Here is a 143,748-nt window from a genome sequence, read left to right on the forward strand (position 1 = left end):
AGAATGTATAAAGAACTCTTAGAACTCAACAATAGAGATACAAACAACTAAATTTTAAAATGGGCAAAAACTTTGAATAGACATTTCTTCAAAGATATATAAACAACCAACAAAGACATGGAAAGATGCTCAACATCATTAGTCATTAAGGAAATGTAAGTCAAAACCACAATGAGATGTATTTCACCCCCAGAAAGAAGGCTACCGTTAGAAAAAACAAACAAACAAAATAAACCAACAACAAGTGTTGGCAAAGATGTGGGGACATCGGACCCTCATTCCCTGCTGGTTAGAGTGTGAAATGGTGCAGCCACTGTTGGAAACAGTTCAGCAGTCCCCCAGAAAGTTAAGCATAGAATTATCATAGCATCCAGGCCCCTGGAACTGGTAATAGGTGCTCCAACAAATAAGCATGAACGTCCATGGCCACACTGTCCACAAGAGCCAAATGATGGAGACCGCCGTGTCCCTCAGACTATGGATGGATAAAGAAATGTGGTATATCCATACAGGGTATATAATTCACCCAAATGCCACAGTGCTATCTGCTGCATAGCTCAGTTGGTAAAGAATCCGCCTGTAACGCAGGAGACCCTGGTTCAATTCCTGGGTCGGGAATCTCCGCTGCAGAAGGGATAGGCTACCCACTCCAGTATTCTTGGGCTTCCCTTGTGGCTCAGCTGGTAGAGATCCACCTGCAATGTGGGAGACCTGTGTTCGATCCCTGGGTTGGGAAGATCCCCTGCAGGAGGGCATGGCAACCCACTCCAGTATTCTGGCCTAGAGAGTTCCATGGACTGTATAGGCCATGGGGTTGCAAACAGCGGGACATGACTGAGCGAGTTTCGCAATGTGGATGACTCCCTAAAACACGATGCTAAGTGAAAGAAGCCAGACACAAAAGGTCACACAGTTTATGCTTGCATTTATACCATGTGTCCAGAAGAGGCAAATCCATAGAGACAGGAAGCAAATCAGGGGTCGCCATGGGGTGGGGATATTGAGTGACTGCTTAACGGGTCCAGGGTGAGGTGATGGGACTAGACAGTGGGGACGAGCACTGAAGGCACCAAACCCCACACTTTCGCTTTATTTATTTATTGGTCACGCTCCACGGCTTGCCGGATCTTGGTTCCCCAACCAGAGATGGAACCTGGGCCCCCAGCAAAGAAAACAGTCCTAACCGCGAGACCGCCAGGGAGGTCCCTGAACTCTATGTTTTCACGTGGTTACTTTTATGTTATGTGAATTTTACTTCAATAAAAGAAAGGGAAAAGGTGACAACACCCGGGCCTTCCTCACCCCTCTCCCAGACCCCTCTGTGGAGCTGCCTCCGTGGGAACGAGCCCCCGGCCCCACAGACTCTCCGCTCACCCTCCCCGTGCTGAGCCGTCTTCGGGCGCGGGCCGCACAGGGCGGCCCTGTCCCGACGTTTCCTGGTGCTCAGGGAAAAGTCACACCCTGCCGGGCAGTGCCCCGTCTCCCTGCATCCCTGTCTTGGTCTCCCCCAGCTCTCTGCTGAGCAGATCTTGGAAGCCATCTAAGAACTTGCTACATTGTTTGGGGAGCCCAGGGCAAAGGGAAATTGCTGTGAAAAGATGAAGAATTTCAAGATGGGGACACAGAGTGTCCAGACAAGCTAAGGGCTCTTCATTCCTGAGCAGGGTGTTCCGTCTGCCCAGGCCCCATCACGGCTCGTTTCTGGCTCCGTCGTTGCCCTATAAGCACCATAACACAGTTCCTCTCTAACGATGATGACTGCTGTACCCTGTCCCAGCGGCCTGGGACCACTCAGCCGGCTTCCGAAGCCACGTCAGTGTAACGTCCGCCCGGGCTTTTTCCTGCCACCCTTTCCCGCACGTTGCTGGGCACCCACTTTGCCTGAGCCTTCAGTGAGCCCAGCAGGAGGCTCACTTGTCTCCAGTACTCACTATTGGGACAGGAGAGATGGGCCTGAATGTGAGGGGCCTGGGGGATACACGGCAAGACAAGACCGCGGCCCTGCACCAGTGCAGGGGGTGGGCTTGGTGGTCTCCAGTCCTCTTCAAGTCCTGAGAGTCTATGTTGAATCTCAGTCAGTTCAGTCGCTCAGCCATGTCTGACTCTGTGACCCCATGGACTGCAGCACACCAGGCCTCCCTGTCCATAGCCAACTCCCGAAGTTTACTCAAATTCACATCCACTGAGTTGGTGATGCCATCCAATCATCTCATCCTCTGTCGTCCCCTTCTTCTCCCACCTTCGATCTTTCCCAGCATCAGGGTCTTTTCCAGTGAGTCAGTTCTTCGCATCAGGTGGACAAAGTATTGGGATTTCAGCTTCAGCATCAGTCCTTCCAATGAATATTCAGGACTGATTTCCTTTAGGATGGACTGGTTGGATCTCCTTGCAGTCCAAGGGACTCTCAGGAGTCTTCTCCAGCACCACAATTCTTTGGCACTCAGCTTTCTTTATAGTCCAACTCTCACATCCATACATGACCACTGGAAAAACCATAGCCTTGACTAAACAGACCTTTGTTGGCAATGTAATGTCTCTGCTTTTCAATATGCTATCTAGGTTGTTCAGAGCTTTTCCTCCAAGGAGTAAGCGACTTTTAATTTCATGGCTACAGTCACCATCTGCAGTGATTTTGGAGCCCCCAAAAATTAAGTCTGACACTGTTTCTCCATCTATTTCCCATGAAGTGATGGGACCAGATGCCATGATCTTCATTTTCTTAATGTTGAGTTTTAAGCCAAAGTTTTCACTCTCCTCTTTCATTTTCATCAAGAGGCTCTTTAGTTCCTCTTCACTTTCTGCTGTAAGGGTGGTGTTATCTGCATATCTGAGGTTATTGATATTTCTCGCAGCAGTCTTGATTCCAGCTTGTGCTTCTTCCAGCCCAGCGTTTCTCATGATGTACTCTGCATAGAAGTTAAATAAGCAGGGTGACAATATACAGCCTTGACATACTTGTTTCTCAATTTGGAACAAGTCTGTTGTTCCATTTCCAGTTCTAACTGGACCTGCATACAGACAGATTTCTCAAGAGGCCAGTCAGGTGGTCTGGTATTCCCATCTCTTAAAGAATTTTCCACAGTTTATTGTGATCCACACAGTCAAAGACTTTGACATAGTCAATAAAGCAGAGTAGATGTTTTTCTGGAACTCTCTTGCTTTTTCGATGATCCAACTGCTGCTGCTGCTGCTGCTGCTAAGTCGCTTCTCTGACTCTATGCGACCCCATAGATGGCAGCCCACCAGGCTCCCCTGTCCTTGGGATTCTCCAGGCAAGAACACTAGAGTGGGTTGCCATTTCCTTCTCCAATGCATGAAAGTGAAAAGTCAAAGTGAAGTCACTCAGTCGTGTCTGACTCTTAGCGACCCCACGGACTGCAGCCTACCAGGCTCATCTGTCCATGGGATTTTCCAGGCAAGAGTACTGGAGTGGAGTGCCATTGCCTTCTCCGCGATGATCCAACAGATGTTGGCAATTTGATCTCTGGTTCTGCTGCCTTTTCTAAATCCAGCTTGAACATCTGGAAGTTCTCGGTTCATGTACTGTTGAAACCTGGCTTGGAGAATATTGAGCTTTACTTTGCTAGCCTGTGAGATGAGTGCAATTGTGTGGTAGTTTGAGTTTCCCTGGTGGCTCAGTGTCAAAGCGTCTGCTTCCAATGCGGGAGACCTGGGTTCTATCCCTGGGTTGGGAAGATCCCCTGAAGAAAGAAATGGCAACCCACTCCAGTACTCTTGCCTGGAAAATCCCATGGACTGGGAAGCCTGGTAGGCTACAGTCCATGGGGTCGCAGAGTCGGACACGACTGAGCAACTTCACTTCACTTCACTTTTGAGCATTCTTTGGCATTGCCTTTCTTTGGGATTGGAATGAAAACTGACTTTTTCCAGTCCTATGGCCACTGCTGAGTGTTCCAAATTTGCTGGCATATTGAGTGCAGCACTTTCACAGCATCATCTTTTAAGATTTGAAATAGCTCCACTGGAATTCCATCACCTCCACTAGTTTTGTTTGTTGTGATGCTTCCTAAGGCCCACTTGACTTCACATTCCAGGATGTCTGGCTGTAGGTGAGTGATCACACCATTGTGATTATCTGGGTCATGAAGATCTTTTTTGTATAGTTCTGTGTATTCTTGCCACCTCTTCTTAATATCTTCTGCTTCTGTTAGGTCCATACCATTTTTGTCCTTTATTGAGCCCATCTTTGCATGAAAATTTCCCTTGGTATCTCTAATTTTCTTGAAGAAATCTCTAGTCTTTTCCATTCTATTGTTTTCCTCTATTTCTTTGCATTGATCACTGAGGAAGGCTTTCTTATCTCTCCATGCTATTCTTTGGAACTCTGCATTCAAGTGGATATATCTTTTCTTTTCTTATCCTTTGTCTTTCACTTCTCTTCTTTTCACAGCTATTTGTAAGGCCTCCTCACACAACCATTTTGCTTTTTTGCATTTCTTTTTTCTTGGGGATGGTCTTGATCCCTGTTTCCTGTACAATGTCATGAACCTCTGTCCATAGTTCTCAGGCACTCTGTCTATCAGATCGAATCCCTTGAATCTATTTCTCACTTCCGCTGTATAATCATAAGGGATTTGATAGGTCATACCTGAATGGTCTAGTACTTTCCCCTACTTTCTTCAATTTAAGTCTGAATTTGGCAATAAGGAGTTCATGATCTGAGCCACAGTCAGCTCCCGGTCTTGTTTTTGCTGACTGTATAGAGCTTCTCCATCTTTGGCTGCAAAGAATATAATCAATCTGATTTCGGTGTTGACCATCTGGTGATGTCCATGTGCAGAGTCTTCTCTTGTGTTTTTGGAAGAGGGTGTTTGCTATGACCAGTGCATTTTCTTGGCAAAACTATTAGTTTCTGCCCTGCTTCATTCTGCATTCCAAGGCCAAATTTTCCTGTTACTCCAGGTGTTTCTTGACTTCCTACTTTTGCATTCCAGTCCCCTATAATGAAAAGGACATCTTTTTTAGGTGTTAGTTCCAAAAGGTCTTGTAGGTCTTCATAGAACCATTCAACTTCAGCTTCTTCAGCATTACTGGTTGGGGCATAGACTTGGATAACTGTGATATTGAATGGTTTGCCTTGGAGACGAACAGAGATCATTCTGTCATTTTTGAGACTGCATCCTGAGATGTCTGAGAGTCCTGAGAGTGTATATTGAATCTAGGCTGGCATGAATTGGTATCCCTATTTTCACAGATGAGTACATGAGACTCAGAGAGGTTAAGTGACTTCAGCAAGGTCAGTAGCTGGTGACAAGTTTCATTTTTAGTTTAAATGTAACTGAGGAAAACTTAAGACATTCATTTCTTTACTCTTGGTAATACTGGCTCATGTATAGTTACCTGCTAGAACTCTGGTAAGATCAGACTTCTTCTTTTGTTTTAATAGCTTTGCTGGCTAAGTTTCAGTTTCATTTCTCTTTCTATCGTTTAGGTTTCAGTTCTGTTCTCAGAATATTCTTTTTTCCTTTGTAGTAGTGGTATCATCTGATCCTGTTTATTATAATTGTACTTTTGTGCCCTTGAACTTAATTAAGACACAAAAGTTATTCTATGGCAGATATTCTTAAACAAAGAGTTGCAACAGATTTAAAGCTTAGTACCAGGCACACTTATTCTAACCCTGAGAAGAACGCATCTGCTTTATTAACACCGTACATTGACCCAATGGCTGCCTTGGTATCTGTACATTCACGGCTTACTTTGTCCCATCCGCACATTCCTCGATGTGAAAAGGCCACTGAGAATCCCTGCCGCCCTTCTCAGTCTATGGTGAATGAACCATAGCCAGGGTTTCTGCCTTTGCCAGAAAATGAACTTAAGGAGAACTTCCTGAACTCGCTGGTATTCTGGCCACAAAGTGGAGGAAAGCGCTTCTGCTCTTCCTTGTTCACAACTTATCCTCAAATCTGTCCAAGCCAAACAGCCCAGGGGCTCCGCCGGACAGAGTATGAGGAAACAACTCAAGATAGTGACCACGTGGTTAGAAAGTTCTTCAGACTTGACAGCACTTAAGGAGAACAAAGCCTGGACTTCTACTGAGACCACCACACACACTCCAGACACCGAAGCACTAAGGCATTTAAACTTTAAGAAGTTTCTGCTTTCAACTTAAACCCTTGATGGTCCTGTATTCGGAATTGCATTGTTTTCCTCTTGAAAATTAGTGCACGCTCCATTTTGACAACTTGGAACAGGAAAAAGTAGGAGGAGAAAGAAAATTCAGATTTCAATTTCACCTTTGAAAGATGACTCCTCAATATTTTGGGGTGTTCTCTACTTCTTTTTTTGACTCGTATTTTTTGGTGTCTTATTCTGACTATGCTACATATAAAATTTTATGTGTAATATGTATACATATATATGTATATATGGATACTGCTTTTTTTTTCACTTAACGTTATATTATAGCACTTGTCTGTGTTGGTGCAAATGTTACCAACCACATTTTTAGTTGATTACATAATATTCTCACTGGCTCAATGGACATGAACCTGAGCAAACTCCAGGAGCTAGTACAGGACAGGGGAGCCTGGCATGCTGCAGTCTAAGGGGTTGCAAAGAGTCAGACATGACTGAGCAACTGAACAACAGCAACCACGATATCCTCTCATTTGTATATGATGTATTTATCCACTTACTTATTTTTGTGCGTTAATATTACAAGTTACTCTACTATGAACACGTTTACATATAAACTGCATACCTGTGCCTGCGTGCCCAGTCGTGTCCAACTCTTCTGTGACCCCACGGACTGTGGCCCACCAACTTCCCTTGTAGCTCAGTTGGCAAAGAGCCTGCCTGCAATGCTGGAGACTCAGGTTCCCTCCCTGGGTTGGGAAGATCCTCTGGAGAAGTAAATGGCAACCCACTCCAGTATTCTTGCCTAGAGAATCCCAGGGACCGAGCAGCCTGGTGGGCTACAGTCCACGGGTCACAAGAGTTGGACACGACTTAGTGACTAAACCACCACACTTATAAAGGTTGTTTGTTTGTTTTTAAAGAAATTATTTCCTTAGGAATTGTTCCCAGCAACAGGTATAATAAGGCACTCCCTATATGCAGGTTCTGCCTGCACAATTCAACCAACCCCCTCAATCAAAAACATTCAGAAAAAATAAATCCCAGAAAGTTCCAAAAAAGCAAAACTTGAATGTGCCATAGGCAACCGTTTACATAGAATTAATGTTGCACTGAGGCTTCCCTCAGCTCAGTTGGTAAAATTAGTGCAGGAGACCCGGTTTGATTCTTGGGTTGGGAAGATCCTCTGGGGAAGGAAATGGCAACCCACTCCAGTATTCTTGCCTGGAGAATCCCATGGACAGAGGAGCCTGGTGGGCTACAGTCTATGAGGTCACAAGGGTCAGACACAACCGAGCGACTAAGCGTCATAGCACGCAACATTGCATTAGGTGTTACAAGTAATTTCCAGTTGGCACAAATGGTAAAGAATCTGCCTGCAATGCAGGAAACCTGGGTTTGATCCCTAGGTCAGGACGATCCCCTGGAGAAAAGAATGGCAACCCAATCCCTGTATTCTTGCCTGGGAAATCCCATGGACAGAGGAGCCTGGTGGGCTACAGTCCAGGGGGTCACAAAGAGTCAGACATGACTGAGCAACTAACACTTTCACTTTCTTTTCAGAGGTGATTTAAGGTATACGAGAGGATATACACAGGTTATAGGCAAATAGTGTGCCACTTTATATAAGGGAATTGGGCATTCTGAGATTTTTAGTATCCGAGAGCATTCTGGAACCTGTCCTCAACGGGACAAAAAATATTAAGATTCTCAACACATATCGTCAAGTTGCTTTACAAAATGATTGTAGTAGTTTACACTCTCAAGCACCCCATTTGATGCCAATATTCCTGGCAACATGAGCTACTTAAAATCGTTACAGGCAAATAATCCCTTAAAAGAAGCTTGCTACACATCTAATGTCTACAGAAATGCCCTTTATTTCGCCTATGCCTTTGGAAGGTTTTAGCCGTTCACTGATGTGAAGAAGCACAAGCTGGAATCAAGAGTGCTAGGAGAAATATCAATAACCTCAGATATGCAGATGACACCACCCTTATGGCAGAAAGTGAAGAGGAACTAAAAAGCCTCGATGAAAGTGAAAGAGGAGAGTAAAAACGTTGGCTTAAAGCTCAACATTCAGAAAACGAAGATTGTGGCATCTGGTCCCATCACTTCATGGCAAATAGATGGGGAAACAGTGGAAACAGTGGCTGACTTTATTTTTTGGGGCTCCAAAATCACTGCAGATGGTGATTGCAGCCATGAAATTAAAAGACGCTTGCTCCTTGGAAGGAAAGTTACGACCAACCTAGATAGCATATTAAAAAGCAGAGACATTACTTTGCCAGCAAAGATCCGTCTAGTCAAGGCTATGGTTTTTCCAGTAGTCATGTATGGACGTGAGAGTTGGACTATAAAGAAAGCTGAGTGCCAAAGAATTGATGTTTTTGAACTGTGGTGTTGAAGAAGACTCTTGAGCATCCCTTGGACTGCAAGGAGATCCAACCAGTCCATCCTAAAGGAGACCAATTCTGAATATTCATTGGAAGGACTAATGTTGAAGCTGAGACTCCAATACTTTGGCCACCTGATGCGAAGAGCTGAATCATTAGAAAAGACCCTGATTCTGTGAAAGATGGAGGGCAGGAGGAGAAGGGGATGACAGAGGATGAGATGGTTGGATGGCATCACCGACTCAATGGACATGAGTTTGGGTGAACTTCGGGAGTTGGTGATGGACAGGGAGGCCTGGTGTGCTGTGGTTCATGAGCTTGCAAAGAGTCAGACACAACTGAGCAACTAAACTGAACTGAATGTGTCCGTATTTGAATTTAAAAATCAAGATTTAATCAATTTGTTTATGTTACAGAGAGACATAAAGTGGCAAATAAATTTGGTCCATATCCCATAGGATAGACAAGAATTACATACAGATAGAACGGGGGGAGGGACTTCCCTCGTGGTCCAGCAGCTAAGACTTGGAGTTCCCAGTGCAGGGGGCCCGGGGCCAATCCCTGGTCCAGGATGGAAATGAGACTCAGCAGGAAGACGCGGTGAGTCATTTCCCTCTGGAGCTGGTGTAATCTTATACCGAAGGATGGTGAGGCCTAGAGAAGTACTGTGAAATTGCTTTACAAAATGATTGTAGTAGTTTATACTCTCAAGCAACCTTGAGGAGGGCCTTCTAGACTGGGGAAACAGGATTGGCAAAGAAGGTTTGTCATAACAGGAAATGAGGAGACAGTTGGCTATAATTACCAAGTGATCTAAGCTATATTTGTACACTAAATCCTGACGTTCCATCCCTTGACTTGTATTCAAAGAAGTCAGCCCACGGAAGCACACCTGATTTTAAAGCTAGGAAAGACCTTAGCTCTGCCCAATGTCTTCCCTATTCTATCTTTTTCAAAGGAGGAAGTGGAAAAGAGTGAAGGATTGGAAGGTTTATGTCCTAATTCCTAGAACAGTGCTCTTTCTACGGGGTCCTACACTCAGGCATACATACCAGATGAAAATCTGACAGAGACCAGGTTTATTTATTGCCTTATATTTACATGTTTAAACACACATATACACATGGCATTCTTACAGAGCCTGGGAAAATAACTGGGGGGAAGGGTCCCAAGTAGGAATGATTATATAGATGTGAAGCGGAGACTGTTTTGAAAAACTTTTATGTTTAGTTTCATACCTGTATTAGAATATTTTGCGTGGAATGATTAAATGGTATAACTAACTATTGGAACTATTGATGTCTTACATACTTAAGTATCTTTAAAGAAAATCTAAAAATATATTCACCATACAAATTAAACTTTTCCTTTAACTCTTTTGGGCCATGCTGCCCAGCTTCTGCGATCTTCGTTCCCCAATCAGGGACTGAACCCATACCCCCTGAAGGGGAAGCCTGGAGTCCTAACCACTGGGCCACCAGGGAATTCCCTTCCTTGAAGTCTCAATAGAAGTTACTTTCTAAATTTTATGAGGAATGGAGTAAGTAATAAGATTGAGGGTGTAGCCCCAAGTAACTCACAATTTAACTGAGAAAATAAGATTTAGAGGTGTATATCTACAAGTGCGCAAAACTATTTGATGTGGCTAACTTTTACTTCTCTTCTATCACCTAATCAGTGTCTTAGAGAGAGTGGGTACTCCATAAATATTTGCTGAACAAATAAATAAGGAAGGAGAAGAGACCATTTCCAGGTGAGATGGCCATGGGCAAGTCCCTGAAAGAGTGCAGGTTTGCGCTTGGTCCTTGAGAGTGTTTAAGATTGAGAAGAATTAGGAGATCAGACGCTCCACAGACAGGAAGTGCGCCTGTTCTCGGCAGTTTTTTAGATGAGCGTGCTTCCTGAACACTAAAAACGAACGTTCCAAAGTAGATCAATGTGACATACCAGGCACGTGAGCATACAAATAGTGTGAAATCGACAGTGTGCCTCACCCGGAGGTAAGCTTTGGGCTCAGGAAAATAATGTATTTTAAAATATAGCACTGTGCTCAAAAAAACAGAAAAGAAACGAAAACACACCTTAAAACTTTTCCTCGATTAAATTGCTACGAGCTAGAACAGTCTGTAATGGAAAATATACCATTTCCTGCACAGTCTACGGGATGGTGATGGTCAGTGATCACATAGTCGCAAAATACTGGAATGCTGACTCTCTCAGCATAAAAGCCACGTCGGTTCAGTTCTGTGTGACTGCACGGGGCAAACGTGTTACAAATATGCACAGATCAGATCGCTCACTGCGCACGCTACCTGTGCTCCAAATAACTCTTTGCGCCTTTTACCCAGGGAAAGAATTAGAGGTATTCTTCTAGGCCCTAGTTCCCAAAGTATAACGTGTTTCTTTCCTCTTTGAAGAATTCTAAACTCTAAGAAAAGACATGTACTGTTTATAGATCCAGGACACAGGTAAAGAGTTTTTGTTATAACATTTTTTCTCCACTGAAAGCGTTTACGCTATTTTGAGTGAAAGGGGGTTAATAGTTATTTAATCTAAATCCTGAAAGTTGTTTCTACATGTAGGTAGATACATGATAACACAGAGTAAAGGAGGTGGGAAGTGTTTCCAATCTCTAAATGGTAAATGAATCTGCATGTTACAAGATAAATGAAACTTTATGTGAACCTGAGCAGTGGTAAGTCAACATATATGTAACAAAGTTTCTACATTCGGCACAATGGGGAAACAGTAACTAAAGTAGATTGGCAAGTTAAGGGTGTAGATTGCACCCCTATAGAAGAACGGGGGTGGGGGAGGGGTGCGGTGGTGAGACAGGGGCACGATTGCCAGGGTGACTCAGGGAGACGCGCTGCTAATCTTTTTCCCAAAAGTCAACATTGAAATTGGACAAAACTGTCAAAAAACAACCATCTCAATACTCTCTAAATACAAAAAGCTGAGACAAGTTTATCTGAGACAAGTACTGAATTTCAGTAAGATCAGTGAGGCCTGTGGTGGTGTAGTGGGGGCTCCCCGACCACCCCTGTCCTCGGCTACAGTCCTACTCGGTTCTACTCAGGCCGAGGATGGGACGAGAGGCAGCTGCCCGCACAGGGCAGTATCCAGCAACGTAGAGAAAGGATGATACAGTAGGGCCAAGCAGGGTTTATCCAGAGAACACCAGATTGGTTCAAGATCTCAATGTCATTTAATATAATGCCCCAGACAATAGAATCAAGTACATAAAACACACAACCACCTCAAAAGACCCAGAAAAAGCACAGGACAAAATCCAATACCTATTCATGATAAAACAAAGAAACAAACAAACAAAAAACCAACTCTCAGCAAACAAGGACTAGAAAGGAACTTCTGCAATCTATTAGGGGGCCTTTGTGAAAAGTGCACAGCTAACTTCATATTCAATGATGAAAGTCTGAATTTTTTCCCCACTTAAGTGGGAATAAGGTAAGGATGTCTACCTCACCACTTCTATTCAACACGGTACTAGAAATTCTAGCCAGCGCAAACAAGGAGGAAAAAAAGGCATACGGATCAGAAAGGAAATATAGAGCTTGTCTTTGTTTAGATTCGTGATTGTGATGTGTTCTGCTTCTAAAAATGCATGTGCACACAAGTGCTAGGATGAACAAGTCAGGAAGGTGCAGATACAAGACCAACGCATGAAAATCAATCTTATTTGCATATATCAGCAATGAACAATTCCAAAACAAAATTAGGAAATCAGCATAGCCTTAAGTGAAAAATGCACCCCGGAACCACAGTGTGTGATATATAAACCCTGAACAGATATGCACACATGTATTTTTGCATACTCAAATCCATACAATCATGGGAAAATGTTGGAAATATATTGTATAATAGTCACCTATAAGCTTATTTAGTGTTTAATAATACTATTTAGTGTTTATTAATTTAGTGTTTTAATTTTAGTCCAATTTATTTTATTAATCAAAAATTGAACAGTGAACATGTGTGGCTGTTATAGTCAGGGAACACATGGTAAATTATTCATTGTTTAAACGGTGTTGTTCGGTCACCCAGGCATGTCTGACTCTGCGACCCTACGGACTGCAGCGCGCCGGGCCTCCCTATCCCTCACCGTCTCCCGGCGTTTGCCCAAGCTCGTGTCCATTGCGTCAGTGATGCCATCCAGCCGTCTTATCCTCTGGTGCCCTCTTCTTCTGCCCTCAATCTTTCCCAGCGTCAGGGACTTTTCCAGTGAGTCATCTGTTCATATTAGATGACCAAAATACTGGAGCCTCAGCTTTAGCATCAGTCCTTCCAGTGAATATTCAGGGTTGATCTCCCTTAAGATTGACTGGTTTGTTCTCCTTGCTGTCCAAGGGACTTTCAGGAGTCTTCTCCAGTACCGCAGTTCAAAGGCATCAATTCTTTGGCGTTCTGCCTTCTCTACGGTCCAGCTCTCACAACCAAACGTGACCACTGGGAAGACCATAGCCTCCACTATACGGACCTTTGTCAGCAGAGTCACGTCTCTGCTTTTCAGCACGCTGTCTAGGTTTGCCATCGCTTTCCTGCCAAGAAGCAATCGTCTGCTGATTTCATGACTGCAGTCACCGTCCGCAGTGGATTTGGAAACGAAGAAGAGGAAATCTGTCACTGCTTGCAACTTTTCCCCTTCTATTTGCCGTGCAGTAATGGAGACTGATGCCATGATCCCAGTTTTCCTTAATATTTAGTCTTAACTGGCCTTTTCGTTCTCCTTCTCCACCCTCATCAAGAGGCTCTTCAGTTCCTCTTCTCTTACAACGGTTGAGACGCTGCTGAGTGGCCCATCAGGGTTTGAATCCTGTCTCAGTCGCCTTCTAACACGAGACCTTGAGAAAACAGCTTAACCTTCTAGTCTCAACTTCCTCATCTATGAAATGGCATATATCTGAAGCATGTTATGGAGATTAATAGAAACTTTGTATAAAGTGGTTAATAGAGCAGTACGGTGTGTGTCCAGTCACTAAGTCGTGTCTGACTCTTCACGACCCTATGAACTGTAGCCCGCCAGGCTCCTCCATCCATGGGGATTTTCCAGGCAAGAATACTGGAGTGAGTTGCCATTTCCTTCTCCTGGGGATCTTCCCAAACAAAGAATCACTCCTGTGTCCCTTGCCTCAGAAGGCGGAATCTTTACCACTGATCCAGCAGGGAAGAAGCCCCAGCAGAACAGCACATGATTCAATATGTTCAATTCAATAAATGGTCTTCATCACTGTTGCTGTAGCTCTGCTTAGACAGACTTGCTACACTTTGCTGTCGGGACATGGTCTTTTTCTCCTGGCTATAATTTCTTTGCTCTGCCTGATTTTTTCAAGTAATTCTTAATATGATAGGGAACATACTGGCCAATAGAATTAGGTGCAGTTGGAGATAACCGTGGTAATGCTTCACATTACTGCAGCAGCTCTGTGTTTGACTCATTCCAGCCTTAAAGTCACTGCTCAGGCTCACAGGAGGATGTGCTAGAGGTGAGCTCTGACGCAAATGCTGCCAGAGCGTCCCAGGGAGGGATCAGAGCCAGAGTGGACCCGTAGTGTGGTCTCCTTTCTTGCCACTGGCCTGTTACAGCTGGTGAGGACTTGCAGCCAGAGGGCTAGTCGTGCAGCAGAAAGGGTGCCGGGGAGGGATGTCGAGAGCTTGATGGTGTGTCTCTGAATCTTAATGGAGCTCCCTGCAGTCACTTCCTCCAATATGGCTGACTGCCTGAGCCACCAGTTGCAGCCCAAGGCTCTTCAGAGGTTAGAAGTCAGGGAACAGGAATATAGTCAAATATTTCTATCATTTCTAATCCTTCTATTATTATCACCCAAAGTGGATAAAACTGAAATGGTTCTGTAGGCTATCCACATTTCAGTAGCAATGATAGCATACATCATAAGCTTGCTAATCTTACACAAGCAGTTAGATCTGAGAAAGTGATCATGAATATTTTACTAAAAAAGCTTACGTTTGTATAAAATAAAACTGTTCTTATGCCTTTTTAAATAGTGAGATATGAGATTTATGATGGAAAAAACCTTTAAAGTTGTAAATGTTGATGGAACATTTAAAATACAAATTGCATTCAAAAAATTTTTTAGACTTGAGGTTTAAGTGCAAAATAAATATTTTGGAATATTTCAAGTAAGACTATAAAACCAGTGTTCTGATGTACAGATATGCTCTGAGGTAAATATGGCAAGGATACTGTCTAATTTAGGTTATATTTGCTTAACTAGTATCCACATAGTTTCATCATAATCAGTTGGAAAATTGCAAAATAAAACAAATATTTTTCTCCATTGTAAACAAAATGGTTGGTTTTTAACTCAGTAGTATTGAAATGAACTCTTGAGAGTCCCTTGCACTGCAAGATCAAACCAGTCAATCCAACAGGAAATGAACCCTGAATATCTGTTAGAAGGACTGATGCTGAAGCTGAAGCTTCAATACTTTGAACATGTGAAGAGAAGAGCCGACTCCTTGGAAAGGATCGTGATGCAGGAAAGATTGAAGGTAGGAGGAGAAGAGGATGACAGGGGACCAGATGGTTAGATAGCATCACTGATTCAATGGATGAATTGGAGCAAGCTCTGAGAGACAGGGAAGGACAGGTGAGCCTGGTGTGCTGCAGTCCAGGGGTCACAGAGTCAGACGCGACTCAGCAGCTGAACAATAACAACCCAAAATGAACTAAAGAAATGTATCATTTAACAAACTTTAAACTTAATTTTTGTTTCTAAAGTAAATTTTTTAATGTTATATAAAAGGGTAAGAATGGCAGGGTGTTCAAGTCACCATATCTAGGCCAGAATCCAAGAAATCAATTGTATTTGTCTGCTGACCACTGATAAGATTCAGGGGAGTGCCCCCTTTAACCAGGCTTACAAGGCGCTGGTAAACCAGATTGTCGCTCTGTTCACAGAGTTAATGTGGGGTACTCCTTTCTTGGCATCGAGTTCTGTATCTCCATTCTCCAGGGTATCTTGTTCCCAGCACTGAATCGATGGGAGACCAAATTGTTAATCAAACTCAGCTTGCAAAAGTCGATTATCAGAATTGCAGTGAGAGAACCGCTTGGTCTCAGAGACTTTTTGTGAGGATGGGGGAAAAGCCCAAAGAACTAGGTCTTCTCCAGGACAGAGTCTCTTTCTATTGATGGAAAAGTCATCTCTACTGGATACGATGGCTACTGATATTGAAAGTTTTGCACCAACTTTAACAAATACATGTGCTAAGTACTAAGTCACTTCAGTTGTGTCTGACTCTTTGAGGCCCTATGGACTGCAGCCCGCCAGGCTCTTCTGGCCATGGGATTTTCTAGGCAAGAACACTGGAGTGGATTGCCATTTCCTTCTCTAGGGGATCTTCTCAATCCAAGGATCGAACCCTGGCCTCTTCTGTCTCCTGCACTGGTAGGCAGATTCTTCACCACTGCCGCCACCTGGGAAGCCCATTCCCCCTGTTTTGAGATTACGAGCAGTCCTCTTAAATCACGTTTGAAAGAAGGCAGATAATACAACATAATTAACTTAATAATAATTAAGATTAATCATAATACACTCCACACCAAAAGCCGTCCTCCTCGTGCTTCCTCCTGACCCCATGTAGTTCAGTTCCAGTGTGATTGCTTTGCACTCTTCTTCAGGAATATTTGTCTGAGGACGACCTTGCTTGTCTTTGGCTGTGCCCCAGGTTTCCTTCAGAACACACTGATAGGCTGACTCTGAGGACATCTCACGACTCTGCAAGCCATTTTGAGTTGATTCTAACCAGCTTCACTCTCCAATTTTTTGAAAGATCAACCTACTGAGGTAACAAGTTCAGAAAAACCATTCTCTGTTGAGTTTCTGTGTTCCTTTTACAAATCTTATTATTCTATTTTAGATATAGTTTTAAAGGGACTTTAATGTTTTGTCCCATTGACAAAACCAGTTAATTAGGCAACTTTAAGTGTGCTGAACTCCATTCATAAGTTAAGCAAATTGTTTTGTTTACTCATCCTATGGATGTATACCTGCAATTGCTGTCTTTTTTTTCTAATAAAGTAGGTGAAATTTTACAACATTCACCTATATACCCATCACCTAGATTTGTCTGTTGTTGGTATTTTGTCACATTTGCTTCATTTTTCTATATACAGTTTAAAAAAATTAAGTTGTAGATATGATGGCATTTCCACCTTCAGTACTTTGGCATGAACCAACTGAAAACAGTTTTCTATACAATTAAAATGTCATTATCTCATCCCAGAAAGTTAGCATTGATACAGTAACCATATCTAATAAGAAGTCCATATTCAAATGTATCTAATTATTCCCAGAATGTCTTTTAGAGTTTTTTATTTTTTTAAATCATGATCCAATCGTAGATCATGAATTGCGTGTGGTTGTTAAGTCTGTCCAGTATTCTTTAGGACACAGCAGTGCCCTGCCTGTGTTTGCTTCCAGGACGTTGATATTTTGGGTGATTCAGGCCAGTGTCTTCTATGAACAGTGAGTGTTAGTCATTCAGTCAAGTCATACTCTGCAACCCTCTAGACTAAAGCCCACCAGGCTCCTCTGTCCAGAATTCTCCAGCCAAGAATACTGCAGTGAGTAGCCATTCCCTTCTCCAGGGGGTCTTCCCGACCTAGGGATTGAACCCAGGTCGAACCCCAGTTTTCTGCACTGCAGGCAGATTCTTTGCCATCTGAGTCACCAGGGAAGCCCGGTGGCGTCTATGACGTCCCCCAGTCCAGATTTTGTCTAGTTTCCCCATGATTAGATTCAGTGTAGACATTTTGGGAAGAACACTGCAAACAGTGTGCACTCTCAATGACATGAGGGGCAATGTTAGACTGTCTCATTATTGGTGATGCTAATTGTGACCTCAAGGTTAAGGTGGCATCCATCAGATTTAGCAGTGGAAAAGTACCATTCCTCCCTTTTAATTAAGTGTTATTTTGAGGAACTGTGAATGTTTTGCTTCCTAACAACTTTGCACCTAGTGGTGCAAATGCCTGGCTCAATTATTGCTTTTGGTGGTTGCAAAACAATACTGTCCATCTAGGGCTTCCTGGTGGCTCAATAGTAAAGAACTCATCTGCCAATGCAGGAGACATGAATTCAATCCCTGGATCAGGAAGATTCCCTGGAGAATGAAACGGCAACCCACTCCAGTATTCTTGCCTGGGAAATCCCATGGACAGAGGAGCTTTGTGGGCTCACCAATAATATGATGTTACCCTATAAAAAGTCATAAATTCAGCAAATTCTATTCTAGAGAAAACTGCTGGAACAGAGGTTATTTTTCTCCCTAGCAAGTCAACCTTCTAGGAATTCAGTTCTACCTTTCCACAGATCCCTAGAAGGCAATGTTTTGTTTTTTCTTGTTTGGTGGGGTTGGGAGAGGGACTTCCCTCATAGCTCAGTTGGTAAAGAATCCGCCTGCAATGCAGGAGACCCCGGTTCGATCCCTGGGCCGTGAAGATCCACTGGAGAAGGGATAGGCTACCTACTCCAGTATGCTTAGGCTTCCCTTGTGGCTCAGCTGGTGAAGAATACATCTTTAATGTGAGAGACGTGGGTTTGATCCCTGGGTTGGGAAGATCCCCTGGAGAAGGGAAAAGCTACCCACTCCAGTATCCTGGCCTGGAGAATCCCATGGACTACAGTCCTGATCAGAAAGAGGTGGACACAACTGAGTGACTCTCACTTGACTTCACTGGGGGAGGGACAGCCCTTGCCTTTTTGAGCAATTGGGCAAAGGGTCTATTTGCCAGGTTACCAAAGAACCACACGAGTGCCTCAGGTCGTCCAGTTCCTTAATTTCTAACACAAATCAGCAGCCTGACGATTTTCCAAACCAAGCCACTTTAGAATCAAATTTATGTCTGGACAGGCCCCAAAGGGGACCTGGACAGGTCCCCTTTGGACAGGATCCAAAGGTTGGATTTCAGGGTTTCTTCATGTACAAGTGGGAAAACTTAGGCCGCCTGGTCAATCTAAGGTCCTAAGAAGCTGACAAGTGGAACTATAACTCCAGGGAGAGTCTGAATTCTACCCAATGCTGGTCTTCCAGAAAAGGTATCATACACCCCGTGTTGGGCATGGACTTCCAGCTGTCACAGCATCAACAATGAGGATTTCTTTTTATCTCAAATCTGTCATATTGGGTATTTTTTATAAACCTCATCAAAAACTTATCCTTTTAAATATGCACTCATTTTTTCCCCTTAAGTCAAATGTCAATGATTTACCCATGTTGCTTGCAAGACCTATAGACCAGCTTAACTGTTATATCTGCTGCTGCTGCTAAGTCGCTTCAGTCGCGTCCAACTCTGTGTGACCCCATAGACGGCAGCCCACCAGGCTCCCCCGTCCCTGGGATTCTCCAGGCAAGAACACTGGAGTGGGTTGCCGTTTCCTTCTCCAATGCGTGAAAGTGAAAAGTGAAAGTGAAGTTGATCAGTCGTGTCCGACTCTCCGAGACCCCATGGACTGCAGCCTACCAGGCTCCTCTGTCCGTGGGATTTTCCAGGCAAGAGTACTGGAGTGGGGTGCCATTGCCTTCTCCAAACTGTCATCTCTAAAGACAATTTACTATTCAATCTCTTAAAATAAATGCATGCTGTTTCCCTTCTTTCCAACAGCCCTAGGGCTCTTTCGGGTTCTGAAGAAGCTGCATCCGCTTCTCTGGTTCCAGGACTGATCAGGAGCAGACATGTAGCCTAAGCCAGTTCAGTTAGAAGAACTCTCAGAACGCGCCTGGCAATGTTGAAACGCCAATATTTTCTCTTCCCTGCTAGAGATCAAAGGGGTTCAGGTGACCACAGGAGCTGTGAGTGGTCACTTTTGGTTCCTGGAGCATTATCCATTCATTGTTTACTCAACAAACATTTAGTGCCCCTATAGAAACCTGAATACGACATAGTCACTGACGTTAAGGTACTTACACTGTAAGGGAGGAAACAGGAAGGTACAAAGGGCCGGGGGCAAGGCAGCTAGAATTCACAGTAACTGAGAGCACACAGATTCTTGGCATGGATCAAGTTAGCTGTTGCAAGATACCATCTGAGGTAGAAGTGGCTGTATCTAGGCATTCTTTATGTGGGGTTGATATCTTCTCAGTCTGCCTTGAACCATCCAGTTAACTGTGGTTTTAGTGAAATTTCTTGCAGTAACCCAATTGCAAAAGCATTGCAAAGTTTCCTCAATCTTCAACCACTGGCTGGTGTCTTAATCCAAAGTATAACCTTAACTAGAAACCAGTTTTCTGGATACATATAAATATTTGGACAACAATGTCAGTAACATCATCTTTCATTATTAATGAGGCAAATAAATCAGAGTATTTTTTTCTTTTGGCCGAGTAGTGGCATGTGGGATCTTAGTTTCCCAAACAGGGATTGAACCCATGCCTGATGCAGTAGAAGCTCAGTGTCTTAAACACTGGACCACCACAGAAGTCCCAAAACAAAGTATATTGAATATTCATTAAATATCATCTAGGGACAAGACAAAATAGCACTTTATGTCCTTAAAGATGTCTTTTACAGGATATATTCCTCTGAAAGATCTGGATACAAGCACATAACCACTATTACCACAGTAATATTATTTGACCCATCTAAATGATTATATAGGGAATATATATATATATATATATATATATATATAATTAAATATAAAACGCTAGAGAGTCTAGAGCAAGTGTTCCCAATAGGTAGGCCCTGGTGGGAGGAATACCTTCCCAGGATGTCATATTAGAATTATCTGGATAGTTTTTTTTTCCAATAAATACACCTACACCTCATCCTGGGATTTCCATCTGGGCTCCTCCCTGTTGTAATACATCACTCTATTCTTTTTTAATAAACTACTTCATTATTTTTTAAAACTTTATGTTTGGCTGTGCTGGGTCTTCGTTGCTGTGCCTGAGCCCTCTCTAGTTGCACCAGCAGGGGTTACTCTGTAGTTGAGATACGTGCGCTTCTCATTGCGGGGGAGGGGTGCTTCGCTTGCTACAGAGCACAGGCTAAGTGCATGGGCTCAGTAGTTTCGACTGGACGGCTTAGTTGCTGCGCCCCGTATGTGGGGTCTTCCCAGACCAGGGTTTGAATCTGTGTCCCCTGCATTGACAGGTGGATTCTTAACCACTGGACCCCCAGGGAAGTCCCTAGTACATCACTCTTCACTGAAGATGTATTCTCACTATAGGGTGGAAAAAAACACTGCGGCCCGGTCTAACGAGCGGCGGTATGGAGAGAGAGCTCCGAAACAATGTACTGGGGCGTAAGCAGCCAACTGTCCAGCCAATGGATGATAACCAGAATCATTAAAGCACAGTGCGTGTCGCTGCATTTTCTAATATGGGCCAAAGACGGAAGAAAAAAGTAATAATTACTGATTGTAAATCTGAACTCAGACCCAAATTTATGGATCAAGTATTACGGAGAGTTCATACCAAATGGCTTCTTGTTGCCAAGGAAAATGTAAAGACCATATGCCTGGATCACATGTAAAAATCATCTCCAAGGATCTAGACAGGTGACTCACTATGGACCTGTGAATATCTAGCAAGGTTATTATTGGTTGCCTAAAGTATGTCACCATAAGCTTCACAAATGATAAGACAGAAAATTCCAAGACACTTGAAGTTGACAGCAAAGGGGCAAGGATTGTAATAATAAATGTTCCTGCGAAGTTTTCTCCTGATCATTTTAGATGACGCCTAAAGAACACAAGGAAATAGCAAAGTACAGGAAGAATGGCTTTTATACATTTGACATAATCTCAAGTGTGTTGGCGACTGAGCGACTTTACTTTCATTTTTTACTTTCATGCATTGGAGAAGGAAATGGCAACCTACTCCAGTGTTCTTGCCTGGAGAATCCCAGGGACGGGGGAGCCTGGTGGGCTGACGTCTATGGGGTTGCGCAGAGTCGGACACGACTGAAGCGACTTAGCAGCAGTAGCAGCAAGTGTGTTGAAAACAACTGTTTCCCCATTTTATCGCTGAAGCTGATTCAGGCTTCAGTTCAACCTTTTATCGAATTATAAATTAGCTTCTTAGGGCATAAAATTGTAGAGGGCTCAGCATATGCTCTACCAACAGATGTTCAAATATTTTCAGGAAGAGTTTCGGAAAAAGTGATTCTTTTTTTTAACATCCTGCCACTACACAGCTGTAGTAGGACTTTCTAATTTAAAACCTGAAGGGTTTTTTTTTAGTCCCACCTTTTAAAAATTAACCTTCAAAAGATCCAGCTGGGTGTTAAATTATAGACTTTTAATTTTTTTTTAAAGCACCAGTGAGAGGGACAAAGGTCTTCCAACGTTAAAAACGTAACAAAAACTTAAAAAAAAAAGTCAGTTCCTCAAATCACAGAGAATTCGCAGGAGCACAGGAATTCAAAATTCTAGCGTAAGGCACAGAAACGTCATGTAGCTAATAGGACAGGCCCCCGAAGATGGTGGCTCCGCGGGGCTTTGGTAACTGTCGCGGCAATAATTCCCGAAGACCGTTACAGACCGTTGGCCCCGGGGCCGCGGGGCTGCCCGCGTCGGGAGGGCCCTGCGCCCGGGGCCGCCCTCCTCGTGGGCGCCCGCCCGCTGCGCAGACCGGACACGGGGCGGCGGAGCCGCGGCTGCGGGGCCCGCGAGCTGACCTCCTGACCCCCGCGGAGGTCGGGCCGGCGCGCCCCATCCGGAGGGAGCCCGGCTCCAGGACGCGTCCAGCGCGGCCGCGACGCGAGCCGGGCGGCGCCAGGGGCGGCGGCCCGACCGGGGCGGCGGCCCCGCGTCGGGAGTCAGAAACCGCGCCGGAGCCCGGAGAAGGTGCGGCCCCCTGACGGCCCCCGCGCCGTGGGCCGAGAGCGCCTCTCGCACGCGGGCAGCCCCGCGCGGTAGCTCCACGGCCGGCCCCGAGTCCGGCTCACCGCCAGACGCCGGGACCGCGCGGGAGCCGCCGGCGGGGAAGGCGGCCGCAGGGCGGTTGGGCGTGGCCTCCCGGAGGGGGCGTGCCCCGGGGGCGGGGAGACTCGCGCAACCAGCCGTTCGGGCTGCTGATTGGCTGAGGTGCCTGCGCGGAGCCCGCAAGTGTCTCCGCCCGCCCGGCCGCTCCTCCTCTTGTCGCCGCCGCCCCGTCCCCACCGGCTTGCGAGGGGACCGCCTGGGCGCCGCCGGCCCGGCCCTGCGCGGAAGACCAGAGAGAGGGAGGCGGACGGAGGACACGCTCGCTAGCTCGCTCCCGACCGCGCCCGGGCTCCCAGAGGCGGCGCGGAGCCCGGGAGGGAGGAGCCGCCGCGGGCACGCCCCGCCCCTCGGCCGGGGAAGACACCGCCCGCGGCCGCCCGCCCCGGCCGAGACCCGCCCCCGGCCCGACCCGGCCCCGGCGGCATGGAGGGGCCCTGCTCCTGACGGCCGCCCGCCGCCGCCGCCGCGGCCCCCGCCCCGCCCCCGGCCCCGCCCTCCTGCCCCCGCTCGCATGTCCGCGCCTCGGTAGCCGAGGATGCTGAGGATGAAGCTGCCGCTGAAGCCGACGCACCCCGCGGAGCCGCCGCCCGAGGCTGAGGAGCCAGAGGCAGACGCGCGGCCGGGCGCGAAGGCGCCTCCGCGCCGCCGCCGCGACTGCCGCCCCCCGCCGCCGCCGCCGCCGCCTTCAGGCGCGCCGCGGGGCCCCCCGCTGCCGCCGCCGCCGCCGCCGCCGTCTCGGGGGCTCGGGCCGCCTGTTGCTGGCGGGGCGGCGGCGGGGGTGGGCATGCCGGGCGGTGGCGCGGGGCCCGCGGCGGCGGCGCTGCGCGAGCAGGAGCGGGTATACGAGTGGTTCGGGATGGTGCTGGGCTCGGCGCAGCGTCTGGAGTTCATGTGCGGGCTGCTGGACCTGTGCAACCCTCTGGAGCTGCGCTTCCTCGGCTCGTGCCTGGAGGACCTGGCGCGCAAGGACTACCACTACCTGCGGGACTCGGAGGCCAAGGCCAACGGTCTCTCGGACCCGGGCCCCCTGGCCGATTTCCGAGAGCCTGCCGTGCGCTCGCGCCTCATCGTCTACCTGGCGCTGCTGGGCTCGGAGAACCGCGAGGCCGCCGGCCGCCTGCACCGCCTCCTGCCCCAGGTGGACGCGGTGCTCCGGAGCCTGCGCGCGGCCCGGGGCGAGGGCTCGCGGGGCGGCGCGGAGAACGAGCGCGGCGAGGAGGACGGCGGCGGTGAGGAGGACGCCGAGAAGGACGGCTCCGGCCCGGAAGGCGGTGGCGCCGCGCCCCGGCCGGGCGGCGGGCTGGGGCTCAGGGCCCAGGAGGAACTGCTGCTGCTCTTCACCATGGCCTCGCTGCACCCGGCCTTCTCCTTCCACCAGCGCGTCACCCTGAGGGAGCACCTGGAGAGGCTCCGCGCCGCGCTCCGCGGGGGCGCCGAGGACGTAGAGGCGGCGCCGGGCCACTTGGCCGGCGCCCGGGCCCAGGTAAGGCGCGCCGGCCTCCCCGCGCCCGCGCGGCGGTCCCCGCGGCCTCCGCGCCCGGCTCCCGGACGTCCCCCGGCCCGGCCGACCCTGACCCCGGCGCCGGGACTGAGGTGCGTCCGGCCGGGCCGCTCAGCCCCACTCCCCTCACACACACACACACACACACACACACACACACACACGAGCACCCGCCATAACAGAATGCTCTGGAAGTCTCGTCCCGCCGGGGTTGCCCCGGAAGCCCGGCGCTCAGCCCGGCCCTCGGACGCGGGCTCTCGGGACCTTTCGGCCCCGACACTTCGTCGGGGCTGCGGAGCCCGGGCCGGCCGCCGCCCCGCCGCCTGGCGCTCCGCCCGCGCGTCCCGAGGCCCCGCTCGCCCCCCGGGGGAGGCGGCCCCAGGCGCGCTCCCGGCGCGCTCCGCGGTGGCCTGAGGTACAGCGGGTCGGTGGCTCTTTTGGCTCCTGCTCTGAGCTTGATGTTCTCAGAAAAAGTCAGAGGTGCGAAATGATTCAAATCAGTTAGGTCGTCGGGCAGGTTGTCTGGGTAGGGAAACGTCCCCTCGGGCGGTTCTGGTGCCCTTCACCCCCGGCTAGTCCGGCTTCTAACGGGTTTGAGTCGTGTCTACACGTTTGGGTCCGGGGATGTTTGTGGGGCCTTTACTGGAAGCATAAATGGTTTCTAAAAAGTTACTGAAAGCCAGAATGTAGTAGATAAGACTAAAAGTAAGTCCCTTGTCGCAAACATGAGATAAAATTTTATAAGGCCACGAAAGCAATTTAATAATTTAGGCCCAATATAAAGCCCTTGAGTGTGACCATTTAATGGAGCAAATAGCTTTCATTTAAAGACTGTACAGTAAGTTTATTTTCGTGGTTCACGATTATTTAAAAAGTATTTATTTGGATGCCATGTTTTTCAGTTTAGGAGATCTCCAGGATGATATATTGGAAAGCGAGATTTTTTTCACTCCTTGCCTGAAAGTTCTTTTCAGCTTATATATCTGCTGTCATTCAGACTAAAACTGGGCATTATATCTCTGCAATGGCTGTGTGGACTCAATACCCATAGACTCAAAGGAACCTGGGAGCTGGAAAGGATTTAGTGATAATCTAGGCTGAGCCCCTCCTTTTAAAAAGGAGGTTTCAGTGAAGTGACTAACCCACTTTAGGACGTACTTTATCTAACTGGGACGTAGTAATGCTAGTATCCAGAATTTTGGCGAGCTTGAAATACTACAGTGTCTATTCACATAGCATGCAACTGTGTATACTGCACTCTTCAGCCTACTTAATAATTCCAAAAAAATCCTTTGTGCCCATCAAGTTTAAAGAAGCAAGCCTCAACTCCAAAGCAGTAAGTACTTACATATCTTACCCCCCAAAATCCCTGTATATATTGTAAAGATAACTTTAGCGTGTAGATATGAAAATGCCTCATAGTGGAGCAGTTTATATTACTCCATTCTTATCATTCCAGCAAGGGTAGCCGACTTCTGGTTTTAACTGCAGTGTTGTTTTTCTCCTCTTTTAAATTTTGCTTATAATGCGAGTGTTGTAAGGGGACGAGGTAAGGGGAGAGATGCGTTCAGAGCACAGCAGTGAAATCTTTATGTTGACCGCGGCGTGTGGCCTTTTCTGGCCACCCGTGAGGCTGGGCTCGCTGCCGCGAGCTTGAGCGCATCGTCCCTTCTCAGACGGTGCCTGCGTCGTGGCCGTCCGCGGGAGCGGGGGCGGATGACGGGGCACACGCCGACAGGCGCCACTGAACGCCGTCTGTGGACGTCGGGGGCCTGGTGAGCGTTTCCTCTCCCGCGGTTGAGGGTTGCCGTGACAGATCACCGCGTCTTACTCGGCTGTTGCTGCCCCGCACTTGGCTCGTCAGCGGGACTCCGAGCCCCTCAGCCGTGGCCGCTTCTGGCCCTGAGGACGTGCCCGCGGGTCTTCCTGCTGCCAGGCTGCTCCGAGAGGCGGCTCGCGGGGGTCTCCACACTTGAGCCCCGCCGCTCGCGGTCTTGGCCGCGGTTGCCTGAGGAGGGAGGGCCCACCCCGGAGTCCGCAGGGAGGCGCCGGGGCTCGCGCCTGAGGGCCGCGCGGGCACGCGCCGCCGAGGGCCGGCGGCGGGGGGGCGGGCGGGGGGCGTCCGCGGGGCCCCGCCCTCCCCCGCCCTGCAAGATGGCGGCCGCGCGCCGCCCGCGTGACGGGCGCTGGCCCCGCCCCCGGAGGTGCGCTGCGCCGCCTTGCGGGGGCGCGGGGGGGTTCCCTTTGGGGTCCGCTGGGCGAGGTGGGGACCGGGGTCGCCCGAGAGCCGTGGGGAGGGTTTGCTCTGGGACTGGCAGAGGCGGGTATCGTGGCAGCCTTATTTTGCCCGGAAGTAACCTTTTAGGCCGATCCTTGTAACTTTTTAATGGCCCAGGAATAATTCTGTTTCTCTACTTTCTTAAATGTCATGCATACTATCAATAAATGGATGAAGTAGAACTAATTTTCTTTTAATTTTCTCTTAGAGCATGCTAGCCCGGAATAGTGTTCCTGGCTCTCAGGATTTGTATCCAGTTCATAATATGCTGCAGTTTCTCGTTAAAATTTTAAAAACTAAAGACATTTACCGGTAGAACTTGTATTTCAGTGCAAATTTTAATTCTGGTCGTATGCTTTCAAGCTGACCCAGTCTCAGCAACTGTTGGTTTAGTGGCATAAGGTGGTCACGATGTCAATAAAAGTGACAAGTCCACAAATACTACTAGAGCTTACTACTAAGTAGGTCATTTTAGAATAATGGAGATTTAACAAATATATTTTTACTTTTAAAAGAGGCATTTCTAGAGTTTTCCTACAGGATTTGGATGTTTTCAGAGTAAATGTTACATAGGATTACAACTTAAATGTTGGCCTTGCTTTTAGGAGACTTGTGGGTGAAGTTCATGTTCGTCACAGCTGCAGTGAATTGCCAGTCACTGGCATAAAATTAAACATCTAGCCCAGTTGGCAGTAGTGAAAATTACTAACAATGTCCTAGGAAATTTGTGTGATTGATGCATGTCAGTGTTAATGAGATGAAGTACTGCATGTATGGCATAGCTGAAAAAAACTGGTATTAAAATGGGCCCTTTACTATTAGGAACACAGGGTATAAATGGTGTGTTAGCAATAGCAGCAAAAAATGAATGTGTTTTTAAATTACATAATGATTAAGTTTTTGTTTTCTGGCTGTGCTGGGTTTTCACTGAGGTGCAGGCTTTCTGTAGTAGCAGTGAGCAGGGCCTGCTCTAGTTGTGGTGTGTGGCCTTCTCATTGTGGCAGCTCTCTTGTGGCAGAGCACACGCTCTGGGCTCGAGGGCTCCGTAGTTGTGGCACACGGGCTTAGTTGCTCCACTGCATGTGGGATCTTCCTGGATCACGGATGGAACCCATGTCCCCTGAGTTGGCAGTCAGATACTACCAGGGAAATCCATGATCAAGTATTTTAAAAAGATACTAGTCTTGTTGCTGTTTCATTGAAAGGATGAAAGACAGCCCCTATCTTTGTTTCCTATCTTTGCATTCTTACTAAAGACCCTCTGTTTATGAAAATGGATCCTCTAGTTCTGGAGGTTTAGCCCCCAGTTAGTGACACAAAGATGAAAAGAGCTAAAATTACCATGAAAGAGGAAAGTGAGAAAGTTGGTTTAAAGCTCAGCATTCAGAAAACTAAGATCATGGCATCTGGTCCCACCACTTCATGGGAAATATATGGGGAAACACTGTCAGACTTTATTTTTGGGGCTGCAGGTGGTGATTGCAGCCATGAAATTAAAAGATGCTTACTCCTTGGATGGAAAGTTATGACCAACCTAGATAGCATATTCAAAAGCAGAGACATTACTTTGCCAACAAAGGTCTGTCTAGTCAAGGCTATGATTTTTCTAGTGGTCATGTATGGCTGTGAGAGTTGGACTGTGAAGAAACCTGACTGCCGAAGAATTGATGCTTTTGAACTGCGGTATTGGAGAAGACTCTTGAGAGTCCCTTGGACTGCAAGGAGATCCAACCAGTCCATTCTAAAGGAGATCAGTCCTGAGTGTTCATTGGAAGGACTGATGCTGAAGCTGAAACTCCAATACTTTGGCCACCTCATGCGAAGAATTGACTCATTGGAAAAGACGCTGATGCTAGGAGGGATTGGGGGCAGGAGGAGAAGGGGACGACAGAGGATGAGATGGCTGGATGGCATCACTGACTCGATGGACATGAGTTTGAGTGAACTCCAGGAGTTGGTGATGGACAGGGAGGCCTGGCGTGCTGTGATTCATGGGGTTGCAAAGAGTTGGACACGACTGAGCGACTGAACTGAATAGTCGTTCGTGGTTAACGTTGTTGGTATGGCCTTGTTTCTCTGGAGATTGTTTTCAGTATCCTCAAAAGTTAATTGTTTGGCAAATAGTGTTAATGTTTGAATTAAAGATAGAAACTGAACATTTATGTTATATGTTATAGCAGATAGCATTTAGTGTTATTTGAACTCACACACAAAAATAAGTGACTATGTGTCCTTTCAAAAAAGATCAGTGAAGATACTTAAAAGGAAAACTTGGCAAAATTGTTACTTTTTCATAGAATAGGTTAATTAGATATATTGTACTTGACAAAACAAGTACCTCAACTAGTTTTAATAATACAGATAACATACTGGTGGTGTTAGGACCTAAAAAAGAAAACTCTTTTGGAAAGAGTGCTCTTTTGGAAATAAGTGCTCCTGTCCTGGATAATGAGGATGTGTCTGTGGCAGTCAGAATCCTAGTGAGAGCCCTGAACTGAAGTGAGACCAGGGAGGTTCGTGTCCAGATGTCAGCAGTTGGTGGATTAGGCCCTAAAAAGATGCTTTCCAAAAATGACATTTGAAAAGAACAACAACACTGTTCACAGTAATAAAACCTTTATTTAATTTGTTGTCCACTGCTGGGAGCTTTTACAGTGACTTGGGTCCCTGGAGCAGTGGGCACTGTCTGAGAAGGCTTTTTTCACTCCTATCGGAGGGATAATAACAGTACTTATGATATTTTGCAAGGATTCAATGAATGAGTACTTCTGGAATGATGTCTAGTACATGATTTTCAGTAAGTGTCAGCAATCATTAATGGAAGTGAAACTTTCTTTGGACGGTGCTGAAGAGAAGTGAGTGTAGCGTCTAGAAACTGAGAGTAGGGAGTAGAGCGAGTCATGACGTTTACAGGAAACTTTAGGCTGTTTTGGCTGCATTGAGGAATAAAAGCAGTTCAACTAATAAATGCCTCCTGGGAGAGGCTTTTAGACTATCATAGTTAAGCAGTAATTACTTTCATAGCAAATGGCAGCTATTGGGTATCCTCCCCAGTTACTTAATTTTTCTCAGCGGTGGTTTTCTGAGGCAAGACTAATTCAGGAAAGTCTCACTCACAGTGTAGGTTAATATACCATTAGCTCAGTTCAGTCACTCAGTTGTGTCCAACTCTTTGCGAGCCCAGGAACCGCAGCACGCCCCTGTCCATCACCAACTCCCAGAGTTCACTCAAACTCATGTCCATCGAGTCGGTGATGCCATCCAGCCATCTCATCCTCTGTCGTGCCCTTCTCCTCCTGCCCCCAATCCCTCCCAGCATCAGGGTCTTTTCCAATGAGTCAACTCTTCGCATGAGATGGCCAAAATATTGGAGTTTTAGCTTCAACATCAGTCCTTCCAATGAACACCCAGGACCAGTTTCCTTTAGGATGGACTGGTTGGATCTCCTTGCAGTCCAAGGGACTCTCAAGAGTCTTCTCCAACACCACAGTTCAAAACCATCAATTCTTCGGCGCTCAGCTTTCTTTATAGCCCAACTCTCGCATCCATACATGACTACTGGAAAAACCATAGCCTTGACTAGATGGACCTTTGTTGGCAAAGTAATATTTCTGCTTTTTAATATACTATGTAGGTTGGTCATAACTTTCCATCCAAGGAGTAAGCGTCTTTTAATTTCATGGCTGCAGTCACCATCTGCAGTGATTTTCGAGCCACCAAAAATAAAGTTTGACACCATTTGCACTGTTTCCCCATAAATTTCCCATGAAGTGGTGGGACCAGATGCCATGATCTTCGTTTTCTGAATGTTGAGCTTTAAGTCAAATTTTTCACTCTCCTCTTTCACTTTCATGAAGAGGCTTTTTAGTTCCTCTTCACTTTCTGCCATAAGAACTTCTCTGCAAGTTAGCTAATGTAATATATATATATATATAAAATTTATTTTTTGTGGGTTTGTTTTGTGTGTATGTGTTTGCGATGGGGCAGGAATTGTGTTGTTCACTTCAGTCGCTCAGTCGTGTCCCAACTCTTTGTGACCCCATGGACTGCAGCACGCCAGGCTTCCCTGTCTATCACCAACTTCCGAAGTTTGCTCAAACTCACATCCATCAATTTGGTGATGCCGTCCAACCATCTTATCCTCTGTCATCCCCTTCTCCTGCCTTCAATCTTCCCCAGCATCAGGGTCTTTTCCAATGAATCAGTTCTTCACATCTGGTGGCCAAAGTATTAGAGATTCAGCATCAGTCCTTCCAGTGAATATTCAGGACTGATTTCCTTTAGGATGGACTGGTTTGATCTTGTTGCTGTGCAAGGGACTCTCAAGAGTCTTCTCCAGGACCACGCTGTTCAAAAACATCAATTCTTTGGCGCTCAGTTTTCTTTATGGTCCAGCTCTCACATCCATACATGACTACTGGAAAAACCATCACTTTGACTAGACTTTGTTGGCAAAGTAATGTCTCTGCTTTATTTAATATACTGTCTGGGTTGGTCATAGCTTTTCTTCTAAGGAGCAAGCATCTTTTAATTTCATGGCTGAGCCTCAGTCTTATCTGTGAAATGGGAACAACAACATCTCTTTAAGTTATGGTGTTTGCATTAGGGAAACAAAATGATTCAAATTGTCTTGAGCACAAATTCATTGAGAATGATATGCAGTGCCTTTTCTTTTCCACTAAGATGCAGCCATTCAGATTGCTACATAAATTGTTTTCAGGAATAGGTTTTCTTTTTTTTTTCTTAATAAAAAGTCTATATGGTATAGTATAGAAAATACTATAGACTGTAGTAATATAGAAAATATTCTCTGTTACCATATCTCTAAATTGATTGGTGTTCCAAGAAGGTAATCAAGCTGGTGTGTGAGACACATTTCAGACAGCTTTGTTAGTTCTTACGTTGTTAAGATCTGATAAGCTACAGACAGGCCCAAAGGAAGCATTTCTCTGGGTCACAGATCATTAAAATATGTATTTTCCCCATATTGGATTTGGGGATGGGAATGGAGAAAACACATAGTTGGAATTTGGGTTATCATGAACTCCCTTGCAAACGTAATCTACTTACGTTTTTTCACATTTAGTTAGGGTAATGTAAAGGGCTCAGACGGTAAAGAATCCTCCTGCTATGCGAGATTTGGGTTCCATCCCTGGGTTAGGAAGATGCCCTGGAGAAGGGATTGGCTACCCACTCCAGTATTCTTTCCTGGCGAATTCTGTGGACAGAGGAGCCTGGTGGGCTACAGTCCATAGGGTTGTGAAGAGTCTGACAGGACTGATTGATTAACTCTTCAAAGATATTTTGCAGTTCTGTTAAGTTATATATTTTAAAAATTTATTTCAGAGTACAAACTGGAATCTATAAATAATTTAACTTTTTTATACTTTTTTAAAGAGCTATACATTGGCTGGTTTTTAAACCTATTTAATGTTTTTGATCTTCCTGAGTAATAGTAGCTTAATTTTTTTTTTTTTTTAAGAAAAGCAAATACAGCCTTCACTACTCTCAAAGCAGACTGGGCTTCACTTGTATCAACTCTCTCTTCCATCCTGGAGGACCGTGTCGTCACAGGGATCCTGTTCCTCGCAGAGAGTGCTTTATCCCACAGGTCGCTTCATCGGGCTGTGTAAACAGTCACTCCAGAGGGGACGTGCCTAGGCGGGCGTTTATGTTTCAGGTGCGACAGTTGCTGGGAGTGCAGTCGTCCTTCTCCTTGTCTTCTTCCTGTGCTCCAGAGAACACTTGGTTTAATGCCCTTTGAAACGTCTCAGTTCATTAGGCATGTTCAATGCTCATTCAGGAAATAATTTAAGATCACTTTGGCAAGTTGTTTGGTCTTGCCAAGTTTCCGACTGCTCTGATTAGAATAGGGATCCCCTCACCATTTATTGGAAAGAATGGCTGTGAAGATGAACACAACAGTGTACATGAGACACTTGGTTAGCAAGCGGGAGACAGGCCGGCTCATCCGTGGGTGGTTCCAAGGGTGGGTAGCGCAGTTTGATTGTAGTGGATGAACAGAAATACAGAAGCTTTAAGAGAAAACAGGTTGGGCTGCATAGGAGCTTGAAGGTCAGATGAAAGAAACTGGTTTGCAGTGAGAGCAGGTGAGAATTTGTATGTCTTCCTGAAACATTAACTATCCCTTTACATTCATATGTGTGAAAAGAATGCATCACTGATTTGTTATTTAAAAAAAAAGAAAGACATCTTCCAAACTCATCCAGTTTTCTCAATGGTTCCATTACATTTCTGGCCACTCTGATTTGCTTGGTACCCTTAATCCTTTCTCCTTCATGAGCTGAATCGACCCTTTTCCCATCCTCATTGACACCGTTTGAGGACTTGATCTCTGATTCCCTTTCAGCCTCCCCACCTCTTACCTGCTGATACCACTGCCAGGCCCACCTTCCTAAAGCAGTGCTTCCGTATACCCCGTGTGCTTGCAGTGATGGGTGGAGCCTGTAGGTCTCAGGACTCACACGCCGTCTCCCGCTCCTCCCTCCTGCTCACGGTCTGTGGTTCTATTCAAGGCTGACTCATGCCTCACCTCTTGTGTGGTGGTGTTTAGAGCTGTCCTTGTGGTAACCTTGGAAATCTTTGCTGCCTCTGCCTTCCGATAGCCTGTATATTCTCTGTGACAGTTTTGGTACTTATCCTGTGATTTTTTCTTTCTTTTTTTAAAATTTACTTTGAATTATTTTTAACTTAAAATCCAGGAGGGAAGGTCAGTCTTACAGGTTCCACAAAGACTTACGTATCACATTTCTTGTTTTTTTTTTTTTTTTGGTCAGCGTTGCATATATCATAAGTGCTCAGTCAAAATTTCCTATCCTTAGAATGTTTCAAATAGTGCTCTGAAAAATTATGATTAATTACTGTAAGACAGAGTGCATCGGGCAGTGATTTTATTTTTTCTTGGTCTTGATGAATTATCAGCTGCTTTGTTATTTGCAGCCATGCAGTAAATGTGCCCAATATAGATAGGCACAGTTGTTTTGGAAATAATACAAGGAATTGTCTGTTTAGATAGAAAGCATGAACCAGTATAGGTTTGAACCGAAGCTTCAGTGAGTGAACGCTGAATAGTTGTACTTATTAATTTTTCTTTCACAATCAGGTCATGCTTACTCTGCTCCTTAAGGTAACTAAGCTTTTGTGTGGGGGGGTGGTGCACGTTTTGCAAACCTATGGGTGATGTTTTGATAGGATGAAGAGTCACAAGTCACAGGCTGTCTTCTCCTTATTTGGGTGGTTGTGGTTATTGCTGTCTAGTGCTGCTCCCCAGCCTTGTGGTTCGCTTGGGGGATGCTGGGAGCCTGATAGGGAATTGGAGTGCAGTACCTTGCTTATGGGGCTTCCCAGGTGGCACAGTGGCCAAGAATCCGCCTGTCAGTGCAGGAGACATAGGAGACGCAGGTTCGATCCCTGGGTCAGGAAGATCCCCAGAAGGGAATGGCAACCCACTCCAGTGTTCTTACCTGGAAAATCCCATGGACAGAGGAGCCTGGCAGGCTACAGTCCAAGAGTCACGGAGTCAGACATGACAGAGCACACACGTGATCTTGCTTATGATCTGAAAGTTAAAAACTTTTTGGTCACTCAAGTGAACAACTTTATAACCTAAAAAGTATGGAGTTTTTATGTTTCTTGTTCAGTTCAGTTCAGTCGCTCAGTCGTGTCCGACTCTTTGCGACCCCATGAATTGCAGCACGCCAGGCCTCCCTGTCCGTCACCAACTCCTGGAGTTCACTCAGACTCACGTCCATCGAGTCCGTGATGCCATCGCATCCTCTGTCGTCCCCTTCTCCTCCTGCCCCCAATCCTTCCCAGCATCAGAGTCTTTTCCAGTGAGTCATCTCTTCGCATGAGGTGGCCAAAGTACTGGAGTTTCAGCTTTAGCATCATTCCTTCCAAAGAAATCCCAGGGCTGATCTCCTTCAGAATGGACTAATTGGATCTCCTTGCAGTCCAAGGGACTTTCAAGAGTCTTCTCCAACACCACAGTTCAAAAGTATCAGTTCTTTGGCACTCAGCTTTCTTCACATTCCAACTATCACATCCATACGTGACCACAGGAAAAACCTTAGCCTTGATTAGACGGACTTTTGTTGGCAAAGTAATGTCTCTGCTTTTCTAGGTTGGTCATAACTTTCCTTCCAAGGAGTAAGCGACTTTTAATTTCATGGCTGCAGTCACCATCTGCAGTGATTTTGGAGCCCCCCAAAATAAAGTCTGACACTGTTTCCATTGTTTCCCCGTCTATTTCCCGTGGAGTGATGGCACCAGATGCCATGATCTTCGTTTTCTGAATGTTGAGCTTTAACCCAACGTTTTCACTCTCCACTTTTACTTTCATCAAGAGGCTTTTTAGTTCCTTTTCACTTTCTGCCATAAGGGTGGTGTCATCTGCATTTCTGACGTTATTGATATTTCTCCCGCCAGTCTTGATTCCAGCTTGTGTTTCTTCCAGTCCAGCGTTTCTCATGATGTACTCTGCATAGAAGTTAAATAAGCAGGGTGACAATATACAGCCTTGACGTACTCCTTTTCCTATTTGGAACCAGTCTGTTCCGTGTCCAGTTCTAACTGTTGCTTCCTGACCTGCATACAGATTTCTCAAGAGGCAGGTCAGGTGGTCTGGTATTCCCATCTCTTTCAGAATTTTCCACAGTTTATTGTGATCAAAGGGTTTGGCATAGTCAATAAAGCAGAAATAGATGTTTTTCTGGAACTCTCTTGCTTTTTCCATGATCCAGAGGATGTTGGCAGTTTGATCTCTGGTTCCTCTGCCTTTTCTAAAACCAGCTTGAACATCAGGAAGTTCATGGTTCACGTATTGCTGAAGCCTGGCTTGGAGAATTTTGAGCATTACTTTACTAGCATGTGAGATGAGTACAATTGTGCGGTGGTTTGAGCATTCTTTGGCATTGCCAAGAATGTTTCTTGTTAGGAATGTTTACATTAGGATAGTTAAGAATCATAATGTTTCCTTGGTATGACTGATTTTTGTTTTGGGTATCAAACGATGTTAAGTTGTCTAGTGGTCCTGGGAGGAACAACGCGACGGTGTGTGAGCCACAGTGTTTGGAGAAGACGTCCTCGGGGAAGAGGCCATCTGCTGACGGGGGGGTGGGAGTGGGGTGGGGGTGGTGGTGGTGGTTTGGGGAAGGTGTCATTTGTACTTGGTGGGGTTAAACACGAGGCCTGATGGAGTGTTTCCTGACACAAATCATCACTGACCTTTCTGTCACTTTCTGTCAAAGATCCTTCATAGGCTTTGTGAGCATTTCGGTGGAGAACCCTTCTCCTCTGGGGATGAAGTTCAGTTAGGAGTCCCCGCAGTGCCGTTGGCTGTTGCGGTCCTGAGCCCAGGCTCACCTCCCAGCAAGGTCCGCTCGTGTCTCCTGTTGTGGGGGTGGGGGGGGTTGTGAAGGAGACGGCAGCTCACTTGTGCACGGGCTGGGGAGGCGAGACACAGCCTCACAAGGTCCTTTGGGTCTCATGCTCAGGGGTCAGGGGTGTGTGCTTCTCAGCTCACCCAGAAGCCTTCTTGCAAAGTGGGGATCTGAAGGTCTGGGCGCTGCCAGCCTAGGGATGCAGCAAATCCTGATTCAACCTCCTGTTGTTGTTCAGACTTTTAAGTCGTGTCTGACTCTGCGACCCCACGGACTGTAGCGCGCCAGTCTCCTCCATCCATGGGCTTTCCCAGGAAAGAACACAGGAGTGGGTTGCCATTTCCTCCTCCAGGGGGTCTTGCCCACCCAGGGGTCGAACTTGTGTCTCTTGCGTCTCCTGTCTTGGCAGGCGGATTCTTCACCACTGTGTCCAGAAACACACAGGGCGCTTCATGAGGGAAACGTCAGGCTGTTTCTGGGTGGAACTGCTGCCTCTCCTCTTTCCTGCTCTACTCCCCGTCTCCCTGGTCGGCTTCTGCATCAGCATTCTTTCTGCTAGTTCTTCCCCAGTTGTGCATCCTGCAAGTTCAGTTTTCTAGAAGAGACAATGACATGGACAATATTAATGTTTGGTTTTTGTTTTTTTGTAATAAATTCAGAATTCCCCCAAACACACATAAAGTTGCAGTGAATCAAGTTTCCCCCTTCCATCCTATTCAACCACCCAGCTCCAGCCATGCCTGCTGTGGTCACACAGGTGCCAGCCCTCAGCTCACCCGGGTGGTCATGGGGAGAACTGGGAGTCGGGTCTGGGCTGTAGGCTGCGGTGGCCGAGTGTGGACACGCGGTCAGTGCATAGCTTAGCCCTTCCCCCACTTTCAGTGACTAGAGCACGTTTACCCACACTTTTAACGTAGTGACTCTCCCACGCTTGTCTTGCTGAATCATCTTTTCCACGCATTTCTAGTTAAACAGTAAGTTACATAGGGAGTGAGTCCACGGTCATAGCAGAAGTCATGGCAGACTGTTTCTAAGCTGCTGACTCTCTAGTCTCCTCCTTTCTGCCCTGTTGGGTCGATTTTGTTCTTTGCGGCATAACTTGAATACATTTGGCATCCACACTTCTCTCCCACCACAACTTATCCTTTATCAGATGCGCTAGGTTGATTCCGGAGAAGGCGATGGCACCTCACTCCAGTACTCTTGCCTGGAACATCCCATGGATGGAGGAGCCTGGTGGGCTGCAGTCCATGGGGTCGCTGAGAGTCGGACAAGACTGAGCTACTTCATTTTCACTTTTCTTCTTCATGCATTGGAGGAGGAAATGGCAACCCACTCCAGTGTTCTTGCCTGGAGAATCTCAGAGACGGGGGAGCCTGGTGGGCTGCCATCTGTGGGGTCACACAGAGTCAGACACGACTGAAGTGACTTAGCAGCAGCAGCAGCAGCAGCAAGTTGATTCAGGACTTTGCTTTGGGTTGGGTTACACTGTTTTCACTGAGGAAAGATGAGACAGATGTCTGCCTTTCCCCCACATCCTCTCAATTGAAGAGACAGACAGTAAATAATTCTTAACTTCGCCTGAGCTTCTTCCCTCTTCTATCAAAATAGATGAAATTTGACATCTCAGTAGTGTTTCTAATAGTGAATCATTTTTCTGACATTCAAAGAAAGACTTTCTATGAATCTTGCTTAGATAATAGCATATACTTGAGGTACAACCCTGGTTATTTAAAGAGAATTTACCATGTATTACTGTAACAGATTACTTCCAAACTTACTGACTTAAAGCAACAACCGTTTGTTCCTTAGTGTTATGTCTCATAATTCTGTGGGCCGGGAATTCAGACAGGGAGCTAACAGCAAGAGCGACTTGTGTCTGCTGCAGAATGTCTGGACACGCAGCTGGCGGCTGCAGGCCTATCTCGCCTTGCCTCTCTCTGTGTGTCTATGGTGCAGCGTCTCTGGGGAACCACTGTTCCTACAGGCCTGGGGTCCCAGAGCAAGTGTTCCCAGAGGCCCAGCGGCAAGGCTTCTGTGACCTATCTCGGCCATTCCAGAACGGCTCTCGATCCCATCCTCCTGGTTAGGCCTGTCTCTGAAGTCGGTCCAGATCCACTTGCTGGAGAATTATACCCACATTTCAGCAGGAGGAGTAGGCACAGTATTTTGGGCTGTCTTTACCCCAAAAACTTCATAGGGTGTTGTCATATACTAATGTTAAATTCTCAGTCTGATTTGATGAGTGTAAAAATTTGACATTAGTAAGTTTAGTATGGAGAAGGCAGTGGCACCCCACTCCAGTACTCTTGCCTGGAAAATCCCATGGACGGAGGAGCCTGGTAGGCTGCAGTCCGTGGGGTCACACAGAATCGGACACGACTGAGCAACTTCACTTTCACTTTTCACTTTCATGCATTGGAGAAGGAAATGGCAGCCCACTCCAGTTTCTTGCCTGGAGAATCCCAGGGACGGGGGAGCTTGGTGGGCTGCCATCTATGGAGTCGCACAGAGTCGGACACAACTGAAGCGACTTAGCAGCAGCAAGTTTAGTATAAAAACAGTTTCTGTGCTTTTTTTTTTTGCCTTTTTTCTTAGAATGTCTTGGTATTTTAAGATGTACAGTCTGCATCAAAGGACGAGAGAAAACATATCGAACATTAGATGTGCTGGGATAAAGTCTATCCAGTTAGACCTTTGTTAAAGTAACCTGAGACCCGCATGATCTTTGCTCTAATGATGTGTTCTCAGAGAAGGGTCTTCTTGGAACTGCGTAGTCAACTTGACTGTTTCACAGACTTTCTTCACACTTAAAAGATCTCCAGTAATTGTGATGGACCTGCATGTGTAAAAGTGAAGTCTGAGCAGTCTTTCAGAATGACCGAGATATGTTCCGTGACACGTGGGTTTGAGTTGACCAGGAGCACGCCACAGGTCAGAAGAAGCTTTCTGAGCTCAGATGAGCTGCCTCAGCAGGAAGGAGAAGGGCACACACATGCGGGGCTCTCTTTGCTCCTGCACATATTTTTGCCAGCTTAGGGTTTTTTAAATTTGTCATCTTCTTCCAGCAGAGAAAAATTCTCCCATTTCCCACTTGGTCCTGACCCTTTTTCTAAAACGCTGATTCTGGTGTGTTATCTGTGTTGCATTTGCATAGGAATCTGAACTTAATAGAGAACATGGGCACTATTCCTTCCTGCAGGGTCCCATTAAACCAGTGGTTCTCAGGTTTTATGGTGCTTTTCCCTGCACACAGTAAAAGCACACGTGCCAGGGGAGAGGAGACAGCAGAACCAACAGCTGTTCCTGCTGAGGCCAGGAAGCCCCATGATTCTGATCTCTGTAGCTCCTGAGATGTTAGATTCAGTTTTGGTTAAATTAATAAAATTAAAAAATTTTAGTTTCTAAAACGTAGTCTAAATGACTGTATAGCAGTGATACATGCTGGGATTCGGTGTTGGGAGGAGGGGCAGAAAGCTTAATTAGTAGACATTTCATGGGTCAATGAACTTTGGTCCTTGGATAGAAATTCAGATTCCATTTTTCTGCCTACGTTATTAAACTAGGAGGTTTTTGAGTTGGTTGTTAAATTGTGTTCTTCAAAGTAACTTCAGACTTTAAAAGTGATTCCATACAGCTGTTTCATTACAGAATTTATGGAGGCAATGTGATAGAACTATTCTTAATTTTTTTTATTGTGGTGAAATATATATGCATCCTAAGTTGCTTCAGTCGTGTCCAGGTCTCTGCGACCCTTTGGACTGTAGTCCGCCAGGCTTCTCTGTCCAAGGATTCTCTAGGCAAGGGTACTGGAGTGGTTGCCATGTTCTCCCCAGGGGATCTTCCCCACCCAGGGTTCAGACCCAAGTCTCCTGCGTCAGTAGGCAGGCTCTTTACCACTGTCTACAACACCGAGTGCTGTTTTCATGGTTTTGAGAATGCAGTTCAGTGGCATTCACATTGCTGTGCAACCACCGCCACCATCTGTCTCTGGAATGTTTCTTTTATCCCAAACTGAGACTGTGTCCATTAAGCCGCTACTCCCATCCTCAATTCTCTGAAGCCCCTGGTTAGAACCACCATGCTGTCCGCGAATTTGACTACTCTAGGGTGCCTCATATAAGTGGAATCATACAGAATCTGCCGTTTTGTGCCTGGCTTATTTCACTTAGCATAATGCCCTAAAGATTTCACCCACGTGTCAATTTTATGCCTTCTTAAGGCTGAGTAATACTCAGTTGTACGTATACCTCATTTTGTTTATCGGTTCATCGATGGACTTTTGAATAGTCCACCTTTCGGCCGTAGTGAACACTGGAGTACTAATTACCTGCTTGGGTGTCTTCTTTCAGTTCTTCTGGGTATATGGCTAGGAGTGGAATTGCTGGATCATGTGATAATTTTATTTATTTTTTTAGTAAATTTTACTGTGGCTGCACTGTATACACTCCTACCAGCAAGGCACAAGGGCTCCAATTTCTCCCCATATTCACCAGTACTTGTTGTCTGTTTTTGGATAATAGCCTTTCTGATGGGTATGAAGTGGTATCTCATTGCAGTTGTGCTTTGCACTTCCCTAACGAAAACTGTTCTTTCTTGTATAGTTTTGCATTCATTTATTTTCAGTGGTGAGTGTTACTTTTAATTTATGAACCACCTATGAACAATATGGAATATACCCTTAAGAAATGGTTGGGGGGGGCGGTCCTAAGATGGCGGAGGAATAGGATGGGGAGACCACTTTCTCCCCACAAATTCATCAAAAGAACATTTGGACACTGAGTAAATTCCACAAAACAACTTCTGAATGCCGGTGGAGGACATCAGGCACTCAGAAAAGCAGCCCATTGTCTTAAAAAGGAGGTGGAAAAATATAAAAGACAAAAAGACAAAAGAGGTAGGGACGGAGCTCCGTCCCTGGAAAGGAAGTCTTAAAAAAGAGAGGTTTCCAAACACCAGGAAACACTGTCACTGCCGAGTCTGTGGCGAGCCTTGGAACCACAGAGGGCAGCGTAACCTGGAGGAAAAATAAATAATGAAAACCCACAGATTATGTGCCCAACAGTGACTCCCACAGTGGAGAAGCAGTGCAGACGCCTGCATTTGCCACTAGCAAGCGGGGGCTGGGCAGGGAGGCACGGGCTGCATTGCTTAGAGTAAGGACCGGGCCTGAATGCCCCGAGGGCACTCTGAGGGAACTAACTTGGGCTAGCAAACCAGACTGTGGGATAGCTACCACGCGAAAAGCCCTAACCTAAGACACCGCCAGGCCCGCTCACAGAACAACGGACTGACTAGAGCTACGCGAAAAGCCCTAACCTAAGGCACCATCAAGCCCACTCACAGAACAAAGGACTGAGCAGAGCTAGCCAGCTGCCGGCCAGCCCATCTCCCTCCAGAGACAGGCAGCCAGAGCCAGAAGAGGGCAATTGCGGCCCCAGAGAGGCATTATCTACCAAACTGCAAGCAGGCTTCGTTGCTAACCAAGACTTCTTGGGGTTCTGGACAATCAACATCCACCTGAGAAGGTGTGCCGAGTGGACACCCAGTACACTGAGCGGCAGGGATGGGGGGAGGCGATGAGTCGCAGCAACTGCACTCACCAAACACCTGATCACCTGAGCTGCTCGGACCTGGGAAGGGCACAAAACACAGGCCCAACCGAGTCTGCGCCTCTGAGGACTACCTGAGTGGCTTAGACCTGGGAGGCGCATGCAGCCCAGGGCCACCCGCGGACGGTTCCCGGCAGAGCAACCTAGAGCCTGAGAGTGTGGGCACGGAGGGCACACGCACCGTGAGCGGAGGCAGGCCCAATGTGGCTGAGACACTGCGAGCACACACCAGTGTTATTTGTTTGCAGCATCCCTCCCTCCCCACAGCACGACTGAACAAGTGAGTCTAAAAAGTGTCCACCACCACCCGCTTCTGTCAGGGTGGAAATTAGACACTGAAGTGACCAGCAAACAGAAGAAGTTAAAACGGAACCGCCTTGGAAGTGGCAGGTGCAATAGATTAAAACCCTGTCGTTAGACCGACTACACAGGAAGGGGCCTGTAGATCTTGAGAAGTATAAGCCGGACCAAGGAACTATCTGAAAATGAACTGACCCCACACTGCCCACACCACCAGAGAAAGTCCTAGATACATTTTTACTATTTTTACTATTATTCTTTACATTTTTTTTTATTTAAAAAAATTTTAAGTCCTCTATTACTCCTTTAACTTTCATTTTTATAACCTATTACTTTGTGGAAAAAAAAAGAGAGACCCTATTTTTTAAAGCAAACTTCATATATATATATATATTTTATAATTTTGTGACTTTGTTTTTTCTTTAACATTGTATTTTTGAGAATCCAACCTCTACTCTAGATTTTTAATCTTCACTTTTTGGTATTTGTTACCAATTTTGTACCTTTAAGAACCCAATCTTCAGTACCCATTTTTACTTGGGAGTGAAATTACTGGCTTGACTGCTCTCTCCCCCTTTGGACTATCCTTTTTCTCCACCAGATCACCTCTATCTCCTCCTTCCCCCTTCTCTTCTCTACCCAGCTCTGTGAATCTCTTTGTGTGTTCCAGACGGTGGAGAACACTTAGGGAACTGATTACCGGCTGGATGTGTCTCTCTCCTTTTGATTCCCTCCCTTTATCCTCCTGGCCACCTCTGTCTCCTTCCTCCCTCTTCTTTTCTCTGTATAACTCCGAGAACATCTCTGAGCGGTCCAGACTGTGGAGCACACACAAGGAAGTGATTACTGGCTAGCTTGCTCTCTCCTCTTTTGATTCCCCCTCTTTTCATCCTGGTCACCTCTATCTCCCTCCTCCCTCTTCTCTTCTCCATATAACTCTGGGAACCTCTCTGGGTGTCCCTCACTGTGGAGAAACTTTTCATCTTTACCCTTAGATGTTTTATCAATGGTGCTATATAGATGGAGAAGTCTTGAGGCTACTGTAAAAATAAAACTGAAAACCAGAAGCAGGAGGCTTAAGTTCAAATCCTGAGAACATCAGAGAACTCCTGACTTCAGGGAACATTAATCAACAAGAGCTCATCAAATGCTTCCATACCTACACTGAAACCAAGCACCACCCAAGGGCCAACAAGTTCCAGAGCAAGACATACCATGCAAATCTCCAGCAACACAGGAACACAGCCCTGAGCTTCAATATACAAGCTGCCCAAAGTCACTCCAAGCCCAGTGATGTCTCATAACTCATTACTGGACACTTCATTGCACTCCAGAGAGAAGAAATCCAGCTCCACCCATCAGAACACCGACACAGGAAACAGGTTTTCCCTAACCAGGAAACCTTGACAAGCCACCTGTACAACCCGACTCACAGCGAGGAAACTCCACAATAAAGAGAACTCCACAAACTGCCATAATGCAGAAAGGCCACCCCAAATGCAGCAATATAAACAAGATGAAGAGACAGAGGAATACCCAGCAGGTAAAAGAACAAGATAAATGCCCACCAAACCAAACAAAAAAGGAAGAGATAGGGAATCTACCTGAATCTACCTGAATTCCGAATAATGGTAGTAAAAATGATCCAAAATCTTGAAATCAAAATGAAATCACAGATAAATAGCCTGGAGACAAGGATTGAGAAGGTGCAAGAAAGGTTTAACAAGGACCTAGAAGAAATAAAAAAGAGTCAATATATAACAATAATGCAATAAATGAGAGCAGAAACACTCTGGAGGCAACAAATAGTAGAATAACGGAGGCAGAAGATAGGATTAGTGAGGTAGAAGGTGGAATGGTAGAAATAAAGGAATCAGAGAGGAAACAAGAAAAATGAATTAAATGAGGACAATCTCAGAGACCTCTGGGACAATGTTACATGCCCCAACATTCGAATCATAGGAGTCCCAGAAGAAGAAGACAAAAAGAAAGACCATGAGAGAATGTTGGAGGAGATAATAGTTGAAAAATTCCCTAAAATGGGGAAGGAAATAATCACCCAAGTCCAAGAAACCCAGAGAGTCCCAAACAGGATAAAGCCAAGGTGAAACACCCCAAGACACATATTAATCAAATTAACAAAGATCAAACACAAAGAACAAATATTAAAAGCAGCAAGGGAGAAACAACAAATAACACACAAGGGGATTCCCACAAGGATAACGGCTGATCTTCCAGTAGAAACTCTTCAGGCCAGGAGGGAATGGCAGGACATACTTAAAGTGATGAAAGAAAATAACTTACAGCCCAGATTACTGTACCCAGCAAGGATCTCATTCAGATATGCACGAGAAATCAAAAGCTTTACAGACAAGCAAAAGCTGAGAGAATTCAGCACCACCAAACCAGCTCTCCAACAAATGCTAAAGGATCTTCTCTAGACAGACAGGAAACACAAAAAGGGTGTATAAACTCAAACCCAAAACAATAAAGTAAATGGCAACGGGATCATACTTATCAATAATTACCTTAAACGTAAATGGGTTGAATACCCCAACCAAAAGACAAAGACTGGCTGAATGGGTACAAAAACAAGACCCCTATATATGTTGTCTACAAGTGACCCACCTCAAAACAAGGGATACATACAGACTGAAAGTGAAGGGCTGGAAAAAGATATTCCATGCAAATAGAGACCAAAAGAAAGCAGGAGTAGCAATACTCATATCAGATAAAATAGACTTTAAAACAAAGGCCGTGAAAAGAGACAAAGAAGGATACTACATAATGATCAAAGGATCAATCCAAGAATAAGATATAACAATTATAAATATATATGCACCCAACATAGGAGCACCGCAATATGTAAGACAAATGCTAACAAGTATGAAAAGGGGAAATTAACAATAACACAATAGTGGGAGACTTTAATGCCCCACTCACACCTATGGATAGATCAACTAAACAAAATTAACAAGGAAACACAAACTTTAAATGATACAATAGACCAGTTAGACCTAATTGATATCTATAGGACATTTCACCCCAAAACAATGAATTTCACCTTTTTCTCAAGTGCACACGGAAACTTCTCCAGGATAGATCACATCCTGGGCCATAAATCTAGCCTTAGTAAATTCAAAAAAATTGAAATCATTCCAAGCATCTTTTCTGGCCACAACTCAGTAAGACTAGATCTCAATTACAGGAGAAAAGCTATTAAAAATTCCAACATACGGAGGCTGAACAACACGCTGCTGAATAACCAACAAATCACAGAAGAAATCAAAAAAGAAATAAAAATTTGCATAGAAACGAATGAAAATGAAAACACAACAACCCAAAACCTGTGGGACACTGTAAAAGGTTCATAGCAATACAGGCATACCTCAAGAAACAAGAAAAAAGTCAAATAAATAACCTAACTCTATACCTATAGCAACTAGAAAAGGAAGAAATGGAGAACCCCAGGGTTAGTAGAAGGAAAGAAATCTTAAAAATTAGGGCAGAAATAAATGCAAAAGAAACAAAAGAGACCATAGCAAAAATCAACAAAGCCAAAAGCTGGTTCTTTGAGAGGATAAATAAAATTGACAAACCATTAGCCAGACTCATCAAGAAACAAAGGGAGAAAAATCAAATCAATAAAATTAGAAATGAAAATGGAGAGATCACAACAGACACACAGAAATACAAAGGATCATAAGAGACTACTATCAGCAGTTATATGCCAATAAAATGGACAACTTGGAAGAAATGGACAAATTCATAGAAAAGTACAACTTTCCAAAACTGAACCAGGAAGAAATAGAAAATCTTAACAGACCCATCACAAGCGTGGAAATCAAAACTGTAATCAGAAATCTTCCAGCAAACAAAAGCCCAGGTCCAGACAGCTTCACAGCTGAATTCTACCAAAAATTTCGAGAAGAGCTAACACCTATCCTACTCAAACTCTTCCAGAAAATTTCAGAGGAAGGTAAACTTCTAAACTCATTCTATGAGGCCACCATGACCCTAATACCAAAACCTGACAAAGATGCCACAAAAAAAGAAAACTACAGGCCAATATCACTGATGAACATAGATGCAAAAATCCTCAACAAAATTCTAGCAATCAGAATCCAACAACACATTAAAAAGATCATACACCATGACCAAGTGGGCTTTATCCCAGGGATGCAAGAATTCTTCAATATCTGCAAATTAATCAGTGTAATACACCACATTAACAAATAGAAAAATAAAAGCCATATGATTATCTCAATAGATGGAGAGAAGGCCTTTGACAAAATTCAACATCCATTTATGATAAAAAAACTCTCCAGAAAGCAGGAATTCTAAACATACCTCAACATAATAAAAGCTATATATGACAAACCCACAGCAAACATTATCCTCAATGGTGAAAAATTGAAAGCATTTCCCCTAAAGTCAGGAACAAGACAAGGGTGCCCACTTTCACCACTACTATTCAACATAGTTTTGGAAGTTTTGGCCACAGCAATCAGAGCAGAAAAAGAAATAAAAGGAATCCAAATTGGAAAAGAAAAAGTAAAACTCTCACTGTTTGCAGAAGGCACGATCCTCTACATAGAAAACCCTAAAGACTCCACCGGAAAATTGCTAGAGCAAATCAATGAATATAGTAAAGTTGCAGGATATAAAATCAACACACAGAAATCCCTTGCATTCCTATATACTAATAATGAGAAAATAGAGAAATTGAGGAAACAATTCCATTCACCATTGCAACAAAAAGAGTAAAATACTTAGGAATATATCTACCTAAAGAAACTAAAGACCTATATATAGAAAACTATAAAACACTGGTGAAAGAAATCAAAGAGGACACTAATAGATGGAGAAATATACCATGTTCATTGATCGGAAGAATCAGTATAGTGAAAATGAGTATATTGCCCAAAGCAATCTACAGATTGAGTGCAGTCCCCATCAGGCTACCAACGGTATTTTTCACAGAGCTAGAACAAATAATTTCAAGATTTGTATGGAAATACAAAACACCTCAAATAGCCAAAGCAATCTTGAGAAAGAAGAATGGAACTGGAGGAATCAACCTGCCTGACTTCAGGCTCTACTACAAAGCCACAGTCATCAAGACAGTATGGTACTGGCACAAAGACAGAAATATAGATCAATGGAACAAAATAGAAAGCCCAGAGATAAATCCACGCACCTATGGTCATCTTATTTTTGACAAAGGAGGCAAGAATATACAATGGAGAAAAGACAATCTCTGTAACAAGTGGTGCTGGGAAAACTGGTCAACCACTTGTAAAAGAATGAAACTAGAACACTTTCTAACACCATACACAAAAATAAACTCAAAATGGATTAAAGATCTAAACGTAAGACCAAAAACTATAAAATTCCTAGAGGAGAACATAGGCAAAACACTCTCCGACATAAATCAAAGCAAGATCCTCTGTGACCCACCTCCCAGATTATTGGAAAAAAAAGCAAAAATAAATGGGACCTAATTAAAATTAAAAGCTTCTGCACAACAAAGGAAACTGTAAGCAAGGTGAAAAGACAGCCTTCGGAATGGGAGAAAACAATAGCAAATGAAGCAACTGACAAAGAATTAATCTCAAAAACATACAAGCAACTCCTGCAGCTCAATTCCAGAAAAATAAATGACCCAATCAAAAAATGGGCCAAAGAACTAAACAGACATTTTTCCAAAGAAGACATACAGATGGCTAACAAACACATGAAAAGATGTTCAACATCACTCATTATCAGAGAAATGCAAATCAAAACCACAATGAGGTACCATTTCACAGCAGTCAGAATGGCTGCAATCCAAAAGTCTACAAGCAATAAATGCTGGAGAGGGTGTGGAGAAAAGGGAACCCTCTTACACTGTTGGTGGGAATGCAAACTAGTACAGCCACTATGGAGAACAGTGTGGAGATTCCTTAAAAGACTGGAAATAGAACTACCTTATGACCCAGCAATCCCACTGCTGGGCATACACACCGAGGAAACCAGAATTGAAAGAGACACATGTACCCCAATGTTCATCGCAGCACTGTTTATAATAGCCAGGACATGGAAGCAACCTAGATGTCCATCAGTAGGTGAATGGATAAGAAAGCTGTGGTACATATACACAATGGAGTATTACTCAGCCATTAAAAAGAATACATTTGTATCAGTTCTAATGAGGTGGATGAACCTGGAGCCTATTATACAGAGTGAAGTAAGCCAGAAAGAAAAACACCAATACAGTATACTAATGCATATATATGGAATTTAAAAAGATGGTAATGATAACCCTGTATGCGAGACAGCAAAAGAAACACAGATGTATAGAACAGTCTTTTGGACTCTGGGAAAGGGCGACGGTGGGATGATTTGGGAGAATGGCATTGAAACGTATATTATCATATGTGAAACGAATCGCCAGTCCAGGTTCAATGCATGATTCAGGATGCTCGGGGCTGGTGCACTGGGATGACCCAGAGGGATGGTATGGGGAGTGAGGTGGGAGGGAGGTTCAGGATGGGGAACACGTGAACACCCATGGCGGATTCATGTTGATGTATGGCAAAACCAATACAATATTATAAAGTAAGTAGCCTCCAATTAAAATAAATAAATTTATATTAAAAAAAATGGTTGACCCGTTCAGCTAAACTTCCAATTAACACAAGTATTAAGAGGATTACAGTGCATTATTTATGTTGATTTTTGAAGTATTTATAGCAGTTTTAGGCCAATGTGGTTGTATTACTTTGTAGTAAATGATTATTTCAAATCCTGAAAGATGATGCTGTGAAAGTGCTGCATTCAATATGCCAGCAAATTTGGAAAACTCAGCAGTGGCCACAGGACTGGAAAAGGTCAGTTTTCATTCCAATCCCAAAGCAAGGCAATGCCAAAGAATGCTCAAACTACCACTCAATTGCACTCATTTCACATACTAGTAAAGTAATGCTCAAAATTCTCCAAGCCAGGCTTCAGCAATACGTGAACCGTGAATTTCCTGATGTTCAGGCTGGATTTAGAAAAGGCAGAGAGGAACCAGAGATCAAATTGCCAACATCCGCTGGATCATGGAAAAAGCAAAAGAGTTCCAGAAAAACATCTATTTCTGGTTTATTGACTATGCCAAAGCCTTTGATCACAATAAACTGTGGAAAATTCTGAAAGAGATGGGAATACCAGACCACCTGACCTGCCTCTTGAGAAACCTGTATGCAGGTCAGGAAGCAACAGTTAGAACTGGACATGGAACAACAGACTGGTTTCAAATAGGAAAAGGAGTACGTCAAGGCTGTATATTGTCACCCTGCTTATTTAACTTCTATGCAGACATCATGAGAAACGCTGGACTGGAAAAAACACAAGCTGGAATCAATATTGCTGGGAGAAATATCAATACCCTCAGATATGCAGATGACACCACCCTTATGGCAGAAAGTGAAGAGAAACTAAAAAGCCTCTTGATGAAAGTGAAAGTGGAGAGTGAAAACATTGGCTTAAAGCTCAACATTCAGAAAACGAAGATCATGGCATCTGGTCCCATCACTTCATGGGAAATAGATGGGGAAACAGTGGAAACAGTGTCAGACTTTATTTTGGGGGGGCTCCAAAATCACTGCAGATGGTGACTGCAGCCATGAAATTAAAAGTCGCTTACTCCTTGGAAGAAAAGTTATGACCAACCTAGATAGCATATTCAAAAGCAGAGACATTACTTTGCCGACTAAGGTCCGTCTAGTCAAGGCTATGGTTTTTCCTGTGGTCATGTATGGATGTAAGAGTTGGACTGTGAAGAAGGCTGAGCGCCGAAGAATTGATGCTTTTGAATTGTGGTGTTGGAGAAGACACTTGAGAGTCCCTTGGACTGCAAGGAGATGCAACCAGTCCATTCTGAAGGAGATCAGCCCTGGGTGTTCTTTGGAAGGAATGATGCTAAAGCTGAAGCTCCAGTACTTTGGCCACCTCATGCAAAGAGTTGACTCATTGGAAAAGACTCTGATGCTGGGAGGGATTGGGGGCAGGAGGAGAAGGGGACAACAGAGGATGAGATGGCTGGATGGCATCACTGACTTGATGGACGTGAGTCTGAGTGAACTCCAGGAGTTGGTGATGGACAGGGAGGCCTGGCGTGCTGCGGTTCATGGGGTCACAAAGAGTCAGACATGACTGAGCGACTGAACTGAACTAACTGAAATGATTTATATGGTTTGGGTTGGGAAATACATGATTTTGTTATTGTTAAAAGAATTCTTATGTCTGCCTTTTTTTATTCAATATTATTGAAAGTTGGTGAGTGCCATTCAAAAGTTGGATGGTGACTTAAGAGGTCGATGCTCTCCTCCTTCTTAAGTGTTTCTGTGTATACAGTCTTTATTTCCTTGGGTTTCTAGAAGATGACACACCGTGAGGCTGAAGCTTAGCTCCCAAGGGTATCTGTTATGATGCCTTATTCCTAGGAATAGGGTCGTCAACTGACAGCTCATACTCACTGACAGGTCAGAAGGCATGGTCAGACTATAGAACAAAATATTTTAAATTAGAATTCTAGGAAAGTTTAAGGTCTTCTGTTTACTTCCTTTTTTAATACCATTAAAAAATTAATGTGTATTATTTATTGCAGGTTTGTATATAATTAGCTCCTGTAACTGAGATAATTTTGGTCTGAATAGTGTTTTGAGATTCTGAACGTGAAGTGGGGGAGGATAAGGTATGAATTCTGATACAGATCGATTATAAAGCTATTTTAATTTTTGGCTTACCCAGTGGGTTAGAGTAATAACATATTGGGTTGATCAAAAGGTTTGTTCATATTTTTCCATAACATCTTAACAGAAAAATTGAACTTTCTGGCCAACCCAATCCATGATGGTGTTTGAATTCTGAGAGCCATGTATAAGATTGGCAAGCTCTTCATGACTCCAGGTAGCATTTCTGGGGATAAAACTTAACTCTAGTTCACTAATGGTAGAGCACCTAGTTGATATTAGATGGTTTAGCATTAATAGTAAACTCATTGTCCACACATGTTTTTGCTTAGATTTGTGTGTTGATGATAGCCTTAAATTTTTTTTTCCTAACAAAGCATCTTGTTAGACTATCACTAAGACTAAGTAGTGAATTAAAAAATTGCATAAAAACATAAAAAATGCAGATGCCCTTACATCTGGGGAATAGCATAAAGGCTACCGTCCTTTTATATGTGATCATGGTTCACTTGGGTAAGGAATTGACATCATTGGCGATTCTGAATAGGGGTCTGCTGTGTGTACCCCCCAAACTGGGACAATTAAATAATTGATAGAATATTGTCGTTGAATAAAGATAAATATGGCTGTCTCTTTCCTGCTCTGGCGCCTTGCCTTTCTGCTCTTAATGTGTAATCACCTATCTTATCTCTGGAATTGCTGTTGAAATTCGTGCTGTTAAAAGTATCACTTTAGCTTATTTTTGTGGCATTCGTTGTTCTTAGTCTCAGATGTAGATTAACTTGTGCCCCCCTCTCTCCTCTAGAATGACTCTTCTCGTGGTGATTATATGCAAAGTAACGAGGCCAGTTTAATAGAACAAGCCCCAATACCTCATGATGGACTTACTGTGACACCTCACAGAACCCAGCGAGAAGGTATGTTGTATTTTTCCTAAACTTTAAACCGTCTGTACACAAGACTGCAGAGCGCTACTGACACTGACTAACTCGCCCCCTTGCCCCTTGGTGTGGAGCACAGAGCTCTGTGGGTCCTGGGTTTGGCTCAAATGCTGGTCCTCTCGCTTCCTTGAGTCTGCGTCTGGGCTCCAACTCCAAGCCCCTGGCCCATCCCAGCCCATGCTTGTTCGGTTCTGCCTTTCTTAAACCCGGCCGCATACTTCTGGAGAGCAAAGACTTTAACCTCTCCCCAAAGTATTAGTACAGTGCTTTAGCTGTAGAATGTGCTCAAGGTCTGCTGAAAAAGTTAATTTTACTGACGTGCACTGTAAGAGAGAAGAGATTTCTTACAAGCACATGCTTCCTGCAGTGATGCAGTTTTCAAGAGGTCTGGGTGGGGGAGTGAAAGGACGTTGCCCACCGGAGAGGAACGGGTTCACGTGCTCTCTTCCCTTTACATCTGGGGGTCCGTTAACCTGCTGAGGGAAAGTTTGGGGAGGGTGAAAGATATGCGGTGAGCATCACAGTTATAACACTCAGCATCACAGCTTTGAATTGATGTCATTCTGTTTCCTTTTAGTTCCGATAATCTTTTCATGTAACACATTTTTCTTCACAGAGGAAAAATAGATGTGAATGTTTAAGGTTTAGAAAACGTTTACGTAATTAACTGCTTCTGTTCAAGATTACTGAATCTTGAACAGTAATCTGGAATCCTGCCTGGTCTGCTTCAGCCAGGCTCCATGAAGCAGTTTGGGTTTACAGTGAAGGTCCCTTGTGGTTTTTTTTTTTTTTTCCTGTAAGGTGGTACTTGCAGATAGTTTTTCTATATCTTTACTTTTTAAACAAATGTCCATAGTCCCTGCCCTGCAGTTCTTTAATTTGAGAGCTGCAGGGCCTCCCGTTATCAGCCACCCCTCACCTCATGCCCTCTGTCTCTCTCACCTCGATTCTGATGGATCACAGCAGGTAGAAGTGAAATGGAGCCGAAGCCACAGCCATGCTCCTGTGCCACACTGCCCTGCGGCCCCCTCTCTCAGCTTGCTTTCAGAAGTAGAGCTGCTTCATATTTTGGAACATTGATTAGTTCAGATCGTTTTTATTTAATAGCACCATCCTTCACGTAATTGAATAGAGCAGCTTTTGGAAACAGCAGGCCCCTCCCCTCCTCCAGCCTTCGAGATACGCAGCAGTTCTGAGCCACTGCAGGCTTCTCACCCCACCCAGCGTCTGCGGTTGTTTCGTCTCCATCCTCAACGTTCTCATCCACCAAGGGAAACTGGCCCAGAAGCAGGCCACCAAACACTAGACATTTGGAAAGCTAACACAAAATTCTGGTAATGGTGTCTCCTAAAGTCTGTTTACCAGCAGATTTCTGTGATCTTAGGGTTCTCGCTTTCTCAGTGCTCACCTGTGATCTGTAGAATCTCACTCCTCCCTGCACACACTTCTGCTCCTTCGTCTACTCTGCTTCGCCTGCTTTAACGTCTTCCTTTAAGGCAGAGTGAGTCCTTCCCTTTTCTTTTCCATCTCCTGTCCCCTGTGACTCAAGCGGTGACCTTCTGTTGAGTCACTTTCCTACCTTCTTCCCTGTGACCTTTATCATCTTCATTACAATTTCTTCAACTTACACCCTGAGCAACAAATTTTTTTTTTTCCTTAAGTCCTTATATTATGCTTAGTAGACTGGCTCTTTTCCCTTTGTAAAGAGATTTACTTGCTAAGGTGGTAACTTCTATTGAAGGATGCATGAAATGAGGACTTTGGGGATTTGCACTTTGACTTACTTCATGAGTGAGCTGATCATCTTATCTGGTTCAATTCAGTGTAATTGTTCTTAAGCCACCAGTGTGATTTATGACCACTATTGTATAATAAATTGTGAGAAGTTTTACTATAGTGAACCATCGTAATTCATTATAATGTTAAGTTTGTGTTACCACTGTATGATATTAAGGGTCACACTTGAGGGAAACAGTTTTTAAATTCTGAATTGGAAAGAAGTCTTTATCACTTTCCTATTACTTTTGAAGAATTCCCCACCTCATTTAAGAATTTTTTCCAGTTTATACCTAATCTGCCTAAATAACTGAAAGACTCTAAAGTGTGTATTCGTGGTAATGTGAGTTATCAGTTGTGAAGATTCCTCTAGATAAGCAGTCTTCACTGCAGGCACCTCTCATTATTTATCTCTGGTGCTGGGCAGAGGGCTTGGAGCGACTCTAGGCACTCGGCATATTCATAGATGCAGAAAGAGACTACTTGACTGATGGGCAGCACATGGCTGTGCTTCCGGGTTTTTTGGTTTTATTCCATGATTAAGGCCAGTAGTAAAGATGAAGATAAATAGCTTAACCGTATGGCTGTGTCAGGCTAAATAACTGAAATGTGTATCTAGTCTCTGTAGAACAAGTCAGCATGTTTTCTTTCTTTCAGCTGTACACATTGAGAAGATAATGTTGAAAGGAGTCCAGAGAAAAAGGGCTGACAGATATTGGGAGTACACCTTCAAAGTAAGCTCCTCTCACCCGAGAAAGAGCCTCACACTGTGTTCAATGGTCTTTTGGAAGGAATGAAAATTGATCTTTGGAAAAACTAAATGGCAGGTTTGCTAACTTAAGAAAAGCTGTGCACATATCTGTGTTTGTCTTAATTAAGGAAATGTGCTGTTTCCGGTATATACTGCATGGTTTGCCCAGATTAAAAGATGTATCACGTTAAGATTGCTCTGACAGTTTGATTAAAAAGAAATAAGAGCCTTAGATTTAAGGCGTAAACAAACCTTTAGCAAGTGAAAGTAAATATTCAGCAGTGTTTTGAACGTCCGGCGACAGGCGTCACCCTCCATGGCGGTCTTCCCTGGCGTCTCTCCTCCTCTTCCTCTGAGGCTGCTGTTTCCTGGCCCTCGTTGCCTGCTCTGGTCTCTGGTCGCTCTGCTGCCCTTCTGTCCGTCACACGGTGTCTGGCTGAGCACAGAGCCCGGCGTGGTCGGTCCCCGCGGCTCCTCTCTGCCTGTGGCCTGTGCTGTGGACCCTCGACCACGTCTCCCTCCTCCCTGCCGGGCCGCACCTGCTAGCCCTGCTCTTCAGGCGGGCCGCCCGCGCTGGGGCTGCAGGGCCGAGGTGTCTCTGTGCGCCCGCCCCTCGCTTCCTTCTGGAGGAGCTGCCGGGACGTCTGCGGTTCGCCTCACGAAGTCGCTTCTGGTCCTCCAGCAGGAGGTCTTTCCCTTCATCCCGGGTGTGCTGCCGTCACCCCTTTCCCAGGCTCTTGTACTTGGGTTACATGGTATTTCTTTCCAGAAGGCTGTCATCTCCGAGAGAGCAGGAATCATCATCCTCTGCATCTCACCGTGTCTGACTTGCCTAGTTTCATTGAGTAAGTTTCGGGACTAGCTTCTGCCTTCTATAGAAGCGTCCTCAGTTTTCAAATTCTAAGTCACCTCCACATCTCATGTACATCGCGTGACATTCGCCGCCAGCCCCTCCGCGCTCTTCACTCAGCCCAGCTCTCCTCCCGCTGCTGGAGCTCTCGGCGCGTCCCTTCCGTGAGGCCTTCATGCTCTCTGGCTCTGCACCACCTGTCGCCCCCGGGTTGAGCTCCCGCCCGGGCCATCCTTGGCGCCTGTCTCACCTGCTGCTCGCAGCCCCTGCTCCGTGCCCAGCGCGCTGTCTGTGGAGCCCTGGTCACTGACGGGCTCTCTCTGCTCACGGGCTCTGGTCTTACTCCTGCACTGGGCTCTGTCCACAGAGACCTCATGGTCTTGTCCTCTCCGTGTCCTTTCATAAGAACAGTGTCTGACTCCAGGAGCTGCTCAACGACCATTTGAATAATTAGAAGTCATTTAAAAGTCATACCCCATTAATAAGGATATTTGTTTGAGGGTTGCTGGGTAAAATTTTGAAGGTATTGTTAAGTATTTGGTTAATTGTGGCATGAGTAGTTGCTAAGGCTTATGTGTTACATAGTTCAAGTATTTACTCAGCTCAGATAATTGTAAAGTAGAAATTATTAGTGGGCCACCACTGAGTCCATTGAATTAAAAGTATCCAAGAAGTAGGTGGGTAATCGATCTTAGTTCTGGCTCTTCTGCTTGCTTAGAGTTTGAATCTATCAGTTAACCTTTTGAGTTTTAGTTTCTCCATCTGCAAATGGAAGGAATCATATCTGCCTCATCCACCTTAATAGGACTTTAAAGCATTAAGATAAAGATGATGAAATCTTTTCCTAAACTATAAATTCCCATAAAAGCACAATACTACACTACCAAGGAGGGGCACGGAACCCGGTACTTCTCTTAAGAATGTGCACTTAGTAGGTTTCAGGAGATAGAATTTTCTTTTTCTTGGGGCTTATATCTACACTCTCCAAGTGTCCTTTTAGAGTCCTAGAACTTCTCCAAAAGGAACGTAAGACATTCCCCTTTCTGAAAAATTACTAAAATGTAGTCACATTTATAGAAGACAGCTTTTTTTGAAAACCATGCAATTTGAAAGAAATTTTTAAGTAACATGTCAATATACAGTTAATTTTAACAGTTTTGAACAAATTATGATAACAGATTAACTTTATATTTCTAATTTGTTGATATTGATAAAGTTTAAGTAAGGTCATCTGTTTTACACATGGCTTTTTTCCAGTCCTTGCCTGAGAAATAACTGTATAGTATGTGTTGTTTTTTTTTTCTTTTTAAATCAGGTAAATTGGTCTGATCTTTCAGTCACAACAGTAACAAAAACCCACCAAGAACTACAGGAATTTCTACTGAAGGTAAAAATACAGATTTTATTGTTAAAATGATTTTGATATCATACACAGAATCCAAAAACTTTTAGCACCAAAGTAAACACCAGGAATATTAAAACATGTATGTAGAGGTTGATTTACAACTCTTCATGAACATTAGCTATAGAAAATGTCATATTATTCTAAGCATAGATGTTCTTACGTTATATTGCTAATATAAGGAATTGAAGGCTTTCCACATTAAAAAAAAAAAGGAACCTTATTATTCCCAGCTTCTTGCTGAGACGTATGTTGTTGGTGGCGATGTGCCCAGCACCCAGTAAGGTCTCTCCTCTGGGTTTCCTAAGCTTTGACTGTTCTTTTTCTTGACAGATTTCATTTTTTAGTCATACAACTTCTCGAAAGCTTAGATTAAAAAAAAAAAAAAATATATATATATATATATATATATATAATTATTAGTCCCAAATAGATAACTTATCCTTCAGAATCACAGTAATTAATGACCCCCTGTTTAGCCAACATTTGAATATAGTGTTTTTTCTGTAAGACCAGTGCCTTATCAAGTTATATGAAATAAGTGGCAACGTAGTGTACTTCTAGGAACGAATTTCCTATTATAAAATATCCTTTCAAGTTTACCATATGTCTTTTTTTTTCCTGTTTACCTTCCTTTTAAAATCATCTGCAAAATGTAAGAGTAAAAACTGTCCCCTTCACAGTGCTCCCTAACACTCTAACTTTTGCGAGGCTGATGGGCGGCACTTAGAGTTTGCTGAAATGTGCAAGAGGAGGCCGGGCCTTCCAGCCCCTTTTCCAGTTTGGTGGCCGCCTCCCCTGCTGCTCAGTGGCAGCTGTGTCCGGCACCTGGATTGTTCCTCTGCCCCAGAAGGGCAGCTCCATGGAGGCCAGGTGCAGGTCTCCTCCTCCGCGCTGTATCCACAGCGCCGGACACAGTACTTAGGACACGGTCGGAGTTTGCACTGTGTGTTGACTGCACGAATGAACGAATTCAGGAAAAGAGTTACAAAAACTAAATCGTTGCGAGGTTTTGTAGATGGTTATCCGTCAGGCCTCAGTGTTTTTAAAGAAGAGCTTCTAGCATGCTGACCTCGGCCAGGACTGAGCTGGGGCTCCAGAGGTGGGGACTGTTTGTGTAAAACTTGGGGTTTTGCCCCGTCGTTCCCACTTAGCTCTTCACTGGGAGTGTAGCGTTGGCAGTCTGCGGTGGCCTGAGTGTCACCTGTGAAGCAGGAGGCACAGAGGTGGTAACTGCAAAGACAGGCCGCACTTTGCAGAAGGCTATTTGAGCTGTGGAAAATGCTCCATTTAACGGAAGCGCCATGCTGTGGGTGTCCGGGAGCGGGAGGGAAGCGGGGTGAGCGCTTCGGGAACCCCCACCCCGCGCGGGGACGCCCCGGGGACCCCGCCCTGCTCAGCGCTGCTCCAGGCTGCGGCCCTGTATCCGGAAGATTTAGAAAAGGAACGGCTTTGGGGTGATGTCTGAGCCGGAGGCACTTACCTCCCTTTTATGCCCCTGGTTTGTGACGTATTTGCCAGTGAGAGACGTGACGCTGGCCGGTTTTTGTTTCCTAGCTTCCCAAGGAGTTGTCTTCGGAGACTTTTGACAAGACCATCCTCCGAGCCCTGAATCAGGGCTCGCTGAAGAGGGAGGAGCGGCGGCACCCCGACCTGGAGCCTGTGCTGAGGTGAGGTCTGCACGCCGCGCACTCCCGAGATGAAGTCTGCACGCACCCAGTGAGCCTCAGGCTGCCCATGGCCGGCCGGGGCTGAGGACGCGGTGACATCTCTGCAAAAGTTATATTAAAGAAGTGATTTTTTTCTTACACTTCCCTTTAGAAACACCCTTGACTGTTCTGTGTGGCTGGGCTGTGGCCTCAGCACCGTAAGTCGGGTTCGGGACGCGGGTCCCAGTTTGTGGGTGTTGGGTCAGTGTCACTGTCATTCATATGCCGTTAAGAAATGCAGCAGTTGTAAAGGAGGAGGAAGACGGAAGAGGGGGGAAATGAGTGTGCAAGTGAGGGAGGAAAGTGTGTAAAGGAGGAAGTGAGTGTGTGGGGGAGGCGGCGATGGGGCCAGTACAGGGCCTGGGGTCTGCGTTCCCCTCTGCCTGCACTGTGGGTCAGGAAGACGAAGGTGTGGTAGGGAAGCATGCGTTTGGGGTTGGACGCCGTCTGTCATGTCGCAGTGCAGTCTTGTTTTCCTCCCATAATTCCGCGAGCAGGTAATGGCCGCCTTGCGTCCTGTTTGGGTGTGATTGCTCACTCATGGCCCTGCGGCAGTGAATCTGACGAGCCTGCATGCTGATTAAAGCCCCTGCCTTGTGCTCGATATGACTGTACTTCTGACCAATTAGCTGGTTTGTAAACATAGCTGGATAAATAGAAGCCTTTGGATTTTAGTCCCCAGCCTTTGGTACTGTGTTCATGCCTGACATTTAGATGAGCTCCATACTTTGCATCTGTTTCTCGTCCCTCTCTCCGTATCCCCCTTTGTCTTCCTGTTGTCTTTACCTCCACATTTTGAGTTCCAAGAAGCGGTTTTGTCTAATGCACGAGGAAGCTTCGGTCCATAAGGGTCAGCTTTTGGTTTGGTATTTAATGATTTTGTAACTAATCAGAATGGTAGGTCTGAAACCTTGGGGAGACAATAAGAACTATATTTTTGAATGAGCACTTAAAGTATTCAAAAGCAGTGAAAAGGGATTTGTGTGTTGAGCAGGGTGACAGTTTAATATGTGTGTACTATTTGAGTATCATAACCTTGAAGAATGTTGATATTTCCTAAGAGGAAATTGGAGCCAAAAGGCCACATGCCTTGTTTAGGGTGACTCAGCTTGTAAGTGATTGAGCTGGTGTTCACATTCCAAGTAAACTTTCCATCAGACTGTGCTGTAACTCTTCCCCTTTTGTAGGGAAGACCTCCACTTGGAATCCCCTAATGACATTAATACAACACGAGGAAAGCTGTTTTAAAGACAGAGGCTCAGACTCATGGCGTGGTGCACACCGAGGCGACCCATCAGCCATGCGTGCCGTAGTCTGCAGCAGTACTTGTGACCAACCTGGTGGTGTCTTGTAGCTTCCAGAACTCTCCCGCTCCAAGCTTGCCAGTGTCTGTATTTTCAGGGAGTGGGACGGTCCCTTCATGGTGCCGCCAAATGGTGAAAAGCAACACCCGTGAGGACGGTAAAGAGCCTGCAGTTGTTTTTCTGAGCAGAAAGGTGACTGTTAATAATACGTGTTGGGTCAGAATTGAAACCTTATCACTAGATTATATACAGTTGAAAATAAGCCTTTTTATTAGATTCTTGTAAATAAGTCTTTTATTCATTTCCTCCTATGGGAAATACATTAGTGAACAAATATCCTCTTCCTTAGGAAAACAGTCTTTTGTACCTGAATTAAACTGCCAGGTGGTTTGTTTACCATCTCACCTATCTTGTGGGTTTATTGCATGAAATTAACCAATCTCTTTTCTTTTTACATGCAGGCAGCTATTTTCAACTTCATCACAAGCTTTTCTACAGAGTCAGAAAGTACACAGCTTTTTTCAGTCCATATCATCTGACCCTCTACACAGCCTCAGTAAGTGTCTCTGCTCCTCTGTAGAAATCTGACATTTTTCTGGCCTGGATTTCTTGCTTTACTATGCCATCCTGTATATGGGATTGCCATTTTAGTTAAGGTCAAGTAGCATACAAATTAGAAACATTGGTAGTTTTTAGTGAATTTTCACTGCAGTTTTAAAGAAAGTAACTTATAAAAGCTAATGTCACAAAACAGTAATGACCTGTATGTGAAAAAAATCTATAAAAGAGTGGATATATGTATATGTATAACTGATTCACTTTGCTGTACAGCAAAAGCTTAACAGCTAAATCAGCGGTACTGTAATGAAAATTTTAAAAGAAAAAAGCATAACATCACAAAACAGGGGCCAAGTATCTCAAACTTGTGGGCCTTCTGGATCCTCAGGCCCCTTAATAGACCTGACTCACAGGTTGCCAAGACACTCTAGTGCAGCCTGGATGATGGATAACCTCTGACCTCTACCCCTATTCCCATAAGGACCTCCCCAGCCTCCCAGGCTGGAAGCTCTGGCCTTACCCTCTTCACATTTCCCCTTCATGTCCAGCCATTTAAGGACCAAGCCACACCAGACAGAGGACATCTTCCTTCTTACCCTTCTCACCAGTCCCACCGCCAGGCCTTTTTTTCATGCACAGACTGTGCAAAGCCGCCCTTCTCTCCGATTCTAGTTTCTCCCTCCATTGTAACCCACCCCAGGATTATCTTGAGGATCAGTGTGTTAATCCTCTTGTTGGTGTTCAGTCATTAAGTTGTGTCCAACTCTGTGACACCATGGACTGCAGCACGCTAGGCTTTCCTGTCTTTCACTGTCTCCTGGAGTTTGCTCAAATTCATGTCCATTGAGTCAGTGGTGCTTATCTAACCATCTCATCCTCTGTTGCCCCCTTCTCCTTTTGCCTTCAATCTTTCCCAGCATCAGAGTCTTCTCCTTGAGTCAGCTCTTCGCATCAGGTGGCTAAAGTATTGGAGCTTCCATCCACCCTCTATTCAGAACATTAAACACCTACTGTGAGGCTCAGGCCCTGTCATGAACATCCTTGAGCCTCCTCTCCCCAGCTTAAAGGGTTGGCAGCCACTCAGTACACCTGGCCATTTCCTATTCCAGGGTCTTGCTCTTTTGCACCCTTTTGTCACAGTCTGTTAAGATCACACCTGTTTTTTGGGACCCAGCTGAAATAGCCACCTCACAAGGGTGTTTCCCAGCCTCCTTGTGTGTTCCTGTGGTCTGGTTTTGCCCGCATGTTTCAGTATTCATCACAGTCTGCTTTGCATTTGGTTTTGTACACATCTATCTCAGCTGCCTTTTCTAACAAATATTTTGCCAGTAACATCAAAATAGTCAGTGCTTTCTTCTTGAACCAAGTGTGATTTTTTTTGAATGAATATCTATAAATAGCATCTGTTTAATTCTAAAGAAGCATTGAAGCTGGAAGTTAAGCTTTTAATTCAGATTTTAGCAAGGCTACCTAGGAAAATGTGCTCAAGTGAGTAGTACACACATAAATAAGAGAAGACTAGTCTGGAGAGTTCGGCAATTTATAAATTACATGAGCAATGCTAAAGAGGCTGGTAGATTTTTAAGATCTCAAATTGTGTGAAATCAAGATAGTGTATTAAAGGACATGTTTTGAAATGGTGGAAAATCTCAAGTTATTTCACCAAAGAACATATTGTTGGCAAAGTTCATTTTGCAGCCACTCCTTTAAGAAAGGGCTTCTTTAGTAGCTCAGACAGTAAAGCATTCGCCTGCAGTACAGGAGACCTAGGTTCGATCCCTGGGTTGGGAAGAGCCTCTGGAGAAGGAAATGACAACCACTCTAGGATTCTTGTCTGGAGAATTTCATGGACGGAGGAGCCTGGCGGGCTGCAGTCTATGGGGTTGTACAGAGTCGGACATAACTGAGTAACTGACACACACACTTCTAAGAAACGACAGTTCCATCCTCCTCCTGCCTCCCTGAAATAGCAATATTCCGCATTCTGACATCCGAGGAAACAGATGTTAGACACCCGAATGACTTACAATGGTGATCTCTGCAAGCCCACTGGTCTGTCTGTAACGGAGAAGCGATCCGGCTCATGCAGCGTGTTCCGAGGGCCCGGGCTGGCCCGCGAGCGCTGAGCACGCTTCTGGAGCAGGAGCGGGAGGCGCTGTGCACCGCTATGGCCGCCTGATGTCGCCGCACTGTCCTGTCGTCCCTGAAAGGGGCACGAGGCGTACACAGCACAGAGGCTTAGAAGCGCCGGCCCAGCCCATCTCCTCATTGTGCACCGGGCACGCGGGCAGGAAGCCTCACCCAGTGGCTCCAGTCCTGCGGCTTCTGTGGGGAGAGCTGGCTGCGTGGCTCAGGACCCCCACTCCCAGCCCGAGGCTCTGTGCCAGGTCCCCTTGCATTCTTCAAGGTCCCAACTACTGGAGACGTGCTCTGTACCATTAACTCCAACTCTCAGCTTCTGTGGGAGAAAAGTAATCATTACACTGGTTCATCTCACTATGATAATTTCCCTAAAAATTAATGATATTTAATACTTCCTGCAGATAACTTACAGTCCTCTCTGAAGACCTCTAAGATATTAGAGCACTTGAAAGAAGACAGCTCGGAAGCATCGAGTCAAGAAGAAGGTAAACGTTGATTCCCTGGGATGAGTCCTTCTGCACAGTGTTGTTGCAGGGGTAGGTAACAGGCCGTCAGCACAGACCCAGGGACTGAGGGACAGAGTGTGGGGACTCGGTGTGTGAAAGGTGGCACTTCAGAGCAGGGGCAAAGTGTGTGTGATCAGTGGTACCGGCTGGCTTTCCAGTCAGGAAAAACTATATAATTAGATCCCTACTTATGTCGTGCACAGAACATTTCAAGTGAATAGCACATTATATGTAACCTATATAAACAATGTAAAATATAGAACTTGAGTTTTTAAAGGTTAGTACTGTGGGACAAGAAGCCTTTCTGGACAAGACAGAGCAGCATGGCCATAGGGGAGATCTTTCTCTTCTCAGTTAAAGCTCAACATGTGACAGACAGCCACACTGAAGACATTTGCAGGGTATTTACAGGTGAAGACTACAACCAGACTATACAGTCTTCTAAAAAATCGTTGAGAAAATCAGTCTGGTCAACAACATACGGAAAGATAAAAATAGGCAATTCACAGAAGAACTTTGAATGGTTCAGCCCCCTGAGTAGTCCAGAAAATGCAAATAAAAAACAATGAGAAATGATTTCATACCCATCAGATTGGCAGACCGTTTTCAAGTTTGGGAATTATCAAGGATATGAAGCAAGGGGAATTCTCACCCACTGTCAATGGGAGTTTAAATGGGTGCAAGTGTTTTGGACAGAATTCGATGCTGTCGTGCAGTTGGAAGCGGTTCCTACTGCTCCCCAGTATTTCTGCTTCTGTGAACGTTGTTGCCCGTGGGCTCAGGGGCCAGGACTCGGGCCATCCCGGCAGCCTGTGGGGGAACAGCAGAGCCCTGAGTGTGACCCGAACGTTTCCAGTGTTGATAAAGTCATGAATGGACTGAGGCGCGTTCCCACTGGGTGGCAGTTAGAATAAAGGATATTCAGAGTATATCCAAACATGGCACCACTGTGTTTTTGAATACACAGATGGGTAGTTAAAAACGTGCACCTCAGCTAACCTCTGTAGGGGGAGGGACTGGAATGCAATGGAGGGAGGCATTTAATTGTTCTGGGATGTTTCCTTTCTTAATAGAAAGAGGAAAATACTGAGCTATCCAGGAGGTGGGTGCATGGGTGTTGGCTTTATTAATACGTGTTTTTTTAATATATGAGGCACGTCATTTGTTTTCATGATTAAAAAAAAAGACCTGAAATTCAATGTTGTGGTTTTGCAGTTTAATGCTCATAGTCAACTTTTGTAGTTTTGGACAAATTTGATCTGCTATTAGGTGGAACATGTTTGAGAGGATATTTAAGGAAGTTCAGTCACTGACTGTGTCTTTGGGAAATTGTTTCTTTGAGGAATTTTCCGTGAGCTTGGAAGCACTCTAAGTGGTCTGTCAACACTGTTACGGTCATAAATTAGCTGTGGCCTCCGTTTGGATTTTGCAGAAGAGTGTGTTGTCATAAATTGTTTTTTTCCTCCACTCTAGATGTGTTACAGCACGCCGTAATCCACAAGAAACATACCGGCAAAAGTCCCCTTGTGCAGTAGGTATCTCTTTCCTAAACCGTGCAGGCCGCTGCCTGTTCATAAGTTGCTGCCGCGCTTGCTTCCTGAGACTCAGGTGCCGTTCTGCCGTTTGGCTGCTTGCTTGTTATTTGTATCGGCTTTAGCTCACTCTCCTTGCTTTCGAGTGTTTTTTATTCTGCTCTGCTCTTGTGTTAGCCGCGATAGCTGTGCGGACGCTGTTTCTCGGTCCTTGCAGCGGTCGCCTGGAGGTTCTCCTGTGTGCTGGCAGCTCATGCAGGTCTGACAGCGGCTGCGCTTGCGCCGCTGCCCCGTGAGGGCCTCGCAGCACTGTCGCCTCCCTCACCTCCTCCTCGCTCACAGACGGTGCCCATCGTGCACCTTGATCCTTTTTCACACCTCGTGAAGCCTGGCTTCGTTCACCTTCAGACGCTGCCATTCCGCTGTTCCTCATTCCTTCCAGTGTCTGAGCATCCTTCTAACTGAAGAACACTTGAGAATTTCCCATTATCATTGTCTGCCAGTAATGAGTTCACTTTGTTTTTCTCAAGAAGAAATGTCCCTCTCGTCTTCCCTTTTGAAAGACATCTCTCAGATAGGACATAGGGCTGCAGGCGGGTAATCATTTCCTGCCAGCCCTCCGAGCGCCTGGGTCACTGTCTCCGCGCCTGTGCCTTTGGTCCTCACTTCACCTCCTCTCAGCCGGTTTGATTTCTGCCGCAAAGCACCTGAAATCGTCCGTGTGACTTCCGACCCCGTCCCACAGCCGTGTGGTCCTCTCCAGGCTCCCACCGCGAGCCTGTCGCCTCTTGGCCCAGGGGCTGTGTGGGTGCTCTGGGCCTCCGTGGCCCTGGAACTGGCCGGCTCAGAGCAGGAAGTTCCTTCGCCCAGGGCTCTGCCCTCACTGGTGGGAGGCTCCGGTTCCTGCCGCTGGGGAGGTAGCTGTGGGGGCCCCAGGGGGCTTGAGCCTTTGCAGCTCCTGGCAGCCCCAGTGGCAGCCCCGCAGGCTGGCTCCCCCTCCTCCCATCTGACTTGCCCCCTCCTCCCTTGCTCCTGCTTCCCAGACTGGCTCCCCCTCCTCCCATCTGGCTTGCCCCCTCCTGCCTTGCTCCTGCTTCCCAGATGCCCGGCCGTGTCAACCATGTCACCCAGACTCTGCTTCTAGGGGGAGCTCAAGATTGCAGGTAGCCATCGTCTCCACCCTGTTACTCTCTGAAGGTTAGGGTGCTTCTCCAAACCTGGCCTGTGTGTTTGAGTTTTCCCATTGTCTGGTTTTCAGCAGTTCCCTGTGATGAGCTTGCAGCTTTCTTTGAGGGAGCCCCCTCCTCTGCAGCCCTGGGTGCCCACAGGCCAGGCTTTCCACCGCATCCCATGTGCTCTCTCAAGCTTCTTCTGCTGCCACATTTTTCCCCTCTCCATGCCCCAGTCTATTTTCTCATGACCAGATTTCCTCTTCACTGAGTTTTTTCATCTGTTTTCCATCCATTGAATTCCTAGTTTATTTTACAGTTCTAGAATTTAAATTTGATTCCTTTTCTGTTTTCCAGTATTCTTCCAGAATTCTGTCATCCTGCAGCTCTTGACCAGTGTTGAGCACTGGCAGAGTCCGTGTCCAGCAGTTCTCTGGATTCTCTCTGAGTCTGTTTCCGTGGCCTGTTCCTCGTGATTTCCAGTCACGTTATGCTCTCCCTTCCCTTGCCTTAGACACACACAGTCCGTAGCGATTCTCTCAAGACTGGGGTTAGTACCCCAGCTGTGAGCCATGTGGAATGAGTCCAGAGATAGACTGTGCCTTTGTCAAGCTCCTCAGAGACAGGTGTTAATTAATAAATAGGTGAGACTGCTACGTACTGGCTTATTTTCATAGTTTACTCTTTTCCTTAGAGCTATTGCAAGGCATTCTACAAAAGACTAACGCACTGAAGGAAGGGTTGCCATCGCTCCCTCATTCTGCGCTGGGTGGGTGGGGTTTCTGAGGACGGGCCTCACGCTGGCACGGACTCTCTCTTTTGCTAGCAGTGTCGGTGCAGGCTGTTCCCCGGTGGACGGGCTCCCCATGCAGTATGCTGAGCAGAATGGAGTCATGGATTGGAGGAAGCCGGCCTGTGCCACCGTTCAGCACCAGGAGCAGTGCACGGCCTTAGTTGACCAGGTACGGGGGTGGCTCTGTCTTCTGCCATGCTGATCAGGCGGTGCTGCTGCACCTGAGTCACGTCCTCAAGCACTGTGAGGCCCACTAGTGTATCTGGTAAGAAGAAATGAAGGAACATTTCAGTGTAAGACTTCGAAGTTAATTGGAATACACAACCTAAGCTCCCCTGGGACCTGAAGATGTGTATTTATGTCAGTGTTATTACTCAGAAATGCTAATACATGTTATTGTGATGATGCCGGAAATGATTCACTAGGGATACACCGTTATGCCGTTTTTTGCTTTGAAAGAATTATTCACATTTTGGTTCCTGTCTCGCTGTGGAGATGTGGACTTTGAAAACTCTCTTCCCTCGTGAGTTGTTGGGCCTGTTTGCCGGCACTCCCAAACGTGATGAGGAAGCACCCCCTTCTCAGGTGCTGGTGCAGTGAGAGAGCCGCGTGCTCCCCGGTGTGTCTAGGCGCCACGGCACTGCGAATGCAGGGGCGATGCTTACTGGGGCCACTCTGGAGGGAGCCACCTCTGGAAAATGGACCTGTATTACTGGAAACACTCAGGTCCAGGTGTGAGCCTTTACTGGGATGTGTTTTTATGAACTAAATCACTAAAACATACTTTGAGAGATTGTGTTATCAGAGTCATGCTTACTGCTGGCCGACTTTCAGGTCCATCTGATCATCGTGTTTCTTCATCTGCTTCAGGGCCTGCACCTTTTCTCTTAGAGTTGACACAGTCGTGTGTTTTACCGACCTGAACTTGACGAGAAGACTGGTAAACCTGTAGCAAATACCAGTTACTTGATTGTGTTTTTTTAGTGACAAAAAGAAAACACACCCATTTTATTAATACAAGCAAAATACAGAGTAGGTGTTTTTCTCATGATTAAGCATTTGTCAGAAAATACACAAATTTTAGTGGATCAAGTAGGTAACTTCAAAAAAGAGTGAAAATAAAAAATGTGTTAAAACATACAGTTGGGACTGTGCCATTTTAGTGTCTTGTACCAGAATAAGAGGGTGCCTCCTTGAGTATGGCTGAGCTTTGGTCCAGTTACTTTTTTATTCTTTTCCATAGCATTCAACTGAAAAACGAAGTTTATCTTCAATAAGTAAGAAGAAAGGAAAGCCACAAATAGAAAAGTAGGTTTAATTTAATGTTTCCAGTAATAGAAATTGGCCAGAGAAGGCAACATTCGATAACAGACCTGTTTAGTTCATGTAGTATAAACAGTATTTTTCGTTAGTTTTCTTTTTATTTCTACTCTGGGCTTCTTGTTTGTAGTTCTAGATAATCAGCACCTGCACATAATAAAACGAGGCTGTTGTCGTGTGTCACACTCAGCTTGGAGGGACAGCTTCCAGCCCTGCACACTGAAGGGTGGACTTGGCATTCACATAGACCTTACTAAGCTTTTTTTTTATTATTGAAAAAATTGAGGGGAATTTTATTAGTATTGTACTTAATGTGTTCTCTAGGGACTGTTAAAAACAATGTCGGTAACATGTATACTTTTGGCTTAGGGAGAAAATTAAGAACACTGACGCTAGATTGAATAGTAGAATAAATGGTATTCGCATCTCTGCTCTTCCGCACACCCACGGTGGTTCTGTGAAAGGTAAGGGAGTTTTTCTTTGAATTACACATCACCTAAATCTGTTTAGCAGGGTACCTATTAGAGTGGGTGTTGAACTGTTGGGTCAAAGCCTCACACACATTTTCCCTGCATTGATATGAGTAGTAATTTCTGAATTAACTCCATGAATACTTCAGACGTATTTAATGCAGGAAGTTTGGTCTGGCCTCGGAGGTGAAAGGACCTCTGCCGCAGTGACACTCTGGCCCCTTCCCCTCCCCCGGCAGCAGCGGTCACGTCAGGGGTCTCCTCTTCAGCCACTCCCTGCTCCAGAGCAGAGGCCGCAAGACCTGAGGGGTCTACCCAGCCCCACAGAAGCCTGCACTCTTGGGTTAAAGTCATCTTAAAAAATCTCACTGCCTCTTTCAAGCTTTAATGACCGTCCTTTGTGGAGCTTTTTGGGAATCACAAACTGAAGTCAAGATGGCAGGAGAAATACCAGCAACCTCAGATACGCAGATGATGCTGCTCTTAGGGAAGAAAGTGAAGAGGAACTAAAGAGCACCTAGATGAAAGTGAACGAGGGGAGTGAAAAAGCTGGCTTGAAACTCAGCATTCAAAAACGTGAGATCATGGCGGATAGCAGGGAGAAAAGTGGAATCAGTGACAGGTTTTCTTTTCTTGGGCTCCAAGATCAACTGCAGATGGTGACTGCAGCCATGAAATTAAAAGACACTTGCTCCTTGGAAGAAAAGCTGTGATAAACCTAGACAGCATATTAAAAACCAGAGACATCGCTTTGCCAACAAAGGTCAGTCTAGTCGAGGCTGTGGTTTTCCCAGGGTCCTGTATGGGTGTGAGAGCTGGACCATAAGAAGGACCTTGAGAAGGCTGAGCACTGTGGTGTTAGAGAAGACTCTTGAGAGGCCCTGGGACTGCAGGGAGAGCAGAGAAACCTAGGGGGCCAACTCATTGGAGTAACTTCTTGTGTTGTAACACTGTAGTGTCTGAGATTCCCATGGTGATGGCAGCTGAAAGAAGGGGGACAGGAGTTCTCGGTGGAGGACTAGAAACAGCTCCTGCCGGGACTCCCTGTCTGTCTGCTCCTGGTTCGTTCTCTGCACTGCCTTCTAAACCACGTGCTAAATCAGATCATCTTGAGTTAAGATTCCCGTCAGGTATACGCCACCCTCATAACATCACTCGGGTCTCATGATGTGGGAACTACATCCAAAAAGTTGGTAACAGTTTCTTCCCCTTTAGCTTCATATTTTCAGAAATGCATGTGGACTTTGATCTCAGACAGATGTAGGTTTGTGTCTTTACCACCCCTCAAGTTTCTTAAATTTGTAAAAGAAGAAGAATATCCACCTCACCAGATTGTAAGACTTAAATGTGACAACATATGAAAAGCATTCGGCTTGCGTCAAGTACCGAGGTGTTCAGTCATGCACTTCCTCTTGCCTCTTATGATAAGTCAGAAGAAAAGATGCACTGTCTGGGTTAGGGCCTTCTGATAATCGATCAGACTCTTAACCCCTTTCTTTATTTTCAAATATTATGAAAGTACAACCTCAGGATTTTTAACTCAAGATTAACCTTATTCTCTCTTGTTCTCTCTATATGCCACTGTTTCATATGTGTGTGTATATATTTATTTATAGAGTAGAGCTAGAAATACAAATACTTTGTGAAACTATTGCCAGGTATAGCTGAGATGTTTGCTGACCGCAGGTTAAAGATAAAACCCTCTGTTTATCAATCCCTTTGAAATACTGAGGAATTACCCTTAAGATTTTTTTAACAGAACAAACACACATTTAGTAAATGTAGATGCTATATTGAAGCTGAGAATATTGGGTCCTTTGATTCATGGATTGTCCAGATTTTTAAATAGTTTGAGATAAGTGTTTGTAACTTAAAATTTAACTTCTATTTTGGGTAAAATACATTTATGTAGTTCAAAATTCTGAAGGTACAAAAGGGAACAAAGTAAGTCCCCCCGCCCCCCGTATGTTGTCTTCTCCCCGAAACAGTGCTGTTCATCATCTGTGTTTTCACAATCTTTGCTTTTAAAATCTCAAGCTTTAATCTTTCTACTAAAGAGAAGTATGCCTTACCTCACTTAGAGTGTGAAGAACCTTTATCCAATTGTATCGCCCATGTTTCTTCCACCCCATTTTTCTGTTGGCTGATTGCGGCACCGAAAATTTGGGGTTGACCTCTCAATTTATTTTAGATTATAATGATTTAAAGGCCTTCATCTTTCTTTAATGACTCATTGTGGGTCTTCCGTCTGATGCATCTAAATGGCTCTTAAGTCTGTCTGGCTTCGTTCTGTCCATAAATACTAATGACTAGATTCTTATCGTTAGGGGAGTGGCTAGTGTAAGCTTTCCTCTCTGTTGTCTTAATAACATGGCACCCCGTCCCATCACTTCATGGCAAATAGAAGGGGAAAAGTGGAATCAGGGAAAACAATAAGTAAAAAGTTTATCAGTTCAGTTCAGTTGCTCAGTTGTGTTCGACTCTTTGCAACCCCACGGACTGCAGCCCGCCAGGCTTCCCTGTCTATCACCAGCTCCCAGAGCTTGCTCAAACTCATGTCCATCAAGTCAGTGATGCCATCCAGCCATCTCATCCCACCCTTCTCTTGCTGCCTTCAATATTTCCTAGCATCAGAGTCTTTTCCAGTGAATCAGTCCTTTGCATCAGGTGGCCAGAGTATCAGAGCTTCAGCTTCAGCATCAGTCCTTCCAAAGAACATTCAGGACTGATTTCCTTTAGGATTGACTGGTTTGATCTCCTTTCAGTCCAAGAGACTCTCAAGAGTCTTCTCCAACACCACAGTTCAAAAGCATCAATTCTTTGGTGCTCAGCTTTCGTTATGGTCCAACTCTCACATCCATACATGACTAATGGAAAAACCATAGTTTTGGCTAGATGGACCTTTGTTGGCAAGATAACGTCTCTGCTTTTTCATACGCTCTGTAGTTTGGTTATAGTTTTTCTTCCAAGGACCAAAGCGTCTTTTGCTGCAGTCACCATCTGCAGTGATTTTGGAGCCCAAGAAAATAGTCTGTCACAGTTTCCATTGTTTCCCCATCTATTTGCCATGAAGTAATGGAGCGGATGCCATGATCTTAGTTTTTTGAATGTTGAGTTTTATATTTCCGTTTAAAAGGTCAGTTTGTGGAATAGCCTTTGGCATAGTTAATGATCCTTACCTTCCCCACCTTCTGAGTCCAGAGCATCACATTTCTTTTTTATTATAAAAATTTCAAAGACTCCACACAATTCTAAATCACCTGGATTGTCAAAAACAGGAAATTATGTTCACTATAGATTTAGATTTATGTATGTATTTATTTGAAAATTGCAAATTAATCTGACACTTGAGTGATTAAAATATTTACTAGCTATATAATGTAAAGAAAATAATGCAATAAATTATTTCATTCTGAGAAATAGCTGCCTCACCTCCTTTTTTTTTAAACACTCTGAAGCCTACCCTGTGCAGTAGTGAAGGCCTCGCTGCATGGTAGTGAGCTCACTCTCCCCAAGTGGTTTGTTGCTGGTGTTTTTTTCCCCAGTCCATCATTTATTTCTGCTTAGAACTCAGGGGCTACTCAGTCTACTTCATGGGAAGCAATTTAATCTTTTCAGATATTTTAGGCATAGAAATTTTAACTGAAAGGCATTTTCGGCAGTCAGTCGTATTCTTGAGTTGTTGTCTTTTGTTTTTTCTTAATAAAGAATTTTATAGTATGCTCTGAGGCGTGTTTGACTTAAGTGGTTCGATGTGGTAATACTAGGCAGACCCTACAAAAAACATTAATTCTGATTTTTAAAGTCAATAAGATTGACTATTTTCTCTGCCTTTGTTTTACGAATGTATTTGTCAATTATTTTCAGTTAAAATTGTGTTTCAGTAATGGATTTTTACTTTGGTCAAGGGCCAATTTTTATTACATAATTATAGAAAAACTGAAAAAAAAATTTACAACTGTAATTTCTGATGGTTCAGCTCAGAAATTTCTTAACTGAACAATTCTACTTTTTAAAAAATCATGTAATTTTCAGATGTGAGTTTGGACATTGGATCTGGACATGACACGTGTGGAGAGACATCTTCAGAGAGTTACAGCTCTCCTTCTAGCCCCCGACATGATGGAAGAGAGAGTTTTGAAAGTGAAGAAGAAAAAGACAGAGGTTTGCTCTTTGGAAGGGTGTGGGGGAGGCAGAGGGAAATGTGTGCTCTAAAATCTGTCAAACAGCTGTTTTTATGGTACTGAAAATGTCATTATTGACTTTAGATTTAATTGGTATAACAGGTGTCTTAAAGACCACTGACTTAGCAGTTTCTAGTAATGTTGATTTTTTAAACCTGTTTCACTGGAAATGCTATTAAAGAGAAGACAGAGTCGTAACAAAATATAGAGTCAGTGTAGAAAGATTGAAAATTGCATATTGTTAGAGGGATGCATAATTTTTGTGTCTTCCTGATTGACCATCTTTATCATTATGAATAGCCTTCTTTGTCTCTAATAGCAGATTTTGTCTTAAAGTCTGTTTTATCTGATGATAATACTATAGCCACTTTAGCTCTCTCTTGGGTGTTTGCAGGACACTTCTTTTTCCATCCTTTTACTTTAAACGTGTTTGTGTCTTTGATTCTAAAGTATGTCTCTTAAAGACATCTTATAGTTGGATTATGATTTTTTTAAGCCCTTCTGCCCATCTCTGCCATTTGGCTGGCTTGTTTATGTATTTAAGTTTACTGTAATTAATGATAAGGTAGGATTTCTATCTGCCATTCTGTTCTCTGTATGTACTGTATCTTCAAATCCTCCTTACATGAAAGCTCAGAGTCAGCCAGAAGGGAGAACTGAGAGCCGCCTTAGGTCTCCACTGCACGGGCCCACAGCCCTGCGTGTGAGCGTGGCCTTCGAGATCCCCAGGGAGACAGCTAAGGCTTCCAGAGCTTCCTGTGGACATCGCATTCTTCAGTTCTTCACGTTTTTTGGTCAGACTCTTGTTAGTCCCGACTGGCAATGCCACCTCAGGCAGCCACCTTGGTAACCATTCGCCGCAGATGGCGACAGATGCCCGTGGGCACGCCGCTGTGAACGTGGCGGCTCAAGCTGCTAGCCACTCAGGCGCGTCTGGCTCTGCTGCCTCGTGCACCGTAGCCCGCCAGGCTTCTCTGTCCATGGGATTTCCCAGGCAAGAATGCTGGAGTGGGTTGCCATTTCCTTCTCCGGGGGATCTTTCCCACCCAGGGAATGGACTTGGGTCTCCTGCATCGCAAGTGGCTTTGTTGGTGGTGGTGGTCATAATGGGGTTTTGTTAATAAGACGTTATACTTTTCAAAGTCATCTCAGAAAAGGAAAACCTATCTCTAAATTGCTAGATGAGTCCTTCTAATGAATGCTCAGAAAACCATTTGAGATCAGTAAAAAATCATGGGGCCATTTGCTATGACTTAAGATGACTTAAACAAAGCCCAGTTCATTTAGAAATTTAACTGATCATCTGAAAAATGTTAACAACTTCTTTTGAACATAAATACTATTTTTAACTCCTACTTGTGTGATGGTACAGATACAGATATAATGCCTTAAGTAAGTTACTAATGGAATACTTTTTGTTTTGCAGAGTTTAACAAGGAACTCCTCAGTTATTAAGGGGAGTTTATATTAGAACCATTTATTCATAAGTTGAATCTCTTCTCTCTAATAAAAATTATTATTGAGTTAGTAGTAGTGTTGTTTACATTCTATGTCACAAAACAGGTTCTGTTTAACCTTTCTCCAGGAAGTATAGTATGATTTGTTTTTAGAATTGTTTCTAAAAGTTTTAGCTTCTTAGCTGAATATAGCTAGTTACTACCTTAATAAATATAAGCATTTTAAGTACATAATGCAATTCTGCTTATATTTGCGAGCAAAAAGATGTTAAATGAGGTACTGCATTTAACTGGATAGTCTCCATACATAATACTGCAGTATCTGGGTTTATGATAGTTCAGGCGCTCTGTCGTGTCCAACTCTGCAGCCCCATGAATCGCAGCACACCAGGCCTCCCTGTCCATCACCAACTCCCGGAGTTCACTCAGACTCACGTCCATCGAGTCCGTGATGCCATCCAGCCATCTCATCCTCAGTCATCCCTTTCTCCTCCTGGCCCTAATCCCTCCCAGCAACAGAGTCTTTTCCAATGAGTCAACTCTTCGCATGAGGTGGCCAAAGTACTGGAGCTTCAGCTTTAGCATCATTCCTTCCAAAGAAATCCCAGGGCTGATCTCCTTCAGAATGGACTGGTTGGATCTCCTTGCAGTCCAAGGGACTCTCAAGAGTCTTCTCCAACACCACAGTTCAAAAACATCAATTCTTCGGCACTCAGCTTTCTTCACAGTCCAACTCTCACATCCATACATGACCACTGGAAAAACCATAGCCTTGACTAGATGGACCTTTGTTGGCAAAGTAATGTCTCTGCTTTTGAATATGCTGTCTAGGTTGGTCATAACTTTTCTTCCAAGGAGTAAGCGTCTTTTAATTTCATGGCTGCAGTCACCATCTGCAGTGATTTTGGAGCCCCCCAAAATAAACTCTGACACTGTTTCCCCTTCTATTTCCCATGAAGTGATGGGACCAGATGCCATGATCTTCGTTTTCTGAATGATGAACTTTAAGCCAACTTTTTTGCTCTCCTCTTTCACTTTCATCAAGAGGCTTTTTAGCTCCTCTTCACTTTCTGCCATAAGGGTGGTGTCATCTGCATATCTGAGGTTATTGATATTTCTCCCAGCAATCTTGATTCCAGCTTGTGCTTCTTCCAGTCCAGCATTTCTCATGATGTACTCTGCATAGAAGTTAAATAAGCAGGGTGACGATATACAGCCTTGACGTACTCCTTTTCCTATCTGCAGCCAGTCTGTTGTTCCATGTCCAGTTCTAACTGTTGCTTCCTGACTTGCATATAGGTTTCTCAAGAGGCAGGTCAGGTGGTCTGGTGTTCCCATCTCTTTCAGAATTTTCCACAGTTTATTGTGATCCACACAGTCAAAGGCTTTGATAGTTAAACTGTGAATTAAATATTGTACTTTGCCCCCTTTACACCAAAAATGAAGAAATCCAGGGGAAGTCTGTATTGCATTTATTTCTGTTTACAAGCTTAAGAGCACGTAAGAATGACGCAGCAATGAAAGGAAACGTGGGGCAGGTCTGCATCTGCCGCGTGGCTCTTTGGTTTCAGGAGAAGCTGCAGTGCGCGTGTGTTTTTGGTTTCAGGAGAAGCTGCAGTGCGCGTGTGTTTCCCTTGCTGCTTGTGTTCTGGCGTTTCCTTTATGACTGTGACGGTAGCTTTACGTTTTCGTTCTCCCACTGAAGCATTTAAAAGGAAGACTATTCCACTCTAGGAAAACTGTCTTCCCTTCTCTCTCTCTAGATGTTTAAATTAAATATGGTCTTGATTGAACTCCTTTAAATTGTATAATTTATGAGAGCCAAACGTGGAGAGCTCGCGTTTGGCAAGCAGTACAGCATATAAATCAAATGAATTGCCTAAAATTGATTAAAGGTAAAAGATACCTGATCCCTTGTAATAAAGGTCTGTGTTTATACTGTGCTTCATCCAGGCTCCATTAACCTTTTGTTTCTTACCTGTCCAAGGGTTTTTTAAGATATATATTTTTTAGAGCGGTTTTGGATTTACAGTGAAATCGAGAGAAAGACACAGAAATTTCCTGTGTAGTCCCTCTTCTCACACGGTATCAACATCACTGACTAGAATGGCACATTTGTTTACCCAGGATGGACCGACTTTGACACAAAGCTGACTCTGACACGTGATGTGTCTAAGGGCGCGCTCCTGGTGCTGAGCCTTCAGTGGCTCTGGGCAGATGTGTGAGGACGCAGATGCACCGTTACTGCAGCACACAGTGTTCTCACTGCCCTGAAGGTCCTCTGCTCTGCCGCCTCATCTCCCCCCGGGCCTCCACCCCCGCAACCACCAGTCTTTTTATTGCCTCCTTAGTGTCCTGCCTTTTCCAGAATCTCCGTATTTTTCAAATAAAGTCCATAGAAAGCCAAAAATTAAAAGAAGGTTAGCTCAGTAGTCAGGAAACTGAGGGGGATATATTTATTGGTTTTAAAAGTCAGGGTATATTTTTAGGTATACTTAAATTTTATTTCTAGCAGGATGGACTGGAGAGGATGCTTGTGTTAACATCTGTTTACATGTTTCCCTCAGACACGGACAGCAATTCCGAGGACTCTGGAAATCCCTCGACAACCAGGTTTACGAGCTACGGTTCTGTCGGCCAGACGGTCACGGTCAAGCCACCTGTTCAAATTGCTTCCTTAGGAAACGACAGCGCAAACCTTCTGGAAGATCCTTTAAGCTCAGCCAAGTATCAGCATCTTTCTTTCATGCCAACTCTACACTGTGTCATGCACAATGGTGCCCAGAAGTCGGAGGTCGTGGTGCCTCCGCCCAAGTCTGCTGATGGCAAGACGATCGGGATGCTGGTCCCCGGCCCTGTGGCGCTCTCCGCCCTGCGGGAGCCCACGGACCCCGCGGCCCTGGGCGCGCTCGGGCCGGCGGCGTCCGCCGGGGACTCGGAGAAGCCGCTGGAGCTGCTGGCGGCCCCGCTGCCGCTGCCCTCCGGCTTCCTCCCGCACGGTGGCGGCCCCGCGCTGCACCTCACCATCCAGAGGCTGAAGCTGCCGCCGGGCCCCCCCGAGAGCTGCGCCCTGAACCTGGCGCCGCCGCCCGCCGCGGGCCTGGGCGCGGGCTCCGCGAGCGCCACCTACGGCCCCGGCCCCGGGCCCTTCCCGGGCTCCCCCGTCGCTGCCACGGACCCCGTCCCGAAGGCCGCCTCGCCGGCGGCGGGACTCTCTCCAATGGTGCCTCAGCTGGAGGGCGGCGCGGCGGCCGCGGCCCCGCCCGCCGGCGTGAAGGTGGTGGTCCCCGCGGCCGCGCCCGCCGCCTTCCCCGGGCCGGCCGCCACGAGCGCACCGTCGGGCGCCCCGAGCCCCGCGCCCGCACCCAGCGCGAGCCCTGCGCCCAGCACGGCGCAGGGCGACGGCGCCGCCTTCCTGGGCGCGGGCGCGCTGCTGGCCCCGGCCGGCGCCTGCGGCTCGTGCGGCCGGCGCTGCGGCTGCGGCGCCGGGCTGCCGCTCGGCGGCTACTACTACCCGGGGCCGGCGCCCGGGCCGCTGTACCGCGTCTCGCCCTTCTTCAGCCTGCCCTCCCTCTGCAACGGCAGCTACCTCAGCCAGGCGCCCCAGGGCAGCGGCGGCCAGCTCCCCTTCTTCCTGCCTCAGGCCCCGTACGCCAGCGGGCTGGTGCACGACCCGGTGCTGGGCGGCCAGGCCGGCTACGGCGTGCAGCCGGTGGCGGGCTTCGGCCGGTTCTACCCCGTGTACCCGCACAGCGTGGTGGCCGGCTCGGGCGGCACGGCGCCCAAGAAGAGCGGGAGCGCCTCGTGCTACAACTGTGGCGTGAGCGGACACCATGCGCAGGAGTGCAAGCAGTCGTCCATGGAGGCTGGCCCACAAGGTAATCACGAGAGCGCCCGGAGGACTTGTTTCTGAGGGGCCGGAGGCGTGCGGCTCCGTGGGAGCAGCAGGAGCCGCCGGTGTGTCCGCAGGCTGCGCACGCAGCGACAGCCGAGAGGTGCAGGCGGCCAGACAGCGTAGACACGGGCCCCGCAGCTCAGGGCAGTTCAGAGGAATCCAGCTGCCAGGGAAGGAGGAAACCGGAAAGGCACTTTTTAAGGGATATAATGGGAATTTGCAGAATCTCCTTGCTAGCAGCACTTTTTTTTTTTTTTAAGCAACAATCCCGTTTCATAGAGTCAGTGGAAGTTTTAAAGACGGAAAAACTAGGAAGTGGTAGTCACCTGACTCGGGAGATGCTTCGTGATTGGGGTCTGTCTGTGCACAGGCAGATGACCTCAGGCGTGCTCCCTTTCCCAGCCGACCTTAGTTTCCAGTGCTGTCACATTTTAAGGCACAGAACAGTTAAGCACTGCGCTCTCCTGGTGGCTCAGAGGGTAAAGAATCTGCCTGCAATGCAAGAGACCCAGGTTCGATCCCTGGGTCAGGAGGATCCCCTGGAGAAGGGAATGGCAACCCACTCCAGTGTTCTTGCCTGGAGAATCCCATGGACGGAGGAGCCTGTGGGGGTACAGTCCATAGGATGGCAGAGTCAGACACGACTGAGCGACTAACGCTTTCACTTGGGAATAAGAAAATTAGAACTTTCTTGTGTTAACACCACAAGAAAGAAATTTTTCTTAAATAAGTACAAGTAGGATACCAAATTCAATGGAGGCCTCAAACTGTTATGTTTCAGCTCACACGAAACTTTTGTCGTTTTGCCAGATCTCAACACAGGAAAAGGGTCTTGAATTGGGAGTGTTTGCTTGGAGTTTTTGAGGGAAAGTTGAGTTTGATAGCTTTAGGTTGAACTTAAAGCACAAACTTCATGTCGCTAGGACTTTGTGGGTCACGGCAGAGCGGAAGGCGCTGCCTAGACGGAGGGGCGGGCCGTCTGACGCCGCGTCGTGTGTGGTGCCTTACAGCGAGTGCACGGTGACTTAGCAGCTCTCTCTCCCGTTTTAGGCTCTTACAGGCTGAGATACGCACCTCCCCTCCCCCCTTCTAGTGACACGTTGGATTCTGCAGACTGAAGTAAAGCTTGCCTCCTTCATACGCTGAAGTGCGGGCAGTCGGGGGTGGGGGGTGTGGAGGGGAGGGAAAGGAAAGGCGTTTCGTTTGTGTTTCTTTGTCTATCCATTTCCTAGATTTCTATGCAGTTGAGAGTTCTCATTTCTCTTGTACGGATGTCCAAAACAAGAATGCATTGCTTTTGAGCCTCTGGTCTCCTGGTTCAACAACAGGCTTATCTGTATGATACGTGTAATTTAAACCTTCAAACAAACTATCAAAAGGAAAACCTTGATGTGTGCTTTTTTTTTTTTAAACACTGAATACTTGCTGTGTGCAATGTTTACTGAATCTTTGAAACTGTGTATTTGACCTTTTTTCATAACACTGGTGACAGTCATATGGTTTGGGGGAAAAAAAAAAAAAAACTGATTCTTCCCCAGCTTTTCTCACTTTGGCCCTAATCTCCACGTTTTCGTCCCACCTCCACTCTTGACAGCGGCTGCCGGAGCGGCTGGCCCCACACTGTCCACATTCTAAACTGCTCTGCGTAGTATCATTCATCGGTAAAATGTTTCACCTTCACAGTAAGGGAGAATCCAGTTCCCCAGGCAGTGTGTGCATATGTAATAAACACTTCCATGTACACACACCAGTGCAGCGCTTGTCCAAATAAAAATTGGAGTGGAAGACAGGAAGAGGTAAAGCCGTGTGAAACTGAGAAGGTGTGACATACGAAGTGGACAAAGAGCTTTTTCTTTAAAAACAGAAACTTTTTTACTCCATCATACGTTTTTAGCCTGTTGCTTCAGAGAGACATAAAGTGAACAAACTCGTGTGAGTGTGGTTCTCCTGTGTGTTTGTGTTTGTAACGAAAGCCAACAGCCAATTTTACATGGAGTCTACCGCAGTCTACCACTGTGTCATGTAAGACACTTACGATTTCTTTTCCTTACACCAGCTGTCACAGTGTTCTGTTGTGTTTGAAATGTGTACGGTTTATTGCGATCTGAACAGAAGCTCTGCGTTTCTACAAAAGTCAGGTATTTGTTCTATCCTGTCTCTCGTAGCAAAGTCACTTTGATAACAGTTTACCACTGTGCTCGGTTGTAATGTGAAGGACTGAATTCTGAGTGTGTTGAGATGGTGTTAATCATGTCAGTGTCCCGTCACTAAGTTTAATGCTGCTGTTCAAAATGACTGTTTGTTTGTTTTTAAAGCTGATCTATGTACTAAATTGCTTCCAGGTAATTTTTGATTTCCTAAAGTGCACTGAGGTTATCTGGAAGACTGGGTGTAGGTTTGGACCGCTGCCATCAACAGCCCGGAGCAGCCCCCGGCGTTGAGCCGCGGGGGTGAGGGCTGGGGGTTGGGTGTGCTCGCCCCACCCTCAGTGCAGAGCAGAGAGGGCGAGTGTTTCTGTGGGGTCACGTTGGTGGGCAGCAGAGGAACTGAACTGTCTGGCCTTGGCTCAGAACCTAACAGGTTGCCAGACAGAAGGAGACACTTGAAGTAAGAAGCTTCCTGTAAAGCTTCATAGGTAGAGTTTATATTTATAGCACCAATGTACATTTTGAAACCTTCTTTCAGGGGTGGGAGTAAAAGGGGAAGAAAGGGGGGGCGGGAGAAGGGGTAGGCGAAAGCTTTAATTTAAAAAGAAAGTTCAATGAAAGGAAATTATTTTGATTAAATATATTTTATTTGGGTATTTTTGGACCATATTATTAAATTAATTGTTAAGCTGCAATCGAGCTGTGGAAGTGAGAGTTTTGATAAGCCCTGTATGGACCGCATTGTGAATCACTTGCCAGTTGTACTTTATGGAGCTTATTTTATGATTTAAAAGACTGCACTGTATATAGGAGGTATGCTACCTTCTCCTTATTTGTATGTTTACCATATACTTTGATATTTGAAATGTTATGTACTGGAAAGGCCACTTATATTTCTAGAAAAGATTGGATTTTATGCAACCTTTTTTCCTTGAATTAACAGCAATAAAAAAATGAAAAATGGCTTCAGAATTGTGCTTTATTGCGAATGTTGTAGCAGTGAAGAGAGGGGGCATCATACCCGGTGGGTTTGGAGTTGTTTTTCCTTTTTAAAGAATCAACCAGTTATTTCCCTGTAATGTGGGCAGTGAATCCCCTGGTTATTTACCATCTGGGAATCCCAGCCACCCCAAGCAGCCTGCCTGACTGTACAGGTCACCCGCGTGCCCGCTGCGAGCAGAGCCTTGCCCGGCCCCTCCGGGGTCCCGCGCTCAGGTTGCGGGTCTGGAGCCACTCGCGCAGGCTTCCTCCGGGCCCGCCGGGCGGGCCACGGGTCTGGAGGGGTCGCGGCGCCCCCTGGCGGTCCGCAGGCGCCCGCTCCGCTAGCCGGCGGGCAGGCCCTCGCGCGGCGCCCGGCTCGCGGGGGCGCCCGTCTGCGGGGCGTCTGCTTCCGCCGCGCGAGGTCCCCGCTCTGTGTCACTGGCCTCTCGCTGCGCCGTTTCGCGTCCTCCTTCCCCAGCGCGCAGTCTGTTCCTTGGCTCGAGCTTTAGAGGAAGGGCGCCCTTCACCTCGCCTCCTGAGACTGCCTCTCATCCGGTGTCGAGCGGACGCCTGGGTGGTTTTCACTGCTCTGCCGTCCTTAACGGGAGCATTTTCGCCCCAGCCTCCCGGTTTCCACGTGCAGGAGCGCCCTTGGGAGACACATCCAGGCACGCAGGGGCGGGGCCGTAGGCCGTCCTCCCAGACTGGCCGGCGGGTTTCCAAGTGGCTGGCGCTCGGTCCGTGTCCAGGCCGCTCCTGAGGCCTGGTGACAGTGCCCCGGGCGCCTTGGCGGGGGTGGGCGTGTAGCCGCGGGCAGGGGGGTGGCTGCGTGTGAGGCTTCGTGGAGGAGTGCCTGACTGCACGGGCGGGCACGGGCGGGCGCGGACGGCCCAGCCGGGGCCGGGGACGCACTGCGGGCAGCTCCGGGTGACAGGTCCCAGCCGGGGCCGGGGACGCACTGCGGGCAGCTCCGGGTGACAGGTCCCAGCCAGGGCCGGGGACACGCTGTGGGCACCACCGGGTGACAGGTCCCAGCCAGGGCTGGGGTCGCGCTGTAGGCACCTCCGGGTGACAGGTCCCAACCAGGGCCGGAGACGCGCTGTGGGCACTTCCGGATGACAGGTCCCAGCCAGGGCCGGAGACGTGCTGTGGGCACCTCTGGGTGACAGGTCCCAGCCAGGGCTGGAGACGCGCTGTGGGCACCTCTGGGTGACAGGTCCCAGCCAGGGCAGGAGACGCGCTGTGGGCACCTCTGGGTGACAGGTCCCAGCCAGGGCAGGAGACGTGCTGTGGGCACCTCTGGGTGACAGGTCCCAGCCAGGGCAGGAGACGCGCTGTGGGCACCTCCTGGTGGCAGGTCCCAGCCAGGGCCGGGGACGTGCTTGTGGGCACCTCCGGGTGGCAGGTCCCAGCCAGGGCCGGGGACGTGCTGTGGGCACCTCCGGGTGGCAGGTCCCAGCCAGGGCCGGGGACGTGCTGTGGGCACCTCCGGGTGGCAGGTCCCAGCCAGGGCCGGGGACGGGCTGTGGGCACCTCCGGGTGGCAGGTGGTGTGGTTAGGAAGTGGGGGAGGGCGGTGACACGGGCAACTGTCGTGGGAAATGTCGTGAAAGAGTTATGGGATTTGTGGTTCAGTAGTAAAACAGCCAGACTGCAGAATTGGGAGTTGTTGGTTGAAGGAAAAATTGGAGGTTGCCAGATTTTAAATAGAGACAAAAAGAAAAAATTTTGTTGACATCGTTTTTGAAACTGTCAGATGGTTGAGAGAAAGCCTGGAAGTTGAGAGACCGGTTAGGGTGAGGGCACGACAAGAGGCGGATGGCAGAGGCTGATGGAAGGAACCCTGGGCTGCAGAGCTGCGCTTTACCACATGGATGACAAGCTTGTTTAAGTTATGGCTCCGAGGATTAAATAATAATGGGCAGGGTCCAGCATCATGAAATAGCACCAGGGAGGCACTCAGATGTTAGCAGAATTCTGTTTCGATGAAGAATTGTCTGCCTGAAGGCAGTGGTTGGTTGTGGCGGTGAGGAGCTTAGGAAATGTATTTCTTCCTTATGTTAAGCTTAGTTGTTTGAGCTCTCTCCATTGATAAAAGATAAAATATTCCTTGTCCTCGAAAATTATTTGGGATTTCCCCAGGTGGTCTAGTGGCTGACTCTGCGCTCCCAATGGAGGGGGCCCAGGTTCGATCCCTGGTCAGATCCCACATGCTATAACTAAGACCCAATGCAACCAAATGAAGTATATATTAAAAATTATTTGGAGGCAACTCTGGGCTATAATTGGAGAAGGCGGTGGCAGCCTACTCCAGTACTCTTGCCTGGAAAATCCCATGGACGGAGAAGCCTAGAAGGCTGCAGTCCATGGGGTTGCTGAAGGTCGGACACGACTGAGCAACTTCACTTTGACTTTTCACTTTCATGCACTGGAGAAGGAAATGGCAACCCACTCCAGTGTTCTTGCCTGGAGAATCCCAGGGACGGGGGAGCCTGGTGGGCTGCCGTCTATGGGGTCGCACAGAGTCGGACACGACTGAAGTGACTTAGCAGCAGCTGCTGGGCTATAATATCCATGGGCTAAGTCTTGCAGAACCGAAGTAGAATAAGGTCTTCCAAGGCAAATCCACACTGTAGTTTTTTCTAAGTGCTAAATACCTAAACTTTCTGAAGGTTTCCGAAAGATTAAAGCACAATGCAAAATAATCTCTTTTTTTAACAGGTAGCATCTAGTACTCAGGAGCACCATCCATTAGAGCCTGGAAGACACCTTTTTTCAATTCTATGTACTGATTACAAAAGCATTCTAAGGTTAAGGCAGTGAAAGCAAATGCAGGCAAGCTGTGGTAGCAGTTAACCCCGTAACACTTCCATCTCTCCTCTCGAAGGAATGAAGAAAAATACTGACACCCCACCAACCCACCCACAAAAAGGATGCACTTATTTCTGGAGAAATGAATTGAGGTCTGGGGGATGAAAGAAGAGAGGGTGCGCTTTTAAACATGGTTGCTGCACTTCTGGTCGTTTCCGTGGAGCTGGAGGAGTCTGCAGCGGGTCCTGTTTCGCGAATGAAGGGTCCTGGAGTCCAGGCTGAGAGTCACCGCAGGTGAGGGTGTTTCCCCTGCAGTGCCCGCGCCCTCCTGCAGAGGGCAGCACTGTCCTTTCCCGGAGCGTGCATGGTTTTAACAGCTGAGGTCCATCTAACATCAGTATTTCAGTTTATCGCTACTTACGGGTCACGTTGTGCCCATATGTGCAAAAGTAACTGCCGTATCTCCAGAAAAACTGACCTAGTTGTTAAATGCTGTCCTCTTTTGGAAACTTGGCCCCTTTGGAGCATGGGCACCCATGGCGTGACCTGTGTATCCAACTGTCTGTCCACCTTGGAAGCAGGGTGGCTTTAGGCTCCCCCTTCCTGCCCTGGAAAACGGGGCCCATCACAGTGGAGACGAGGAAAAGCCTTCCTGCCGTCACGGCTCTGCTGCACTGACCGCTGGCCTCAGCCTCCAGAGCTGCTAATCCCGAGGTCCTGGTTTGCTGCTTGAGACCTGGGGGTAGGGGTGAGGCGTGTGTGTGTTGAGGGGTCCTTCACCTTGCTTCTTTGTCCTCTTGCAGCTCCAACGCCATCCACTGGAAACGTCTCGCCCGCCTCGCGACCAAGAGATTGCTCGTTGGGCAGCAGCACCACCTGGTGCGGAGAGGACACCGCCGGCGAGCGGCCTGGCAGGCGGGGGCGGAAGGCGCGAGGTGTTTGGGGCGGCGACCCGCGCTCAGGGCCTTCCAGCGTGCGGGCGGCTGTCCGCGGAAGCAGTGTGAGCAGCCTCCCCTTGCAGCCTCCGCAGTCTCAGTGGGGCACACGCCTTACACGCACCGATGGTGCTTCAGTCTCCCGTGCGCAGGGGGCGCTTCTCCCTGTCTGCCGCCGTTGCTCCGGGGCTTCAGGGCCTCAGACCCGCAGCCGGCGGTGAAGGCCCGGGCCCAGGTTCAGAGGAGGCTCCCCGGCTCGTCCACGGCCCGCAGCGCCCCCCGGCTGAGCCCAAGGCCACGGCCTTTGAAGCCGCATAAAACGGTCCATACCCGTGGTCTCGGGAGCCGGGGGCCTCTGGACTCCCTGCGGGAGCAGAGGCCCGGCCCTGGGCGGCCCGATTGTCTCTTCGCTGCGTCTCAGTTGAAGGATTTGAAGACGCGGGCTGAGGGGAGGCGTGCAGAGGTGGACACCTCAGGACCTCTGGACGTCTGTTCTGTCTCCGATGAATTCCAGGAGCGGCATTCCTCGCCTGCACCCAGGGTTTTAAACAGGCGCACTGTCCTCCGCTGAGACACCGACTCGCTCTGGAGAGGTTTTCATGATCCCCCAGATGTCTCGGTAAATCGAGCATTTAGTGACTCTTCACTTTTAGACTTTGGGACTTCGGAAACGCAGTGGCAGGCCACACAGAAGACACCTGACTGCTGACGCTGGAAAAGCTCTGAGAGTGACGTGTGGACTGTCGCGAGCACTGCCCTCAGCCCGCGCGGCTCAGACACCCGGGCCGAAAACGGCAGCAGCAAAGGCACCCGCAGGCAGACACAGCGGCGGCCGTCCACCGCGGAAGCCCCTCTGGATGCTCTAGGGAGGCCGCCCGCTCACCAGGGGCCTGGGGCTCATTCGTGCTCGGGTATCAAGGGCTGGACTCCGGACATGGTCATCCCGCGTGCCTCCTACGCCTTCATCAGACGAGCTTGTGCAAGAGAGGAAGCCTTGTTCCAGCACCACCCCCGATGCACACCATCTTTCTCGGGCTCATCTACAGACTGGGGATAACAGCCACTTTGTTAGAATAGTTACAAGACTTGACTCCAGTGAAATGCATGAAGGACTCAATATCAGACACACAGCAGGCGCTCTGTAAATTCGTGAAGGTGGCAAACACCTGAGTGCCCATCGGGGCGGACCCGTCGCAGCCTCATGACCACCCTTGGAGGCAGGCGCGCTGCGTCGGCTTACAGCTGGGGAAACTGAGGCACGAAGGCCCCCCAACGCATCTGAGAGCACAAAGCAGGTCAGCGGCCAGGCTGGGACTGGCCCCGAGCCCCCCCAGTTCTCTGTGCTGGGGTCCCGGGATGCCGCAGGAGGGGCATGGACGTCCAGGGCGCCCCGCCCGGGGCCTAGGCCAGCTCTGCTCTGAGCCCTGCCGTCTGGGACACCCGGCCCTCCTGGGCCTTCATCTCTCACCCGAAAGCTGAGTGCTTGCTTAGAAGGTGGTAGACACTGAGCTGAATGACCAGAATTCTGGAATTCTGACTGGAAGCTTGCTTTTTCTCTTTAAGTGATTTATCAGGTTTCTGTAGTTCTCTTTCGTTTAACTGACGTGCAGTCCTTCGGGGGCGTGGCCAGGCGCGCGAAGCCCAGCTGCACCCATGTGCTCGCGGAGGGCACGTGGCACTCAGGGGAGGGGAGGAGGCCGCGTGTGGGGCGGGCCGGGCACCCGGGGCAGCACGGAGCACGAGGTGCCTCCCGTCGTCAGGGCTCTAGGCTCTTCTCTCCTTGTACTCATAAGGTTTTCTCCTGGGGGGCCTTCCAGTCAAAGAAGCGAAGCTCAGGTCCCAAGTCCTGTTCTGAAGGTCACAGGGTCAGCCGTGGTCAGCAACACGACCCACAGCCAACCATGCTCTTACATCTCTGAGTGGATGAGAATAATGCTTTTATCACGACACACAAAAATCATCCAGAATTCGTGTGTCAGTGTTCACCAAGTTTCTTGGAGTCCAGCCGGTCTCCTTCCTCTCGTGAAGGCTGCTTTCGCCAGAAAGTCGAGTAGTTATGAGAGGCACCGCGTGACGATCAGAGCCCAAGGCACTATCTGTGTTTTTATGGGGAAAGCTTGCTGAGCCCAGATGCCTGTCCACCTTCTCTGAGTAAAGACACGCTCTCTGGCGCCTCTGAGGTCCTCTGTGTGAGAAGGAATTGGAATTGCTCTCCTTTTTGCTGCAGAGTCGTCTTGGCACAGCGAGAGGGCCTCTGGCGCGCGGGTTCCGTGGGCCATGCAGCAGACATCTCTCGGCTCAGAGCTCAGTGTCACGGGGGGCGTAGCCGTGGGTCCAGGGGGTGGACGGGTGAACTCCGCCGGCTGAGGACTGGGGAAAACGATCTGCAAAGGACACAACATCTCCAGGGTGCAGGGGCAGAAGGGAAGAAGTGAGACATGCCTAGTGCTGAGGCAGAGAGAGGGCAGAGTGTCATGGAAGACGGGCTTCAGAGAACGCCCTGGGACACGGGCAGGGGGGCCGCGGGGCTGGCGCGGACTCCAGTGAGACAGACACGGCCTGAACCTCACAGGAGCCAGGACGGGCGCCTGCCTGGAGGAGAAAAGCGGACTCTTCTGCTCTTGCTGAGTCTGAGTGACACCTGGTCGTCCAGGCCCCAAAGTGCGGCCTTGCCCCACCTGCGGCAGAATCACCCGAAGGCTCGACTGAAAGCACAGATGTCTCAACCCTTCCCCATCCCTGGAACCACCCCCCCAGAGAACGGGAGCTCCCCGGGGTTCACTGGGTGGGGGCCGGGAGGACACAGCAACCCGCCAGAGAAGGCTGAGGAGGAGGCGGCGGTTCGGGAGGAGGTAGCCTGGAGACACAGGGCTCGGATGGTCGTCACCGACACGCCAGAGACCAGGAGACACAGCTGTGACCTTGCCAGCCACGAGGTCCTGGCGACTAAATGACAGTTTCAGAGGGATGGTGGGGCGGGCCGGGGGCAGCGGGCAGAGCCGGAGGGAGATGGGAGACCCGGGATCCACCCCTGGGTCGGGAAGATGCCCTGGAGGAGCGCATGGAGCCCACTGCAGGGTTCTCACCTGGAGAATCCCACCACAGAGGGGCCTGGCGGGCTGCAGTCCACGGGGTGGCAAAGAGTCAGACACGACTGAGCAATTAACACTAGGACTGTCTTTATTGCTTAAATGAATGTGACTCGTGTTTAAAAGCTATTCTTAATATTTCAGATTTTTAACATATTTTAAAAATAGTTCAAGACTATTATTAACACTGCTACCTATTTTTAAAGGCAGTATGTGTAATGCAGCACTTTGAATCCCAAGGCTGCCCCACTTGAACTGGGGCCCCGGAGCAACTTCCCTGACTGCACACAAAAGTCGACAAGAGTGTCCACCTCTTCGGGTTTTCGTGCGCGTTAAAACGTTCCAGGGCGGTGAGGCACGCAGGGAGCACTAACATGGTGTTCTACTTCCTTTAAAAATACTTTCTTATTCAGAACCTGCCCTCCTCTTTCAGGGCCTGTCAAAATCAGGGACGCCTCCCGTCTTTGCATGTGACTGCGTCCTTCTCCTGCTTGTGCCAGCTGCTGCTTTTGCCTCACAGCCCTGCAGTCATCCCACACGCGCGTTTCCCTTTTTTTGTATAGTTGGTGAGCCAGTGTCGGTCCTTTACTATTAACTAAAGCCCATAGTTAGCATCAGGGTTTACTCCCGGTCTCATGCGTCCTGTGGGTTTTGACTGATGTATGACATGTGCCTCACACAGAGCAGCTTCCCTCCCCTGGAGGCCCCACGCCCTGTATGCTCGCCCCTCACTCCCGCCCCTGGCAGCCACGGATCTGTCTACTGTCTCTGAAGCTCCGCCTTTTCCAGATTGTCATATAGTTGGAACCACACAGTACGTAGCCTTTTCAAATTGGCTTCTCTCACCCAGTAATATGCATGTAAGTTTCCTCCTGTCTTTTCATGGCCCAATAACTTTTTTTTTACCGCCGCCCCCCGCCCCCCGCATATTCTACTATCTGATGTGCCAGTTGTTTCTCACTCACCTACCAAAGGACATCTTGGTTGCTTCTAGGTTTTGGCAATTATGAATAAAGCTGCTCTAAACACCCACGTGTGGGTTTTTGTGTGGATATAAGTTTTCATCTTAGTTGGGTAAATACCAAAGAGTGCAATTGCTGGATCATATGGTAAGATGTGTTTAGTTGTGTAAGAATCTGCCCAACTGTCGTCCAGAGGGCCTGTCCCGCCCTCATCCCCGCCAGCAGTGAATGGGGCTTTCTGTCGCTCCACGGCCTCACAGCGCTTGCTGTTCTCCTTGGGTTGGGTTCGAGCCATTAGAGGAAGCACGCAGCAGTGCCTTATCACGTGGTTCCCAGCTCTCCAACGACACGTGCTGTGGAGCGTTTTTTTCAGGTGTCTGTCATCTGTTTTGGTAGGGTGTCCAGATCTGCTGATTTTTTAAGTTGGGTTGTCTGTTTTCTTATTGTTGAATTCTAAGCGTTCTTTGTACATTTTGCATCCCAGTTCTTTGTGTTTTGAGGCGTTTTCTCCTTGTCCTTTCATCCTTTCAATGCTGCATTCTTTTTATTGCGATGAAATGGGGATGTGGAGACACTGAGGGGCAGAAAGGAGCCAGAGGCCCCTTGTCTTCACCCTCAGTAGATGCAACGCCAGGCATCTCCAGTGGCACCTGCTGTGTGTCCGGCAGCAGTGTCAGAAAGGGGGTCCCCAGTGGTGGCCAGGCCCTCAACCCTGGGTGGGGGGGTCACGTGGAAGCTGGAGTGGGGCCAGGAGGCTGCCAAGCCCCTCCTCTGAAGGGACAGGCAGGCAGGCAGGCTGAGCCGCTTCAGCTGGGCCGCCCGTGCGATCCCATGGACTTAGTCCTCCGTCCCTGGGGCTCTCCAGGCGAGGATACTGGCTGGGGCGCACGGCCTTCTCCAGGGGATCTCCCTGTAGGGACAACCAGGCACAGTTGGGCGGCTGGGACACCACTGGGTGTTTGTGTCACTTGCCCAGAGGGTAGAAATTGTGGGCCTACAACGACATCCCCTCGTAACTTCTTCAGCCTCACTTGGGACACAGAGGCCCGCGCTCCTCCCCAGCGTATTTACAGAGACACACAGGAGGAGGAAGCAGACCGCCCCCCAGGGGCCTCCAGCAAGGCTGCCTGCGCTCCTCCCGGCGGGCCTCGTTCTGCAGGACACACACAGACCTCATGGGGCCTCGGGGGAGCAAACGACAATAGTGCTTCCCGGGATGGGAAGCGGTCACACCTCAGGGACAGGAAGTTAGCTCCTCAGAGGGCTGGGCCTGCGGTGGTCAGTGCACCCCTCCCACCCCACCCACCTCGGGAGAAATGGATGCGAAGTGAATGCTGCCAAATAGCGGAGGACCTCCTCTGGAGTCGAGTAGGAAAACAGGCATATTTCTGGCTACAATGAAAGCCTGGGGAGGAGGAGGAAGTGAGCTGCCCTAGAGAGCGTGATCCCCGTAGAGATAAGCCATTGTGCCCAGCTCCTCTTGAATCCCAGTTTCCTCTTAAGCCAGATTTTCCATTTAATGGAAAGTGAAGGTGTGTTTACTCAGGCAAAGATGGTTGTCTTTCTTGACCGAAAACAGTTGGCAAAGGCCCTTCACGTGGAGGGAAATCGGTGCAGAGCTGCCTGGGAAGCCCCTGGAGGCCTCCAGCGTCCAGGTTCCCCAACCCCAGAAGGCCCAGAGGGTGCCCCTCAGGCTTTCCGATGCAAAGCCCCATCAAGCTAAAAGCAGGGCTTCCCGGAGACCCTGGTGGTAAAGAACCCGCCTACCAGGGCAGGACATGTAAGAGACACGGGTTCAATCAAGGGGTCCAGAAGGTCCTGGAGGAGGGCCTGCCACCCGCGCCAGGGTTCCTGCCCGGAGAATCCCATGGACAACAGAGCCTGAGGGGCCGCCGTCCATGGGGTCACGGAGTCGAGCACGACTGAAGGGACTTCGCACACAAGTTGAAAGCAGAAGCCTGAGAAGCCTAGAAAGCTGGATTTAGGTCTTCACTCCCCCACCCAGTGGCCAGCCGTGCGACTTTGCCTTCACTCTTATCTGTAAAGTGGGAATAATGACGACGGGGTCGTGTGGACCACCAGCTGCCTGCACACCTGCTAGAAGGTGAAACGCTTGGAACGCGCCCTGCGACGCCCGGAGGTCCTCAGAGAGGAGGCACCCGCGCCTCGCGTTTCACGCGGGGAGTGGCGGCTAGCTTTTATGGAGCTCACCCTGCAGCACACATGTCCTAAGCTCGGCCGTGTTTTGTTAAGCCAATCCCATGATATAGGGGAACTGCGACACCTGTTTTATAGACGGAGAATCGGAGGCAAGGACAGCCTAGGGAACTCACCCGCTAAGTGGCCAGGCTGGGACCTGAACGCGGGACCTCGGAGCGGGGATCGCTGTCTTCTCCCTGGGCCTCCGGCCAGTAAGGGCCTGATGGTAAACTGATGGAGCATGACGTCCACTGACCGGGGAACAGCGAGGTCCATCAGCTCTTCACGACCACACGGCCCCAGTGACCCCGGCTGGGGCTCCAAGACGGACAGTCCCGACGAGCCTACGCGGCCATCCTCGGGACGCCGTGAGTCCCACGTCCAGTCTGCGGCCAGAGGGTCACCGGGGTCGCATCAGTCCGTCCCCCACAGGCCGATTTTAGACAGAGGGCCCGGGGCAGAGAGGCCGCAGGGCTGGGAGGAGGCCAGGGCCCTCCCGGCGACCCCACCCCGGCCGCGCGGACGCCCCTCTGCGCTTCTCCGAAGCCGTGTTAGGGCCGAGGGAGCCGCCCAGGGTCTGCCCCCGGCGCGCCGCCCCCAGGGGAGCTGTCCGGCCAGGCCTGGGGCTCACGCCCTGACGGGCCCGTCCCCCAGGACCGTCTGCCCCGGAGGAGGCGGAGACCCCCGCCCGCCGCAGCGTCCTTGGGCGCCGCTGGACCGCGGTGAGAAAGAGGCCCCAGGCTGGGTCCCGAACGTGCCCCGTGCCCGCGGGGTCCCTGCCCCGCAGCTGGAGCCGGCGGGCCGCAGGGCCAGGGCGCTCTCCCCGGGGCCCCCTCCCTGGGGCCCCCTTGTCCGCTTCTGCTCCGACCGACCGCACTCCCGAGCCTGCTGCCTCCGGTGTAGCGTCTCAGGGTTTGGCTCCGTCCTGAATCGAGCAGGCGGAGACTTGCACCTGGGAGGACCGGGAGACCGAGCAGCGTCTGCGCCCAGCACCCCCGGGGAGAGCGCGTGAGCGACCCCAGCGAGGAGCCGTCCCGCAGCCGGCGCGCTCTGTTCTCCCTGATCCACGTGCGTGTGCTCTGAGAGGCCTTCTAGGACGCGGCCCTGGAGGAAGATTGGGGCTTTACACCCGTGTGCTTCGTTCCTCCGGAGACAAAGAAGGGGGCGTTAAGCCATTAACCTCCACAGAACAAGCGGGTGGGGAAGGCAGGAAGCAACACTGGGAAGGGAAACGCAAATGGCCTCATTTACTTTTAAAAATGATACCTGGAAAACATCAGTGTGCTCAGAAACAATATGTGTTTTTAAAGCGTGAACAGTTCGAAATCCCTGGTGCCCGAGCCCCCGTCCCGAGTCTCTGCAGCGGTGAGTAGGTGCCGCGACTCGCGGTCAGGCTCGGCCCCGGGAGAGGGCGGAGGCCGGGCTGTGACTGTCCTCGTCCAGGGCGCCCCTGCAGGCCTCCTGCTCGCGGGCCCCCCCTCCCCCGCACCCGGAACGCCACCCCTGTCGTTTCCCTTCGTGGGGGGAAGGGTATTTAATCCCGTTTTTAGTATAACATTCACTTAGTAAAGGGCACAAACCTTAAAGTGAGCCGCTGGGGGAATTTTACATCTGGATTCGTACTCACCCAGGCCAAGACGCTGGCGGCTTCCACCCCGAGAAGCCTGCCGGGTCTGCCGAGGTCAGCACCCAAACCCGGGTAAGCGCTGTCCTGACCTGCCTCATTGCAGATTCCTTTTGTCGGGTCCTGTAAATGACCTAGGGCTTCCCGGGGGGGCTCAGTGGCAAAGAGTCCACCTGCCAAGCAGGAGACGTGGGTTCCATCCCTGGGTGGGGAAGATCCCCTGCAGGAGGGCATGGCAACCACTCCAGCATTCTTGGCGGAATAACCCCATAGACGGAGGAGCCTGGCGGGCTGCAGTCTATGGGGCTGCGCAGAGTTGGACCCGGCTTAGCGACAGGGGCGAATGGCCTGAGGTTCCTCGGTGTCTCCAGCCCTTTCTGTGGGAGCTCACTGCGCGCTGCAGTCGGCTCAGGCGTTGCCCCCTTGTCTGCGCCTTTCCGTAGCATCGTCCTTCCCTTGCCTTCAGTGTCACGACTTGCAGTTTGCTTGTTTGCTCCCACCTAGAAGGCAGGAGTCCTCTCCCGTTCACCGCTGTCTCCTGAACCCCTAGCCCGGTGTCTAGCGTATGCAGACAATCAAATATTTATAAATTCATTTATTGAATAAATATTTGATTGTCTACATATGAAAGAAAGGAAGAAACGCCCAGGTATCAATGTATATGGCCCTGAATCCAAAACTAATTCTAGTCGTCCAAACCCCACTCCTGAGGCCTCTGCACTTCTGGTTACAAAGACAATATTCACCGAATTCAAATGTGCAGGTTTAGAAAGAAAGACTAGAGTTGTTCCTGCTTCCTGCCTGGAAGCAGAAACTGGGCCAACTCTCCCTTCTGTAAGAGGATCGCTTCCTCACCAAGACTGGGCTTCCACTTTGCAGTGTTGAATCAATGTTTTATAAAACAGCTCCATTTTGGCAACATAAAAAGACTCTCTACAGCGGTAAACTCTACTGGAGCCGTCGAGGATGATGTTCTTAAAACTTCCTTCATATTTTGTGATGTTTTAAAAATGAGCACACAATACTTAAAAAAAAATTAAGTGGCGATAAAATACACCGAAGAGGAAATTCACCATCTCAACCACAGCATCTTCACGTTGTGCGACTGCCTCCAGAACTCATTTCAGCAAAACTGAAACTGCAGCCGTTAAACAATCCCCATCCTCTCTCCCCACAGTCCTTGGCAATCATGATTCTACTCTATGTCTCCATGAATTTGACTGCTCTGGGGCCCTTGTGTAAGTGAGCTGTGTAGTACGGTATTTGTCTTAGCAACCGGTTTGTTTCACTTAGCATAATGTCTTCAAGGTTCATTCCTGTTACAGCACGTGTCAGACTTTCCTGACGTGTTCTGGCTTGACGATGCTCCATTGTATGTTAAGCCCCATTTCGTGTATCTGTACCCATTCCTCCATCGATGGATACTTGAGTTGCTTCCAGCCTTTGGCTATTGTGAATAATGCTGCTGTGAATAACGTTGCTATGGACAGGTGTATTGACTGTCTCTTTGAGATCCTCTTTCAGTTCTTTTGGGTATTTAGCGGTGGAGTTGCTGGCTCATACGATAATTTCGAGTTTCGTTTTTCGAGGGCTGCCTTGCCATTTTCACAGCGTCTGCATCATTTTACGTTCCCAGAAGCGGCGCCCAAGCGTTCCAGCTCCCCTACATCCTTGCCAACACTTGAGGTCTGCTGATTTCTTTGACTATAGCCATCCTGATGGGTGTGAAATGGGGTCTCATTGTGTTTTATTTGTGTTTCCCTAACAAAAATTGATGTCAAGAGCATCTTTTCATGTGCTTGTTGACCATTTGTGTTATCGTCTTTACAGAAATGTCCAGTCAAGTCCTATGCCCGTTTTTCTTATCAGCTTCTTTGTTGGTGGTGTTGAGTTCTGGGCACATATGTCTTAAAATAAGGAAAGAATTTTATTTTATGAAAAAATAGGGAAATGAATACAGAAAGCTGTTTAAGAGATTGTGGTAGTTAGAAACTTGGACTCTGGAATCGAGAACATTCAGCCACCGTAATTATTGAGCACCTAGTCAGGGTAAACTAATATTCTGACACACAGCCCTTGAAGTGACCTAGTTCAAAAAAGAGTTGCTCGCTTACTGCAAGTCCCTGGTGGTCCGAGGCAGACGTGGGAAGGGCAGGGGTCATGGAGGACCCGTGTCTCTTGGGGACTCTGAGTCTCAGTCATTCAGGGGTCGAGGCTGCATGGGTCCTGTGGCCCTGACTTCCTGAACCTGTGGCCTCTGGGGTCACCAAGAGACAGGATCAAGGGGGAATCACACCAGGGGGTCTTCCTCCCACCAGGCAGCCTCACCCTGTGACACAGCCCTGCCCGATGCACAGGGCACTGGGGGACGCCCCCTTCCTGCACGCCCCGGACAGGAAGTGGCCTGGTCTCTGGCTGGAGAAGAGGACTGCAAGGAGACCCACCCAAACCATCCTAAAGGAGATCAGTCCTGGGTGTTCGTTGGAAGGACTCAAACTGAGGCTGAAACTCCAATACTTTGTCCACCTGATGCGAAGAGCTGACTCATTTGAAAAGACCCTGATGCTGGAAAAGATTGAGGGCAGGAGTAGGGGACCACAGAGGATGAGATGGTTGGATGGCATCACTGACTCGATGGATATGGGTTTGGGTGGACTCCGGGAGTTGATGATGGACAGGGAGGCCTGGCGTGTTGCGGTCCATGGGGTCGCCAAGAGTCGGACACGACTGAGCGACTGGACTGAACTGGCCGTCTCAGTCTTCCTCCCCTCCGCACAGTCTCACCTCCTTCTTTCCAGAGACAGCTCACCTCCAGGGTCTCGGCTAGCGTCTTCTCCTCCCTCAGGACTAGGCTCCCGTCTTGCATTCTCGTGACCGCTGAGGTCTGCCTTCCACTGCAGCACCCAGCATGCAGAGCTGAAGTCGAGGTGACGGGTTCCCAGGGGTGCAGTGAGTGGTCTGGAGCCCGCCTGCCGACCAGGAGACATAAGAGATGCGGGTTCCATCCCTGGATCAGGAAGGCATGGCATCCCTGGAGGAGGGCATGGCAACGCACCCCAGCATTCTTGCCTGGAGAATCCCAGAGACAGAGGAGCCTGGCGGGCTACAGTCCATGGGGTCACAGAGTCGGACACGGTTACACGACCAACTAACCCTTTCCAGGGTCTGCGGGGAGCCCCTGGCTTTCTCTCTCTTTTATTTGATGCTGCAGAGACCTAGCCCTTGTGTCACGCGCGACTCTCTCTCTGGAAAGGGAGCTCCATTTGCTTTCTCCCCGCTCCGCCTATCCGCCCCGTTTTCACCTGAGGAAATGTAAAAGCTGACCATACGCTAAGCAAGTACAAGCAGCCCTTCATCTTATCGATGATGCGAGAATTTGTTGTTCTCTTGCCCAGTCGTGCCCGACTCTTTGCGACCCCGTGGACCGCAGCGCGCCAGGCTCCTCTGTCCTTCACCGTCTCCCGGAGTTTGCTCAGATTGCTGTCCATTGAGTCAGTGATGCCATCTAGTCCTCCCATCCTCTGCTGCCCTCTTCTCCTTTTGCCTTCGATCTTGCCCAGCATCAGGGTCTTTTCTAGTGAGTAGAGTAAAGCAGGTATCCTAGTCATTAGGTGTTAAAACGTCCTTGAGCTGAAGGCGCTGGGAAACCAGGGCTAGTGATCCGAAGATAAGATCAAAGCCTAATTTCCAGGTAGCTGCCGGGTCGCCAGGTTCCTGGCTCCCACGAGGGACAGAGCATTCCTGGTCCAGGAGGCCGCATGCTGTGCGCCTGCATTCGGCTTTCTTTCATAGCAAGAGTCGTGAGTTATTAAATATATATATATAAATTTAATTATTTAGAGGGTTTATTTTAAGGCTGCCCATGATGAATGTGCACGGTGGCCTGGCCCCTCTGGGGGGGTCTGCCGGGTGGCTGTAGGGCCTGCTCCCCGTGGGTCTCTCCCCGCCTCCCCTGCTGGCGTTCGCTCCCCTCCACCAGCCGCCTGGACTGTTGGTGGGTCCACTTCCTCAGGCGCCCCTCTCGCTGCCCCCACCGACCTCCCGAGTCACGGCTTGGCTTCGCCTTCCAGCACCAACAGCCTCTCAGCTCGCACTCCCAAGAGCCAGACAGGCAGACCGGCGCTTGGGTGAGTTTGCTGGGTCTGCCCGGGGGCCAGGCCGCCTCTGTCCTCGACGGCGGCGGGCGTGCCTCTCGTGTGATACAACGCGGGGGAAGGAGGCCCAGCTTCTCCCAAGGAAGGCAGGCTCTGGAGCCCCGCGACACGCCTGCCAGCGCGCAGTCTCAATGATTCCCTTCCCTTTAGTAACACGGTCCAGCTGTCAAAACACTCCTCCTCGAAAGCCACGTCTCGTCACTGCCGTGGAGGGCAGGGCCATCTCAGAAACCACCTGCTCACCAGAGTCCTTTCGGCCCTGCCAGTGTGGAGATCCCTTCGAGATCGATGTTTTCCACTGAATGGTCCGTGCGACGGCAGCTGCTGCAGCTCCGCATGCCGGCGGCGCAGGAATGGGGTGATTGCCGAGGGCAGCCCCTCCTCCCCTTGGCCTCCACGCAACCAGCGAGGCAGGCTTAGCACTGCCATCCTGACTCGTCCCCAGGCTGTCCTGGGCCTGCAGACGCCATCCAAGCCTCGTGCTGGGGACTCCGTGGCCAGACTGGCCTCCCGTGGGTGCTGTCCTGCGGGACTGCACAGTGCTCAGAGTGACCCCAGGGCTTCCGTCTGTGGGAGGGTCGCGCCACCTCACACATCGCGGGAGAGCTGCCCGGCTTCCCAGCCCTGCTCGGAGGTCTCAGGATTAACTGAGGGGCCAAGACTCCCGAGATGTTTGAGTGAGAGGTACCCTTTATTTTATTGGGTTTCCCTGGTCACTCAGATGGTAAAGAACCCGCCTACAGTGCGGGAGACCCGGGTTTGATCCCTGGGTTGGGAAGATGCCCTGGAGGAGGAAATGGCCACCCACTCCAGTATGCTTGCCTGGAGGATTCCATGGATAGAGGAGCCTGGCGGGCTGCAGTCCAGCGGCTCATATGTGACTGAGTAACTAACACGCACACCCCTTTTATGAAGGGCTTCCCTGGTGACTCAGACGGTAAAGAATCCTCCTGGAATGCGGAAGACCCGGCTTCCATCCCTGAGTCGGGAAGATGCCCTGGAGGAGGGCATGGCAACCCACTCCAGTATGCTTGCCTGGAGGATTCCATGGATGGAGGAGCCTGGTGGGCTGCAGTTCATGGGGTCACAAAGGGTTGGGCACAATAGAAGGTTGCCGATATTTTTAATCTCTTTTATATTTTAGATTATGAAAGTATGATAACACGTTTACAGGAGACTTGAAAAATACAGCACAAGGTTATATATAGTTCTAGGCTGTATATTGTCACCCCGCTTATTTAATTTGTATGCAGAGTACATCATGAGAAACGCTGGGCTGGAGGAAGCACAAGCTGGAATCAAGATTGCCAGGAGAAATATCAATAACCTCAGATATGCAGATGACACCACCCTTATGGCAGAAAGTGAAGAACTAAAGAGCCTCTTGATGAAAGTGAAAGAGGAGAGTGAAAAAGTTGGCTGAAAGCTCAACATTCAGAAAACTAAGCTCATGGCATCCGGTCCCATCACTTCATGGAAAATAGATGGGGAAACAGTGGAAACAGTGTCAGACTTTATTTTTGGGGGCTCCAAAATCACTGCAGATGGTGATTGCAGCCATGAAATTAAAAGACGCTTACTCCTTGGAAGGAAAGTTATGACCAACCTAGATAGTATATTCAAAAGCAGAGACATTACTTTGCCAACAAAGGTTCATCTAGTCAAGGCTATGGTTTTTCCAGTAGTCGTGTATGGATGTGAGAGTTGGACTATAAAGAAAGCTGAGCCCCGAAGAGTTGATGCTTTTGAACTGTGATGTTGGAGAAGACTCTTGAGAGTCCCTTGGACTGCAAGGAGAGCCAACCAGTCCATCGTAAAGGAGATCAGTCCTGGGTGTTCACTGGAAGGACTGATGTTGAAGCTGAAACTCCAGTACTTTGGCCACTTGATGCAAAGTCCTGACTCATTTGAAAATACCCTAATGCTGGGAAAGATGGAGGGCAGGAGGAGAAGGGGATGACAGAGGATGAGATGGTTGGATGGCATCACCGACTCAATGGACATGGGTTTGGGTGGACTCCGGGAGGTGGTGATGGACAGGGAGGCCTGGTGTGCTGTGGTCCATGGGGTCGCAAAGAGTCGGACACGACTGAGCGGCCGAACTGATATATTACAATGATTATTTTAAGTAAATAAATTAAGACTTTTACCTGAAGTCTCAATATCAAACTCTCAAACATTAATAGAATGAATAGACAGAAAAGTGAGATATAGTAGGCCTTGAAAAGCACCATGAACCAGTTCAACATAGTTAAGCTTTATACAATCCTCATACAACGGCAGGACACACATTCTATTCCAGTTCCCATAGACTGTAAACCAGGAGACCCTGGAACATACCTAGGGCCGTAAAACAAGGCGCAGACGTTTCATGGTGCGAAGGTGGGGAATGCGGCATCGTCCGTGCCCTCTGTATGTCACTGTGCGATTAGGCTGGAAATCAGTGCCACAGACATTCGGAAAGAACCCACGTATTCTCAAGGTGCCCTCAGTGCCCTCCCTGGCACCTCTCAGCTTATAGAGGGATGACTTTGCTTCTCCAGGTGTTTGGATCACCACCCCCTTGGGAGCCCTCTGCTGTTATAGCTGCAATCGGGCCCCAGAGACCACTGTCCCGAGGCCTTCGTGGCTCCCCAGGACGCTGGCCTGCCCTCCCCTGCTCGGGGTTGGGGGGCATCATAAGAGCCTGGCGGTCGAAGTGCTTTTCCTCCGGGCTCTGACTCTGCCCCCGCTGCGAGACCGTCAGCTGGACCGAGGCTGTGGGCCGGCCTGGCACTGCACATGTGGTGCCCACACTGTCGTCATGTTCTGGGAGGTCGTTCTGGGAGATACCACGTCATTTGAAACAACTCAGTCCCTTGGGTAAGCTGCCAGGGGGGTGCCAATTCCATCTGTGGTGCCACCCCCTCCCTCCCGAGGGCCCCTGGAGCCTACACCCTGCTTCCCTAACTGCGATCTCATCCGATCCTCACGCCACCTCCACACCATGCTCTTAGGATTCTGCACCCTATAAATGGGGAAACTGAGGCAGAGACCATTCAAGTGACTCATTCAGAGTAGCAGGGCAGGATGAACTTTAATGTCCTAGGTTTTAGCCCTGTTCTGGGCCTTTAGTTAGATGGGAGCAGTTCTTACTATGTTAGCGGGGGATGTGTCCATGAGGGGTGCTTCTCAGGAAGGGGGGCGCCTGGTAGATGCTAAGAGGTCACCCCATGCCTGTCCAGGTCTGCTGGCCAGCCTTGGCTTCCTCGTCATCTCGGGGAGACGCTCGCTTTGCTCTCTGCCGTGCTCATAACACACGTTCTCTCAGGAACGAACGACCCATGCCCGGGCCTGGCTCCCTCTCTCCCCAGCGCTTCTCATCCTCCGTGACTTTCTCTGGCGACCAAAGTCTTTCGTCCCTTTCTCTCTAGCTCCCTTTGATGCCAGCCTTCATGGCTGCAAGGCTGTGCTTGCCAGTCACTGTTCTAACAGCTCAGAGGTCATTCCAGTCCCTGCTTCCATAGAAAGGACGAGTTTGGAGGGAGGCAGCCCGGCGGCTCCCCGCTTCCTCCTCTCCGTTTGATCGTGCCCGCGTCATCTCTTTTTGGCCGTCGTTGTCCTGTATGTGGAAACAGAAACCTTATTTTGACGGCTGGCGGTGTCTTTGATCTTGGGAGACGTCATTCGGAAAAGCGGGGATGAGAGCGGATGGGCTGCGACTGGTGCGCCCATGGTCTCCCTGGGGCGCCGCCGTGGGGGCTGGGGGTGGGGGTGGGGCTGGGCTGGGGGTGGGGGTGGGGGTGGGGCTGGGGGTGGGGGTGGGGGTGGGGCTGGGGCTGGGCTGGGGGTGGAGGTGTGCCGTTGTCTGTGTTTCGTGTCTTGCCAAATTCCCTGGGACGGACTCATCGGGCCGCAGCAGCTCCATCTCGTCAGAACCAGGTGCCAGGGAGCGAGCAGGGCAGCAGGGAATCCTGCAGGCGGGGTCCGGGTGACCTCAGGGGTCCTGGAGGACAAAGGGGAGACGGGCAGGTGGGCGCAGGCTGCTGGTGCTGGGAGGGGCCGATTGCCTGGGTGGGCTTTGTCTTGGTCCATTTATAATAGACCTCCAGGGACCGGGTGGCTGGTGAACAGCAGGAATTCCTTTCTCCCCATTCTGCAGGCTGGGAGTCCAAGGTCGGGGTGCCAGGCTGGCCCACTCCTGGTGAAGGCCCAGCCCGGGACAGAGGCCCTGGCTGTGTCCTCAGGGTGGGAGGCGGGAGCCCCGTGAGGACTCAGCTCTGGGAGCGCCTCCCGTCCATGGGGGCCGCCCTCGGGACCCAGGCCTCCCTGAGGCCTGCCCTGCCAGCATCACCTGGAAGGCCAGGGTCTCAGTGGGCGAGTCTCAGGACACACCTTCCATGAGCAGCCCACTCTTTCCTGAGACCTGAGACTTCTCCGCCATTTGAGCTGACCGGCATCACGGGCGACCCCAGCCTTGGCACCGGGAGAGGGAGCCTTTAGGGGCCAAGGCCGTCTTTGAGGCTGCGGTGGGGGCCCTGAGGGGCCAGGCTGCCTCTGCCAGTGAAGGCAGAAGCAGAAAGCCTGCGCCGTGGGCCCCTGTCCACACCCTGAGCCGCCGTGGGCCCCTGTCCACACCCTGAGCCCCCAGACGTGGGGAGTGACTCTGCGGCTCTCTCGGGGGCCGGGGCAGCAGTGAATGATGAGGAAGGTGGCACTGTGCCCTGCAGCGCTCTGGGGTGGAGCTGCCGCCCCTCTCCCCACCACTCAGCTCCAGGCTAGGTGTCTCCTCGTGGCCACCGGCAGCCAGTCCCGCTGGAGGCACACAGCGGCCAGGGCTGCGTGGGGAGATCTGGCCCAGCTCCATCCCTAGGGTTCAGGGGCCGTGGCAGCAATCCGGAGACGGGCATCTGGATTACTGCACGCGTGGAGGGCCAGCCGTGCAGGAGACCCGTGGGCCACGTCTCAGCCTCGGGAAGAGGCCCCTGGCTGGGCCCTGCCCACAGCTGCGGGGCTGCCCCTTCAAGCCCAGGTCTCCCACGCAGCGGGAGTCCCCAAGACAGGGACTGCAGACCGAAGACGCTGGGGCTCCTCAGGGCCGAGAAGGCATGACGTAGGCCGGCGGGACAGGAGGGACCCCGGTGAAGGCATCTGAGCGGAGGAAAGAGGGAGTGTGGCTCTTTTTAAGCCTGCAGTCACCGGGAAGGGCCAGATGCTCGTATGTGGTAACAGGACTGTCAGAGGCGCCACAGCGGTCCAGCAGTTCCCGCCTGCCTCTGAGACAAACGACGTTCACGAGTGACACGCTCCGGTCCAGGAGCCGACGCTGAGCTGGGGGGTGACAGGTGAACTTGCCCCTCTGTGCGAGAGAAGGCCTCTCAAAACACATGCGGGAGTAACTTTACAGAATGGGCTTGAGTCACCTCTAAAATTATTATTGAAATATTGTAATAAACCAAAGACTGTTACTTCAACTAAATAACCAAAGACTGTCCCGCTCTTTGTGACCCCCTGGACTGTAGCCTACCAGGCTCCTCTGTCCATGGGATTCTCCAGGCAAGAACACTGGAGTGGGTTGCCATTTCCTTCTCCAGGGAATCTTCCCAACCCAGGGATCGAACCAGGGTCTCCCGCATTGCAGGCAGACGCTTTACCGTCTGAGCCACCAGGGAAATCCTCTATTGTAACTGTTGGTATTAATAACAAATTGCCCGCAGCAGGCGTCCCGGTGACATTGTCTTGTAAGAAGCCTGTGCGTGCATGTGTGCTACGAGTTGTTTCAGTCGTGCCTGGCTCTTTGCGACCCATGGACTGTAGCCCCCCAGGCTCTTCTGCCCATGGGATTCCCCAGGCAATAACACTGCAGTGGGCTGCCATCCCCTTCTCCAGGGGATCTTCCCGACCCAGGGATCGAACCCTCATCTCCTGCCTTGGCTGAGCCACCGGATGCCCCCTTAGTAGCACTAGCAATTTATTAATTACACATTTCTCTCTGGGCTTAATGGAGTTTTTCCTTCTTTTCTTTTCCTTCTTGTTGCTGGCGGACCCTGCCCCCTGCTGCCTTTCTTCTGCCTCGTCTCCTGTTTGCTTAATAGATAGAGAATATCGCGTTAAAGAATTGGTTTAAATTTGTGTTTCTTGAAGTTAAAAAAAGGAGGTATAGCCAGGGCTTTTGATGGCACCTTGGCACCATAACAGCCGCATGGCCCGTGTGTGTTTGATCCCAAAGAGTGAGGTCTCTTCAAGACCCACGCCCAGACCTGCGCGGGGATGCCTGACCAGTCAGAGGGGGGGTGTGTGGCGGGCCCGGGCGCTTCCACCACAGCCCTTAACTCAGTTCCCAGCAGAGAGCAGCCAGTCAGGAGGCCGGGGGTTAAGGAGAGAGTGGCTCCTGGGCCTTTTCTCCCCGAAGCTGCGTAGGCTCCACGTGGACTCCTGAACAGCTTTCCTCCCTCGGTCTCTGTCCTAAGTATGGCAGCCGCGTGTCCTAAATCCGCTGACATTTCCAGCGTCCGGCCCAGTTGTCCCCATAAGAGGCACCCCTTCTTTTCAGGCCTTGTGTCCCCGGTGTGGATTTAGAAAGGACGGTCACTACTCTTTTGGAATACCGGGCCCACCCCCACCACTGGAATGCCAGCCAGTTAAGAGCAGAGACTGTGTCCTATTCATCCTTTCAAACCTGTGTCTCTTGCCCTTCCTGCCTACCCACCCTTTCATTCTAAACAGGTTCTGCTTGCTTTCTCCTCACTTAGCTGCTATTCTTTGAAAGGACAGATCCCAAAATAGCACCCGTCTCTTTTCTCTCTTCCAAACACTGTGTGTATGAAAATGGGTTCAGAAAATATAATTTGCCTTAATGTTCTATATGCAGCAACGCAGAAGCTACAAGCAACAATGTATCCAATGAGCATCGCCTATCAAATTAATTTTTCTGAATACTTCATTGTGCTGTGGGCAACCAAGTGGTACTTGAAAGTCACAAACTTCTCTGCTTTTGCTTAATATGAAAATTAAAGTTGGCCTGGCCAACAGAAGATATTAGCTTCATATTAGTAGCTGTCATATTAGGAGAGGTCAGTCATAAAAGAAACTTCCAGTACAGTGCTATGAATTCGTAGCTTTCGGTAAATATTGTAAAATGAAAATGATACACACTCTTAGAATTTATGCGTCTTATGCCCACACAGCAAATCCTCTGGGCTCTCAGGAGAAGAATTCCGGCAAATGCTTTGCCTCTAAACGCTTTGCATTCCACACTTTATTACAGACCCAGCCCTTAACATTTTCTTCCAGACCCCTTCTCCTAGTACTATCTCCAGTGTAGGTCTCCAGGAGGCAGTCTTGAATTAGCACAGAGTTCAGTATGTCAGGATTCCTTGGCCATCCTTCACCTTATAGCTCAAAAACCAAACTTTTGTTATGGACAGAAGCATCTAGATGGAGTATGGTGAATGGGAGTATGAAATGACGAACTTAAACTGTCAGGAATTATCTTTCCACATCCTCTAGAATTTTTAATTCCCCACCAAAGAACTTGAACTACAAATTCAAGGTACCTGAAGAAGCAACCTTTGGTAAACATTATCTGTACATTAGTAGGCTCCCCAGACATTAGTCTAGGTGGCCAACGAGTCCCGCAAAACACCCCTCCACCCCCACCATCTCCTGATTCTACCACACCTGCCCCAGGTGCGGCTTCTCAGGCCGGACGACTTCGTATGTCACAGCTGCCCTCTGCCCCCGGAAGTCAGCCTGGACTCCTGTGGCCGGCCTGCCCCGAGGTCAGGGAGCTTCAGGTCAACCAGCGGCGGGTTCTCTGGCCTTTCTTCAGGGCCTGAGCTCCAGACCTGACACTGAGCAGGCGGGGGACTCAGCCCGTGTGGACTCTGAGTCACGGCTCCCAGGGGCCAAAGGGACGGCCAAGCAGGAACCCCACCATTGCTGGGGCAAGAGGCAGGGGTGTGAGTCAGAAGTCTCAAGAGCGCCCATTGGGCAGCAGTCCGCATGGAACCCCAGCTAGCCACTGGGACCAGGGGGCACGTCTGAACATTAACAAGAAAAGACTGGGCCTTTGGAGGAAGACCCTGCTGGTTCAGACGGTAGAGGATCTGCCTGCAGGTAGGAGACGCAGGTTCGATTCCCGGATGGGGAAGATCCCCTGGACAAAGGAACGGCAACCCACTCCGGTACTCTTGCCTGGAGAATCCCATGGACGGAGGAGCCTGGTGGGCTACAGTCCACCGGGTCACACAGTCGGACACGATGGAGCGACTTTCACACTTCGGCCCCTGGAGAGAACTGGCGTCCAGGCTGGACTGCGTGTGTGGCAGCATGGGCCGCAGGGCTGAGGTGAGAGCTGGTCCTGACCAGGGCAGGACAGAGACCCGGTGACCCGGGAGTCGCTCCTGGCCCGCAGGCCCTGGTTTGGTCCACCCTCGGCCTCTGCTCTGAGCTCCTGTTCGTGGCTGGAGCGCATCCTGGGGGCTGGGGACACCACGGCGACTCAGGAAGACGCAGCCCCTGTCCTCGTGGAAGCAGCACGGTGCGAGGGAGGGCTTTCCGGAGGAAGAGGTGGGCCCCCGCGCAAGATTCAGCGGCTGTCGCGGGGCCCCAGAGCCCACACCCGAGGCAGTGACCTGCTCCACCAGGCAGGTCATGAGCCAGTTCCTGCCTTTGCCGAGTTGGGCTCCAGAACAAGACGGGACGGTCTGCGGGCGGGAGAGCCTCACTGGGCCCAGCGGGGGAGGCTGGGCAGACGCCCCCGTGGGTTCTGCACACGCGTGTGTGTTCACGGAGGCACGATCCACGGCGGGCACAGAGGGAAACAGCCCAACTGCCCACTGACGGGGGAGGAGCTAAACAGAACGTGTCCTGGACGTGCAGGGGGATACTAGCCTGACAGAGGCAGGAAATTCTGACCCAGGCTGCGGCTCGCGTGAGCCCTGAGGACGCGAAGCTGGGGGATAAGCCAGCCACAAAGGGGCACGTACCACCCGATTCCGTTCGTATGAAGTACCTGCAAGAGTCAGATTCAGCGAAACAGAGAGCGAAATGGGGCTGCCTGGGGCTTGGAGGGAAGGGAAAGGGAAGAGAAGCGCTTGATGGGGACCCAGTTTCAGCTTGTTGTTGTTTAGTTACTAAGTCGCGTCTGACGCTTTGCGACCCCATGGACTGTTGTCCACCAGGCTCCTCTGTCCAGGGGATTCTCCAGGCAAGAATACTGGAGTGGGTTGCCATTTCCTCCCCCAGGGGATCTCCCCACCCAGGGATTGAACCTGCGTCTCCTGCTTGGCAGGCGGATGCTTTCCCGCTGAGCCGCCTGGCAGCCCGAGTCTCCGTTTGGTGGTGGAGGCTGCACAGCGGCGTGAGTGTGCTCAGTGCCGCTGGACTGTATGCTGAGAAATGATCAGACTGCTAAATTTTATGTCAGGTATGTTTAAAGTAAAAAAAAAAAAATTTAACCCATAACATGGTAGGTAAGGGCTTCCCTGGTGGCTCAGACGGTAAAGAATCTGCCTGCGAAATGGGAGACCTGAGTTTGATCCCTGGGTCGTAAGCTTCCTTCAAGCTCAGAAGTCTTTCCCAGGCCTGGCCTGTCAACTCCTTGAAGTTTACGAACTTGCCAAATAATGAACTAATATGTCCTCTTGTGAAACAGAACAAAACTGGGAAAAAGCAGAAGCTGGGGAAGCAATGAGAGATTGGCCCTTTCTGTGAGCTTAGCCTGTGCCCGTGGCTCAAGCGTCTTCTGCCTCAGAGCCCCTTGGAGGGCTTGTTACAATGCGATGACGAGGGTGGGCTGATCTGAGAGAACAGCACTGAAACATGCATATCACCAAATGTGAGGCAGACGGCCAGTCCAAGCGCGATGCGGGAAGCAGGGCGCTCAGAGCCCGTGCTGGGGACAACCCGGGGGGTGGGTGGGGAGGGGGGGAGAGGGCTGTGATGGGGACACGTGCGCACCCGTGGCTGATTCATGTCAATGTACGCAAAACCCACCACAATATTAGAACAAAACTTTAAGAAGGAAAAAGGAAAGCCCACAATGGCGTTTGCATCTTTAACAAGCTCCCAGGTGGTGCTGACACTGCTGGTTCAGGGACCACACACGTTGAACCACAGGCCTCAAACCCAAAGCTCTTTAGAGCGTCAAAACCACAGACCAAGGATTCTCAGATTTTAGCAAGAAGATTTCCATGAAATGCTTGGTGCACTGCCAGAGTCCAGAGCCCTGCAGATATTTGTACGTTTTGAAGTTTCCCCAGCTGATTCTGATGCAGTAGGCTTACATTCCATGGGGCAGTCGATGCAGATATTAGTCCAGGGGTTCTCAAAGTGTGGTCTGGATCAGCAGTCACAGCACCTGGGTACCAATTGTTCAGTTGCTCAGTCGTTTGCGACTCTTTGAGACCCCATGGACTGCATCACACCAGGCTTTCCTGTCCTTCACATCTCCCAGAGTTTGCTCAAACTTATGTCCATTGAGTCGGTGATGCCATCCAACCATCTCATCCTCTGTTGACCCCTTCTCCTCCTGCCTTCAATCTTTCCCAGCATCAGGGTCTTTTCCAATGAGTCAGTTCTTCATATCAGATGGCCAAAGCGTTGGAATTTCAGCTTCAGAATCAGTCCTTCCAATGAACATTCAGGGTTGGTTTCCTTTAGGATGGACTGGTTTGATCTCCTAGCAGTCCAAGGGACTCTCAACAGTCTTCTCCAACATCACAGTTGAGAAGCATCAATTCTTCGGCGCTCAGCCTTCTTTGTGGTCCAACTCGCACGTCCATGCCTGGCGACCAAAGCCCTTACGGCTGATTCACACTGAAGCCTCAGAGCCAGTGAGCTGGGTCTTTCCATAGTTCCTTGTTCACTGATGTGCTGAAGACTAACCCTGGGCTTTTAGACAATCAGATATGTAGTTTCCCTGTCCATGTAACCAATTACTGGAAAAACAAATTGTTTATTCTTTAAAAAAAAAATGTTGACCTGGAAATGTGATTTGTATATTACCAGGGTTGGAAATATACAACCCTTTGTAGTCCCTTTCCAATTTCACAAAAAAAGATAGAAAAGTTAGCTTCTAAATGTTGGAAAATGAGGAAAAATGAAAGAATTCTCTCCTTTGGTTAAGAAATGTACATTAAAACAAAGTAAGGATGGTGGTGTTTTTAGCTCTAAGCTTGTTACTGTTAGTCACTCAGTCGTGTCTGACTCTCTGTGACCCCATGGACTGTAGCCCACCAGTCTCCTCTGTCCATAGGATTCTCCAGGCAGGAATACTGGAGTAGGTTGCCGTTTCATTCTCCAGGGGGTCTTCCCAACCCAGGGATCAAACCTGGGCCTCCCGCATTGTGGGAAGATTCTTTACCGTTTGAGCTACCAGGGAAACCCTTTTAGCTCTAAGGACACCCATAACAGACAAGTTCACAGGAGAAAGTATTTGCATTAAAGAAAGAATAATTTCTTAGCAAAGATAATTATTAAACATTGGGATGGGCTGAAAGAGTTAATCATGGAAGATTCTCCTCTGGAGATTTCTAAAGCTCAGAGGACATCGCCGCCATCTGGAACAATGGTGGGATCGATTAAACGCCCCTCCAGCCCTGATGCTGATGTTTGGATTTGCACAGCAGGATAGTAAACCGGTATAGACTGTTTCCCTCAAGCTTCTAGAAGAGCCAGAATGAAAGCTTCCCTCATTATTAGATTGTTAATAAAAGATAATCACAATAGTGTGGTCACTCATCTAGAGCCAGACATCCTGGAATGTGAAGTCAAGTGGGCTTTAGGAAGCATCACTACCAACAAAGCTAGTGGAGGTGATGGAATTCCAGTTGAGCTGTTTCAAATCCTGGAAGATGATGCTGTGAAATTGTTGCACTCAATATGCCAGCAAATTTGGAAAACTCAGCAGTGGCCACAGGACTGGAAAAGGTCAGTTTTCATTCCAATCCCAAAGAAAGGCAATGCCAAAGAAAGCTCAAAGTACCGCACAATTGCACTCATCTCACATGCTAGTAAAGTCATGCTCAAAATTCTCCAAGCCAGGCTTCAGCAATACGTGAACCGTGAACTTCCAGATGTTCAAGCTAGTTTTAGAAAAGGCAGAGGAACCAGAGATCAAATTGCCAACATCTGCTGGATCATGGAAAAGTTCCAGAAAAACATCTATTTCTGCTTTATTGACTATGCCAAACCCTTTGACTGTGTGGATCACAATAAACTGTGGAAAATTCTGAAAGAGATGGGAATCCCAGACCACCTGACCTGCCTCTTGAGAAATCTGTATGCAGGTCAGGAAGCAACAGTTAGAACTGGACATGGAACAACAGACTGGTTCCAAATCAGAAAAGGAGTACGTCAAGGCTGTATATTGTCACCCTGCTTATTTAACTTCTATGCAGAGTCCATCATGAGAAACGCTGGGCTGAAAGAAGCACAAGCTGGAATCAAGATTGCCGGGAGAAATATCAATAACCTCAGATATGCAGATGACACCACCCTATGGCAGAAAGTGAAGAGGAACTAAAAAGCCTCTTGATGAAATTGAAAGAGGAGAATGGAAAAGTTGGCTTAAAGCTCAACATTCAGAAAATGACGATCATGGCATCTGGTCCCATCACTTCATGGGAAATAGATGGGGAAACAGTGGAAACAGTGTCAGACTTTATTTTGGGGGGCTCCAAAATCACTGCAGATGGTGACTGCAGCCATGAAATTAAAAGACGCTTACTTCTTGGAAGAAAAGTTATGACCAACCTAGATAGTATATTCAAAAGCAGAGACATTACTTTGCCGACTAAGGTCCCTCTAGTCAAGGCTATGGTTTTTCCTGTGGTCATGTATGGATGTGAGAGTTGGACTGTGAAGAAGGCTGAGCGCCGAAGAATTGATGCTTTTGAACTGTGGTGTTGGAGAAGACTCTTGAGCGTCCCTTGGACTGCAAGGAGATGCAACCAGTCCATTCTGAAGGAGATCAGCCCTGGGATTTCTTTGGAAGGAATGATGCTAAAGCTGAAGCTCCAGTACTGTGGCCATCTTATGCGAAGAGCTGACTCACTGAAAAGACTCTGATGCTGGGAGGGATTGGGGGCAGGAGGAGAAGGGGACGACAGAGGATAAGATGGCTGGATGGCATCACGGATTCGATGGGCGTGAATCTGAGTGAACTCCGGGAGTTGGTGATGGACAGGGAGGCCTGGCGTGCTGCGATTCATGGGGTCGCAAAGAGTTGGACACGACTGAGCGGCTGAACTGAACTGACCTCAATAAAAGGGACTCAGCAAGTGGTGGACAGATAAGCCCTCCCACCCTCGTCACCCTGAGTCTGAGCAGGAGGCCAGTCTGGTCTCACTGTCCTGTCACCGTCCCCCTGGGCTCCTGCGGCCTTTATCTGAGCGCTCAGGCTGTGGGCACCAGTCTCCAACGTGGGAAAACGAGAAACGTCCTCCTGACGCACTCTGTCTGTGGCTCTGATTTTAAGGTGCAGCTGGAGCGAGATGTCAAGGGCAGCACTGCTGAAAAGGGAAGATCTTAAGGTGAAAAGGGAGGCAGGAAGGAAGGCCCTGAACAAATACAGATATGAATAGCAGCGGGCCATTCCTATTCCGCCGGGAGGGCAGGCCCCACCCTGGAAGGAGAAGGAGCCGCTGAGAGGCCAGGATGTCGGGCCAGGCAGGGGCGGCGCTGGTGGCTGTCAGGCCTCCTGAGGATTTCTGCTTCGGGAAAGAGAGTTGCAGGGAGACCCTTGTGGTTTCTCAGTTGGAGGCCTAAGCAACACTGATGTCCAGCTTGTGAAAACTCTCCAAGGTTATCATCCAAAAGGTTCAGAGGACTCCCTCCGTCAGCACATTTACCAACTGTGGCATCGTGGTTGAAAACAGGGGTCCCCAAGCTCCAGAGAGAAGGCGAAAAGGCAAGAAGGCAGCAGCGGATGAAGCGATTACACAGCGTCGCCGCCTCGGCGGACAGGAGTGTGAGCCAGCTCCGGGAGACGGGGAGGGGCAGGGACGCCTGGCATGCTGCAGGCCAGGGGGTCCAAAGAGCAGGACGTGGCTTAGCGACTGATCAACAACTCTGCCCTCTGACTCTAAAGCCTGATGGTCTACGAAGGAGCTGGTGTAATAATAAGAAATAAAGAGCACAATAAACGTAACGTGCCTGAGTCATCTCCAACCACCTCCCACCCCGGTCTGTGGAAAAATTGTCTTCCGTCAATCTGGTCCCTGGGGCCAGAGACACTGGGGACCTCTGGAAGGTGCTGGCCGTGGAGTCAGGTGACTTGGGTTAAGTCCCTCCTCTACCGCTTCACCGTGAACAACTTTCCCAACACTTCCAGGCTGCGATTTCCTTATTTGGAATGTGAGGGAACTACATACGACCGGACCCCTGATGCAGTTTCACAGATAGTGCCTGAGTGCAGGGCCTGGCACGCAAGTGCTCCGTGAACCTTAGCGCTCAGCACCTTTCTAAACAAGGGCAGGGCTGACCTTAGATCCACGAAGGCAATGCCTCCCAAGGGCCGGCTGACTCCTGGCACCAGCCTGGGGCAGAGTGCTCGGCATCCCTTGGCAGAATGGGAGGGTTAAGGACCACGTCGGTCGCGTGCGTGTTGGCCCTCGGTTGCCCGAGAGTTTCTTCTCTGCTCTGAGAATGCACAGTGCTCCCTGGTTTTGGAAATGACGAGGATAGGGGAACCTTTAGTTTCATGGTCTTGGCCGCCTTGTTGGGGTTTTTTCTGGTCTATGAGATACTAAGAATGGGAACCATTCCTGTAACAGTTAATGGAGACAGAGAAGGGGTGGGGAGGCTCTCTCGTCTCCCACCAACAGGCTTCTCACGCTCTTCCTGCTTAGTGTGTGTGTGTGTGTGTGTGTGTGTGTGTGTGTGTGTGTGTGTGTGTCTCACTCGTGTCCGACTCTTTGTGACCCCCTGGACTGTAGCCCGCCAGGCTCCTCTGTCCATGGGATTCTCCACGCAAGGACACCGAAGTGGGGTGCCATGTCCTCCTCCAGGGGATCTTCCCGACCCAGGGATCACACCCGCGTCTCCTGCACTAGGCAGGCTCTTTACCATAGCGCCTCCTGGGAAGCCAGCCTAGGAGGTGGCGGGGGGAAGAACGGGAGTTAACTTTTTCCCCTTCTGTACTCTTTAGGCCGTTTGCTCACCCCTCCCTGACCCCCTTCTTTGCGTTCCTGCCCCGGCCCCGCACTCGTCTTTCTGTCTCTGAGCTTGCTCCTGGCTCGTCTGTCTCAGGAGCCGCCCCACGTGTGCTCACCCCCACTGCCTGGGGACAGGCGCCTCCCCGTCCCCGCTGGACGGAGGTCTGCTGTGCCGAGGACGGCGCGCGAGTGAGGACCTCAGGACCGACCTCTCTGTCTCTTGGAGTGCCGTGCCGTTCGGAGAGGCGTTGTCTCAGCACAAGGCAGGTTTACCCACGATGCTTCCAGCACGAGGGGCACCTTCGGGGAGATGGATCTGAGGGCGAGAGGTCTGGCTCTGCAGACTCCGGAGGTGGGAGCCAAGGCTCAGGGTTGAAGCTGGTTTCACAGGTTCCTTGAGATTTGGGGCGGAGACGGTTCTCCACTTCGGAGAGCCAGGTCGGCCAGCACATCCTGGTCTGCCTGGGACTCTCCTGGTTTCAGCTCTGAAAGTCCCGTGTCCTGGGAAGGCCCTGGCCACCTGGGCAGTAGGTCCCTGGAGAGGCAACAGTGGCAAACCCTCTGCCGCAGCAGGCGCCAACCATTCTGACACCGGGACCGTTTCCCACGGGTCCGGGGGGTGGGGGGCATGGTTTGGGGATGATTCAAGGGCATCACATTCACTGTGATGATTGTTTCTATTATTAGTGCCTCAGCTCCGCCTCAGAGCCTCAGGCATTAGACCCTGGAGGTGGGAACCGCTGCTCTCCTGGACTGTTTGTCCAAGATTCTGCTTAGGCAGGTCAGGAAGATCCTCTGGAGAAGGGAATGGCACCCGCTCCAGTATTCCTGCCTGGAGAATCCCATGGACAGAGGAGCCTGGCGGGCTGCCAACCATGGGGTCGGAAAGAGTCAGACCTGACTGAGCGACTAACACTTTTAACTTTCAAATCCAGAGAGGGAAACCACAGGGAGGGTATTAAAGGAGCCGGAGTCATCCCACCCAGAGAAGACAGGGCTGATGGTGGGGGTGGGCAGGGCTGGGCTGGTGCCGACCCGTGTGCCCGGGCTGGACCATGTACCCAGAGTCCCTCTCCACCCGAGCTCAGAGCTGGAGGAAATGGGTGTGAGCGGAGCCCAAACTCCCTCACAACGGCGAACTTCCTGGCAGCGAGTATTCTTAGAAACACTGAGTTTCTAAGGCAGATTAGGCATTGTCTTTGGAGGTCTTCAGCCCAGTAAACTCCTAAGGGCTGTAAGGGTTTAGGTGTGGTCCGGGAGCCAAGGGATGAGCCAGGCCCGTTCTCAGGTTTCCTTCCAGCGCTAGGCTTTTTGCTTCCGTCCACCCATCTCAGATGGCTGATGAGTGTTCGTGTCCTCTGTTGCCTGTAGTTAAACCAGAAGACAACCAGGAAAAGTGCTGTGGCTGGGGTCTCATGGAGGAGTCAGTCGAGCTTCTCCAGAGCGTGGTGGGGAGGAAAGATGAGCGTGCTTGTTTCTTTTTTCCCAAGGAAAGCTCACAATTAGACAAGGTTATTTATTGGTCAAACGATTTCATGAGGGCAGTGTTAGCAATTTTAGGTGGGGGAAAATTCCCTGGGATCCTATTTTTCGAACGGACTGAGTGACCCACCTTCTCTTTCCACTCACTGGCCTGATTTTTGTTGTTCAAAAATCATTGCTAAGTTGTGTCTGACTCTTTGTGACCCCATGGACTGCAGCACACTGGGCTTCCCTTTCCTTCAGTCTCTCTCGGAGTTTGCTGAAACTCGTGTCCCTTGAGTCGGTGATACCATCCAACCATCTCATCCTCTGCTGCCCTCTATCTTTTTGCCTTCGATCTTTCCCAGCATCAGGGTCTTTCCTGAAGAGTCGGCATCTGATATTTCCCTCCAACATCTTTATGTTGAACCTAGAATCCAACCTTCCGCACAGAGGACTTATGCATGGTATGGCAACTGGACCTTATTGAGTGACGAGAGTCAAAAGCACAACAAATGAAAAATTCGTGCGTTATTTCCCATTTTCAGGATCGGCTCATTCTCCTTTCCTGTTCACACTCTGGAACATTTTCAGGATCGGCTTATTCTCCTTTCCTGTTCACACTCTGGAACATTTTCAGGATCGGCTCATTCTCCTTTCCTGTTCACACTCTGGAAAACTGCGCTGAGCCACCTGGTGAAGCACTGTGGCTGAATGGAGAGGGTTTTCAGGGCGGTGCTGCTTGTTTTGGGAGTGTCTGTCCCTCTAATGTGAACAGTTCTGTGTGTTGGAAATTGAGCCCCACTAACAGCAAATCTGAGCATCTTTCCATTAATCTAGTTGGAAATTGTTCCTTCTCACTGATCTCAACCCACCAGGCCTGAGCTCAGAAGCTGAATGCGTATACTCTCCGTTAGCTTCCTAACCAGTCCTTACAGGCGTTTCATTAGTCAGGGTTCTCTGGGGAGACAGAACCCATAGGATGTATGCATATGAAAAGGGAGAGATTAAAGGATTGGCTAGCAAGTCCAAAATCTGCAGGGTGAGCTGCCAGGCTCCTGTCCCAAAGGCTGTCAGGCTGGAGGGAGAGCTGTCTCCATGATATTCTGGCCTTCAACGGACTGGACGAGACCCACCCACTGTTTGGAGGGCACTCTTCTCTACTTAGAGGCTCCCAACTTCAATATTGGTCACTTCTAAAAACACCGAGCAAGCATCAAGAGTAACGTTTGACCAAATATCTAGGCACCGTGGCTCAGGCAAGTTGACACACACTGCTGACTTTGTGTCATTCCCTTGGATTGTGTCTGCCCACACCCTGACGCTGCGTGCCCCGCCATGCACACACACACCCCTATAATCCTGCCATGGGTTTCTCTCTGGGGAACAAACCAAAGGGGGGGTCTGGTCCACAAATTCAAATGGCTAAGAAAATCTCAACCTGATATAACCAGGGTAGTAAGACCAGTGCCAGGGCAAATTTCTAACTCAAGAGACAACACCTTAATTCTTTTACATGAGTGGCTGTTTACAAATGAGCATTTGAAATAGTTTTGGCTTCACCTTTGGATATAAATTTGGTGAAATAAATTCTGCTCAAGGGAGCTGTAGAGAGGACGCCCTGCATGGGTACTGAATTCATATTTAAGAGTCAGCAGTTACAAAGCACAGCCACACAGCAGAATGCCCCGTGGAGGCCAGTCTGTGGGTAAGAGAGAAGGGGACCACCAGCCTTTTAACCCCCGATTTCAGCAACAAGCGTGGGGGTTCCCTGCGTGAATTCCTCCTTTAACAAGAGAAAAGATGCCTTCTGTCCTGTTTTGTCTTCCGCTGGGCCTCTGTTCAGAGTTACAGGCTAGTAGAGATGCTAGTGGTACTAGCCAAGTACTGCCAGCAAAAAAGCACTCTGCATTTTCCCCTGTTTATAAAAGAGGCTCTTTTTTGGCTTATTCTTTTAAAATATTTGGTTATTTGTTTGGCTTGGTGGCTCTTAGCTGAGGCATTCGAACCCTTAGCTGTGGCCGGTGGGATCCAGTTCCCTGGCCGGGATCTAACCGAGGCCGCTTCAGTGGAAGCACAGAGTCTCAGCCGCTGACGACCAGGGAAGTCCTAGAAATATATCTTGACTTGGTCTTCCAAATCTCAACTCTGTCAGGTAAGCTCATGTTGTCATAAGTTGTAGGTGCCCGTATAAAACTAAGTTTCTGATTTTATTTTATTATAGTGTCTTAATTGTTCATGTATTCGCCTCTTAAAAACATCCAGTCTGGGTTTTAACATGTGTTCTTGTAACTCACCGTCCATACCTTCATATACGAAAAGCAGACTTTCATTCACATAACCAGTTTTGTGCTATAATCTTACCCGCCTTATTTTTTCACTTGTCATACCGTTTTGGAGATGTAACCATGTTGTTATAAGTCAGTCTTATTTACTGCTTCTGACCGTTGTCCAGTTTTTCCACCTATGATGTTCCACAGTTGACATACTCCCTCTTGCCCTGGAGGACAGGCTGCTCACAGCTGTTTGCACACTAGTGCAAACACACTGTCTCTCTGGCACCTGCCGGGTCCTCAGAGCTGCCACCTGGGGATGATATTTCCAAGTCACACGAAGAATACACATATACATGTTTCCACTAATCCTGCCAAACTGCCCTCCAAAAATGGCATCAAGGGCCCATCTGTAGTGCAATAAGGCCTTCCATTTCCCCACACTCCTGTCTGCACTCGCTGTCATACAAAACCTTTTTACTTTTTACCAGTCTAACTGTAATAAGGCAGGATCTCATTCGTATTGAAGCTTAGCTATTGCACAGCATTACATAAGTCACAAGGTTACAATCTAATGAGTCACAACTTGCAAAGCTTATACTCTATGTATGGTTGTTATAACCTATTGGCTATTTTCCCTATGTTGCACAATATATTCTCGTAGCTTATTTTATACCTAATAGTTCGTACTTCTTGATCCCCTCCCCCAGAACATCCCCTCCCTCTTCCCTTTCCCCATTGGAAACTGTCCTCTGTATCCATGGGTCTGCTTCTTTTTTGTTATATTCACAAAATATAGTAGGTTGTATTTTTTAGATTCCACTTACAAGCGATATCATGCAGTATCTGTCTTTCTCTGTGTGACTTACTTCACTTAGCATAATATCTTCCAAGCCCATCCATGTTGTTGCAGAAGGCAAAATTTCACTCTTTTTAATGGCTGAGTAGCATTCCATTGTGATATACACCCTGTCTTCTCTCTCCATTCATCTGTTGCTGTAGGTTGCTGCCGTATCCTGGCTATGGTAAATAATGCCACTGTGAACACTGGGTTCATGTATCTTTTTGAATCAGTGTTTCTGTTTTTTTCTGGATTGATAGCCAGTAGAACTGTTGGGTCATATGGTAGTTCTATTTTAAGCTTTTTGAGAAACCTCCATGTAGCATCTCATCTTTAACGTAGCCTGCACTCCTCTGATTACTAGTTAATTTGAGTGTCTCCTCTGATTTATTGGCCATGCTGCATTCTTCTGTGAATTCTTTTTTCATATTTTTGCCAATTTTTCTGTTTTTTTTTTTTCCTTGCTAATTTATGAGAGTTCCCGGGATGTTCTGATTTTAATCCTTTGTCCTAGTTTTGAAAAATATCTTCTTCAGCACATTTCTTATCTGTTTCTCTTGTCAAGGGTGTCTTATTTTGGAGAGAAAGTTTTACTTTTGATGTCATTAAATTCATCAAATTTCTTTTCCTCTGAAGTCTGTACTTTTGGGTCTATGCTTGAATCAGCTACCTTTTGACATGTAACAAACCACTGTCAAGCATAACGGCGTAAGCCAGCAGTGATGCCCTGCGGTGGCCTGGCAGGAGGGCCCTCTGGTCCGGGACTGCCTCCTGGGACTGGGTGGTCGAGGGTGGTCTCAGGTCACGGGGGTCTCGGCTGGGAGGGCCGAGCCGCTCGCTTCTCCACACGGGGATCTCGTGGGTCCCGGCGGCGGGGAGGGCAAACCCTGGGTGCACATGCTTTTCAAGCCTCTGCTTCTTCAGGTTGCGAGGACCCATTGGACCAAAGCAGGACCCTTGACCAAGCCCAGATTCAGGCAGTGAGAGGAAGAGCCCACCTCTGTCCTGCTGGGAGGAGCTGTGGCCTGTTTGTCCGTTTTACTGCACTTCATTTTTTAGAGCAGGTTTAGGTTCGCAGCAAAATTGAGCAGAGGGTACAGAGTTGCCGATTTGCACCCAGCCCTTCCACACTGTCATGCTCACACTTCCACACCCAGCCCTCACATGCACAGGACCCCCATCCACAGCCCTCAGAAATGTTACAGTCTGTGGACAGAGCACACCACCCAGAGTCCACACAGTGTCGTTCCTTGTGGTGTTTGTTCTGTGGGTTTGGACTGATGTACGACGGCACGTACCCTTCGTCATAGCATCAGAGAGCGCGGCTTCACGGCCCTGAAAATCCTCTCGGCTCCCCTGTTGTCCTTCCCACTCTTCTCAGTCCTCCAGGCTTATAAAGATATTCCCCGATGTTTCCTATGAGGAGTTTTATGGTCTTTAAACTATTTGGAATTTCTTTTTTTGTATTGATTTTTAAAATCTTTAAATAAATAACTATTTAAAATATAAAGCATTTCATTTATATTTGTTAAACTTAATAAACTATGTTATTATATATTGTATAATTATTAAAATTAATTTAGATGTAAAAGGTTTCATTTAAATCAGTTTCTTCCATAGAGTGAACCACGTTTTTCCAAGATCAGTTATTATATAATCTCTCAGTCTTCCCTCTGGTCTATACTGGCAGCTCCATCATATACCAATTCCTCGGGTATATGCTGCTCCGTTTCAGAACTTTCTGTTTCTGCTGTCTCCCCTGTCTTCGTGCTTGGAATCCGGGTTAGTGTCTGACAGAGCTAGCCCTTCTTTGCCTTTTGCTCTCAGAATCCCCTTGGCTATCTGTGGACTTTTACTCTTCTTTATAACATCTAGAATTAATCTTTTCAGTTGAAGAATCGTCTTGAATTCTTCAAGTTCCAGGGATTTAAGGCACATCATGGTGACTAGCGTCAACGAGACTGTGTTGCATGCCCCAAAGCTGCTATGAGAACAGACCTTTAGTGTTCTCGCCAAAACGACCACAGAGCAGTGGTCATGCCAGCGGAGAATGTGCTAACCAGTCTTATTGTGCAAATCGTTTCATAATATATACTTAGGAGGGTCAAATCATCGCACTACACACCTTAAGGTAAAATGCCATTGTGTGTCCACTGTATCTCAGCAAAACTGGAAAAACTCATCTTGAGATTTTGACTTAAATTGCACTGATTTAGAGATTAGTGTAGGGAATCACCATCTATTCTGTGCCAAGCTGGCCTACTTATGAACATGGTACATATGCCAGTTTATTTAGGTGCTCTTTTATAACCTTTGTTAGAGTTTTAATTTTTTTCCATGACTTCATGTGATTTTGGGGGGGTCAGGTTTATAGATAATTAAGTTTTTTATTTTTTCAATGATGTAAAACAATGGGTTTTTTTGTTTTGTTTTCCTGTGTTTTACCAGACTTCTAATGATACAGGAGGAGCTTTATGGAATTGTTGAAATGTTGTTTAAAAAAAGCTCTGAATCTGAGGAAAAAGCATGTCATCCAGGGTTATAACAGTATTAATATTTGAAATGACATCATTCATCATGGCTTCTAAACTATAACAAATGATTAGTTTCAAAATGAAACCAGGTTGTTGAGGTATTCACCCAAGAGATTTTAATAGATTTTTCTCTCCCAGTAATGCAGGAAGTTCAGCATTCGGTACAACTCACAAAGGCATAAGGTCATGAACTGCTCTCTCTGAAATCTTTATTTCAGCAGCTCCCGTTAGAGAGAATTAATTGCTCAACTGTAAAAGCAGAGTCCCAGGGAAGTTTGAAAAACCAGCCAGATGGGAGAGAGTTTCATGGCACACGCAGGCTTCTACCCTAGCAACAGCAGCAGCAACAGCAGAAACCAGGACGCTTTACAGGGTTCCATTTCCATTGTCAGCCCAATGCTTTAAAAGTTTCCTTTGTTCTTGGGATAAAACCCGAGAGAGGTGAAGGGAGAAGCTCACATACTGAGTTTTCAAAGGATGGATGCCAGGGAAGGCCCTTCCTTGCTCAGAAAGAGACTGTAACTTGGTCACTTTAGCAGAGAATAAGGAACATGAAGTGCCTTTTGAGATCCACATGCATAGACAACTTGAGAGTGCTTTGTGATGGATGCGAAAATGTTCAGCGGGATGATTACCTGGTCCAGGCAGCAAATGCCTTTCTTTGTTTTGTACTTTTCTCCTTACTTTTTTTTGTTTGTTCTGATTACTTCTTATTACATTTTTCATCTTTTTTTTTTTTTGCATTCATTTTTAAAATATCTGGACCCACTGCAAGTATTTCTGTCAATGAGAAGTCATGTTATTTGGAACGTGGGATGCTCAGGTCCAATTGCCGACATTACAGTTCATTGGACCTTAGGGTCTTTCTCTGCGTTCAGCTCACCCCTCTGACGCAGGAGTGGGTTAGGTGACCCCCAGGTATCCTGTCAAACTCTAAGAGTCTGCATGTCTTCTTGGACTCCTGGCCTTTGGAGATAATTCTTAAAGTTTCCATAAATAAAGTAGAAACCAGCTATGTCTTTAAAGCCAGTGAGAGGCTTAGGGGAAACAATAATCACTCTGTTTCTATAATCCCCTCCTAACTGACTCAGAAACTGCCAGGACTGTGGGGACTTTACATGATAACGAGAGCAAGCTGCCTCTTTCCCAAGTCCACTTTCCTTCTAGCAATTTCTTGAATTGCAATGAAAATTGGAAGAGATGCGAGTTGGAATTTGTCAACAAGATAAGAGACTCATGGATAAAGTGAGTTATCTGCCTTTTGTTCTGACCGAAAGGTGACTTTCCCTGAAATCCTGCTGAACATCTAAGGAATTAATCTGGTTGAGTGAACTCAGCCAGACATCGAGATGCTCTGATGCCCTTCTCAGCAATGATGCTGAAGCAGCAGCAGCTTCAGTCTGCTGAAGCAGTCACCACTGCCAGGGGGAGAAGAAGAGAGAAACTAGAAAAATCAAAGCCTTTGCAAAACTATGGAGCAGCAGTTAAGAGGCTGTCCTCTTGCAAGGCTTATGTAGCCAACTGGTCAACCAATACCCCTCACTTGCTTGCAGATGAAGACCTCACCTCTGCTCTCTGCCTTCTGGGAGCTTACAGCTTAGTTCACAGCCACTTTCTCTTCCACAGGCCAGTGAACCCAGTGCCTGCTAATAGGCTTTTCCAGATGGTACCACTCCCCTTAGAACCAGTGGCAGCCCATACTAGCCCACTGGCCTTGGCATCATCGGGCCTTTGACTTTTCAGCCCCTTCCAGTTCTCAGGTTCCTGCTCTGGGGAGGCACCGACTATTGACAGTCAGCTGCCGTATTTCTGGCTGACCGTTCTTTATTCTTGGAATGCCCCGCAGCTGCTGTCATGTCGGCCCTTCCGCCTTCATCCTGGCGTTGGCCCCGGGCTCTACAGACTCCTGCTGCTGAGGCCTCCTCCCCGTCCTTCTGGGCTGAAGCGGCACGTGGAGGGTGCGTTCTCCCGCTTCTGCCTCCCGGCTGTCCCAGCAGGGCCTCATCGGTTTTTAAGTACTGATTTATTTATGTGGCTGCTCTGGGGCCATCGTTGGGGCACGTGGGGTCTTTTTGCAGAGGTATGTGGGATCCAGTCCCCTGACCAGGGGTCGAACTTGGGCCCCCTGAATTGGGAGTGTGGAGTCTTCCCCACTGGACCCCTGGGAAGTCCTCAGAGCCTCATCTGCTGTCCAGACCCCCCAGGCAGCCTGTCCGTTCCTGGGATCTGACTTTTCCTTGGACCCACAAGCATGCCTATCCACAGCTGATGGGGTAAAGGCCCCTTTATCACTGTCTCAGGCCATACACGCCTGGACGTGCCCCTGCAGCGTCCAGATGTGACTCGCTGGACTCTGAGCAGCGGGGACCAGCTCAGGAGTGATGCTTCCTTGATCTCAGGGGTCCTGTTTTGTTAGGGCCCCTGCCGAGGGCTCAGACCGAGGCTTTGCCTGAGCTTGAGAGACGAATTCGTTAGAGACGGAAGGCTCCAAATGAGCGAGGAATTGACCTCCTCCCAAAGAGAACCGTTTTCTCACTGTGAGGCGTAGTGACAAGGGAAGCCTTTCATTCTTGGCTGCCTAACCAGCAAGAGGACCCGATCCCCAAAGCCAGCGTCTAGGGAGGCTTCGGGGCGACAAAGCTGGGCTCCACGGACCATCCAGGCAGACACGGTAACATCCTCCTCAGCGCATCCGCCCCTCCTCTGGGTGCTGGTGCCGTCCTTAGGTGGGCAGCCCCCGGGTCTGCGAGCCCCCCTCACGCAGCAGCACCCTGTAGGCGTGTCTGTAGGGGTCCCCTCTGGGACCCCTCCTTCCTGGCCCCAAGCTCAGGGCCTCGTTTTCTCTCCCCAAAGTCAACACAGTCACCTCTTCACCCTGGAATTCCCAGCCCCACTCTCGCCCTTGCCTTTCTCCACTTGAACATAATGGTTTCCTTTTGCCTTAAAAAAGGAGTTCGCATTTCTTAGTACAGCGAGCCAGAGTTCTCCACAGGTGCATCACTGATTACCGTGTACCCAGGAAAAAAAAGCCAGATGTTAAAAAAGGCCAGATCACTACGTGATCTGAGTTCAGACCGGAGTAATCCAGGTCGGTTTCTATCTATCATGTGTTTCTCCCAGTATGAAAGGACGAGAGAAATAAGGCCAACTTCAAACAAGCATCTTAAATCAATTAATGATTTCATTTCAATTAATTCCACAAACAGACCCTGCCCTAGAAAAGGGCTCAGTTAAGGTGGTAGAGCCCGGTAATTGTGTAAAACTTAAACCTTTAATCAGAAATTCAAATTCTCTCCTTAACAAAATGTTTATAATTAAATATTCCGATGCTAATTATCCCCATTCTCCTAGCTGTGGCGTTTCTTACGCTAGCGGAGCAAAGAGTTCTAGGGTATATGCGACTCTGAAAAGGCCCGAGTGCTGTAGGCCCATATGGCCTACTCCAACTCGTTGCCGATGCAATCAAACTTTTCATCAAGAACCACTACAGCCTGCCACATCCTCAGTCTCAATATTTACCTGCCCTTAAGCCTAGCCCTGCTGCTGCTAAGTCTCTTCAGTCATGTCCGACTCTGCGACCCCATAGACGGCAGCCCACCAGGCTCCCCCATCCCTGGGATTCTCCAGGCAAGAACACTGGAGTGGGTTGCCATTTCCTTCTCCAATGCATGAAAGTGAAAAGTCAAAGTGAAGTCGCTCAGTTGTGTCCGACTCTTAGCGACCCCATGGACTGTGGCCCACCAGGCTCCTCCATCCATGGGATTTTCCAGGCGAGAGTGCTGGAGTGGGGTGCCATCGCCTTCTCCGAAGCCTAGCCCTAACCATGTGAATTCCTTTACCCATACCCCACCCCCTAATCAACATAAACCCAGGAGTCCTATTTATACTGGCCATATCAAGCTTAGCTGAATATTCTATCCTCTAATCAGGCTGAGCCTCCAATTCAAAATACGCACTAATCGGAGCCTTACGAGGAGTCGCACAAACAATCTCATATGAAGTCACGCTGGCAGTTATTCCATTACCAGTCCTCCTAACAAGTGGGTCCTTTACCCTCTCCACCCTAATCATCACACAAGAACAAGTATGACTAATCCTCCCGCATGACCCCTAGCAACAATATGACTCATCTCAACACCAGCAGAAACAAGCCGAGGTCCATTTGACCTACTGAAGGAGAATCAGAACCAGTCTCAGGCTTTAACACAGAATATGCAGCAGGACCATTTGCCCTATTTTTCATAGCAGAAAATGCAAACATCATTATAGTAGATATTTTTACAAGAATCCTATCCCTAGGGGCATCTCATAATCCATATATACCTGAACTATACAGAATTAACTTCACCATCAAATCACTGCTACTCACAATCTCTTTCCTATGAATTTGAGCATCCTATCCCTGATTCCGTTATGATTAACTAATACACCTGCTATGAAAAATCTTCCTACCCCTAATGCTACCCCTATGCGTGTGGCACCATCACTACGCATTCTATCAAGCGTCCCCCCACAAACATACGAAATATGTCTGATAAAAGAGTTACTTTGATAGAGTCAATAATAGAGGTTAAGCCGTCTTATTTGTAGAACTATAGGGATTGAACCTGCTCACAAGAGCCCAAGACTCTTCATGTTCCAAATTACGCCAAATGCTAGTAGTAAGGCCAGCTAATTAAGCTATCGGGCCCAGGCCCCGAAAATGTGGGTTTATATCCTTCCCGTACTAATAAACCCAATCATCTTTATCATTACTCTATCAACCATTGTACTAGGAACTATTATTGTCATAATCAGTTCCCACTGAGTACTCATCTGAATTGGATTTGAAATAAACACACTTGCTATTATCCCCATTATAATAAAAAAATAAAATCCATGAGCTACAGAAGCATCAACCAAGTATCTTCTAACCCAATCAACAGCCTCAATATTACTAATAATAGCCATTATCATTGACTTAATATTCTCAGGCCAATGGACCATAATAAAATTATCTAACCCAACAGCATCCATACTCATAACTATAGCTCTTACCATAAAACTAGGAAGGGCCTCATTCCACTTCTGAGTCCCAGAAGTAACACAAGGCGTCTCCTCGTCATCTGGCCTAATCTCACTTACATGCCAAAAACTAGCACCCATACCAGTACTTTATCAACTCTCCCCATCCGTCAACCTGAACCTAATCCTAACCCTATCCATCCTATCAATTATAATTGGAGGCTGAGGAGGACTAAATCAAACCCAGTTATGAAAACTTATTACTCATCAATCGCCCATATAGGCTGATAACAGCAGTCCTACTCTATGATCCCACTATAATACTGTAACCTTCGTCACTCACATCATCATAGCCTCTGCCGTATTCACACTGTTTGTAGCCAACGCAAGCACCACCGCCCTACCACTATCCCACACGTGAAATGAAGCACCTGTTACGACCGTGCTCCTATCAATAGGAGGACTTCCCCCACTCTCAGGATTTATACCGAAATGAATAATTAGTCAAGAAATGACAGAAGCAACAGAGTCATCTTGCCCACCCTTATAGCAGTTACAGCGCTGCTAAACTTACACTTTCACCTACGACTCACGTTCTCCGCTGCACTGGCCAGATCCGACGCAGTAACCCATACGAGTTTCTGCCCTGGCGCAGCAAATGACTCCGGGCCTAACCCTGCGCTGTGTTGCCGCCTCGGGCCTGAGCTCCCACCGCGCCTCTGCCTGGGGTGCCCCCCCGTCCTTCTCACCTCCTCTGAGCTGACCCCAGATATCCCTGCCATCCCACAGGGGAGAGGAGCGCTGCTCGGTTCCGCGCTGTTGCTGCGTTTAGCGCCCTTAATCTTGTGCTGTGAGTGGCTGCTGACGTGTCTGTCTTTCCTACCAGCGTATAAGCTTTTCGCGTCGGAGAAACGCGATCATCCTCTTCACAGCTGCCACAGGCACTGGTCGTTGCAGGCGCTCCGCCTGGCTCCAGAACCCAGTGAAGGTGCCCTTGTTCGCGGGGCACACCTGTGTACAGGCGCGTCCACACACACGCGGACGCCCGCGCCCTGCGCGCACCGCCATCTGCACACGCAGCGTTGGCCTGCTCATCACGCAAGGCCCTGAGCCGTGGCGCCCTCTGCTCGGGGAGGACGTTCGGAGAGGACAAGCGCACGTGGCTGGCACAGCCCTTCTCCGCTCTCCGCTCCTGGACTCGAGCGGGTGGCGCGCGGGAGGGCCGGGCCGGGGCCAGGCTGCGGCGGCCCAGCTGCGCGGCGGCGCCTCCGAGCCGGGAGGCCCATTTGCTCAGTGGCGCAGGCTCCGCGTCCGCTCGCTCACGGGGACGCGGCCCCGCCGGCCGGCTTTCCTCATCTCTTTCTCGACTGGCCCGTGAAGCAGGCAAGGAGGAAAGCGTTTTCTCCTGGGACCCTCAAAAACCCGCCTAGGAGAACACCGAGGCAGAACTGGAGTAATTAAAGTGATTGCTTTAAAGGTATATAACTTTAAATAATTAAAGAGATTATCTCCACCTGTCTGCTGAGTATCTTCCAACTGACATGAGGAAATGGGGCTGAGGGAACTGCTTCTTTCCCACTGCTGTGGTTACTTCCTGCGTGCGACGAGTAAGACACTCTGCAGGAGCTTGTCGTCTGTCTGGATGCTTGGGCCTTCCGTGATGTATGAGACGTGTGTGGAGCTTCCCAGCTTTCGCAGCGTTGGGAAGCTCCGTGAACACAAAGAATCGTTCCTATTTACCTTGATTTGCTTACAACTGGTTTTGCTGGCAAGGCCCCTCCTGCCCTGCTGGCTTCATCTCCCCGGGAAGCTGGCCTCACACGCGGGATGTTTGGGTCCCTCCCCCGGGTGTGCCGGCATTGTGCTGGCTGCACCTGGACAGGCGTCCCCTCCAGCAGGAGCCGTGTTCTCTTCAGAGTAATGAGGCCCTCCTGAAGACGCAGCCAGGCGGCCCCCTTCTCCCCAGCGTGCAGATGCTGGGCTGTGACGGGCCCCGGCTTTGTGCCCCTGCCGCACCAGCGCTGATCTCACTTCTGTCCTCTCTAGGGTGAGACAGACTCAGAGATGATTCCAAGATGAGGGCTGGCTTAGAGTTCAGTTTTCACAAACAGCCGCCAGTTGAGGAAGGTTCCAGAGACAAGGATCATTGGAGGGAGAGGTTGAAGAGCAGGTTGGTAGCCGTGGGCTCCGAAGCCTTGGGGGCTATTTTGCAGACGTGTGTGTGTGTGTGTGTGTGTGTGTGTGTGTGTTCAGTCGCTCAGTCGTGTCTGACTCCTTGTGACCCCATGGACTGTAGCCCACCAGGCTCCTCTGTCCATGGGATTTTTCCAGGCAAGAACACTGGAGTGGGGCTGCCATTTCCTCCTCCAGAAGAATCTTCCTGACCCAGGGATGGAGCCCACATCTCCTGCCTTGGCAAGCGGATACTTTACCACTAGTACCACCTGGGAAGACTTAGGGACCAACTGATGTCCGTCTCCACTGAGAAAGCGAGACGAAATAACCCAAGGCTACAGCAGAGGGGTTGAGTCTTGGCATGGGTGCCCCAGGGGCTGGGTGGAGGTGTCATCTCCTGATGGGCTTGACAGTTCCCATAGATTGTAGTCTGCCTGGGACCGTGGGCATTCCTCTTCCAATAAGTCTCAGAGAAACAACAAACCCATCACACTAAAAATATTTCACCAACTCCATTTTCACTGAAAGAGAGTTTTTCTTTTTTTTTTAATGTGTTTGCTTGCATTTTGAGCTGGGAAAATCCAACAATTATTGCAGACTGCCCTCTCCCCAGGATCCCACTCAAACATGAGCAATCCTGTGGAACCCGTTGATGGGAATGTCACGTTATTTATGTCTCTAATTAAGAATGCTACCCATCTTTGAGAGAAGCCTGCAATTTCTAGCTTTGGAGGAGGGCTGTAGAGTGTGTATTTAATTTTTGATATATACCAGGATAAAATGAGTGTTTCCAGAGTTATGTGTTGTTTTGGAGGTTTTGAAATGGAAGTGTAAAGACCTGTGCGGGCCGTGCTGTGTACAACTCTGAGATGCGTAAGCCCTTTTGGCGACACCCCTGATTTATCACTGGGAGTCTCGGACCCTGACGGAGAGGCGCAGTTCTGTCCCCAGTGTGTGACCACCCACCGCTGGTGTTCAGTGGCACTGAGACGGCCCTCTTTTCGACTCTAATACTTATGTATCTATTTTCTTACATATTAGACAAAAAATAATCAGAGGGCGGACCTTTCAAAGAAAAGTGAGGAGAGGCTGAGAACAGTGTAGCAAAGGAACACAGTCCGGCTTGCCTTTGGTATTTGCAAACAAGGGGGAGAGAGCTGGAAAAGTGTGGTGGGAAGCCCAAGTTTAGGTACAGGCGAAAGAAGATTAGATGGAAAATGTGGAGTTTGTCAGGGAGGACCTTGAAAGCAGTGGTAAGTGAAGCAAATGGCATGTTAGAAATAGCAAGAACACGGGCTTCGGAGAAAATAAGATGCAGTTCTGAGGTGGACCTGCTCAGCTCTGATCGTGGAGGCTCTGATGACTGTTTTTTTCTGGGTTACTTGTTGACCCGTGGATGGTGGTGGCATCACAATTATGTATCACGGGTGCTGGCCATGCTGCTGGCAGTAACTGAATAGGTTATTTTGGATCATACTTGGTTCTCAAAACATCTAGAAAAGCTGGACTAAAAATAAAACCTTTTTTAAAAAGACATTGGAAAGCTACCACGATGTGGAGAATTTGCAGCACCAATATATTAGTGTATTTTCTCTGACACACAAGTCCCCATGTTTGGAAATTAAACAATACATTTATAATATCCATGTCAAAGAAGAACCACAGTGGAAATGAGAAAATATTTTTTATTAAGGCACAGTTAAATTGCTGCCTTTCAAAACTTAGGGGACGCAGCTAAAGCCAAGCTAAGAAGGACACTCATGGCTTTAAACGTTTTAATTTACGCAGACACTATGAAATTTTTAAAGACTCAAAAAACAGTTGTTTAAGAATCTAAAGAATTTTGAAAACAATCAGAAAATCGAGTCTACCAGCAAAAAGAAAGAAGCCAAGCAAACATTAGCAAGACAAAAAACACACCTAAAACCAATGCAGTCAGCATTGCCAAGTTAATCCCCAGGTTCCCCCTTGGAGCCGTCTTAACCACGCTTCATCAAGTTTGATGTGTTGTGTTTCTTTTCATTTAGTTTAAAGTATTCAAAATTTTTTCTTGAGTGTTGATATTGGACTACATTATTTCTTGAGTTATAGATATTGGACTATGTTAAAAATCAGGAATTTCTGTTAATCAAAGGATACCATGAAAAGAATGAAAAAGACAAACCACAGAGGGGGAGAAGTTATTTAATGCACATATAAGTGACAAAGACGTCGGATCCATAATATATAAAGAACTCTTACAAATCAATAAGAAAAGTTCAAAAGAAAAATGGGCAAAAGACAAAAGAAAAAATACACTTCACAAGAGAAGATACCTAAATGAGCAATAAATATATGAAAAGCTGTTCAACCTCAGTGCTCGTCAAAGATGTGCAAACTAAAACCGTAAGGAGATACTTGGGCTGTAAAAGGCAAGAAGATCTTCAGCTGTTAAACTAAACGAAATCACATGGAGGCCTTGCCATGACCTTCAGGAATCTGGCGGCACCATCTGAACCAGTGTCATCAGGAAGCCCTCGTTTACATCGCGTTCTTGGCTGCTTTGACAACACCTGTATTTGGGGGCGGGCCTCCATAAGCCTGAACAATGGTGTAATAGGAGGAAAGGCAGTCCCTGGGGTTACCTGTGGGAGCTGAAGGGCACAGCTTCCCCAGAGCTGAAGGGCACAGCTTGAGAGGCTGGTGTTCTGCTTTCTTTCTCAACTGCCAAGCAGGAAGCTGGCCAGAGGGTGTGGTTGGCACGTAATAGGGGCCCCCTCACGGAAGAATTTAAGGGAGTCTGAGCTGCTTTACAAGACTCGAGTCCTAGGAATGATTCCTTAGGCTGCTGTCAGAGATGGCTTTGCAGTTAAGGATCTGGAGGTGGATCCTCCAGGAGGACAGCTGAGCACTGTTTCTGACCGCGGGCGGGCAGGCCCACAGCTTCCCTGGCTGGGAACACTCCCCCCGAGTGACTCCCTCCGAGGGCACAGAGGATTAAGAACCTGCATGTTCAGCCCCAGAGTGTTTTGCAGAAAAGCAAGTTTGGAAAAAGATGATCCCGGGGCAGTCTCTACTGTCTTGTCCCTCTCACGTGTGAGATTCAGGTAAAACTCACACACTCGGGACGTCCGGGGTGGGCCAGTGGCCAAGGCGCTGCGCCCCAGTGCAGGCGACCCAGGTCTGACCCCTGGTCAGGGGACTAGACCCCACATGCCACAGCTGAAAGGAAAACCGGAAAAGATCCTGAGTACCTCAGCTAATACCTTGTGCAGCCAAATAAATAAGCATTAAAAAGAGAAAAGACCCACACGCTCGCGTGATAACGGAGTTGTATCCGTGCACGCTTAGTCGCCCGGTCGTGTCCGACTCTTTGCGATCCCACGGACTGTAGCCAGGCTCCTCTGCCTGTGGGATTCTCCAGGCAAGAACACTGGAGTGGGGTGCCATGCCCTCCTCCAGGGGGTCTTCCCGACACAGGGATTGGACCCACGTCTCTTACCTCTCCTGCACTGGCAGGCAGGTTCTTTACCACCAGCGCCACCTGGGAAGCCCCGGGTCTTGTGAGTCCTGCCTGTGATACAGCTGCTGCCACTCCCTATGGACAGGAGGATGGGAAAATGTAAGATACTGGTCCCAGATAACTGTGTTAGTTGCTCAGTCATGTCTGACTCTGTGACCCCATGGACTGTGGCCCTCCAGGCTCCTCTGTCCATGGAATTCTCCAGGCAAGAACACTGGGGTGGGGTCCCATGCCCTCCTCCAGGGGATCGTCCCAACCCAGGGATCGAACACGGGTTGCCTGCATTGCAGGTGGACTCTTTGCTGTCTGAGTCACTGTAGAAGCCCAGATACGGTGTTGGATTCCCATCAAAGTCTCATGCATCTCATACCATCCCAGCAGCTGGCCTGGCACGTCTGTTTGTTGTTGTCTTTTTGGCCCTATGGACCACAGCACGCCAGGCTTCCTGTCCTCCATGCTCTCCCAGAATTTGCTCAAGTTCACTTCCGTTGGGTGGGTGACGCTCCCTCCTCTCCTCTGGCCCCTCCCGCACTCCCCGCACTTTGGGCTCTTCCGCAAAGGGCCCCTCCTCTGCTGCCCATCCTCGGCCCCCAGACCAGACTTGCTCTGGACGGTTATTTTCGTCTTAGTGCGGTGCTCTCCCTAGAAGAGTCCAGATGTTCCCCTCGTAGACTCATTCACTTCCTTCCCTGTGTGCGTCACAGTCATCTCAGAGAAGGTCACGTTGTCCCCCTGGTTGGAGCACGCCGCAGGATACCTGTCTTCTGAGACCTGTCGGTGGCGGTTTCTGCAGGTGGACCCTGAACCAGGTGGTGAGGGGAGCCTGCGTTTTCCCTGCGGCTCCCCAGCCTCCGGAGGCACTCTCCTGTATTTTGTGTCTTAAACTCTTTACCAAACAAAATCCTCTCAAGACAAATCCTGAAACTGTGTCATACCAAACGTGAAGGGCAGCTCCACGAGTTATCTCTATCATTATTTCACAAGAGCCACTTATTGCTTCAGCCGCTCCGGGTCTTCGGTGCAGCAAGCAGGGCTTCGGTCTTCACTGTGGTGTGGCTTTTTTTTCCCGTTGCACCGTGTGAGCTCTTGGCTGCGGCGCTCATGGGATCCAGTTCCTTGCTATTGTGCTGTGTCTCTGGGCTCCGACGTTTTGCAGCCCCAGGAATGGTAGCCCACCAGGCTCCTCTGTCCATAGCATTTTGCCTGGAGTAGGTTGTCATTCCCTACTCCAGGGGATCTTCACAACCCAGGGATCAAACCCACATTTCCTTCGTCTCCTGCATTGGCAGGTGGACTCTTCACCATTGCACCACTGGGAAGCCCCTCTAGCTCCCTGACCAGGAACCAAACCTGGGCCCCTGCCCTGGGAGCCTTAGCCTTAGCCACTGAGCCACCAAGGAAGTCCCTACCTCTACTAGTTTAAAAAAAACTTTACTTTGTATTGGGATGTTCCCACTCCAGTATTCTTCCTGGATAATCCCATGGACAGAGAAGCCTGACGGGCTACCATCCATGGGGTTGCAAAGAGCCTGACATGACCAAGCATGCATGCGTGCACACGCACACACACACGTGTGCAAACACACGTGCACACACAGGCACACCCGTGCACACACGTGCACACCCGTGCACACACGTGTGCATACACAGTGCACCATGCACACATGCACACACGTGCGTGCACACGCACACACGCATACACACACGCACACACATGTGCATACACACGCACACACATGTGCATACACACGCACACACAGACACACACGTGCACACAATGCGCATACACATACAGGCACACACGTGCACACATGCACGCACGCACGCACACGTGCACACATGCACACATACGTGCGCACGCACACACATGTGCACACATGCACACATACGTGCGCATACACAGACGCACACACACACACACGCAGCCAATTAACAGTGTTGTGATACTTTCAGGTGAATAGTGAAGGGACTCAGCCACACATACATATGGACCCATTCTCCCCCAAACTTCCCTCTCTTCCAGGCTGCCGCATGACATCGGGCAGGGCGCCCTGTCCTTCTCACCTACCTCTATCATTTTGAAAAAGGTCAGCCAAGGAGCCCTGTGCCTGCATGTTTTAGGGAACAGCAAACGAGCGAGAGGGTTTATTGCTCCAAAACGCTCTCCTGCTGCACCAAATCACATCAAACAAGCAAGTTGCTGTTTGTAATGATCCCTGCTTCCCTATTTTAATATTTCAGAATGGGAAAATGGGGATTTACAGCAATAACGAACACTGATTCATTGGCTGCCTCAGTTTCAGGTTCTAGACGTGATAAGGCCTCCCTCAGCCCTCAATATAGCAGCCATCAATTTGGACACCACATCACCTACACATCAGTCCTTCCTTACGAGGGAAAGTTGTGTTTATAAATGGAAGTGATAGTTTTCTTCCTACTTAATCCTCCGAAGTGCTGACTGCAGCAACGTGAGCACTGCAAGCATGTGAGGGCGGTTTCTTGGGTGAGTATCAGAATATTACCCACTAGCGGGCAGCCAGCCACTGCCTTGATGGCTGTCTCAACCATGTGTTAACACTCATCAGCTGAAATTTCTTACGTATTTGTCTGAAGGGAGAAAAGAATGTTCGGGGGGAAAGATATCCACTATTTTTTACTAAAACTTTGTATTTTCTGAGGAAGTCAAAAAATGCCTATCTACTTGGACTGACCTAAAATGCAATGCTTTTAATACCAACCTGATTTATCTATGACCAGGCTTCCAAAATCATGTTTAACTTTATCCTTAAATTGGCCTCTACATCAGTAGTCTTTTCCGGGTTCTTATTTTTAGCCATGCTATCTCCCTTTTCCTTGCTGTTTTGGAATGATTGATGATGATTAACCCCAACCACTATCTACACCCTGAACCCTCCCGCTTTATTTCTAGTTTTTTAAGGTCTTCAGGCATATTATTGATCCCACCTTCATACAAAGTCTCCGGAGCAGCAAGAGGACTGAAGAGCTGGCTCTTCACCACCAACGGGGTGGTGGAGTATGTCAGCTGCTCCGAGAGACCTCGGGAGGGCAGGTGGGGAGTGCAGTGAGACACGGACAGGAGGGAGGAGGAGGGGAGAGGCGCCCCGCTGCCCCCTTCCCAACGGGAGCAACTTTTAAATTTAGATTGTTCCTTGTCAGTTATATACCCGTAAGCTTTTTGAGCCAAATCAGACTTTAAAAGAAAACACCTAAACGATGGAACCACTCCGGCACCCAGACCAGTGCTTGCTCGCACACCAAGCCTCTCTGGGCTCTTGCCAGTCTTGGAAATCTGGTGGCTTTTGCTGTCTTGGAAATCAGGTGGCTTTGAGTTTCTGGGGACTCTCAACGTCCCTCGACAGTGCTTTGTACGTGGGTCAGTTACAATGGCGATATGCCTGTATAGATGCAGAAATGTCAACCTTTAAGGAAAAAATAACTACACGGTATTTTGGAGTATGACCCAGGGGCAGATGCCATAGGTCTGCACCAGCTGTGCCTTGATTTGGGCAGATCGTGGGTGGATGTGAACGTGGTGTCCTTAGTTTGTATGTGGGGTGGGGCCCTCAGAGAGCCCTATCGGAGAGCACTGGCTGGATGGACCGTTTCCCCAGTAGATCGGTTTGACGTGCTGATCACTGAGAGTTAAAGGCATTTGAGAGCAGCAGTGGAAAGCAGAGCTCTCTGACCCTTCTTTTCATCCTGAGAGCAAGAGATGAAACTCCTGAGGAAAGGTGCCCTCTTAATGCCAGGAGGCACACGTGCGTGCTCAGCTGCGTCTGACCCTTTGAGGCCCCGTGGACTGCAGCCTGCCAGCCTCTCCTTTGAGTGAAAGGTGCCCTCCTAGTACCAGGGGGCATGCCCGCGTGCTCAGCCGTGTCTGACTCTCTGAGACCCCATGGACTGTAGCCTGCCAGGCTCTCCTTTGTCTGTGAGGCTTCTTGGCAAAAATCCTGGAGTCGGTTGCCACGTCCTCCTCCAGGGATCTTCTCGACCCAGGGATCAGCTTCCCATCTCCTACATCTCCTGCGTTGCAGGCGGACCCTTTACCACGGTGCCACCTGGCAAGCCATGCCAGCAGGAAGGATGCTTATCACCAGACACATGGAACTAGTTCCAAGAATCTGTGCAAACACACATCACTGGACTAATGCTTGTCTTCCCAGTTTCAGTTCCACGAGTCCCTCCCACAGCCCAAGACTCTGTCCTGCCACTGATTATTCTTTGTTGAAGATGCTTCACAAACTGGAATGCTCTGCTGCCGTCTCGAGTTACTTTTCCTTTGAGTTTCTCCCTTGTGATGTGTGCTGCGTGTGTTAGTAAGCTGTTCCTTTTCCTGTTGTTAATATTTGTGTTTAAGAGTTTCAGCAGAAAATCTAAGGTGGGTAGAGGAAACGTTTGCCTCCCCTGCAGCTGCCAGGTGATGCGGTGGTAGAGAACCTGCCTGCAGGAGACGAGAAAGCCTTGAGCTCGACTCCTGGCTGGGGAGACCCCCTGGGGGAGGGCATGGCAACCCACTCCAGCGTTCTTGCCGGGAACATCCCACGGACAGCGGAGCTCACGGGATGGCAGAGTCGGACATGGCTGAGCACCACCACCCACCCCTAACTGACAATAAATCCTGGGGACTTCCCTGCTGGTCCAGTGGGTAAGATTCCATCTCCTGATGCATAGGGCCCGGGCTTTATCCCTGGTCAGGGAACTATGTCCCACTTGCCGCAACTGAAAAGAAAAAAAGATCCCCTGTGCCACAGCTAAGACCCGGTGCAGTCAAATAACAAATATATTAAAAAAATGAACCCTGGGGAACTATTTCTCGGGGAACTAGGGGATGATAGATACCACGGCAAGCCAGGAAACAGGCCCAACACTTGAGACGGCAACATCAGTCTGAACGACAAGGATGTGCTTTAGGTTAAAGGGGGCAATGACGGGCCACAGAGGAGGTGGAAAGGAGAGGGTAAAGAGGTGACTGGGGGAACCTAAATCTTGGCCTTGGGACAGGATTCGACAAACCGAGATGCAGATGAACTCGCAGGCGGAGGCGCTCCAGCGAGGTCCAGACTTCAGGGGGTTCAGGGTGTGCTCCAGCCTCGGCAGGTCCCCAGGGATGGGACGGCGTGACCGCTTCAGAAGGGAGGGCGAGGCATCGTCTTGTCCGGAGGTCACAGCATTCAGCACAGTCTGGCATGTAGGTCGTCCTCAGTAACTGCTATTGAAAGAATGAATGAATGAGAACGTGGGCCCAGGTTGGACGGGAAAGAGTGGGAGCTCGGACCCTGGGATGAGGGCCTCAGACTTGACACAGGGCAGAGAGAAGAGCCAGGGTGTGCCTGGGAGAGCTGATAGGAGACTGGGGAGACAGCTTCCTGGCTGAAAACCTGCGGGGTGGGGGTGGGAAATGAGAAGACGGGGGGCAGCGGAGCCGGGGCTGAGAGCGCCCGAGCAGCAGCCGTGGTCTTCTCCATCACAGACTCACAGGGATCCTCTTGATTCTGTCTCTTGGCTCATAAGATAAAAGTGTGAGCACACAAAGGTTATTACAAGGTACTGTTACGGCCACATGGGACCAAGGGAAAATGGGAAGATGGGGGGGAACCTCCAAGGCAGACTGCTAAAGTGGCTCAGGAACAGGGGGAGGAATCGTCGTGTGTAAATAAAAGGGCCTCGGGAGCCCTGAATGTTCGCAAATCGCATGGAGACGCGATCCGCGTCGCCGCCTAGTAGAGCTGCGCCTGTGCCCTCTTCCTCTGTTGCCATGGGCTACCGATCCTGGAGGGAAGACGAGCTCTGAGACAACTGACCAAATAAATTTAATTATCTTGGAGAACATCAATGGGGCCTCGTGGGCCTTCTTTCTGTTTGGCCAGCGGTTAAGAGCCTGTCCCCTGACTCCTCTGCCGTCTGCCCTGCCCGAGATGCCCCGATCGCTGAGTCTCCTCTAAGGGTGGGCGGCGGTGGTCTCAGATGCTCAGCCGTGTCTGTCTTTGGGGACCTGTAGAAGGTGGCCCACCAGGCTCCTCCATCCATGGGATTTCCCAGGCAAGAGTACCAGCCTGGGTTGCCATTTCCTTCTCCAGGAGACCCTCCTGACCCAGGGACTGAGCATACGCCTCCTGCACTGGCAGGCGGATTCGTTACCACCGAGCCAGCATCTGGTCCTAAAATACGTCATGTGTCTAGAGATTTCTTACTCATCCTAGGGACTGTTCTTAAGAAAAACAGAAAACACTGATTTGGCTGTATAGAGGCACGGTGCAGAGGGTCATCTTCCTTTACAGAGTGAGAATCAGTCCGGTGTTTGTTTCCAGCTAGACCAGAACCCACACTCCAACAGTCCTCTCTCTGTCCCTGAATCTGTATTCAAGGGAGGGTTGAAGAAGCAAGTCACAGACCTCAGGTGTGAGCTGGACCCGTGGTTCTCAGAGTGTGACACTGGCCCGCCAGCAGCCGCAGCCTCACCTGGGAGTGTGGAAGGAACACGCGCTCTCTCGCCCACCCTACACCGACGGGGTCAGGGCCCCTGTGATTCTGGTCGGAGCTGAAGCTTGTGCTGAGCGGCTTACAGCCTGGAGACCCGTATTCAGCTCAGTTCAGTTCAGCGGCTCAGTCGCGTCCGATTCTTGGCGGCCCCATGGACTGCAGCACGCCACACTGCCCTTCCAGGTTACAGCCTGGAGAACTGTATTAGTCAGGGTTTTCCAGAGGAACGGACCCAATGGGCTATATATAGACACGCATAAGAGCAGATTTAGTACACGAGTTGGCTCAGCAGTTGCAGAGGCCGAGAAGTCCCCTGAGCTGCCATCTGCGGGCTGGAGACCCAGGAAGGCCAGCCGCCTGACTCAGCCTGAGGACCAGTAACCAGGGGGCGGGTGGAGTCAGGTCCTGACCGGAGCCCCAGAGCCGGGGAATCCGGATCCTGGTGTCTGAGGGCAGAGAGAGCAAGTGTGCTCTCCCTCAGAAAGAGGCCTTGCTGTCTCCCTCGGGCCCTCCAGGCATTAAGTAACACCCACTCATCCTGGGGAGGGCAGTCTATTGCACCGAGTTCACGGATTCAAATGCTAATCTCTTCCCCAAACACCCTCACAGACGCAGCCAGAAATATTTTACCAGCTATCTGAGCATCCCTTAGCTCAGCCAAGTTGACACATAACATTAAGTATCACGGTAGCTATGGATAAAGCTAGACTGACCATATCACGCGGATTGATTCTTCTCCCTTCTTTGGTTCAATCAATCCCTGTCTCAGTTCATCAGTATTTTATGGTGTACTTGCCCGATATCGCTATATCTGCTGGGATGATAAACCAGTCAAGGTTTCTGCTCTCAGACAGACTTGCAGATAAAAGACAGAATACCCAGTTCACTTTGAATCTCTGCAATGAAAACAAATTTGTTTAAATATGTTTGTCCCAAGTATTGCATGAAACATCCTAAAAGCTAGTCTTTGCTTTTCCGAGATGCGAATGTAACCGAATACCCTGTATTTTTATTTGCTAAACCTGGCAGTATACTCTGTGGTATGTATATTCTTGTGGGGAATGCAGACCCCAAAAAAGTACACTTATTTTAAAAAGCAGTGCTTTAAAAAAAAAAAAAAAAAAAAGCACTGCTTCTCAGTGTTGAGGCGCAACTGAGAAATAGAAAGGTATAGTGCAGGAAAGACTGGCATTGGGCAGGCTGGTCAGAGAAGCCCGCTCCGAGGAGCTGGAAGCCAATCGTGAGTAGCTCTGAGGGGAGAAAACTCCAGACAAAAGAACCAATTTAGTGCAAAGTCCCTAAGATGAGAAGATTTTAATATGTTCTTGGAATTGGCCAAAAACTGGCAAGGAGAAAGAGGCAGACGGTGGGGGTGGAGAAGCGGACAGGAGCCCAGGCTTGTCTCCACTGAGGCCCGAGTGGAGAGAACACTCGTACGGGAGTGTTCTAAGCACGGAGGAGCCTCAGCGCTGGCTTTGCGATCTTAGACACCACCCCAGCCTCTGCACGGAGAACCCCTGCACAGAGAACAAGGAGCAGGGGTGTGCAGCAGGGAGGCAGGTCAGGAAGCGCTCGTTGAGGTCCAGGGAGGAGATGGTACCAGCTAGGGCACGGGTGGTCGTCAGGGATGTGGGAAGGAATAAACACATTCGGGGTATGCTTTGGAGAGGAGCAGACAAGGGCAGAGAAATTGATGCTGCAGAGAGAGAGGGGACAGCTGCAGAGAGAGAGGGGACAACTGCAGAGAGAGAGGGGACAGCTGCAGAGAGAGAGGGGACAACTGCAGAGAGAGAGGGGACAACTGCAGAGAGAGAGGGGACAACTGCAGAGAGAGAGGGGACAGCTGCAGAGAGAGAGGGGACAGCTGCAGAGAGAAGTGCTTGAGGAAGAGGAGGGGATAAATTGAAAAGCCCCAAGGGAGAAGCTGGTGGGAATAAGGACAGCTTACCTGTTGTGATTAATCAGAGAGAAGACACAAAGGGTACAGGCAGGTGCAGCTGGGGCTTCCCGGGTGGCTGAGATGGGAAAGAATCCACCTGCAGTCAGCGGACCCGAGTTCCATCCCCGGGTCGGGAAGGTCTCCTGGAGAAGGAACAGCTACCCACTGCAGTATTCTTGCCGGGGGAATTCTGTGGACAGAGGAAACTGGTGGGTTACAGTCCACAGGGTCACAAAGAGGCAGACGCGACTAAGCGACTCAAACTTCAGTTCGCAGACACAGGCAGGTCTGGAGACGTGGTTCGGGACACCGCGGGGCCCCAGGAGGAGGTGCTCTCCTTAAATGCAACATCAGCTTCATCACAAAAGCTGTGCTTAATATGTGCTTGTGCTTAATCGCTTAGTTGTGTCTGATTCTGCGACCCCGTGGACTGTAGCCCACCAGGCTCCTCTGTCCAGGGGATTCTCCCGGCAAGAATACTGGAGTGGATAGCCATTCCCTTCTCCAGGGGATCTTCCCAATCCAGGGATCGAACCCTGGTCTCCTCCATCACAGGAGGATTCTTCACTGAGCAGCCAGGAAAGCCCAAATGAAAGGCCTGCCCTAGCTCCGTGTATAAATACATTTGCAGATTATGTCAACCACCACGTCTGCTAAATGGAACAGTCACAACTTGATTGGATGCAACTACAAATTGTGTTGCCACTAACAATTTCAAATATATTTTTGCTCCATTGGGCTTCTTCTTTAAGAAACTGTGGTTTAAAAAAAAAACAAAACATGAAATCTACCCTCTTAACAAAATTTTAAGATATATACGGTATTACCTACATGAACCTTGCTGTGGAGCAGCGGAACGCCATGGTGGATGCCCGGAGCCTTTTGCAGCTCGTTTCCCCGCCCATGGTCCGCGGGAGCCACTGCTACGTCCTCTGCCTGTGTGAGTCTGACGACTTTACTCACCTCGTGCACGCGGAATCGCGCAGCATGTGTACTTTGGTGGCCAGCTTATCTCACTCACATAACGTCTTCAGGATGCCCCAGATCGCGGGATTTCCTTGTTTAAGGCTGACCAACACTGCTGTATGTGTAGATGGTATTTTGTTTACCCTCTCACGCGTCGATGGATATTCGAGTCATTCCCACCTCCTGGCTATTGTGAGTAATGCTGCTGTGAATGTGCAAATACAAGTATCTCTTTGAAATCCTGCTCTTAAATACGCAAAAGTGGGATTGAAATGGGGCAGGACCCTATGGCCCTTGCCCCCGACCCCTGTCCTCAGCCTGCTTTTTGTCTGTGGAAAAACTTTAGTCACAGAATAAGCTTAACCAGAGAAGTGAGGGAACGCAGAAGCCCAGGGAAACAGGCAAAGGAGAGCACGTGATAATAACATCGTTGTGCCTTCCCGACTTCAGCTCCTCCTCCAGGGCTGCAGATAGTATTTTGAGCCATATCCTGTGAGCTGTCCGTCTACAGATACGGAAAGTCCACCAGGTGGGGAATTAGCTACATGATGACCGGACTGTAGCCACGGCATAAGCTGCCACAAGTCCAAGAGCTGGCCTCCAAGAAATGGACACAGCTGACCGTGGAACGAAGGTTAGCTGCACCTAAAGCAGCCCAGATGGCGGTGGTCAGAGCAGCGACGACCGATTTCAAGACGACCGTCAGCGCGGGCTGCGCGGATTCTGCACGGAGCCCCCTCCCTCTTGCCCCCGAGGGTCAGCGGGGGGAGGCGGCTTCTGGACAGACGTCCGCCCTCCCACGCCCCCCCGGTTGCTGGCATCTGAACTAAAGCAAACTGTCCTTTCCACCGACCTGCCTCTTCACTGGCTTTTGAAACAGACAGTAGCGGGACCCCACGTTGGTAACAGCACTGCTGGATATCTGGTTGCTCTGTTTCTAGGTTTTTGAGGAGCTTCCATACTCTTCCCGCAGTGGCTGCGCCGATTCACGCTTTCGCCGGCAGTGATCGCTCCACGTCCTCGTCAGCACTGACGCCTTCTGCTTGTTCCCTCGCGGCCGTTTAAACAGGCGCGAGGCGGTGTCCCGGTCACTTTAATCCGCGCTGCCCTGGCGACGACTGGCGCCAGCTCCTTCCCTACACCTGTTGGCTAGTTGCGTGGTTTCTTTGGAGAAACGTTTACTCAGAGCCTTTGCCCATTTGTTTAATTGGGTCGTTTGGGTTTTTTGCTCTTAAGTCGTAGGAGCTCCCTGGACTCTTTGGGTGTTGGCATCGCATCAGATGCTCGGTTCACAGGTAGTGTCTCCCAGTCTGTGGGCTGCCTGCTCGCCGCGCAGAGTCCTCGCTGCGCAGAGTCCTCGCTGCGCAGAGTCCTCGCTGCGCAGAGTCCTCGCTGCGCAGAAACTTCTGTCTGCTGTCACCCACTTGTCTATTGCGCTTTGCACTTTGTGCTTCAGCGTCATAGCCGAGAAATCATTGCTAAGACCATTTGCTTCTTAACAGCACTAAGGGGTAAGTGCACTGCTTTCCCCATGAAACAGTGTTCCTCCAAAGATTGTACTTACATTGTCCCTGCAGAAACAAATTTTACTTTTAATGGTGACCTCTTAAACTGAATTTACAATAGAATTAGCCATCATATCAGACATTTCACCTTTAATAGAACGAACTCCAAAAGCTTTCCACTGATTTCATTAACTGTATGACACAGCAACAGCAAAATCAAAGCTCTTCATTTTGAAACATGATGACACTTCTCATCCCACCATTATTAACTATTTGCAAAGTTGCTCTGCTAATGGAGCCAGCAAGAACAGTGGTTGCCTCACTTTTCATATCTGTGAAAAAAATCTGAAATAAAAAGGAGTGAAATCAGGTGAAACGTTACTTGATGTGAACAAAAACCCATGCTTCACAGCTGAGTTCAGTTCAGCCGCTCAGTCGTGTCCGACTCTTTGCGACCCCATGAACCGCAGCACGCCAGGCCTCCCTGTCCATCACCAACTCCCGGAGTTCACTCAGACTCATGTCCATCGAGTCAGTGATGCCATCCAGCCATCTCACCCTCTGTTGTCCCCTTCTCCTCCTGCCCCCAATCCCTCCCAGCATCAGAGTCTTTTCCAATGAGTCAACTCTTTGCATGAGGTGGCCAAAGTACTGGAGCTTCAGCTTCAGCATCATTCCTTCCAAAGAAATCCCAGGGCTGATCTCCTTCAGAATGGACTGGTTGGATCTCCTTGCAGTCCAAGGGACTCTCAAGAGTCTTCTCCAACACCACATTTCAAAAGCATCAATTCTTCGGCACTCAGCCTTCTTCACAGTCCAACTCTCACATCCATACATGACCACAGGAAAAACCATAGCCTTGACTAGACGGACCTTAGTCAGCAAAGTAATGTCTCTGCTTTTGAATATGCTATCTAGGTTGGTCATAACTTTCCTTCCAAGGAGTAAGCATCTTTTAATTTTATGGCTGCAGTCACCATCTGCAGTGATTTTGGAGCCTAAAAAAATAAAGTCTGACACTGTTTCCACTGTTTCTCCATCTATTTCCCATGGAGTGAGGGGACCGGATGCCATGATCTTCGTTTTCTGAATGTTGAGCTTTAAGCCAACTTTTTCGCTTTCCTCTTTCACTTTCATCAAGAGGCTTTTTAGTTTTTCTTCACTTTCTGCCATAAGGGTGCTGTTATCTGCATATCTGAGGTTCTTGGTATTTCTCCCGGCAATCTTGATTCCAGCTTGTGTTTCTTCCAGTCCAGTGTTTCTCGTGATGTACTCTGCATAGAAGTTAAATAAGCAGGGTGACAATATACAGTCTTGACGTACTCCTTTTCCTCTTTGGAACCAGTCTGTTGTTCCATGTCCAGTTCTAACTGTTGCTTCCTGACCTGCATACAGATTTCTCAAGAGGCAGGTTAGGTGGTCTGGTATTCCCATCTCTTTCGGAATTTTCCACAGTTTATTGTGATCCACACAGTCAAAAGCTTTGGCATAGTCTATAAAGCAGAAATAGATGTTTTTCTGGAACTCTCTTGCTTTTTCCATGACCCAGCGGATGTTGGCAGTTTGATCTCTGGTTCCTCTGCCTCTGAGTGATGTAAATGACAGTTGCACATACCACGCCTGTTGTTTGGGGAATATAAGTATTCAAAATCGCTTTTTGAATACTACTTTGAAAGAGATGCTGATACTTCTTCAGCCAGTTTGTGCCTCCTGGTTTTTGTGCGGTCATTGAAAGAACAGCTTCCATGGTGGACAACCAATGTCAGCAGTCATTTGACCGAGGCATTTAAAGGGCTCACGCCCAGGGTCACTACTGAGACCAGGGTTTCTTATTCCAGTCCTGCTACCTGCTCTCTCTCTCTGAAGGCTTTTCAGATTTTTTTTTAACTCTGGTGTCTTAAGTCTCATAGTGCTGTGGTTCCTTGTGACATCTTTTCTATTCTAGGCACTCAGTGGGACCTTCGCACCTGGGGTGTGGTGGTGGTCTAGTTGCTCAGTCGTGTCCAGCCCTTGGGACCCCATGGACTGTAGCCCACTATGTTTGTTTCTGTGGTTGAGATTGCTCATTGCCTACCTGATAAGTCTCTCCTTCTTTCTTACTAACAGGAGGGCAGCATGCCTACCTGGAGCTTCCCAGCCACGCTGTTCGTGGGTGCGGTCTTGTGGCTCGGTTCTGTCTAGTGAGACGTAGGTGGGACCACAGTTGGAGCGGGTGGAATGCCGCTCTTCTTCCTGATAGAAGCACAGTGGAAAGACCCAAGGCGGGAGGAGTGTGGCAGGAACCGAGCAACGTCCCTGTGGCCAGCTCGCCGCACAGCTCCAGGGTGCTCTGCTCACGCCGTCTGCAGCATGGTGGCTCCTTAGAGTCTGCAACGCGGGCCCTGCAGTGGAAGCTGTGCCCCGGTGCACTGTCCCGGGGGGGGGGGGGCCTGGCCTGCGTACATGACTCCAGGAGCCTCACTCTTCTCAGCGTGGCTCTGTTCTCCTCCCTCTTCTGTGCTTCATGCCCCCTAGAGCAAACTGTCTCAGGGTCAGCCCCCTGAGAGAATAAATCTGACGTCAGCTGACGGCGGCAGAGCCACAGCCCTGGCTGGGTGGAGAGGGGTGGAGGGAGGGAGTCAGGGGTCTGGGTCCTTCTAATGAGTGAACCTGCTTGCTTTCAGCCCCATCCCAACCCCTGGATTCAGACACGGGCGATGCTTTCAGACCCTCAGCCTTTAGCGGATTCATGGTGGATTCCATTTACGGTTTGTAGCTTCTCTAGGCATAGACACTTAGCAGAATGGAGAAAGCTGAAGCTAATTACATTCCATTATTATCTTTCCAAGTTTTGTTGACTTTTTTCTTCTTTTTTTACATTTCCTCTCCCATTCGCTTCTTCTTTAATTCTTTACGACTCTCTCAGTGGGTTTGGACGGGGCGCGGAGATAAAGGATGCGGGGTTAACCTGAGGTTGACAGCTGCAGATGAGGATGCAAGCCTCAGTTCAGTTCAGTTCAGTCACTCAGTCGTGTCCAACTCTTTGCGACTCCATGAATCACAGCACACCAGGCCTCCCTGTCCATCACCAACTCCCGGAGTTCACTCAGATTCACGTTCATCGAGTCAGTGATGCCATCCAGCCATCTCATCCTCTGTTGTCCCCTTCTCCTCCTGCCCCCAATCCCTCCCAGCATGCAAGCCTAGGTGAGCTCTTATCAGCGTCTCTGCTGAGAAGCCTCAGGCCTTTAGTCCACACCCTAGGCCTGTGGACTGAAACCAAGAACAGCAAATGGAAAGAGAAACAGTGTAATTCAGAAGTGTAGCTAGAGATGGCTAAGCCTAAAGAAAGACAAATCTGAAACAGTCACCAAGCTTCTTCTTGAATGACCAATAAAGCTACTGCATATAGTAAAGATAATAAGAACAATCAACTCAATAATAAGAACAATAACACCTCAGTAATGAGAACAGTCAACTCTACTCAGCACTGTTGATCTCCTGGCCTGTTATCGTTCCAGGCCATTGTCTTTCCATTAGACCTGCTTGGCCTCTCACTGCTGCTGGTGCTGCTGCTGGTGCTGCAGGTGGAGCTGAGGAGGATGCGGGTGAAAGCTGGCACTTAGATAGCGCTTGGTACGCGCCCAGCACGTTCAATGCTTCAATCCTCACCACCTTCATTTCCGACAGTTCCTGTTATCATACCCGACAGGATACTGCAGCAGAGAGCAGTTAAGTGCTTTGCACAAGTTCACCTAGCTAGGAGAGAACGAACAGAATGAAGGATTAGTCTTTCGAATAGAACGGAACGGTTCAAAGCCGGGACTAAGCTGACGAAGTCCTTCTCTAGCGGCTTTGCTTGCACAAATGCACTATAGATAAAAATGCTTGAATCTATGTATCACTTGACAACTTCAAAGGCAATTTCACTTCATCTCCTTTGGTCCCTGGGGCTCCCTGGACGGTTCCAGAGGTAAAGAATCCACCT

The 143,748-nt window shown here is 48.6% G+C and overlaps 1 protein-coding gene across 1 annotated transcript; it reads left to right on the forward strand.

Moving 5' to 3' along the window:
- The first annotated feature begins 23,003 nt into the window (after positions 1 to 23,003).
- Positions 23,004 to 78,157, forward strand: ZCCHC2 (zinc finger CCHC-type containing 2). The gene is made up of 14 exons (XM_068993676.1): positions 23,004 to 23,951; positions 51,086 to 51,197; positions 53,655 to 53,731; positions 55,914 to 55,985; positions 57,558 to 57,670; positions 59,475 to 59,569; positions 62,115 to 62,198; positions 63,693 to 63,750; positions 65,747 to 65,882; positions 66,957 to 67,021; positions 67,403 to 67,497; positions 71,539 to 71,667; positions 75,712 to 77,022; positions 78,090 to 78,157. Exons 1-14 carry the CDS (start codon positions 23,004 to 23,006, stop codon positions 78,155 to 78,157), a joined length of 3,363 nt encoding a protein of 1,120 aa, XP_068849777.1.
- The last annotated feature ends 65,591 nt before the right edge of the window (positions 78,158 to 143,748 follow it).

The sequence above is a fragment of the Capricornis sumatraensis genome, chromosome 21, assembly GCF_032405125.1.
Source record: "Capricornis sumatraensis isolate serow.1 chromosome 21, serow.2, whole genome shotgun sequence".
Lineage (NCBI taxonomy): Eukaryota > Metazoa > Chordata > Mammalia > Artiodactyla > Bovidae > Capricornis > Capricornis sumatraensis.

Bases quoted from the DNA above. Each gene is read 5' to 3' on its own strand.
- ZCCHC2 (XM_068993676.1), top strand. From the start codon at position 23,004: ATGCTGAGGATGAAGCTGCCGCTGAAGCCGACGCACCCCGCGGAGCCG. The intron at 59,570-62,114 runs GTAAGTGTCTCT...TACTTCCTGCAG, and splicing joins TGACCCTCTACACAGCCTCA to ATAACTTACAGTCCTCTCTG. The intron at 67,498-71,538 runs GTAAGGGAGTTT...TGTAATTTTCAG, and splicing joins CCACGGTGGTTCTGTGAAAG to ATGTGAGTTTGGACATTGGA.